At 36.0% G+C, this 144,179-nt stretch overlaps 11 protein-coding genes, 1 long non-coding RNA gene and 1 pseudogene across 19 annotated transcripts in view; 7 read left to right on the top strand and 6 right to left on the bottom strand.

The window, feature by feature from the left end:
* The window catches only part of LOC121254925 (probable protein phosphatase 2C 76), a 7,910-nt gene extending 7,178 nt beyond the window's left edge, over nucleotides 1-732 (top strand). For all 5 annotated transcript variants that reach the window (XM_041155164.1, XM_041155163.1, XM_041155165.1 and 2 more), the window contains one exon: nucleotides 313-732. In XM_041155164.1, coding sequence (XP_041011098.1) covers nucleotides 313-501 — 189 coding nt within the window. In that variant the 3' untranslated portion in view covers nucleotides 502-732. The remainder of the gene's footprint in view (nucleotides 1-312) is intronic.
* A 2,046-nt stretch (nucleotides 733-2,778) lies between these two features.
* Nucleotides 2,779-8,537, top strand: LOC121255949. The gene is given in 3 exon segments (XM_041156518.1): nucleotides 2,779-2,917; nucleotides 5,611-6,552; nucleotides 6,555-8,537. Coding segments are annotated over 2 exon segments (2,376 nt in total). The 5' UTR covers nucleotides 2,779-2,917; nucleotides 5,611-5,727; the 3' UTR covers nucleotides 8,106-8,537.
* A 4,504-nt stretch (nucleotides 8,538-13,041) lies between these two features.
* LOC121254113 (probable trehalose-phosphate phosphatase 4) lies at nucleotides 13,042-20,130 on the top strand. The gene is made up of 11 exons (XM_041154075.1): nucleotides 13,042-13,243; nucleotides 17,062-17,201; nucleotides 17,542-17,721; nucleotides 17,825-17,965; nucleotides 18,150-18,221; nucleotides 18,357-18,482; nucleotides 18,750-18,809; nucleotides 19,025-19,126; nucleotides 19,333-19,410; nucleotides 19,519-19,659; nucleotides 19,742-20,130. Exons 2-11 carry the CDS (start codon nucleotides 17,064-17,066, stop codon nucleotides 19,913-19,915), a joined length of 1,212 nt encoding a protein of 403 aa, XP_041010009.1. The 5' UTR covers nucleotides 13,042-13,243; nucleotides 17,062-17,063; the 3' UTR covers nucleotides 19,916-20,130.
* A 2,327-nt stretch (nucleotides 20,131-22,457) lies between these two features.
* Nucleotides 22,458-40,848, top strand: LOC121255842. Its single transcript, XR_005938862.1, has 3 exons — nucleotides 22,458-22,468; nucleotides 35,461-35,468; nucleotides 40,674-40,848. It is a non-coding gene; the product is annotated as an uncharacterized LOC121255842 (long non-coding RNA).
* LOC121255841 (abscisic acid receptor PYL8) lies at nucleotides 37,767-40,533 on the top strand. Its single transcript, XM_041156377.1, has 3 exons — nucleotides 37,767-38,182; nucleotides 39,340-39,555; nucleotides 40,048-40,533. The coding sequence occupies exons 1-3, from the start codon at nucleotides 38,039-38,041 to the stop codon at nucleotides 40,264-40,266; spliced, it is 579 nt and encodes a 192-aa protein (XP_041012311.1). The 5' UTR covers nucleotides 37,767-38,038; the 3' UTR covers nucleotides 40,267-40,533.
* A 707-nt stretch (nucleotides 40,849-41,555) lies between the features above and the next one.
* On the bottom strand, nucleotides 41,556-54,633 carry LOC121254883 (ATP-dependent zinc metalloprotease FTSH 11, chloroplastic/mitochondrial). Its single transcript, XM_041155078.1, has 17 exons — nucleotides 53,676-54,633; nucleotides 52,981-53,134; nucleotides 47,936-48,028; nucleotides 47,663-47,748; nucleotides 47,411-47,534; nucleotides 46,882-47,001; nucleotides 46,456-46,506; nucleotides 45,648-45,709; nucleotides 44,858-44,915; nucleotides 44,282-44,407; nucleotides 44,128-44,208; nucleotides 43,765-43,894; nucleotides 43,479-43,627; nucleotides 42,856-43,137; nucleotides 42,569-42,658; nucleotides 42,426-42,479; nucleotides 41,556-42,037 (listed from the first exon to the last, which is right to left on the bottom strand). Exons 1-17 carry the CDS (start codon nucleotides 54,419-54,421, stop codon nucleotides 41,882-41,884), a joined length of 2,562 nt encoding a protein of 853 aa, XP_041011012.1. The 5' UTR covers nucleotides 54,422-54,633; the 3' UTR covers nucleotides 41,556-41,881.
* Nucleotides 54,634-56,989: 2,356 nt separating this feature from the next.
* Nucleotides 56,990-63,493, bottom strand: LOC121254981 (polypyrimidine tract-binding protein homolog 2). Its single transcript, XM_041155245.1, is given in 12 exon segments — nucleotides 56,990-57,539; nucleotides 58,421-58,438; nucleotides 58,440-58,534; nucleotides 59,124-59,205; nucleotides 59,355-59,459; nucleotides 59,784-59,841; nucleotides 60,041-60,136; nucleotides 60,497-60,570; nucleotides 60,645-60,707; nucleotides 61,834-62,043; nucleotides 62,142-62,386; nucleotides 63,341-63,493. Coding segments are annotated over 11 exon segments (1,353 nt in total). The 5' UTR covers nucleotides 62,328-62,386; nucleotides 63,341-63,493; the 3' UTR covers nucleotides 56,990-57,173.
* A 2,555-nt stretch (nucleotides 63,494-66,048) lies between these two features.
* Nucleotides 66,049-68,572, bottom strand: LOC121254982. The gene is made up of 3 exons (XM_041155246.1): nucleotides 67,987-68,572; nucleotides 67,425-67,676; nucleotides 66,049-66,519 (listed from the first exon to the last, which is right to left on the bottom strand). The coding sequence occupies exons 1-3, from the start codon at nucleotides 68,341-68,343 to the stop codon at nucleotides 66,247-66,249; spliced, it is 882 nt and encodes a 293-aa protein (XP_041011180.1). The 5' UTR covers nucleotides 68,344-68,572; the 3' UTR covers nucleotides 66,049-66,246.
* Nucleotides 68,573-71,643: 3,071 nt separating this feature from the next.
* LOC121253823 (bidirectional sugar transporter SWEET3) lies at nucleotides 71,644-73,597 on the bottom strand. 2 transcript variants are annotated; one of them, XM_041153742.1, is made up of 6 exons: nucleotides 73,439-73,596; nucleotides 73,299-73,335; nucleotides 72,941-73,163; nucleotides 72,509-72,670; nucleotides 72,155-72,274; nucleotides 71,644-72,052 (listed from the first exon to the last, which is right to left on the bottom strand). In XM_041153742.1, exons 1-6 carry the CDS (start codon nucleotides 73,473-73,475, stop codon nucleotides 71,891-71,893), a joined length of 741 nt encoding a protein of 246 aa, XP_041009676.1. In that variant the 5' UTR covers nucleotides 73,476-73,596; the 3' UTR covers nucleotides 71,644-71,890. The 2 variants fall into 2 exon arrangements, with proteins under 2 accessions (XP_041009676.1, XP_041009677.1); XM_041153743.1 differs by lacking the exon at nucleotides 72,155-72,274 and having other exon boundaries at nucleotides 73,439-73,597.
* A 24,662-nt stretch (nucleotides 73,598-98,259) lies between these two features.
* Nucleotides 98,260-99,925, top strand: LOC121254122 (transcription factor TRY). 3 transcript variants are annotated; one of them, XM_041154084.1, is made up of 4 exons: nucleotides 98,260-98,395; nucleotides 98,588-98,686; nucleotides 98,843-98,930; nucleotides 99,666-99,925. In XM_041154084.1, the coding sequence occupies exons 1-4, from the start codon at nucleotides 98,350-98,352 to the stop codon at nucleotides 99,808-99,810; spliced, it is 378 nt and encodes a 125-aa protein (XP_041010018.1). In that variant the 5' UTR covers nucleotides 98,260-98,349; the 3' UTR covers nucleotides 99,811-99,925. The 3 variants fall into 3 exon arrangements, with proteins under 3 accessions (XP_041010018.1, XP_041010020.1, XP_041010019.1); XM_041154086.1 differs by having other exon boundaries at nucleotides 98,283-98,395; nucleotides 98,532-98,686; XM_041154085.1 differs by lacking the exon at nucleotides 98,260-98,395 and having other exon boundaries at nucleotides 98,457-98,686.
* A 1,274-nt stretch (nucleotides 99,926-101,199) lies between these two features.
* LOC121255316 lies at nucleotides 101,200-103,838 on the bottom strand (annotated as a pseudogene).
* A 10,584-nt stretch (nucleotides 103,839-114,422) lies between these two features.
* On the top strand, nucleotides 114,423-119,706 carry LOC121254018 (probable WRKY transcription factor 53). The gene is made up of 3 exons (XM_041153981.1): nucleotides 114,423-114,762; nucleotides 114,864-114,995; nucleotides 118,522-119,706. The coding sequence occupies exons 1-3, from the start codon at nucleotides 114,446-114,448 to the stop codon at nucleotides 119,204-119,206; spliced, it is 1,134 nt and encodes a 377-aa protein (XP_041009915.1). The 5' UTR covers nucleotides 114,423-114,445; the 3' UTR covers nucleotides 119,207-119,706.
* Nucleotides 119,707-124,607: 4,901 nt separating this feature from the next.
* Nucleotides 124,608-127,808, bottom strand: LOC121254072 (transcription factor SPEECHLESS-like). The gene is made up of 3 exons (XM_041154035.1): nucleotides 126,985-127,808; nucleotides 125,966-126,502; nucleotides 124,608-124,940 (listed from the first exon to the last, which is right to left on the bottom strand). The coding sequence occupies exons 1-3, from the start codon at nucleotides 127,390-127,392 to the stop codon at nucleotides 124,875-124,877; spliced, it is 1,011 nt and encodes a 336-aa protein (XP_041009969.1). The 5' UTR covers nucleotides 127,393-127,808; the 3' UTR covers nucleotides 124,608-124,874.
* Nucleotides 127,809-144,179: the final 16,371 nt, after the last annotated feature.

Genomic DNA, 144,179 nt, shown 5'->3' on the forward strand with positions numbered 1-144,179 from the left:
TCATGATAGAGAAACTCAAGAAAACTGAGCCATGAGGTTGATATCTACCTTGTGATACCTGTCATAATACCAACTAATACAGGTCCTTGAAGCATGCATCAGGTCGTGTATATTGTAGAACGTAATTTAGTGAAGACTGATACACTCTTGAATGTTGACAGTCTTCTTCGTATAAATCGATTGGCATCTTGTGGTTAGCTTTGGTGCAGTGATGGTGTGAGGGAGTCGAATAATTCAATGATGGTTCTCATTCTCTTAATATTTCTCACCGTTAAATTATCTGCCCCATCCTCTTGTACACACTTTTTGCAGGATGCTGTATCTCTTGCCCGAACTGAAGAAGATCCAGAGGCAGCAGCTCGGAAGTTAACAGAGGCTGCGTTTACCCGTGGCAGTGCAGACAATATTACGTGCATTGTGGTGAAATTTCTCCATGACAGAGCAGATCCGTCCAGCCCCAGCATGATTAGAAATTTTCTATTGCATGGGTGGATCAATTAATATATTACGTAATATTAGTAATCGAAATCTGCACATGCACACTGCCTGAACATGCATTTATTCATTTCATTTCCATTCCTGCTTGGTTGTGTATTTTAAAAACATGGACTTTGAGACCTGTTTATTCAAGCACTTGTCCGTGTATCGTTTGTCGATCTGGCTGTAGTCGTTCATTTAGTATTTTTTTTTTCATATTTAATAATAAAGTGTGATGCTTTTTCTTCTTTTGAAGTTAAAATTTGTATGTAAAGTTAGTGACTCATTCCTACAATAGTAATGTTAGATACAGTCATGAGTTGAGTGAGGTCTATTATTAAAAACTTAGTTTTTCATGTAAGTTTGATACATTTTTTTAAAAGTAGTGTGCAGTGCTTGCATATTCTGTTGCAAATGTCATTTCTCAATAAGGTATAAAAAAAATACAGGAAGCTCTGTTGATTCATTCATTCTCGACAACACAGGAAATGCAATACTTGGAACGTAATCCCATTTGGAAGACCCAGACTTTGCACTAGCTAAGGTCTTCCTCTGATTGAGAGCCTGCACTGGGGATAGCGTCCACAAACCCACTACAGAAACATGGAAAACGTCCTGGCATCAATGGAATAGATGATAAAAAACAAATGATAATAAAATGTGAACAGATTCTTTAAATCTTGGAGGATGATCAAAGGCTCCATCATATGTAGCTTAAAGTTCAATGCCATGCTGATGCGTGAATATGAGCTAGATTTTGGAGGTTAGAGTTGATAGCCAAAAGAAGATCCTAATCCCATTTTGGCATGTTCTTCAAAAGAAGCTGAAATGGTTTTGGGACTTGAAGGATTCTCTAATTGCATCAAACTGCACTTGTGTCCATCATCATTCTTCAACAAGGAGCAGTGCAGGAGGCTTCTAGCAAGCAAAATCATTATTCATTAACATGGATTTAAATATTCTCAAATCTTATATATAATACAAAAATATGATGTTTTACTTATCAATCTTATCTTTCCTATAAATACAATACCTAAAATACTTTTATATTCTATATTAAATGAATATATCATATTTAAGTGAAATATAGGGGTTTTACAAAAATAAGAGACCAGATCAAATTAAAAACCATATTGAGCTCAAACCCATCTCAGATATACATAGTACCATTTTTGTTTCTATCTGAAGCTTATCTATTGTCCATTCCAGATTTAACCACCTGACTTTTTAAGAATTTAGTCAATACGTGATTGATACACAAAACAAAGTGTCGTGTTTCCTTTTTTGTTTTTAGTCCCAGAAAAGTTTTGACGCACCTTTTCATGATAGATCTTTGATCAATTGATAACGATTGGTGGCTCCAATTAGTCAAACTCGTTAAAATTTAATTACGAAAAATTAGAGAAGATTCTTTTTGTTTCATCAAATATTAGATTAACTTCACAATTTCCTTCAGTTGGGATGGTTTCATGGTTGAGCACATTCCACACATATATTATATTTTTATGCCTGGCTTGGTTTGATAGATAGATGAGATGAGATAATCTCATATAATCATTACAATTTTGTTAAATTTCTGTATAAAATATAATAAATAATTTAATTTTTTTAAATTTCAAAACAAAAAATAATATTTATAAATTATATTATAATAATATTTTATTCAACTTTAAATTTTTATTTCATCTCATCTCATCTTATACGTGTAATTAAACGACGCCATCATTTGGATCTCATTATATTAACGTAACATTGTCTATTAATTCTTAAATTTTCTTTCTTAAAAAACCAATAGTTAATCCAATTACTATGTAATACCGCATCAATATAGTAATATAAAAGCAAAATACCGTATACAATAATTTTCTTATTTTAATATAGGAAATCACTATATTAAGCATCTCACAATTTTCATTTTCAATCAATATGTTAACCATGAGGATTTGCACATCAAGATGTGGATGGTATATAATTATTAAAAAAAAAAAAACTTTAGACAATTTGAAGTGTAAATTTATGAAAACATAATTTCTCATTATAGAATTTTTCTTTTTATTTAGAAGAATTTAACCATGAATGCTTTAACATTTTTTAACACATTACAAATTTGCAAACTCAACCTAAAGGTTAAAATTTAACCATAGTTAGCATCTAGGTTCCAACTTATTATAAAATATAGTGCATTAGGGTTAACAAAAAAAAAGTAAAATATTAACCCAACCCATACTTGCTTGTTTTATTTTTTTTATTTTTTATTTGGCTCTCTCTTTAATATTGTTATTATTATTATTATTTTTATTATTATTATTCTTTTAAAGTTATTTGGGCATCTGAGAATTCCTCTCATGTTCTTGGGATGTTTTGACAAATAGGTGACTCTACACAGTGATGGTCTTCTCGGATTCCAAATTTCTTCATGTCAGAGACTTTTTTCCAAAGGGTATTTACTAAATTCTCCATTTTTCAATTTTCCCTCAGAAAGAGCAAATTTTACTGATAAATTTCTGTACCATCTTGGAAAATACGGAATCTAGGGTTTTGTTTGGAAAGTACTGAATGATTTAGAATATAAATGGTGCTACTAAAAATTGACCGTTACTCTGATTCCTCTGCTCCTGTAGATCCACGGCCAACTTTTTGCTCATTTGATCTTTTGAGTTCTCTAAGTTGGTGAATTCAGTTTGTGAACCGTTAACGCTTCCCTAGTTTTTTCCTGTTACTTTCTTTTTGAATTTATCTTAATATTATTTATTGAAGGTTTTGTGGGAAAATGAACGTGTTAGGGAAAAAAGCGAGTTTTTATGTGCTACATTTCGTGGGCATTCTGCATGCTGGCTATAATTCTTTATGAATGAGTTTCTTGCTTGTTGTTTCATATAATTCTCAGTCTTTTTAAGGTAATTATCGTAGCTATAAATTGTGTGGCGTTGAGCATAGAATATTGGGTATACTACTGACGCACCGATTCTCAGTCTCACTTTCTGAATGGTTTTGTGATCTTACCCAAAATATTATGAACAAAACGAAAAGCAGATTCTTTTTGCAATAACTTATTTCTTCGTATTTCTGTTTTGTGTTGCATGGTGAAAATACTTTTATCGGAATAAATTAATTTTGTCATTTTTTCTTCGTAATTTTGATTCAGTTATGGGTTTTTTTATTTTAGTTTAATTTTCTCTATGTTTAAGAATGGTCATTTTACTTGATTAGACTGTTCTGATCACTGATGGACTATCAGATTATCTTCTATAAAGGCATTGTGGACGCAAGAAGGCTTGTTGTATAAAGGTGGGGTGTGGAGTGTAGAATCATGGATGTTAGGGTTTAACCATTGCTCTGAAAAAAATTGTTGATTAAGTTATTTAAACAGATACCAAAACTTCTCTGATGTTGTCTTCCTCGTATGTACTGGTGTCACTACATTGTAGGGGTTTTGGGATCCTTGGAAAACAAGTGGTTAATTTGGATGGGGATCGGTAATACAGTTCCTCCTATAGTCGATGACTGTTATTGACTACGTGAGATTGGAAATTCCAAAAACATGCATCAATAAGAAAGATGTACTTTGCTGATTCGAAATTATCAAAAAAGGAAGGGGGGGGGGGGGGGGGGGTTGTGCAAATTATGACAATGGATTGGAGGTAATTGGGAACATTGCCCTAGATAGGAATGCCTGGTTAAAAGGATCAAAGTAGCTGACCCAAATTACCTGGGATTAATGTATGGTTTTGTCAAGCTGAAAATGCATACATTTACAAGATTGATTGACCTGTATGTTTCCTGACCCACCCGTGGATAGCCCAAGTGATGAGGGCGAACTTGTGCGCATGAGCCCCATGTCACAGGTTCGATTCCCCTTGGGATCAAACTGCGATTTAAGTGAGAGGGTGGCGGTGGGTTGTTGTGCTAGTCTCCGGGGGTTTAGGTTCCATGGGCGAGTCCTAAGAGCTCTACCATGGAATGGTTTCCCCCTCATAAAAAAAAAAGAAAAAAAAATGTTCCCTGGACTTTTTTGGATATGGGTTGCGCAGTAGATATTGCAGGTTGAGTGAAACAAAACTTAGGAGCGTTATCTGGTGGTTTATTTATATAAATGTTCTCTTTGTTCTGTACCTGAAAACACCCAAAACAATGTCCACATGTAAAAAATCTGGGGAGCTAGAGGTAACTATTTTAAATTACAACCTTCATGTCTCTGCTTGCAACTGATAGACCTCCACCACAAACTATGGGTATACTAGGTTCATTTGATTATTAGATGACAGACACTCTTTTGACCACCAAAAGAAATGCTTAAATAGTCGATTTTTTTTTTTTCTTTTTTTTTGGGGGGGGGGGGGGGGGGGGGGCTCTGAGAGGAGATGGATAGAGAAAGCTACTCTCATCTATCAAGCGAAACTTATCTGCATCTCCCACTGTCTTATGTTTCTACAATTCCATGACAAGAGCTGTGGAGTTTAATGCATACATGGAATTTGATTTGGTTCCTTCTTGGTTATTGTTTTTATTTTATGCTCTCTCTCTCTCTCTGTATGAGTATGCATGTGTCCGTGTCAACTGGCTGCCATTTTTGAGTTATTATATGTTTTCACACTCTTAAATGTTTTGGTTCAATAATTGGAACAATTCTATAGCCATGTCCACTGGCGTGTCATGGGCGTAAGTCATAGATAACCACCTTACACGCTAAGTTGCTATGACCCAAATTTAACTTTTAAATATAAAGATTTAGTAATGAGTGCTTAAGCTTGTCTGTAGATCAGGGAAAAAGTGTTATTTGAAGAAGGCTAGATGTACATTGTCGCCTATGTGGAGCTGCATTCAACCTATGCTTTTGGACAAGTATTGTTAGTAACTTGTATTACTGATTTACTGCATCATTTATTTAAATGATACTAATATTTTGTGCTCATCTTCAAGTTCAACAAAGTAGAATGGTTTGCTTGTCCTAGCCATTTGGTTTTATGGAATTCAAATTCAGTTACTGAATAATTTGATCTGTGTCTTATTGTTCTTTTTGGAAGGATTTAAATTACTTGATTCATGTACTGTTGATCAAAATTTGACATGAATGTCTCTTTCTTAAATATAATAAACATTTAAATTTTTTGTTTAATTTTTGTTGGGGTTCAGGTTTCTAATTATTGAAGGTACTAGCTTAAGCAAAAGAGCACCAGATTTTTGAATCTGATATTTCTGGTTATAAATTGCGTATATTATTGGGTTTAGCAAGCTGAGGAAGAAAGTATTATGGAGTGCAATAAAGATGAGGCTGTCAGGGCTAAAGACATTGCAGAGAGGAAGTTTACAGAGAGAAACTATGCTGGTGCAAAGAAATTTGCTCTAAAGGCTCAAAATTTGTATCCTGAGCTTGAAGGGCTCTCTCAAATGTTGACAACACTTGACGTTTATATCTCTGCAGAAAACAAAATAGGTGGGGAAGCAGATTGGTATGGTGTACTTGGCGTAAATCCATTGGCTGATGATGAGACCGTAAAGAAGCAATACAGGAAGCTAGCTCTCACTCTTCACCCTGATAAAAACAAGTGTTTAGGTGCAGAGGGAGCATTTAAGTTGGTTTCCGAGGCCTGGAGTTTGTTATCGGATAAGGCTAAGAGATTGGCTTATAACCAGAAGAGGAACTTAAAAGGATTTCAGCAGAAAGCTTCAGCCTGGAGTGGTGGTCCATCAGGGCCACCCAGAACAAATGGATTTCATAATGTTACTAGTAATGTTGCTTCAACTGCAAGGAATACCCATTGCAATATTCGGGTGGGTCCTACTTCAGTTCCTCGTCCTCCGCATATCAAAACTGACACTTTTTGGACTGTTTGTAATCGATGCAAGACACATTATGAGTACCTCAGGATTTATTTAAATCATACTCTGCTTTGCCCAAATTGTCATGAGGCCTTTATGGCTTTAGAGAAGCCTCCACCTCCAAATGTCTTTAAGTCATCCAGTTGGACTTCTCGCCAAACACATCAGAACTCAAGACATCATGCTACAAGCAGTGACGCACATAATGCTGCTAGGAATTGTAAAACTGCTCAAAATTTGGAACCCGGGGATCTGCAGGTCTGAATTCATTCAATAACACTAACTTTCACTGGAATTCTTTCTCAAGAGGGGCTGATTTTAGTTGCACTGCTGCATCAACTTCTGCTGCTGCTCAAGCTGCAACTGTGGTTCAACAGGCTAGTGAGAGAGTGAAGAGAGAACGTGAGGATGCACGGTCGGCTGACAGCAAATGGGAGAGGAGTCATCTATACAAGGGAATGGGTAATTCTGCCCTTACAGGAGAGATGCCAATGAAGAAGAGAAAGCTAGATGACAGTTATGGAGGCTATGTGGCAAATCAAATGACCATGGGAAATGTAGGACCTGGCATGGGAGGTGCATCTGAATCAACCAAGGGTTATTCTGGAACAGAAAAGATCTATAGTTTTGCTGGCACACATAATAAGCCTAACAGTGAGAGAGAGTTGATGTTTTTTGAAACAAAGAACATGCTAATGGATAAGGCTCGGATTGAACTCCGCAAGAAACTTAAAGAATGGAGCTCATTAGCTGAAACAAATAATGCGAACAAAGAGAAGGAAAAGGTGAAAAACAGAGAGACCAAGAATCAACGGAGTGCGGTGAATGATGACACATATGACCTGCATAAGGAAGGTGAGTCAGATGTTAGTGGCAAAAGACAGCAAAACAAGAAGTCTCTGTCTAACTATACGGATGATGATACAGACCAAGATTCCGTTGCATCACTGTCAATCAATGTTCCAGATTCTGACTTTCACAATTTTGACCTGGACAGAACTGAAAGTTCCTTTGTGGATAACCAGGTCTGGGCTGCATATGACGACGATGATGGCATGCCTCGTTACTATGCTCGAGTTCACAAGGTGATCTCGTTGAAACCATTTAAGATGCGGATCAGTTGGCTTAACTCAAGGAGCAACAATGAATTGGGCCCACTACACTGGATAGGTTCCGGTTTTTCCAAAACTTGTGGGGATTTCAGGGTTGGCAGACAGGAAACTACCGAAACATTAAATTCTTTCTCTCACAAGGTTACATGGACAAAAGGAGCCCGTGGGGTCATTTGCATATATCCTATGAAAGGAGAAGTCTGGGCTCTTTATAGAAACTGGTCCTCGGATTGGAATGAGCATACATCTGCTGATGTCATACACAAATATGACATGGTGGAAGTGCTTGATGACTTTAACGTGGAACAAGGTGTGTCTGTTATTCCCCTTGTAAAAGTTTCTGGTTTCAGGACTGTGTTTCACAAGCACATGGACCCCATGGAGGTCAGAAGGATTCCCAAAGAAGAAATGTTTCGCTTCTCTCATCAGGTCCCTAATTGCTTACTGACAGGCCAAGAAGCTGATATCGCTCCAAAAGACTGCCGGGAGTTAGACCCAGCAGCTACCCCTTTGGAACTCCTTCAGGTTATAACGGAATCTAATGAGCCTGCATTGAAGAACTGTGTCGAGGAAGATGTGTTGCAGAGTATCCCAAAAAGAAATGTAAAGGAGACGGTGGGGAATGCTCAGACAAGTAACCAAGATGATAGAGTGGCAGCAAAGGATGACACGCTCACCAAAGATGATGAGAGATAGTGGTGCTTGGCGCTGATGGGTAAACGATGCTAAAAAAGCTAAGATTTCCTATTTAGGATGTGTTTCTCGCTGGATACACCCCTTTTTGAGTTTTTTTTTTCTTTTTTTGCAAGCCTGACCCATATTGTAGAAAATGCTTAATTGGCTATTCATGGATCAAAAGTGATCCAGAGTGTTTTGGTTTTCTAGCTGTACATTATTGGGACAGTTAAGTTTCACATGGATGGAAGCTCATGCATGACCATACTGAGTATCACCATCAGGTCTTTTTCTTCAAGCTATAGAAGATAAAAACGTTACAACCTTGACTTCATGGGCATTTCATGAGCCAGATGTGGATGCTTCTCACCCTACTCGATTTTGTTTCTAGTTTTTATATACAAGATGTATTTATACGTTTTTTGTACGAGATCTTAGAGATTTTTTACGTGATGGACTCATTTTGAAGTTTCCCTTTTCAATTTCCTGTAATCTGCAACAACCAGCTATGATCAATAGCCGTTTCTATATTTAACTGAGAAACAAGAAAAATGATTGATCTAGGTTATACTTTAATAACATCTTTTTGCTCGCTCCCTTCCCCATGGACAATCTCGGAAGATCAGCTGTTGTTGACTATATATGGGAATAATGAACTGTCGTTTGCTTTGATATTGGGGATCTTTGGATTTGCTTCAGGCACTCTTGCTGCATTTTGTTTGTGGCAACTTAGCTCGAGAAGTATGTTCCTTGCATTGTTTGACGCTTTCTTTCTTTTCCCACTACTGTTTAGGTTGCTTTCTTCTTCACAAGTACCTGGTCTTCTTCTAGCTTGTTCAGTCGGGCATGATTATTATTTAAAAGAAAATAGTGTTCTTAAAACCAATCTCAACAACTCTTACTTGATCACTGTATGGTACTGCACATTGTTGTTCCAGTCACTTTCTTCTGGTTTGGATAGAACCCTTCCTCCTCTTCACTTCCAATAATTTCCTGACTAATGCTTTCATAAAAAAGTTTTACTTCCATATTTGTCACTCTTCCATGCATGGTTTATTTTTTCTTAAATCAAAGATGCATTAAAATTAAAATAGAGATACAAGAGGGGCCGGGGGATGAGGTGCACAATACAAAAATCTCGTTACAATGATTATTGTGCTCAAAAGGAGAGGTGGTAAAATAAAAAGAAACGGGTAATGAATGATAGATAGGGTTACATTCGAGTGCATTTCATAGGAGAACTCCACTTCCATTGCTTCCATTAGAGAAAAATATAAATATAGTAGAATAACTTGAGAAGGAAAAATTCGATCGTTTGCAATCCCTAATGAATATAGGTTATTGTTTTCGTGCGGTGGGAATGGAGTAGGGTTACACGTATTTTGAACATTTGAGGTCAAAAAATCTATTGGTGACATGCGTATAGTCGTTGGACTCACAATTGCAATGGTGTGCGGAAATAATGCCCGATGTGGGTGGTATATGAGCCGCACATGCATGCTTGGCGGGCGACGGTGTTTCTTGACCCTTCTTGTAGATCTATGTTTGATGAGTGCGGCGCTTGTACGGTTTTGGTGGCCTGAAATCAATATATGAAACATTTTTCGACCTAGTAGAGAAAGCAAGTCATCATGAGAAAATAAGAAAAAATCTATCTTTACGGCTATCTTAATTTCTTTCGAATCTTGGTTAATTCAACACTTAATTAGGAATAACTGTTAAAGCAAAATGCGTGTCTTACTTTTGCAATGAAACGCCCGCCCATTTTGTCTAGTAAAACCTCAAACGTCCTCGCAATATTATGAAAATAATATTAGAACTACTACTTTTTCCAGCATCAATCCCGCAATTTTGTTTCAGATTCTTGCAAGTTTCTTAGAAAATGCTCCAATTATGGTAAAAAAAAGACAATTTTGAGTCCCCTTATTCAGTTTCCTCTTGGACCCGGTTCGAATGAAGGCTTGACAAAAATATTCATTCTATTTTCTTGGTCAGAGACGAAAATCACTCCGAGCATGTGGGAAAAAAACGTTGCATTCAATGAATTTTCGTCAGCAAAAATAAAAAAAAATATTCCAATTATATGATCATTAATCTTAGCTGTATTTTTTTGTTCAACAATGAGAGTTGAAGTTGCGGATCCACGAAGAATATTGGGACCGTTTGTCCAATTTATTTTTTGGGTCGTTAGATCATATATATGATGATCAATTTAGTCCCTCGGTGTTATACATTTTATTGAAAACATCATAAGGATGTATTTGAGGTAGAAAAATTATATTAATCATCCTTGAATCTAGGGTAATGCTTCGTTGAATTTTTTGACAGAAGAACTAGCTGTTTTGGTAAGAGAAATATTAAATCTATATATAAATCTTATAAAAGAAAACTTACAAAATAACATAATTTAATATAAATGATTATTTGTAACGAAAATGATTATTTGTAACGAGAATAGACTCATGTCATCATGAAGTGCACTGAGATTATATAGGCTGATGTTATGGGTCTATTCTCATCACAAAGAGGAGATTGCATTTAACGCTTCCTCTACACTTGATTGTCGGCAGTTTCATTCGTATGGCGCCAGCTAGTTTAATCTCATTGTCAACTATGAGAAGATGTAATATTTGCCAACAACTTCACTGGCCTTGACATGATGTGTCCACAATCTCAACACCAAAGAAATCTATCGAGAATTGAATTTTCTATCCCGGAAGCATAGAATGGAGAGTGTGGTAATATTGGATTTTTGAACAAATTAATGTTTATCAGCAAAAAAAAAAAAAAATCTATTTTTAATTCATGATTCGTTGGGAAACTATTACAATAATTGTTTTTCGAATTTATGAATATTAGATGAGTGCTATAACCAGAAATGAATAATATAAAAATCATCTTACAAACTAACGTGGTTTTATGTGATCCGTCGTATCTATTTTATGATAAAAGTAACTTTACAATTTAACAAACTACATGATCAGTTTGTATGATTATTTTTGTATAATTATTTTATGGCTAGATTATTTATCCTTTGGAAGTCATCATCATGTATATATTTTTAATACCCATATTATTAATTGTAACGCGTTTTTGTGGTCAATAGTTCCCATCATGTAAATTCGGCAGAGACATTCACGCAAAGTGTCGTCAACATGAGACAAAGAATCTTAAATGAGGGGTAGTTTCTATATTTATTAAGGAGCATATGCATATGACACCATGCAAAGACCATGTCATGAGTTATTATACAATGCATTACAAAGGAAGTTTCATGGGCATTTACTTCATCTGCTGTCGAATTCAAAAGTTCTTTATCAAATTCAGAGAACTTGACCGATCCTTCTCCTTCTAGAACTACGTACCAACTCATATATATTTTGCTTCCACTCGCCTATATACGTTTGTTTCCTCAGAGAGGGTCCTAAAACTCTAGGCCGGCTGTTTGGGTAATCTGTCCCTTCCCTATTAATTCTTTGTGCATATTAGTCCTACCTAACCGGAGGCCGGAGGGTACCCTATTATATTTTGGGTGCAGCCGTCCCATGTTGACTGCTGAGACTATTGTAAATTTTTTTTATTTTATATTTTTTTAATATATTTAAATATTTTTAAAAAATAAAAAAAATATCAATATATTTAAAATCACTTTCTTAATCATTAAGTAAAAAAAAAATTTTTATCAAGTGATCAAATAGAGCGGTACAAATAGGTGGGCAAATCAATATTTCTCGTATATTTTTATTGGGTCTTTTTTTTTTTTCGGTTTTTGAATTTTATTTGTGCATATATGGATTTGTGACTCTTCAACCAATCAATGACGTTTTGCATTAAATTTAAAAATATAGCCACGTATAGAAATTAAAAAATAAATATTCTATTATTAGAAATAATAGTAAATTATGATATTAATTAGAATATATTTGACACAATCTTTGACCAGAATCCAAAGATGTGTAGAAAAAGATCTTTGATTTGACGAAAAGTTAAAAAATTTAATTGGTGATTCATTATTTTTGCGAACTACCGCTCAAATGTTATTCATAAACTTTCCGTTAAAAAAAAAAACAAACAATTTATTTTCTTGGCTTATGCATGTTTTTTTTTTTTTTTTTAATAGAGTAATGCTACATACAGTCGTAGAATATACAAGCGCTATACAATCATTTTTAAAAAAAAAATTAAGTTTACTATTTACTAAATTTTTTTTAAAAGAATTACTTAGACACTCACGACTGTAATTATCTTTTTTCTTTTTTATTATAAAACAGGCTTACATAAGGTTTTTAATTCAGCATTAACTTCCATGAAATGTCATGAATGGTAGGGTCAAGGCGGAATTCGAGTCTCCAAGACAATAGTACTATTAACGTGATTATTATAGTAGTATTTATTATTATTTTCTGTTTATTTTTTTATCATTATATATTTTGTAGGGTTAGAATGGGACAATGAGTACTGGACCCGTTACTAATTATTCTGATGAATTGTCATTGAATTATCATTTTCGCCCCTATATATATACACACAAAGATTCTCTTCATTTTACGCTCATTTTGATCCCTCAATTAATATTTTTAAAAAAATTCCTCCCTTAATTACAATCTTTACGCCAAAAAAAGGAAGATCTAGAAAGCAAATTAACATGGCCGCCTATATATATACATTAAAGTTATATACACAAAGTGGGGAAGTTAAAGTAATTTCAAGAACAAAATTAAGAAGACGCCATATTAATTAGACATATATATATATATATATGGAGCTATTTTGGTAATTTCAGGTTATAAATTATAATGAGAATTAAGGTTTTTATTTGGTGGAAGATGTAATGCAAATGCTCTGGGTATGTACGTACGTGTCTAGACCTTTTGGCACCTGTCCAACTTCCAAAATCCCCTAAACCCTATAAATAAACCCCACTTCCTTACAACCCTTCCTCCCTCCAATATCCTTCTCTTCTATCATCTCCAACCCATATTTTACATTCTGATCACATTCACCCAAACCCTCAAAATTCTCTCTTCTCTCTCCCCCTCCAAACTATAGCTAAGCTCGTAATTTGGTCCAGCTCCCTCCTCAACCAGCTGATCATCAGGCAGTAGTACCTGTTCAACAAGTTCAGTACATCAAGTTTTGCTCATATTATTCTTTCTCTGGTGAGTTTCTTTCATTTTCATCCTCACTTATCATGCACTGGCTTTAGACACAGGTTATGAATGGTTTTTCTATTTTTTTTTTATTTTTAACATAAAGAAAGAGGATTCGATCCTTGATTCTCTTAGTAAGAAACTAAAGTATTGTCAATTGATATAAAAGATCTTGACGATTTTTATAAATTCTAGATACCCATTATTTATCATTTCCAACTTTTTTTTCTTTTTCTTTTACATTTTCGTGCAATTTCTTTGTCTGTTACTGATATTTGGTACGGATTAATGATAGGCGAATAAGAGTTATTAAAAAGGTTATAATAGGCTATGTGTAGAAAATCTACTTTTAAAACTGCGGGTTTTAATTTGCGAAATAGGTGCACGCACGCCTTCTTCCCGGATATTCCACCCTCTTCCTTAACTACCAAGAACCTCTCCCTTTTGTTTTTCCGAATATTAAATACCCACGGAAAAAAAACTGCAAACACAAAAGGACATAGCGGTTGGAATTCTGTTTATGATTTGATGTCTCCTCACGCTACCAGTCGGCGATTGACTGTTTTGGAAACATTGGACCGTGATCGTGATATCCACGCGCCATTTTCGTAGGTGTGTTGTAAAGCCAGTTTCAGTTACTTGTTGCCTTTTTTTAATATAGTTTTTATGAGTCTATGGTGACGGCTAGTACACGTGTCCCCTTTAGGCCTACAAATTGACTGGGGCAAGATGGCCCAGTCTTCCCTTTCAGACGTACAAATCAAGCCCATGGTTTCCGGGATCTGGCCCAGTTTTCATTAGATTAAACAAGAAGTTGACACGTATAGGACAGGCCACTTGTACGGTTGAGATTCTGGGATCCACCGACTTATCCCTTTGTCCGGAGTCCGGACCCCTCCACCAGAGGTCAGGTCACTTTCCTGGAAAATGACTGGTACCTGAAAAACGGTTTTACATTTTATTAATTAATCATCATTATGCTTTAGGGATCCCCGACTTGTTTGGCCACCAAGAATTCTCATAATCTATTTAATTCTGAGCCACGGGTGAATATTTTTTTTTTTGTATATTTTCTTTTCCTCTGATTATACATATATATAATATATATAATTTCTTTTGAGCATATACCAAATATATATATATTATTTTTTATTTACTTAAAACATTATATCTAAATCAACGGCTCCAAATCCGCTGACAATTATAGCTAGCCAGGTGGCCTCCAGTTATTTGAACTGTCAAAAATAAAATATTGTGATCATAGACTTAATTTGGTTGGTCCATAATTAATTAGACATTAATATATATATATATATATATATATATATATATATAGGTCCACAAGTAATTAGAGTACCAAAATATATAATAATTAGGGCAGCATGCAGCATGGGCTACGCTTTCAAATTATATATTAATTAATTCAAATTGAGTTTTTTTTTCCCCTTTATTTTTTAACCGCATAGGAATAAGGAACCGATCCAGGAAGTATCCGAAATTAAATATTAAACACTTCACTTCCAGGTGGTTTCTTGAACTTAGTTTTCGAGGTACTTTTCCCATTAGTCTAAAGACTTACTGTTTCTTGACGTGTTCGCTTGTCAAAACCCTACTTTTCTAAAGATTCTGCATCCAACTAACACGTAATCTGTCTTTTGCACTTTTTTTTTGTCTGAGTAATCCTATTCATACAGTTTTCCAGTGTTCACACTTTCGGTTTTTCAAAGTCAAGCTAAGTATTATTATTTTTTCTCTTAAAAAAATAGTATTTATTTATTTTTATTAAAAAGACACAACACTTTGTCGCTTCGTTGGATACACGTGTTTTTCTGATACGTGTCATTTGGGTTTTTTTTTTTTTTTTTTTTCCACTGTGGAGGCCGCAGGCCACAGAGAGACATATTATATACAACCTTTGTTGCTTACTTTTTAACGGAGAGTTTTGTTTTTGGGTGATTATGGCTGTCGGAGTGAAAATCTAAGATGATTTGACAAGAATGGCTATAGCTAGCTGCTTTGATATCTTGTCTGTGTAAAGCTGAAAGCAAAGTGGTGCATGATGACTGGGTTAATTTGGCTATCGATCGATCTCAGCTTTCCGACCACTGTGTTTTCTTAATTTCTCGACACTTTTGGGAGGATTAGATCAAAGTGATAAAGACGGTGAAAGAGTCAATAACAAAGTGTATAAAGTACCATAAAGAGCAGTACTAGTCGTCTTTTGGTGTTGATCTCTCTCTATATAAAGGTTCTATAGACGGTTATGAAAGGGTCAATATTAACAAAGGGAAAGAGTAGTACTTTTCGTTTGGTATCTACAGATTATAGATAAAGTTGAGACAAAGTAAAGATCACTTTTTCTTTTGAGACTAGCAGCTTGTAGTAGTTATAATAATATTACTGATCAGTTATAAATCTATAAATTAATTAATAGATGATCATCATGATTTTCACAATTTTTTATATGATTGAGTAATGTTATACACCACACTCTCATCCAATTAAGTAAGATTTAATACATTCATAACTATTGGATGATAAAAAAATATCTAATAAATGATCATTCAATAGTGATAAATGTACTACAATATCTTACTTAATAGGATGAAAGTGAGATGGTAGTATAGTGTATAGAATTTTCCATATATATATATTGATGCAATCGCATATATATAAGGTGAGCTCATGATGACTTTTCTCATTAATTTTTTCCGAAGAAAATTATTTATCATTTAATAAAGTAGGAAAAACTCGCATGGGAGTCCTGATATCATAATCAATACCGACCTCGGGTACTATATATATGATCATATGTTGTAGTACTGTTGTTTCTAGGAACCTCCACTAGCAATTTAATCAAAATTCAATCTCCTTATAATTAGTGCCCTTTAATCAGTCCCTTGAGAGTGATATATATATATATATATATATATATAGAGTGTGAGAGAGAGAGAGAGATTAATATGATATTATTTTAATAATAATGATCAGTGGCCTGGCATGGTCATGAGGAGGATCAGTACTTGGATTGAGGTAAGGTGGTTTTTTTAAGTTTGATGTTGGGTACTAGCTAGTCTTCATGAATTAGACACTTCAACCCAATTTAATTCATGTCATTTTCATCCGAATCAGCTTTGACTGAAACCTTAGTAGGACAAAATTCTTTTAAATGTACGTGCCATGTAAAGTAAAGTCATTAATTAAATCTATACATCTTTTTCGAAATTAAAGTTGCTCGAATATCCGTTTTGTTTTCTTGCTGTTTCCATGTAGTACTTCTCCTTGGTGTTAAATATTTGGGAAACGAAAACGACCTAGCTAGCTCTTTTTCCTCCGTCCGTCTATTAGTTTTAACTTATAATAACTTTTTGATACAGTACTATATATAATTAATATATGGTTCATTCGAATTGAATTGTTTTAATTAAAAACATTACACGTGTAATGTTAGACAACCGACCTCCCTTAAAATTCTTTAGTTTGAAGATTATTTATATATCATATGGCATATTCTTAGAAAGAACCTACTTAATTTATGTAATATAATACCTCAAAGAGAACGATTAATTTATTTTTATTGTTTCGTAAAAAATATAATTATAATCTAGTATGCTCCAGGAGAAGCTTAATGACTTTTGGTACTAAAGCATATGCTGCATGATACGATGATCATTCCTGAGGGGCTCAATAACTAAGCTTATTAAAGTGTGAATTAATTAAATTGAAACTTATTGAGCCCTCTATACACTTTAATTGTTACTAATTAATCATTCCTGAGGGGCTTAACATTAATTCATTGACTTCGATGAGATACTAATTCATGGCAGATATGATGAAATTGATCGCACATGCAAGAAGATCAACACAAAGAGTACTCATGCAACAGCAGCACCATCAACTTGATGGCCGATTAATTAAGAACGTAAGACTGGTAGCTAGAAGGAACAAGATCAGCCTTAGATCACTGGTACTCATCATGAACACCTCCAATTTACTCATGTGGGGCCCACAAGAAATTGAAATGATGTCTATACATATATCATGAATATATATATATATAGATAGATAGATAGAGAGAGAGAGAGGTCCTTTTAATTTATATGGCAGCTAGACTCCAAAACCGGGCCGAATTATCAGTTTTGTCACGTCAACTTCTATCAATCGTTACATACACTAACACCCACAACCTTTTTTCTCCTGCCAAGTAGTCATGAAAAAATAAGAAGAAGAGCAGATTAGATTTCCTTGCTGTAAATTAATTATGTACACGCAAATGCTCAAGAAAAGTTTTCAATATGCCTAAACAGGGAATGGGACTCCAAAGATCAGCTTCCTACAAACAAAGGGTGCAACCTATTCAGAGAACAACGAAAGCCGAGAACAAAGGCCGTGATCTCTCCACAAACACGAGAACGCCGCCATTCCTGAGTGACCCTAACACAAATGATCCTGTAATATCTTTTGATTCAAGTTATAATTCTTGGGTGGTAAGTGTTAATTTTCTCCATATTCCTAGCTGATACAACTTATATATATATATATATATAGACACACATTACGAGATTATTATATATTTGCTAATTTATATAGGCGGAGCACCCATCTGCATTAGACTCATTTGACAGAATGATGAAAACCGCAAAGGGGAAGAGGATTGTCGTGTTTTTAGATTACGACGGGACGCTCTCTCCTATTGTAGATAATCCCGACCGTGCCTTAATGTCTGATGAGGTAAAATATTAATATAGCAGTCGCATGATTAATGTTTTAGAATTATTGTGAGATTGATTAGTACAAGAATAGTTTTAGAGGGAGAAACACCTAGTTTTTGTGAAACTTTTGATAAATAATTTGCTTGGATATTCTAATAATTGATTTAATTTACCTCCCTTTATATTTATTATTAATATTACAGATGCGCGCAGCAGTACGTGAAGTTGCAAAATATTTTCCAACAGCAATAATTAGTGGTAGGAGCAGAGACAAGGTAAATACAACATAACAGATCATCAGTCAGTACTTGATCATGCATGTATTTAATCATGCGTATCCTACTACATCGTACGTACGTACCATGGTCCATTGACCAAGTTTTTTTTTTGACCTTTTATCTTTGGTTCAGGTAACAGAATTTGTAAAGTTGAGTAATGTTTATTATGCTGGGAGCCATGGAATGGACATAATGGCCCCGCCAAGGCCAGTTAAGTCCGGTGCTGGCAATCACCAAACCACAGCCCTTCATAGAAAGGTTAGAAACGTTTTTTTTTTTCTTTTTCTTTTCTTCAGCAACATTCCATTTTTGTAGAAAGTAATTTTTGGGTTCCCATGATAACAAACATCATGAAAAAAAAAAAAAAAAAAAAAGAGGCTGGCATATATTTTTGAAGTGATACAATGGGAGATCAGTAGTTTCTGTAATCAGTTAATTAATTTGGATCAACGGGTAATTATATATATATATATAATTACATTCTTGTTTGCCCCATATATAATAACATGAATTTTCAATCTGTAGGAGAGTACTCATGAAGTTCTTTTTCAACCTGCTAAGAAATTCTTACCTGCAATTCAAGAGGTTAGCTAACTTTCATCTGATCATTTCTCCTAATTAATGGAGTACTGAACCAACTGCAAAGAAGATTATATATTCCAGTTCAGTTAGGTTGTGTACATGATCATGGGCTCATTAATTCGTACTATGCAATGTTAATTTATGTGTATATATATCTTGGTTTCAGTACTGCGTGCATATGGTACTAATTTTGGGGATATTCACGATGTTCCTGACAGATATTCACAATGTTAGAAGAAAAGACAGAGAAAATACAAGGTGTCAGGATAGAGGATAATAGCTTCTGCGTCTCTGTACATTTTCGGCAGGTTCGAGAAGAGGTATATAAGATTTATATAGATATATATATAGATATATATATATATTTATGTATATATAAATTTACCTAGAATAAATTTCGTTTAATAGCATGCATTAATTATTCCACAGATATTACTAGTATACTTGGATATGAATTAAGTGGGATATTTACAAAATAAAAATTGTTTGTTCATGATCAATCATATATAATATATATAATATGCAGGATTATGGCATCTTGGAAGAGAAGGTCAAGTCTGTAGTTGAAAAATATCCAGAGTTTCACCTAACTGAAGGCAAAATGGTACGTAGGGCAAAAGAAACCTCAATAAATCTTGATTTTCATATATATTTTCATTAATAGTATAAATCGCGTGTAAATTTTATTTTGCATCATGTATATTATATTCAGGTTTTGGAAGTAAGACCATCCATAGAATGGAACAAAGGCCATGCCCTGGAATACTTACTCGACACTTTAGGTTTTAGCAACTCCTGTGATGTCCTCCCTTTGTACATTGGGGACGATCGAAGTGATGAAGATGCTTTTAAGGTTTTTCTTTTTTCTTTTTGGTCCTAATAACTTCTATGCTGTCTGCAATCATGTTGAGATATATATGAATATTTGCGCGCAGGTCATTCGAAGTAGAGGACAAGGGTATCCAATCATTGTGTCTTCAACTCCAAAGGATACGAATGCTTTATACTCTTTGCAAGACCCCTCGGAAGTACTATCATTCTTGTTAAGACTAGCAAGATGGAAGAAAGCATCTTTTTCGAGCAGAACACTTCATGAATATGGTTTTTAGCTAAATGAAACAGATCAGATCATCGATCGCGAGCTGGTAATTAAGATGTTGCATGCAGCAAATCAAGAATTTTCGTTTTGTACATGGCAATTATATATGTAAAATTAGAAGGTTCATATATATGTGTTGAGAAAAATACATAAAGTTTCACTTTTTTTTTTGTGCTTTTGTGAAACTACCAGCTTCATGTATAATGTATTTCATGAGCTTCCATCGATCTTCTGAATTAATATATTGAGAGTACGAACGTAAGATCATATTTGATCTCATTCATTATACAGTACTATATATATAAAAGCTAATTTCATTATCGGAAATATTTTTAATCTATTATAACATATATATATATATATATATATATATATCTTATATATTAAAAGTGCCTATCCGCATATGAACAGTAATGAATAGTTTTTTTTTTTACACCATTCCGCATGTACCCCTCTATAACTGACTATAATTATAATTGTGCCCTTTTAGGTCTTCAATTTTACAGAAAAGTACAAAAATAGTTTACTATAATTACAAAGATTGCCATTAAAAATCCTTTGCCTTGTAGTATCTTCTACAGTTCTTTTACGTACAGACGGGAGATGTGATCGCGGGGGAGTTGTCTGCCGCGTCAGCCAGCCATTAAAAAAAATGAAAAATAGACAAAAACAAGTGCGCTCTTCGTCTTCGAAGGGAGGGGTGATCTTCGTGGGTCTCATATTCGTCTTCGAAGGGAGTGGTGATCTTCCATACCCTTACCACATGCACAAACCCTCGTATAACAATACAAAAGCAACAATCCCACGAGGCAAATGCCAATTACATCACTCACCAAAATCATAATTAGAGTGCTCTTACTTAACCCTCTCGTTTTCTGGCTCTTTCCATCACTATCATTAGAATTCTCAACTACGTTCTTGGGCAAAAATGGAATGAAGGAATGGAAACTCGCACCAGGCGTATCTAAAGAAAAAGTATTCTTCAACGGAGGGGCACAAAACCCAAGATTCCTAATAAAAGTTGTTGGCCCTCTGTTCATTAGAGCACCATTTTGGGGTATAGGTCTGCTCAAATTATTATATGTAAGATCAATATAAACCTTCTCAGGAAGGTTTCCAAGGCTGGCTGGGATTGAACTAGAGAAAAGATTGTGAGACAAATCAACAGCGCCTTGCAAGCTGGACAAATTTTCCAAGTTACTAGGAATGGAACCATTGAATTTATTGAATGAAAGATCAAGTTTTTCCAGAAAAACTAAATCAATTCCAAATCCTTTTCGCAGAGTACCAGTGAGATTATTTTGACTGAAATAAAGGGTTTTGAGTCGTTTGCATTGAATAATTGAACTGGGTAAAGACCCATTGAAGAAATTTTGAAATAAATCTAAGGTTTAGAGGTACCTGAGCTTGCCAATCTCACTTGGCACAGACCCAAATAAGGGGGAGAAATAGAAGGGAGGGAGAGGTGGAAATGAAGGGAGATGAAGGAAGGGAGAGGTGGAGACGAAGGGAGGGAGACATAGGTATTGGTCTTGATATGAAACGCACTGTTTTACAGCAAACACAAAACGATGCATTTCATTTTCCACATCAGCCGCGGTTCCCCCGTGCTTAAGCAACCCGACTGTATTTAGCTTTTTTCTATCTTCTAAAGGTTTTGAACTATTTTAGTGTATTGATAAAAATGACCCTAACTTTTTTAGATGGGTTAGCGTGCGTGTAGTATGACATAGTCATCATACGTATGTATATACTAGGTAGGTACAATTATTTTTAGAAAATGTTAACCTTCTTGCATGCTCCCAGATTTTTTTTATATATTTATTTTTATTTGGTAATTAAAGAAATATTTTTTGATGTCTATTTCTAAAAAAATTTTGAAAAATGTTAAAAAAATGCATGTGAAAAAAAGAAAAAAAAAACACACATGAAATATACTAGCGGGATCCCTCAACAAAGCAGTGGTGCTCTACTGAATAGTATGTCTTGTTAGGAATAACGACAAATGTGTTATCATGTATATATTCATGGAGAATAGTCCAAATTAAATTAGAGACAGCTAGCTAGCTAGCATATAATTATATATATATATATATATATATCATTTGGTGATGATCAAATCATGCAGCTAGCTAGCTAGCTAACTGCACGTAATTGGTGAGTGAAACTAAATTATTCATTTCATATTGCATTATTATTTGATATTTATCTTATTTACGTTTCTATCATTTCCGCCCTGTAGATCGTCATTTGCATCGTCGATCGGTTTATTAATCCGACCTATACTACACGACTCACTACTTTTATTTTCATCCGACTCTTTTATAGAACAAACAAATTTGGATTCGTCGACATTTAGTTAAAACATATCGTACGACATTATAGGCATGCTGCCATGCATATATTGGACAATTATATTTGATTGTAACAGCTTGAACATGCATTTTTTTTTTTTTTTTGCTTATAAACTTGATAATATTTATGTAAAAAATTGTGTTTATAACCTTAGTGATTTTAGATATGCAACTCTCGTGAGCTTGTCAATTGAATGGTGATTTTGTATGTTGGCCCATTTATATAAATAATGGCATTTTTAATTAAGTGTTGTTCAAATTTGCTTTTAAAGAGTTTTTATTTAACTAATAAATTATTACTATTGTATGCTTTTGCAAAGAGATTTTATTTTTGTATAGATTTTTTTTCCTCCAACCGGACACTACGTACAAGGGCACACGTAACCTCCTTACTAGTGTGTGTGTATATATATATATATATATATATATGTAGGTACTTCGACATGATGATGATCAAATCGGTCCTAAAAGTTTTTGTTTTTTCTTTGGTAAGGAAAAACAAACAACAATGTTGCAAATATATACATGATCAATTGGGTCTGACGACCCAGAAAGGGGGCCTACGTTTGGCCCAATTTTTGTAACTCCAACTTGGAGTCTCCAAGTTTGACTACGTACATATATATATATATATATAGCCCATTTATGCAATTAGGGCATTGAGTTTGGTAAAAAAAAAAAAAAAAACATTTTGAGTGTTATTGTCCAAAAATGGTCAAATCTTGTTCTTTGTGAGATTTATTTTGGTCCCTTCGAAAGTTGCCTAGTAAATTACTCAAAATACAACTATTTTACCATTAATCAATCAATATAATCGTGTCAATGATATATAGTATGTAACATAGAAACGTTTTTGCTGATGAAACATTAACCAATAGAATTTAGACGTTCCCGCCTAGTCTTTGATATCTGCCGAAGTACGTCGTCACTGCCAATAAAATCAGCCATCACATGCATTCAAATACGGATAGAAAAATATAAACGTATTGCATGTTTTCTATGAGAAATACTGTACTTTGGAGGGCATGCAGATCAAGTCATGCATGTGTTCGATCTAAATTGACGTAAGCTGGTAAGTATATACTCTATATAAAAGAACGGATCACATCCACCAAACGTACGTAGCTTAATTTACAACGACGACGTACGTGTGCACAGAAAATAGCTTTTGATCAAATTGTAGTTTTATGCGCGATTCTATGTACCATTATATATAGTCAAAGTTAATGACGAAATTGCCAGTCATATGCACGTAATTACCCCAATTTATATGCAAGATTCTACCGATTATTGTCATTCTTCCGGTAGTCTTCTTCCTTCCATCAACTCCAAATCCAACAGCTCAGTATCATCAGATCTTGATCCTACGTCATTACTGCTCATGAAAAAACAAATATGATCACTTGAGTGAATAAAACAGATCGGTACTAATACTGTAATTTTCTAAAATTCTTTCCTCGCCAGAATCATATTGCTGCAATAATCTAAGTATAACCCAATATATATCATGATCTTTAGTTAGTGCTAATAGAATTGTGAAGATACAAATTTCACATATATCTCATTTTTCGTAGCAAATCGTTCATGTTTTCATCGCAAATATAATCTAATATTCACGAATAAACGTTTTTCTTTTTTTCTAGTATGACTAGGTATTAGAGATTTTACGTGATTAATATTGCACGAATAACCTATGATGAAAAGATTTGAAGAGATATTTAGCAATTCTTATATGCTTCGAATCTTATAATTTATATATTATAATTAGTCAGTGGATGCTGCCTCGATCGGCATGTGTCTGAGACAGACTGTTGACTAGTGATCCATGATGTTATGAATAATCTCTTAATCACATTTGAAATAATATCTTAATGCTATAATTTATTGAATCGATACCACTAACCCAGCCGATCCTAAGCCTCCTATATATATGTAATTGCACTGCTTTCCATTAACCCCACTTTTTATTTCCTAATTAATATTTAATAGAAAAGAAAATCTGGGAATCATAGATATTATATTATAGATTATATGTACTACTGACTAATTTCCTCAACATGTGTATTAGTACTAAAGTAGAACAAAAATGTGCTCCACTTAATTTGTAACCAGACAGATGTCTCAATATTCCAAAAAATGAGAGTACTTAAATTAATATTACATTAAACCGTACATAAATCATGAGCGTTAATGGTTTTTTTAATTTAGATGATATTCTTAAATATATATATATATATATATATATATCTCTTTATGAGAGAATCATACCATGCATTAATACCTCTAGCTATATTAATGGTTGCATGCAAGGATATTATTAGGTTAACTTTTCACTTTCCTTATATAAATGGGTAATAAGGACATTCAGTTTCTCCGCCTAGAGGAGAAATGATTTGTACAAATTTTAAATAGATAAGTCACATACAAGTCATTTGTAAAAAAATAGACTTTAACTTGAAAAATTGTAAAAAAACTATTTTTTATAATTAATGAGACCCACTTTTTATAAAAGACTTGCATGGAACTTGTATATTTGAGACAGTTTGTATATACCTTGCATTACTAATAAGATGGATGCATGTAATGTAACTTAAGGTTTTCACTAGTACTCGATATACATGTGTATGAAAGAGCAGAAAACGAAAACATAGTACTTACTAACATAATCGGCAAATGGAAGAGTCTGCATATATGCATGCGTTTATCCAAGCTGGGTGAATATATATAAATTTGATTGATTGATTCGATTTGAGGTTAATTTGTCACAGCTTGAACCAATTAACTACGGGTATATACTTGATCATACTTCCACCAGTCTCCAGCATCAAATACCTTCGATCGGCCTCGATTACCATACAGAAACCAAGATTCATGAATCCCAAGACATGTAATTAACGAAACCAATCCACCAGACTATATAATATATCAATTTCTAAATTTATCCTCCAAACACATGAAATCCATCCACAAAACTAATCGTATCATAAAACCTTTAATTAAGAGAGAGTCATAAGTGAGGAAATAATGAGATTAATTATGGGAGAAAGAGAAAGAAATTAAGAATATCGAACCTTTTTGTATAATACAAACTAGACTATCATGATGATGATCATGTCCAGCAAATCACATATAATATGCCATATGGAGCTGATCAGCAAATGAGTCATGTTCAGACACTCTAATTTGATGGCAAGGATATAATATGGAGAATAATATAGATCGAAGAGAATAAAAACAAATGGAGGGAAGAAGAATGTGCCCTTTAGAATATATATAGAGAATCTCCATGGCCATGACCTCCCCAGTCACAACCTTGGCAACTATTGCAGCACTGTTTCATTCACATGTCACACACTATATAATATTGTAAGTAAAGATAAAATTAGGAAGAATAACTAGAGAATCAAGGAGTACAATGCATGGAGAAGATGAATATTCCACACTCAGATTTATTGAGAAGACGTAGTTACAATGTAGTGGGAAGGACCTGCTATATATTGCCATCTCTAACAAACTAACAGATTTCTCCTACTAAATATAGCTGCCAGATAATAAAATGAATAATACAAAAAGAATAAAACAATGAGTAATGGAGATAAAGACAAAATAAAAAGGATCATCCTTTTTCATCATGCCATGTTGCATGTGGAAGTGTTGTTGTGCGACTTGTAGTTGCGGCAGGTGGTATACAACTTGTAGCTTGTAAATTGGCTTCATCTTTATTCTGTAATAGCCCCCCGCAAGATGGAGAATAGAGATTAACTATTCCCATCTTGGATAAATGAGAGTATAGGAGGTAAGAGGGCAAAGCTTTTGTAAATATGTCGGCTAGTTGTGACTGAGAGGCAACATGGGCTGTGGCAATGCTGCCCTTTTGGATTTTGTCTCGGATCAGGTGACAATCGAGCTCGATATGCTTGGTGCGCTCGTGGAAAACAGGGTTAGCAGCGATGTGGAGGGCTGCTTGATTGTCATAGTAAAGAAAAGCAGCTTGAGGATGTGAGATTTGTAGATCATGAAGGAGATATCGCAGCCATGTGAGCTCTGAACAGGTGGCTGCCATTGATCGATACTCAGCTTCAGCTGAGGAACGAGATACCACGGATTGCTTCTTAGATTTCCAAGAGACAAGTGAGTGGCCAAGGAAAATACAGTAGCCAGTAACAGATTGACGGGTATCGGGACAAGATGCCCAATCAGAATCACAATAAGCCTTTAGCTGCAATTGTGATGTGGAGGAGAGGAGAAGGCCTTGTCTAGGGGCAAATTTGATATACCTGAGAACTTTATGGGCAGTGGCTAAGTGTGTATCAGTAGGTCCATCCATAAATTGACTTAAAAGTTGGACAACATAGCAAATGTCAGGTCTTGTGAAAGTAAGGTATAACAAACGACCAATGAGTCGACGATAAACACTAGGATTTGAAAGAAGTGCACCAGAATCCTTGCTGATTTTGAAATTCTGCTCTAAAGGCAATTTAATAGGCTTGCTGCCAAGGGTACCCAAATCAACTAAAATGTCTAAAGCATACTTTCGTTGGCATAAATGAATACCTTGGGAAGATCTAGCAACTTCCAAGCCAAGAAAGTAGCGTAAACAACCAAGATCTTTAATCTTGAACTTGTGATTCAAAAAAGATTTAAGAGAATCAATGGAAACTTGAGAGTTGCTAGCTACGATGATATCATCTACATAGACTAGTAAAGCAAGAAAATAATCTCCATCAAGTTTGGTGAAAAGGCTATAGTCGGCTTTTAATTGTTCAAAACCAAATTCAATGAGAGATGTAGAGAATTTAGAGTACCATTGTCTAGAAGCCTGTTTAAGACCATAGAGACTCTTGAGTAGCTTGCAAACTTGGTGAGGGCCTCCTTTTGTATAACCAGGAGGTTTGTGCATGTAAATTTCTTCAGATAAATCCCCATGTAGGAAAGCGTTGTTGACGTCAAATTGATGAAGAAGCCAGCCATGTACTACTGCCAGGGAGAGTAAAACCCGAACTGTTACAAACTTTGCAACTGGAGAAAATATCTCTGTGTAGTCAATCCCTTCCTGTTGTGTAAAACCCTTTGCTACAACCCTGGTTTTTAACCTCTCAATGGTGCCATCAGAATTATATTTGATTTTGTACACATATTTACAAAGAATAGCTTCTTTACCTGGAGGAAGGTCAGTGATAAGCCAAGTTTTGTTATGTTCTAAAGCTTGTAATTCAATGTCCATTGCCTGACACCAACCAGGGTCTTTTACTGCTTGTTTGTAAGTGGTTGGCTCAAAAGCAGTGGAAATAGAAGAGGAGAATGCACGGAAAGAAGGGGTAAAATTCTGATAAGACAAAAAATTATGTAGAGAACAAGCTATACCTGCAGCTGTTGGAGATGTCTTGGCCAAAGATTGGGTTGTAGCTGGAAGTGAGACATGTTGACAGTGAAAGTCAAGTAAGTACTGCGGTGCCCTCTTTTCTCTAGTTGACCTGCGAAGAGGAGGAATGTATGGGGGTTGAGATGCAGGTTGGGTAGATGAAGAAGGGTTAGAAGAAGGAGAGGGAGTATTGGTGACAGCAGGAATGGAAGAGAAAATAGAAGTAGGTGGAGATATAGGGTTGGTTTGAAAATTAAAAGAAGGGAAGTCAAGAATATTTGGTAGAGGTTTAGTGAACACAAAATTAGGATGGTCAGTATGTGAAGAGTTGGAATGGGAGGAATGAAATGGAAAAATTGATTTATGGAATTGGACATCTCGAGAAACAAATGTGGTGTTTGTAGTGAGGTCAAGAAGTTTATTTCCTTTAATGTCAAAGGGATATCCGAGAAAAATGCACTTGCGACCTCGGGGATCAAATTTCTTTCTACCATGGATGAGAGTAGTTGCAAAACATAAAGATCCAAAAATTCGCATGTGAGCATAAGTGGGTTTTGATTTAAAAAGAAGCTCAAATGGAGTTTTATTTTCAATAATAGGACTAGGAATCCTATTAATGATGTAAGTAGCAGTTAACACACAGTCATTCCAAAATTCTAAGGGAAGTCCAGCTTGAAATTTTAAAGCCCGAGCAACATTAAGTAAGTGTTGATGTTTTCGTTCGACTATACCATTTTGTTGAGGGGTGGCAACACAAGATCTTTGATGAATGATGCCCTTAGTGTTAAAAAACTCTTTCATGTGAAATTCACTTCCATTGTCACTTCTTAAGGTCTATATTTTGAGATTAAATTGTGTGTCAATCAGATTTGAGAAAGCCTGAAGGCATTTTCTGGTTTCATTTTTATTTTGAAGCAAATATAGCCATGTGGTTCTTGTGAAGTCATCTACTATGGTGAGAAAATATTTAGATCCATCATATGCAGCAGTGGAACATGGTCCCCAAAGATCACAGTGTATTAATTCAAAAGGTCTAACAGTTTTATGAATACTGTCAGGGAAAGGGAGTCGATGGAGCTTGGCAAGAGGACAAATGCATCAAGGATTTTCATTAATAGAAAAAATGTTGTGCTTAACAATAGGATCTGTAATTAAAAGTAACGAGAAGATGAAAGATGACCTAGGCAATAATGCCAAAGGTCAGAAACAACAACATTGTGTGTAACAGAAGCTAAAATAGGAACATTAGCATGAGATAAATTCGAGAGAGCAGTAGCTAGAGATAAGGGGGAAACTGCAGTCCTTAGCAAATGATATAAGCCATGGCTCACTTCACTCTTCCCAATCGTTGTCCAAGTTGAAAGGTCCTGAATAAAACAATAATTAGAGAAGAAAACAAGGCAACAAGTGAGTGAAGTAGCAAGTTTTGTTGCTGAAAGAAGGTTAAAATGGAAAGATGGAACACATAGAACATCTTTGAGAAGGATGGACTGTGTGAGTTGAACATGACCAGTGTGTGTGACAGGAACCTGGTTCCCATTGGGTAATTTGACAAAGTAAGAAACATGTGCTGTGATGTTAGTGAGAAAAGAGGTGCAATGTTGCCCCTGTGTCAATGATCCAAGGAGTGTCATTGGGTTGTAGTGATTTGTGTGTGTAAGTGGAAAAACAAGATGAAATACCAGATAAATTAGATGTCGAAGATGGTTTGAAAATAGACTGTATCTGGTTGGCAGAAGGAGAAGCAACAGTTGTGGAGTCCCGTGGTTGGAGCAAGGCAACAAGTTGCTGATATTGAGTTTTAGTCAAACCAACTCTCTCATCACCAATGTCCTCAGATTCAGAAGCATTGGAAAAACTCGACTGATTAGCAAAGGGTCCAGGTGTTGAAGATTTGCTGAAAAACTTGTGGCCCGGTGGATACCCATGTAGCTTATAACACTTGTCAGCTTTGTGGCCAGGTAAATGGCAATGAGAACAAATGGGGGCCTCGGCATTACCAACTTTGAAACAAGTTTCAAATGAATGGCCTATAATCTTGCAGTGGTTACAATATGGTCTATCCCTCTTGAAGGAAAGTTTGGATGGGTGAGGGGAATTAATGGGTGTGTAAGGTTTCTTGATGGCTAAGGCCATTGAATCAGGAGAGGGAATGATGGGAAGGATTTGGTGTTGCTGTTCTTGTTGGTGAATTAGAGAGAAAACCTTAGTGACAGGAGGCAAAGGGTCCAAAAACATAAGCTGGTCACGCACATTAGCATAGGATTCATGTAAACCCATAAGAAATTGAAACACACAATCTCTCTGATAGCGATCCAAGAGAGTTTTTGTAGAACCACAAGTACAAGCAGGAATTGGATCGTAAATGGAGAGTTCATCCCAAAGAGTTTTCAGCTTACCATAGTAAATACTTACTGAGTCATGATCTTGATGAAGGCTGAAGAGATTTTTCTTAAGCTGAAAAATTCGGGGTCCATTTTGCTGAGAAAATCGATGCTGAAGGTTGAGCCAAATTTCCCTAGCATCATCAACAAACATGACGCTGGATTTGATTGAAGAGCCGATGGAGTTCTGCAACCACGACACTACCATGTCGTTGCAGCGTTCCCAGAGCTCTAGTAGAGGGTCCTCTGGGTTAGCAGGTTGCAGGATGGCGCCGGAAATGAAGCCAAGTTTGTTTTTCGCACGTAGCGCCAGTCGCATAGCTCGGGACCAGGTTGCGTAGTTGTTGGTGATAAGCAGATCTGTGACGAGGATAACGTCAGGGTTGTCGCCATTGTCCAAGCGAAATGGGTTGCTAAGGTCACCAAGGTTCAAGAAACAGGATGCAGGTGAGGTGTTTGTGTTAGGTGTGTATGAATAGAGGATGAGTCATCCGAATGTTCCTGTGTGTCCTCCATGAAAAAAAAAAAAAAAAAACTCTTAGGCTCTTGATACTATGTAAGTAAAGATAAAACTGGGAAGAATAACCAGAGAATCAAGGAGTACAATGCATGGAGAATATGAATATTCTACACTCAGATTTATTGAGAAGACGTAGTTACAATGTAGTGGGAAGGGCCTGTTATATACTGCCATCTCTAACAAACTAACAGATTTCTCCTACTAAATATAGCTGCCAGATAATAAAATGAATAATACAAAAAGAATAAAATAATGAGTAATGCAGATAAAAACAAAATAAAAACGATCATCCTTTTTCATCATGCCGTGTTGCATGTGGAAGTGTTGCTTTGCGACTTGTAGTTGCAGTAGGTGGTATACGACTTGTAGCTTGTAAATTGGCTGCATCTTTATTCTGTAATAAATATATAAACAAACACAAACACAAACACACAAATGTATATGAAAAGTATTAGGTTAATAGAGATTTTTATAAAAGTAAACTTATAATTTGACTTAGTTTAATATGATAGATATACTTTTCAATAATAATAATAATAAGAGATATATTTTACAATTTCATGATGCACGTATATATAATCATATTAAGTCATATTAATTTATGATTTAATTAATTTTACGAGATCTAGTTATAAATTAATTAAACATCACTTTATGGTTAATACTCACTAAAAGGTTTCCCCAAAATGCTCAATAAAAGGTTGACAACAAAGTAATATATATTTAATACAACAATGGTTTTACGAGATGATTTTTATATCATATTTCAAAACAATGTTGTAAGATAATTGTATTTTTATAAAGTAATGTTATTTTTATAAAATCATATTTTACAAAATTATTCTTCATTTAACATATTATTATAAAATATATTGTGAAAAATATTATGTATAAATCATTTATATATATATATATTGTACGTCCTAATTAAAATTACCTAAAGTGGAAGCTATAAATGTATAATAATAAATTAATAATATTGTACGTGCTAGCTTCAACTTTGTACTCCGATTTCCTAGCTAGCCCATGGAATTTAGAACCTGACAGGTGTCTGAACTCAAATAATACGTACGTGGATGCAACGTGATATTCTAATGGGTCTGGATTTTCTTACTAAAAATTGCTTCGACTTTCTGACACGAGTATCATACCGGCCAACGATATTAGCATATAAATACATAGTAATGATATATAGTTATTGACAAGCATCTACATTTATTTTAAAAAAAATAAAATTTATTATTAAAAAATTAATTTTTTTATGTAAATATTATATTTATCTATTTATTTATTTTTTTAAATTATGAACACTTAAAAAAGAGTGGTACGACAGCCACTGAAAAATTGTTGATGTCACGAATACTACATTTTATTTTTTTATTTTATTTTTCATGTATTTTTTTAATTAATCATCATAAATATTTAAAAAAAATCATAATATCATTAAAAAATACTTCATTAATCATTAAATAAAAAGAAAAAAAAAACCGTTTTGAGAGAAATGTTCGGGACCATTTTCGGATCCCAAGCATTTTTCTCTAGAAAATTCTATAACTGCACACAACGTTTATAATAACAGGTTCGCTCTGGATCGGTTTGGCCTTAACAACCTTTAGTTAGAATTACGACACATCAACAAGTCTACCAAACCAGTATGAAGCTTATTACACCAGATCGATTGGAGCCCTTATTTTGTTTTCCTGTCGATATTTCTTCAACCTTTCTCGAAAAGTCTTCAAGCTGAATCTACGAACACATCTCCTACCCTCCTTCCAAACGTTGAAGATCATTCAGTGATGAGGTAATAAGGCTAACAACAACGGTAAACTTGGTAGCAGTAGCCCATGATCGGGAAGAGGCAAGCCATCTCCTCTGTCTATCAATCCGGTTGTTCTCTCTTGCCAACTTGTTTTCTTCTTCTACCCCAAGTACCAAGCTGCGTAAGTATTGAGCATTTGTTGCCCCTGTACTTTGAACCATATTAGAGAAAGCACTTTCTTCATTTGACAATAGTTTGTCTGGGGTATCATATTCTAGAACTTGAAAAACACATGAATTTTATATCAACAAAGATACTAAATGAAGCTAAAGACTGAAGGTCAAACAAAATCAGCTTAAAAAATGTCATGGATTCTCAAGTTCGACTCATTCAAACTTTTAGCATTTCTCATCATCAAACACAACCATTACAACAGGAAAAAAACAACAACAATGATTATATTCTCATGAGTTTTGCCGAGGGGTGGACGAGGGGCTGCTGCAATTCTGTTCTGAGTTTCGTCGAGTGGTGGCCGAGAGGGGGCGAGGGGTGGGTGAGGGGGAATGAAGGGACTAAGAGCTGAGATTCTGAAGTGTGAAAGATTTTCTGCTGTGGTGCGGTCACAATGTAGCTAAAATGGAAAGCGTATGTGGCGTTTCTATGGGAAGGGTGCTTTTTGGGGGCTAACAGTCGGACTGTTTATAAAATTTTCTCTTATAATAAGTATATAGTTGCATGCATGAACTAGCAAGCCAGCTAGAAACCGGAAGACTCGGTACATTCTGTAAATGGAAGAGATGATAGATTCCCATCATCCATGCATGCGTGCAGCAACAGTACTAGGACTAGACTAATTGGGAGTTTAACTAGTAACCGGACAAGTGTCTGGAACCAAATAACATTGGAACTACGTACATTCCATGGATGCCAAAAAATGCTTTCATCATCTTTTTCGAATTAAGAATCATATATATAAATATATATATATATATATATATAATATAGCACTCGACATGATGATGATCGAATATATAGATCGGTAACTTATATAGTTACCGGTCGAAGACGTACAAGATCGAATTTTACGTATATATTTGAGATAAATAATAATAATAATATATGATCGTCATCAATTAATTATATTGTGATAAATGTAGGTCATGCATGACGAAATTGGGCATAAAACCGATCGAATTAGATGATGTTGACGTTGATATCGCCATTAGCTAGCTTGGTTATGTATGTTAATTAATTCAGAAAACCTAATAAGTTAGGAGTATTACAGAAAATATCCTCTCCCGTGCGCTCCTGCATGATGTCATTTCTGCTAATATTTCCCTCTATTCTCTCACGACGTCATTCTTTTTTCATATATTTTTTTTCAATTTTAGACTTTTAGTAACATCAAATAAAAGAAAATCGTCGACAAATTAAGCCATTTTACTATTCTTAGGCCTAGTTTGATTTTATAAACCATCTCATTTTATCTTAACATTCAAATTTCAAACACCATTCAAATATACACATTTTTCAATTTCATTATAATAAAAAAATTATATTTTAACTTTTTTTTAACTTTATAATTTTTATTTAACTTTTTTTCTCTGATTTCTCAAAATCTCATAAAAATTTTAACTTAAACTATTTCACTACTATTCACAAATTATCTCAATATTATTAATAGATTTCTCATCTCATCTCATTTCCTCTCATCTGTATAGCTAAACGAAATCTTAGTAACCGATCTCATATGTTACATTATACGTAGTCTCGATCCGAATTCAGTAGAAAAGGTCCTCCCTACATAGGAAGTAAAGTTCAATAACGTCGATATATTTAAGAATTCCATAAATTAACGTACATGACACTATGCTACATCAGTAAATATTTTTTTCCCAATCTGCCCCCTCCCCCTTTCCAGTGCCCCACGTCTCCTCTGTTTCCAACAGAGCAACTGCTAGAGTCCCTCCGCATTCCTAACCCCAATTGGTGATGTGCCAGTTCCCAAACCCCAAACCCTGTGCTAACCCTCCCCCCAAGTACATCTCCGCGCTTGGCCATGTCCCGAGTCCTAAGTTCACTCAATTCGAATCGTTGGCCAACAAAAAAGGCTCATTTTAGCTTCGGCGTCGCCAGAAAACCGCACATAACCAAAATGCCACCGCGATCAAAATCAAAGTTCATCATTGAAATAGGAGGCAAGGATTGAAATCAGAGTTCTTCATCATCTATTTGTGAAAAGAGTTCTAGAGAGTTCCACAGAGAGAGAGAGAGGGACGGGAACAATGACGACGTCGAAAGTTCATTATTGAACGGCTATTTGCTGAGGACAATGACACGGGTTTGCGACAGGGGAAGGGGAAGGGGGGACCCCTTCATTTATATCTATAACTGTTTTTTTTTTTCTTTCTTTTCTTTTCTTTTCTTTTCTTTTCTTTCAATTTGTTATACATGTATACAAACATATATCCATACACACATATATAGAGAGAAGTGTTATACATAAACTTCATATTCTGCACACCACTTTTAAAACATGTAATTTTATTCATTTACCCTCATATTTTATATTTTATATTTTATAAATAAAATATGAAGATAAATGAGTAAAATCATATTTTATGATTAAAATATAAAATATGAGGATAAATGAATAAAATCATATGTTTTTAAAATAGTGTATAGGAGTATGAAACTTATGTTTAAAAATTTTCATTTATATATATATATATCACTAATATAAGGATTTATGATTATTGTTACAAGTCGATTAAGTATGTAAACGATCACACATATACACTCTTACTCCAGTAATCATATAAATATCAATTCTTCTATATACAGTTAGTAGACACAATCGGCGTGCAGTCGTCCATACCACATCAGATTTAAAATGAATTATTCTTCTCTTATTAGCTCGGTCTCTCTCTCATAAGCTCGGTAGTTCTCTCTCATAAGCTCCATCAGTTTGGTCTCTCTCTCCTCAGCTCTTCTCATCTCTCTTTTATCATCTCGGTCTTTCTCTCATTAAATATCTCCACGTCAATTATGTTTGCATACTATTTACACTAAACGCTTGTAACAAACATTTTTTTATAAATATTATGCTCAAGAATGGTTTGATTTAAATTATTAATTTTTTTTTTAAAAGGATAATCTTCAAACGAAAATGAAAGTGAAAGGAGTTGTTACTTTCATGGTCGGAGTGGACCAACGCCCCACCCCCCAATGAGAGTTGACCATTTAATTTTAGGACCAACCAACTTCTACTCTATCCCGCGCAGCTGACCTTCTACGCACGGTACTTGTTGTTAACTACTTTAGAAGAAAAATGAGAAGCGCCCAACCACTCACGGCCCTTCACCGTGGGTGTATTGCATTATCCACTTTTTTTCCTTGTAATGCTACGTATAATTAAAGAATATATAAGTATCATTTATTTATTTATTTAAATCTATTTTTTTTAATTTTTTATATAAATTTTATATTTATTTATTTTTCTAAAATGATTACACGATGCTTGTACTCATAACTGTAACTATCAGTCTTTTAAAATTAGTTATACCTTCCTATTCACAAATTAGTTAATTTTTGCGACGTGTCATTCATGATATTATATATATATATATATATACATATATTAAAGACTTATATTCCTCTTGTCTCTAGAGGTTTTTTTATTTTTTTTTTATTTTCTTCTACAATACGTACGCATCGCATCAATATCTGTGGAGTTTAAATTAAAGTGTATGCATCTTTAACATCATTTTAAGCAAGACCACGCAGCCAAGAATGCGTTTAATCCAAGATAATTTTGGTTAAACAAAGATTTTACTTTTGCTCTTCCTTTAATTAATGATATATGCATTTTGATATTGATTAATAGTTGAGTAATGTTGTAAGGAATAATAATAACTTATTATTATCTTATTTTATTGATATGATAGTGATTAATAACCTGAATTTCAATATTTTTAACAAGGATTGATCAAAATTAATTATCAAACATTATTATTTCAGTTCGATAATGTTGCGACGATGATAATAATAATAATAATAATATAATTTTTAGAATTTACTTAAAATTTTGGTATAAACATGATACATGAGACGACTTATATATACTGCTTAATCAATACTTAATATTAGTTGAGAAAGCAATATAATAACATGAGTTTTGTTATTTATTATCCTCACACACTACATACTATTTTTTTAATTATTTTTTAATTTTATTCTTCTTAAACTTATTAAATTTGTTTACTCATCATTTATATATCACATATTTGGTAAGATAAAAAAGTAAAAAAATTACAGTGTGTAGTATATGGAGATGATAAATAAAATTTTTCTAATAACATTAAACAAGCATTAATACAATGTATATATCGTTATTTCCAAAATTTATTTTTGGACAGAAATTTAAAAGATTTTCAATCCATATTTCGGATAAAACGTGTAATTAATGTTTACATCAAATCTTAAAGAGATTTTTTTAAGAAAAAGAAAAAGAAAAGGCATTTTGTACTTTAAATTGTCATGTTTTTCAACTTTTACCATGCAATTCACACCTCAAATTCTCATTACTTTTAAAAAATAGAGAATTCACAAGAAAAAATGGATATATATCAGAAATAATATTTATATTTTTAAAGTATTCAAATTTCGTGGACTCTTTTAAAAAAAATTAAAATTTATAAAAAAAACTATTTTTTAATAATAAGCTCTATTTTTTTAAAAAAAAATATGTAAAATCTATACACTGTTAGAATAGTAAAGATATTTATAATATTTTAGTGAATATGGTAATATGAATTATTCTTTATTATATTTAATTTATTGTATAAATCAATTAATATCAATTAGTATCATTGATTGTATTTCTATTAATTCTCTAATTTTATTTTCCTATAAATTTAGACATGTGATATGTATTCATGTACACTTTAATACAACAAAAATTAGCTCTCAAAGCCTCTCTCATTCTCTCTCTCTCTCCCAATCTCTCTTCTCTTTTCTTTTTTATATTTTATTTTATTTTTACTTTTTACATACACATTAAATTAAAACTCTATGTAACATTATTTTCGCTGGATGAGGTTGAAAGTCCGTACATTGAATCGACCGCGCGGAACTCCCGCGAGGGATTAATTAAAGAAAATAGTGATAAAAATAAAACAATAGGGCAAGAGGACGGGAAGATTCGAGAAGTGTGTATACGAGCGGATTAGTGACTTTAGCAGAACTGGTACGACATGCCCTTTCGCTTGACACGTGGGATGCTCATAACCGTTGGTTGGACTCATAATTTTCCATACAAAACTTTTAAAAAATGCTCATAAACTGTCACTGTGAGCTTGTGAGACACAGACAAATCGGTGGCATGATCGTAATTCTGGACATACCAAGTGCTATTTTAGGAAAACAGGTGTTTCTAACTTTTAAAAAAAATAAATAAATAAATAAAACAAAAAAATTAATTATATTATTTTATATTTCAGATAATAATAGTGAGTCTTGAGGTAGGTCTGCAATGGAGGAGTGATTCTCATTCACTCTTCTTCTTCTTCTTCTTCTTTAATAGATATTTCTCTCGGGAGCTTCTATCGGAGGGCCGCGTCCGTCTGCGATCGGAGCTCCTTTTTACGTCCAAAAGAATCAATCTTTAGTGATGGTGCTTTCTAAGTGAGAAAAGCCAAGGCCGTGTTCAGTTTGGTTTGGTTTGGTTTGCTTATTTTGTGTGAATCAATCAAGATGAATGGGAAGGGTGATGGGATTGGAAATGGAGGACTCAGCGCTGTGGAGAGGGAGTACATTCGGAGGTACCATCGCCACGAGCCCGGTGAAAATCAGTGTAGCTCCGAGCTCGTCAAGCGCATCAAAGCCCCTGTTCACCTCGTAATCTCTCCCTCTCTCTATAGATGTCTATATACATCTATGTATGTGCTATAGCAGATGCATGGATAGATGTATGTCTGTGTGTCTGTTTAGGTTGATGGATTCATATCGGGTTCAGTTTTGTGAGAAAATTGCGGGATAGTATCTGTGTTTAAACATATGATTGCTGGTGTTTCTTGGGGTTTTTCTTTGTAAATTTTTTATTATTTGGCCAAGATGTTGGATAGCGGTCGATCTTGATCTGTGATATTTCTCGTTTATTTAATTCTGAATTTGATGGTTCTTTTGATGTTCACCGATCATTTGTTCTCTTTTTTCTTTTTGTTTTTCAAAAAACCAAAATTTTTACGTTCTCCAGCTGAGTATGTTTAATTGCAGAGAAATTGAGGTCAGATTTCCTGTTTCTGAGAGATTGCGAACTTATGTAGAGTTTCTCAGACTTCAGAGACTGATAAGTCTGTATGGAAAGTGTCGATATTTTTTTTTGTTTTCTTTTTAGCGTTGCTTATTCCAAAAGTAATTAAAATAGCTACTTTGATTTAATTCAAGTTTTTTGGTTTTCTTGAATATCATTTTTTTATAGGTTTTTTCTTGAATATCATGAAGGGGAAGCTTTTGGAAAATCCAAATTTCATTGTTTGAATTCGTCTCCTCTTCTTACCTCTGCCAGTTATTGGTTTCTTCGGGGATTTGGGGTTCTGTAACTCTTAAGTCGATTTTGATAGGCTGCGATGGTATGTTTGGTAGGTTTGGCTAATGGTTCTGTTTGGTCGCTGAGGAAATATATTTACATGAAAACAATTAACTAATCTAGTCTTGAAATTTTCAAATATTGGAGAAGAAGTATCTACCAATTCTGTTTAGCCTATTACATCTATTTGGCTTAGTTAGTTTCTGCATTTAACGTTAATAAATTTGCATAACTCACTGTTTTAGTCTAAAAATATCTTCTACTTCCCCCCAAACGAGTACTGGATTAAGTTGTGTTTGATAGTTTTCCTTCATGAAATTAATAAATTCACCTACCCTTGACAGTTAAAGATGAGTATGCAATAAAGGGATGTTGGTGTTGATGCTTTTTCTGATAAATATATGAGTTTTGTTTATGGATAAATATAGAGCTCGAATGCTACTTCTGAGATTGCTCATTTCATCAGGTTTGGTCTTTGGTGAGGAGATTCGATCAACCACAGAAATACAAGCCATTTGTCAGCAGGTGCGTTTTGAAGGGGAACCTTGAGATTGGGAGCCTAAGAGAAGTGGATGTTAAGTCTGGACTTCCGGCAACTACAAGTACAGAAAGATTGGAACTTCTTGATGATGATGAGCATGTACTCAGTATGAAGATAATTGGAGGGGATCACAGACTTAGGGTATGGAATCTCTTTATTTATTTATTTTTTTAACTCTTTCTTCACCTTTTCTCCCAATAAGAAAAGATGATATTTGTCTCCATGGACTACTTTCTATTTTGGTAAGGTCTGAAATCAGTGGGATAATCTGATCACCATCATTTCTGTTTTACAACATTGTGGGTCTTCTTGTTGTGGTAATCTGTCCAACATGCAGTTTACCCATGTCTTTTATACAGAGATTGTATTGTGTCTATTCGTTTTGTTCCCAATCAAAAAGAACAGAGTTCCAGACCTAATATGGGCCCATTTGTTACAAACATTGTGCTGATGATGATATCAACTCCATGGGCAAGTTTGAGGAATTTGTATAGTGTTATCATGACCGAGTATCTTATTTGGATAAGTTAGATCCGACTCGCATTTCTGGCTTGATATTTGAGTTCTTTTGTTTTTGTGCAATAAGCCTAAAGGAGCCCAACCTGTATCTATTTGTTTTGTTGGTTCTTTCAGAACTACTCTTCAATCATTTCCCTCCATCCTGAGATTATTGATGGAAGACCAGGAACTCTGGTGATTGAGTCGTTTGTAGTGGATGTACCTGAAGGGAACACAAATGATGAGACTTGCTACTTTGTTCAGGCCTTGATCAAGTGCAATCTCAAATCACTTGCTGATGTCTCAGAGCGTCTTGCAGTGCAGGATCGAACTGAACCCATTGATCGGATCTGAAAGTTGGGGTTGGGGGCATGGTGGAGGCTCAGACTACCATGGATGAAGCTTCTGAGGCTTTCCTCTCTCGGGGGCTTTGGAGACAGACAGGCAATAGTTACTACTTCCATCTTTGATACATACTTGCACACTCTTCTCTTGTTTGCTATGTCATCCACATTGCTTTCAGAATTGTATTCTGGATTTCCCTTATTATTAGGTCAAGAACCACAGCTCTTTCAAGGGTTTCTATAACTGATCGTGAATGTAAAAACTTAGAAAAGAAAAATTGGAGGGAAGAGGTATTCTAGGCTCGATTTCTCTCTTTTCCAATGTTGTGTCCAGTGCTGGTATGCTTTTATGGTTGTACATACGTCCTGGAAAGAGGTGATGCTTGTATATTTTGTTTTATGCTGTAGTAGTCGTAGTTTCTGGCGAAAAGCGACCGTGATTCAAGGTAGTCTCTTGTAGTTGCACTTTATTAGGAACTATAGTTATCTGTATCTAATGCCCCTATCCTTCATATGTTAGATAAAGGTGGTTGGGGGAGCGAGGCTTTTGTTCTTGAAATGGTAAAATCTGCAGGAAATTTGTTTGTGGGCAGGATCAGGATCCTTGGAATTCTCTTGGCAGGTAGATTTCGGAATTACCATAATCCACCTGGAATTCGGGTAGGAGAAATCCCTAAGGGAACAGATGCTGATGCATGTTTTTGCTGCTCACAACATTGTTATGCAAATCTTGTGTTCTGCCACTATTTTATGTAGCTGAAATCGGCCACCACTGCTACCACTTAGGAGTTGTAGTCATTCTCGCTCATATCTAAAGAGGTCAACATTAAAAGAGAGAAAAATAATGAACAAGAACAATGTCATCTTCAACGAGGGTAACTTATTGTATGGTGATGAACAAGTAATGGGTCTGGAGTAACTTTGAACAGTTTGAATGGCCAAATGTGTTACTATTTCAAATGGGTTCATTAATCTACTTTTTGACGTGGCCTCCCCGGAATGCACTTCAATCAGTTGTGTATGAAGGTCCAAACGTCATACCTCCTGTATCAGTTGTCGCCCTGGATTCACTGCAGATGATAAAAGAAACTAATGGTATATTTGCATGGCTGAATTTTTGGAGGAAGATACAGATTTAGACCAGATCCAAATCCAAACACAGCCTGAAAGAACTGTTTGATGCTAGATTTTTAAAGATTCAGCAATATCAGCTAATGGCAATGTACAAAACGGGTAGAAGTCTATGAATGGAAAGAACAGGCACCATGCCGAGCAGAGAACTCTTAGAAGTACAATATAACAACTAAAAAGTTGTTATATTCTCACATATGTACTTTCCTCCAAAATTCCACCCACAAAGGGGTTTAAAGTTCAAACAATACAGGATTTCTCCAACTAGTTGTGCATGATATCCATCATCTCGGTTCTGTTAGAGATGACGCCAGAACTCTTCTTTGGAGATGCTCTGGGGCATGTATGAATAGACTTCCATTAGCACATCTTGTAATGGAAGGAGGAAAGGGGGATTGCCAGTAGTATAAATAATCATCTGTGTTGCTTTAATTAACTGTACAGAGCCTCCCCCTACAGTTGAGCAGATTTCCAACAAGAAAAGGAGCTAAATTCTAAACCAATACAAGGTCCCCTTCTTCTTGTTGTTCTTCTTGTTGCTCAGGTAGCCGTCCTTCACGGTAAGGAAGAAGAATGCGCTTTATTTCTTCGGCACTAAGTGTCTCATACTCTAAAAGTGCATTTGCCAGCGCATGTAATGCCTTCTCATGCTGAATAAGTCAAGAGAAACAAAAGTTAGCCAGTCCTACAATTCTCCAAGTCCAACCATGAATGTCCATTATAACCAATGGAGTATCAAAGTTGCCAATATTTCAAGCACCAAAAAGATAAATGCCAAAGACAAGCCAAGCTATGCTACCATAGAGGTTGTACTCAGGAACCTGGATTCCTTCCAATCTATGTCAACTACAGCGGCTATACTAAAGAATCTAATCCTATCATTCGCATATATGACCGGTTCTAGGTTTTCATAATCCACAAGGTAAACCTATAGCTATGAGCAAAAATAATCCAAAAGTAGGAGTGCCCATAACCTTGGATTGCATATTTCTCATTTTCAAGAAAAAACTACAAACACATGAAAGCTAATGGAAAAACCTTCTTTAGCAATGCTTTCACACGGTCATATGCGTCTCTTAGAAGTCTCACCACCTGCACAACCAACGATAGAGATTTAAATAATCTATACATGTGAATATCCATTATTAGGCCAAAAGAACCCCAAATTCCAAAAAACATACTTCAGCATCAATACGTGATTGCATTTCCGAACTTGGTCGCTCTTTGATGTGAACTGGTCCAATTGTATCACTCATCCCACAATTGGATACCTTGCATGGCAAAAATTCCAAACAACACTAAGCAATCGAAATGGAAAGTTCACATGTTTAAAGCATACACAGAGGTCCGAGACAAAATGTTTTGATTTATGCTGATTTCATAGCACAAAAAACAGGTTACAGGAATAAAAAAAGACAACCCCCATGCAGGTAAGCGCTTTGTTTACGGCATAAAGATGGAAATATACCATATAGTGGGCTAGCTCTGTAGCTGTGTAAAGATCGCTACTCGCTCCCGTTGTGACATAGTCCTGACCAAAGATGAGCTCTTCTGCAACTCTTCCTCCCATACAAACATCAAGACGAGCTAATAACTGCTTCTTGCTAACTGATGTCTCATCGCTGGAAGGAAGCTGAGTGACCATTCCCAAAGCAGATCCACGTGGCATAATTGTTGCCTTGTGTATTGGATGTGCAGCCTCTGTATTGAAGGCAACAATCGCATGACCACTCTCATGGAATGCAGTGAGCTGAAAGAAGTGCAAGTAATGTTAGTAAGTATTAACTACGCATTTGGGATTAAGTAATTCCTGGGAAACGTTTATTGTCCTGCAGACGCTCTTGAAGCCATTTCTATTCCCGTGTCTCATGTTTTTAAATTGTTAGCACGCAAGCATTCTGATCCATTTAATTAGAGTTAATATAGAAATACAGAGATCGCAAAATCCAGTGATACGCTCAGGCTCTAATTAATACAGACTGGACCCAAAACATTGAACACATGATTCAATGGGTATAAAATCATACTTGAACAAGATAAGCCAATGGCTCAAACTATACCCTGGATTGCCTCATAGGAAGATATGCATACCTTCTTTGACTCTTCAGATATGAACATTGTTTTCCGCTCTGTACCCATCATGATCCTGTCTTTTGCAAATTCCAGCTGAGAAGCGGTTAACTTTTCTGCACCTTCAACAGCAGCTTTAATGGCAGCAATATTAACCAAGTTTGCAAGATCTGAGAAAGAAGAAAAGAAAAGAAAAAAAGGTTAAGTTGGCAGGACACGTGGGTTACTACAAGAACAAGAAAAAACGAAAAATCAGCTTCATTGATTGAAGAAAATCAATTGTCATTGAGAGAGATGGGAAGCTCACCAGCCCCATTGAATCCTGGTGTACCTCGAGCGATTGCTTTTACATCTACATTGTCAGCCAATGGTTTATCCTGTAGATAGAGCTCCAATATTTCTTGACGACCTCGTACATCTGGATTTGGAACAACAATCTAAACAGATGGATATTTGTTAGCTTTTCTCTTTTAATGTCAAAATAAATCGACACTAAAACTCAGATATATCTAAAGCAGACACCACTCAATGGAGCCATGGAGTGAGAAGTGATGAACTAACCCACAGAGTCCTTAGCCAGCGTCAATTGCCAAGAAATTGGCCCAAATTTCAAAACTCTCAAAGATTATATAAAAATATTACTCGGTAGTCCATAGAGGAAAGAACTTACATGCCTATCAAATCTACCAGGCCTTGTTAAAGCTGGATCAAGAATATCAGGCAAATTTGTTGCAGCCATTAATATTATGCCCTACAGAAAAATGTCGTGCATCTTCAGAAACACTGGAAGCAACTAATCAATACCGTAACATGTCTAGATGTACCTCATTCTGTTCAAAGCCATCCATTTCGACGAGCAGTTGATGCAATGTTTTCTTTGTATGGCCTTCCCATTGTTTTCTTGTGGACCCAACAGCATCTATTTCATCGATGAAAATTATACAAGGAGCCTATGAAATATGGAACAACGCAAATGACATGTCAGAAACACATACGAAAGCAGCACATATATATATATATATATTAACAACTTTTCAATGTAGTGTAAATGATATTTAACGACTATAAACTAGAATGAATATATTGTGCCTTACATGATGCACAAAGAGCTTTACTCCCTTTTGGTTTCAGTTTGTAGTTGTAATTTTAGTTCTTTGTACTTTTAATGTCCCACTATTATTTGCAAAAGCCTCAGAGTGATGTCTCCCGTTTTTCTCCAGATTTCATGGTGCAGGGTCATTGACCACCTTGAATTGTGTAAATTACCTCTATATTCTTCATATATATATGTATGGATTCCCCCCCCCCCCCCCCCCCCCCCCCCAACAAAACACAAAAGAAAAAAAGACCCAAAACATACATGCACATCAGTGTCACAAAGAATGCCTCAAGAACCAAACCTTTTTCTTTGCAGCTTGGAATAAGGATCTCACACGCCGAGCACCAACACCAACAAACCTACCATATAGATAACATGAAATTAGCACCCCAACACATTACTTGAGTAATTCCAAGATCGGAGCAACCATGGTGTATGGGTGGATAGCGGATCCGGTTATCTGTCAGGTTAATACATGGGCAGATAACCATCCACATGCATCTGGATATGCAGATTGGGCCAGATGATGAACAGTCTTTAAATTGAGCATTATCAGTTCACTCCAAATAACCACCGGACCCCATCCCTAAGATCACAAGTTATCATATGAAATCACAACTTATCAGAACAGGTATATTAGTTCTCCAACACACATCCCTCATATTGACACCAATTTTCTGTTCCCAATACCATCTTTTCAATGCCACAAGAAAAATTTAAAGGGAAAACTTAACAGCCAAAAGAGTTTAGTGGTATCACAAGAAGGTCTGTATACCGGTGCAACAGCATCAGCAGCTAGTGTATTGACAAACGCTATTACGTGTATGATTTAACTGGTAGAACAATGATGGGACTGACTGAAAAATGGATCATTCAAAATGAATGGTAGTACAGAGAGAGACACATAAATCGACCATCAAAAGAGAAAGCACTGATTTTCATATGCTAAACAAAGGCAAAACTGGAAAGAATACCATAATCATTAGTCTGTTAAGTAAAAACCGGTATCATAAATTAAAAACAGGAAGAAAACACGTAAGCTGTGTTGTATATTATAGTTAGCAAATTTCTGTACAGTAAATTTGGCTTACATTTCCTCAAATTCAGATCCTGCTCTATAGAAAAACGGTACCCCAGCTTCACCAGCAATAGCCTTCAAGGTCCCAGAAAGAAAGAAAAAATATCAGGAAAATTTAAGATTGGATTGAACGCATTACACATATGGAAGATTTCATGCAAAACCAGACAAACAAATTCAACATAGATGATTGAGAACTCATCATTGCAAACTAAGATCAGTAATCATTCCTACTTGGAAACATATGCATGGAAAGGTGAAGAAATTCGGCATGTATAAGCATTATAAAGCATGATCCATTATCCTTCCTTTGTATAACCTAGCAATCAACAATCTGCCATTCAGTATAAATCCATTTACATAAGACTGTTGCTGATACCATTACAATGAGGGAACCCCCTGATTTGGTTTAAGTAATCAAAATAGAGCATTAGCTTTAGCACACAGTCTGAACCCCCTCCCCGTTCTTTTCTGCAAGAAATTTCTACAGCTATAGACACTTCTTGTTTGAATATGAGTGGGCAGATATATGTTCACCAATTTCTGGTAATTTAAAATAATGCATTCGCAAACTACTGTTTGCTTCCCTTTGAAGTGCCCTAATATCACTCTATTTTTTTCAATGATGGTTAGACACAAATTAGTGTCTTCCAATGAACTCCATGTGCATGAAATCTCACATCAAAACCAACAATGTCAAATATATTAATGACATGCTTGCCCATGCTTGCCAACAGGCACTTAATTCCATATATGGGTGGGAAAAAGCTCCATGAAAAAATAAAAATCCATATGCAGAAGTATGCAAATAAGCACCTTACCTTGGCAAGCAAAGTTTTTCCAGTTCCAGGTGCTCCTGTCAAAAGAATTCCCTGCAAATAAGGATGTGTTAGGCTCTATAATATAAAAACCATCAAGTATAGAAACCAAAAAAAAAAAAAAAAAAGTTCAAAATAGGTGAAATCAGAAAGACAGAAATACCCTTCAATATGGGAAACAATCAATCTAGTTGACAGACTAAAACTAACCACGAAGGTTGAAGTCACTTGATCACTAGCACATACACATTTCATGCTTAACTAACAAAGCAATGAGTTATTGCACACTGGTGCACTACATGATCAACAAACAACATAGAATCAACATGTTACACTGCATACAACGTGAGGAGAACCTAAACCGCAATATTTGCAAATAAGGAATTCCAAAGAATAATTGTGAACCAAATAAGACTATCTTGATCAAACCTTTGGTAACTTTCCACCAAGTCGAGTAAATTTAGAGGGGTTTTTAAGATATTCCACCACTTCCTCAAGCTCCTGCTTCGCATCATCACAACCTTTGACATCCTTAAATGTTTTAACATTCTGCAAGACAACGAATTAGCCAGGATGATTAATAAGGTGCTCTTCCACACAAGTGTAATGCATGTAACAGATTAAACACTCAGATTTCTTGAAATTTACTCCCATAAAACAATTAAGAAACCAAGAAAAAGACTTTAACAAAGTTATTACCAAGTGGCTAGGTAATATCACGTCCTTACCTTAACTTTCAGCTAAAAATGGAAACAAAAACTAGGCACAAGCCAGAAAGTCTCACTTTGATCGTGTACACCAGTTTCAGTTAAAAATTTTAGACAAAATTGTTGGTACTTGTCCAACTATTCTAAATTCGTTCAAGTGAATAATAACTGAAGTTTAACCATTTTCCAGGAACTGTAGCAATGTCTTAAAAGGTTGCAAATATGAAGAGTAGAGAACACCAAACATCTACCTTCTCAGGCATAACATCTCTATTTAACTCTTTTGGGGCATAGGAAGAACTTGAGCCAACACCTGATGTTCCTATCCCACCCAAGCTCCCTATGTACTTTTGAAGTGCAGCAGCACCCATTAACCTGAAAATATAAATCATGTTTGCAGGGGGTACAACTTCAGGATACGGGATACAGGCAAGCACTACTAGGAGCATGTGCGTGCGTGTGCAGAGAGAGAGAAAGAGAGTTGGAGAACAGATAAATCATACCATACTAATCCAACAGCTACAGTGAACAAGATGGTTGAGATAAGCTCTTGGGCAAAACGTGATTTGTTTGAAACTTTAGGCTCAACCTAACAGAAGAACCATCTCTTATAAGTTACATTAAAAAATACACACAAGAAAAAATGAGTATCCATGTAGAAAGCGGAAAAAAAATTTAAATCTTGCACCATATAATCAAACTTTACACCAAAAGCAGAAAATTTTAAACACATCCTTCAACCTATATTGAGACAACCCTCTTTTATAAAAACTTACCATTACAACATGCAATGGCTGCTTCTCAGATATGCCAGGGTTCACAAAAGCCTCATCTGTGTTACCCGATGCTCGCTGCTTGAGCTCTTGCAACTATATGTATAAAATTAATTATCAGATGAGTAACACATCTTAAGTTAAGATGAAGACAAGATAAAAGGAAGCAAGATGAGGCAATATGGGAGGAACACACACACACACACACACACACACACATCCACACACATCAGCCCAGAAATGATTCAGAGCTGAATAACTTGGAAGGACTGCAGCTGTTGATTTGCTTCTTGTTGTTCGTACTAAGAGAATGCTTCAATTATGCAATACCATGATTAAGAGTGGTGAATGAGGATCTCCATCTATGTAGTCAAACATGGATGAACATGAGTAGCCTCAGATACATGACAAGGTATCTCAAAACATAGATACAAAAGTAATGAGCAAATTAATCTAGGACTACTTCTCCTAGAAATGGCCTAATGAGCAAGAGAAACTGAAAATCCTTAAGAAATACAGAGAAATAGAAGTAGTGCTCAAATATCATGATACATGAATATGTATCTGAAGTTGCTACACCCATCCTCATATCAAACCTTGGGGAGAAAAAAGGAAAATGGAAACATGGAGGATCGGCCTGGCAGTGACTTTCACACTTAAAATATTCATGTAAAGTACTTATCAATAAAAAAAAAATATTCATGTAAAGTGACATCTAGTAGAAGAACGAATGCTACATGGAATATATGAACTAAATAAAAATATATGGTCTGTTTTTAAAAAGGGTGTCAACTAAAAATAGAGGCAGGTTTTATTAAGTAAAAGGTGTCAACTAAATATATCCATTCAAGAAATGATATAAAAGAAAAACAAGTTTCCCGTCATGATAGGCTAGCATCCATTCCATGGTTCTATACTTAACCATTTCTATACTTTTCATTTTCTTTATTATCAATAGCACACTTCGTGGCTATATGTGACATAAAAGGCCTAGCATACCACCTATACCATATCTAATCACTCAGTCTGAATATGGCACTTGATAAGACGAGCAAGTATATGGGAATGTTCGTATGTGGGTTGGTCCTATTTGGCCTCTCAGGGAGCATCAGGTGGTGTGTTATTAATGTGGGATAAAAGAGTGGTTGAGGCGATTGAGGAATGTGTTGGAGAGTTTTCGGTTTCGGTGTTATTCAAAAATGTGAGCGATGGGTGGGATTCGGCTTTTGCAGGGTCCTATGGTCCCAATATGGATAGAGATAGGCGAAGGTTGTGGGAGGAGTTGGCGGGAATTTACTCTTTATGGGATGTGCCGTGGTGTATGGGGGATGATTTTAACAATTACTCGTTTTCCTAGTGAACGATCGGGACATCATCGGCACACTTTAGCTATGTCAGAATTCTCTAAGTTCATCTTTGATTTGGACCTTATGGACCTTCCCTTGGTGGGTGGTGAGTACACATGGTCTAACGGCCATGTTTGGTCGAAATTGGATAGATTCCTTGTCTCGCCGTTATGGGAAGCTCATTATCCAGAAGTAAGTCAGAAAATGTTAGCTCGAATCAGTTCAGACCATTTTCCCATTCTCTTAGATTGTGGGGGCATTCACGGGGGTCGCCGGTATTTCAAGTTTGAGAATATGTGGCTTAAAGTGAACGGGTTTGTAGAGTTGGTGAATACTTGGTGGGCATCGTACCAGTTTAGTGGCACTCTGAGTTTCATTCTTGCAGGTAAGCTGAAGGCTCTAAAACAAGACCTGAAGAAGTGGAACTTGGAAGTATTTGGGCACACTGACAATCAAAAGTCCACTTTGTTGGAGGAATTGCAGGAGCTAGAGGGTAAGGAATCATTGGGAGGGCCTCTGAGGAGTTATTGAGGAAAGCCACGGTTGTGTCAGAGTTGGAAAGGGTTTTGTTGGCAAAGGAGACATCATGGAGTCAAAAATCCAGAGCCCTTTGGTTGAAAAAGGGTGATAGGTGTACGAAGTTTTTTCACAAAATGGTTAATTCTCATCAACGTAACAATGTGATTGAGTCGCTTCATTCAGGCACTCAGGTGCTATCCTCTCCCACTGAACTAGAAAGTCATATTGCACAATATTATGAGACACTTCTCTCCGAATCGGTATCTTGGAGGCCGAAACTTGATGATTTATCGTTTGAGGCAATTGATCCGCAACTTGTGAGTGTGTTGGAGAGACTTTTCGATGAAGATGAGATTTTCAAGACCATCTCTAGTATGGCTAAGGACAAAGCGCCGAGTCGTGATGGTTTCTCATTGGGTTTCTTCCAAACTTGTTGGGATGTGGTGAAAGGTGATGTCATGCGGGTGTTCAGTGAATTTCACGCTTTTAAAAAGTTTGAGAAATCACTTAACGTGACTTTTATTGCGCTCATTCCCAAGAAACATGGGGCTTCATGTATTGAGGATTTTCGTCCAATAAGTTTGGTTAGTAGTGTCTATAAGATTATATCAAAGGTTCTTGCTAACCGGCTTAGTCCAGTGTTGGAAAATATTATTTCCAAGCCTCAGAATGCTTTTATCGAGGGAGACAGATACTTGATTCGGTGCTCATTGCAAATGAGAGCCTAGATGCTAGATTGCGGGAGGGAAGTCCAGGTACTCTTTGCAAGTTAGACATGGAGAAGGCCTATGATCATGTGAACTGGGAATTCCTTTTGTATTTGCTCAAGAGGTGTGGTTTTGGAAATAGGTGGATTTCTTGGATGCGTCATTGTATTTCATCGGCTCGGTTTTCTGTGCTAGTTAACGGCACTTCTACTGGTTTTTTTTATAGTTCGAGGGGTTTACGGCAGGGGGATCCGTTATCTCCTCTTATTTTTGTTATAGTTATGGAGGCGTTGAGTAGGATGGTGCAGGCTACTGTTGATGGGGTTTTTTATCTGGTTTTCAAGTTGGAAATGACTCTGGCAGCCATTGCATCATTTCTCATCTCCTATTCGCAGATGACACTCTGATTTTCTGTGAAGCAAATAGGAGTTAAGTCCAAACTCTACGTGCATTATTACTTTGCTTTGAAGCAGTGTCAGGGCTTAAGGTCAATCTTGGCAAATCTGAGATGGTCCCTGTGGGTGTGGTTCCTAATATACGCAGTCTAGCAAGACTTCTGGATTGTAGTGTGTCCTCTTTCCCAATGAAATATTTGGGCCTTCCGTTAGGCGCAACTTTCAAGAGTAGAGCAATATGGAATGGGGTGGTAGAGAAGATAGAGAAAAGGTTGGCTGGATGGAAAAGGGTGTATTTATCGAAAGGGGGTCGTCTCACCCTTATCAAGAGCATCCTCACTAATCTTCCCACTTATTTTTTATCTCTTTTTCCTATGCCTACAGGGGTGGCGAATAGGATTGAGAAACTTTTCAAGGCTTTTTTATGGGAAGGCATAGGGGAGGAGAATAAATTTCATTTGGTTAATTGGAAGACAATATGTGCCCTAGTTGTGAATGGGGGGTTGGGTGTATGTAATTTGAGAACTTTTAATAAAGCGTTATTGGGTAAATGGCTTTGGAGATATCATTTGGAAGGGGGATCTCTGTGGAAAGAAACTTGACGTTGCTTGGGGTGGTTGGTGTTCCAATGAAGTGAGAGGGGGCATGGAGTGGGGCTATGGAAGTTTATAAGGAAGGGGTGGACAAGCTCCATAAATCATATTCGCTTTGTCGCAGGGGAGGGCAACCGTATCAGTTTTTGGCGGGACGTGTGGTGTGGAGATCAGACATTGGAAAGGGTGTTTCTGGCTTTATATCGTATTGCAATTAATAAAGAGGCTTCAGTGGCGGATGTGCGGTTATCTGCTCATGGTTCACATCAGTGGAATATTCTGTTTAATAGGGATATTCATGATTGGGAATTATCTATGGTTTCAGACTTTTTCAGCTTGCTACACTCCTTGGGGACTTCTATGGCATAGCATGACAGTTTGAAATGGAGGATTCAGGATCACAAGAAGTGAACAGTAAAGGCGTATTATAAACTCTTGATTGCACAAGATCACACCCATTTTCCTTGGAAGAACATTTGGAGGTCTCGTGTACCCTCTAGAGTTGCTTTCTTTGTTTGGAATGCCGCCCTTGGGAAGATCTTGACCACGGACAACTTGAGGAAGAGAGGATGTGTAATGTTGGATTGGTGTTACATGTGTAAAAAGAATGGAGAATCGATAGATCATCTTTTACTACATTGTGATGTAGCAAGGGGGTTGTGGGAGGAGACTTTTAGAAAGGTTGGTGTGGCTTGGGTAATGCCTATGAGGGTGGTGGATTTGATGGCTTGTTGGAGAAAATTGCAGGGCAATCCTCAAGTGGCAGCAGTTTGGAGAATGATTCCGTTGTGTATCATGTGGTGTATTTGGACGGAAAGGAATGTGCGCTGTTTTGAAGACAAGGAACGAACAATGGTGGAGTTGAAGAATTTTTTTTCTGCATACTTTATTGCTTTGGTTTTCAGCTATTGTATTAAATGGGGATGATATTCATGAATTTCTATCCGTAGTTCATCGCTCTTAGAATGTATTTAGGAGTTCTATTGTATACTTCCTGTGTACATGGTACATGCCTATTTCATTCACATCAATAAAGTTTATCTCTTAAATATCAAAAAATAGACGAGCAAGTAATCATCAGTGAGTGATAGGGGTGAATTTGTAAAGAAGCATCGATCTTTCTAATTCTATAGTAAGATTTGGACAATTTGAGAATGGTAAAACTCCTGAGATACCATTCTCCTAACTTCTAGGTTATATTAGAGTACATGACATACACATATTTCTTTGCTAGGAACATTTGCAATCCATTATCTACACAAGCACGCACACGAATTTCCATATTGGTTAAAATGCATTTTTTTTTTTTTTATAATGTATTGCATGGTATGGGTTGATTTCATGTCATACCAAAGACACAAACTTAGAAAAGTATAACAGAATATACAAACAACACCAGGCAAACCGTCTAGGAACAACTAAATACTAAAAGGTCCAAAACATGACTATTGGAGCATTAGTCCGAGGGTAATCACAATGCTTGATTACCAATGTAGGAAGACTAGAAGGCTTCCCAGTCTCCTCGTCTGGAAGATATTCTGATATAGCATTCGTGACCACAAGAGCTCGAAGATATTCTGCAACTCCTCTACTATCTACTGCATGATCCCTTTGCTCAAAACGCTTGATGACAGATTCTGGACTGCAAAGTGAGAAGGAAAAAAGTTTCAAACAAATTTTTGTTAATAACTTTAATAGAAAAGAAAATATGTATAGAGTGTTGTGACAACATAAGAGAATTCAATCAGGCGTGTATTAAAGGTGTAAAGAGTCTTTATATTCTTCACTTTTCCTCAATTTTCATTTCGCAATCAAGAAGAACATGGAAAGTCTTAAAGAGTCTAAAACAATTAATATTGTGAATCCCCCTGCTATAATTTTGGTCAACAGACTAAGGTGTCGTTTGGATTCGAAGATGAGTTGAGATGAGTTGTGAATAGTAATGAGATTTGTGAGTTAAAGTTGCTTAATAGTAGTGAATAGTAGTGAGATGAGTTTAGATGAATTGAGATGGGTTGTGAATACAAACGAAGCCTAAAACAACCATATGCCATACTAGAATAAATTTTTGCTTTCTGAAAAACATAATCTTCATAGACCACAATTTCATTTCCGTTACCATTATTTTCCCCTACAAAACAGAAGATAGCGAATTAAAAGAACGCAAAACTGAATCATCTAACCTATGCTTATTGAGCTCAGCCAGTAGAACATTTTGCTTCACCACGTCCTTCGGGTTTGCATCTGCCTCCGCAATCAACCTGTCCAACCGCTTTTCCTGCCGCCAAAAGGGCCACCAACTCAACCAATCCCTCTCCAGAAACTTCTCGAACCCTTTTCTCACTCTCACCCATATCCCCATCAAGAACACCATAAACGGTATCCGACTCTTGATCTCAGCACCACTCAAATTCCCACCCTTTCCCTCTCTGTCAGTCAAATTCTGCTCCTTTCCCTCACTTTGCTCCACTTTCTCACTATTACCCTCACTATCCACTCCACCATTCTCCAAACCCACCTCTCCAAATTCACTCTTCAACTCAATTTCCGGATTCCCACCCCCAAATTCATCAGTTTTTGAATTTCCAAATTCGGAAACCGAGCTATTCCCATTGAAACTCGAGCTCTGGCCATCAAAATCCTTGAAATTCGAATCTTTAGAATCGGAAACCCAATCCGTATTCGAAAAATTCAATCTTTCGGAATCGAAACCCGCACTTTCGGGGCGTAATGTACAAGGAACCGTCAGAGTCCGGGGACGAAATGGGGATAACCGGAAAGTTGAGGAAGTGAACGTAGAGAGAGAAAGCGGATTGAAAGAGAGACAAGAAGAAGAAGAAGCAACATAGCGAGTAAGATGTAAACGCTTCGAAGAAGGGATGAACAACGAGGGTTTAGAGAGAAGAAACGCTTGCAGAGTAGTGGTCATTGTTGATGGAGTTTATCAGAATCTCTCAGTTTCAGCTGCACTCCCCCTCGCCGAGCTGGGGAGAGAGAAGGAGAGAGGGATTAAGAGCCACAGAGAATTTTGGGTCAGGAAGAGAGAGCCTTATCTTTGGGATTAAAATTGGCGCCGGCTCTGGTCGTGACTCGTGAGACTGACTGCGTACACAGGTATTTACGTCTTTTTGCGACGTTTCTTGTTTTTTTTTCCCCAAACTAATCAAAGTTGGGAAATAATATTCCCGTCGATTGATTTTTTTAATATTTAATAATTAAGGAATTGTTTTTTAATAAATTTGCGATTTTTATCTTTTTAAAATATTTATAAGAATTTAAAAATATTTGAAAAATAAAAATAAAAAAATAATTTATACTATCGTTAAAAATACTTGGTGGGGTTTCTCGGTGGACCTTACTGGGTCCATCAAAGTTTTAGGGTAAGGCTTATAATCTAATACAATTTTTGAAAACATGGAGGCCCAAAACTAGGAAGAGTCGCGCTACACGGTGTAACCCAAGAAAATCTTCCGAAAAGGTCATTTGACTCTTTTTATTTTTAAATTTTTTTTATACATTTTTATATTCTTAGACATTTAAAAAAATTCACAACATTATTAAATTTTTTTTAATTATTAAGTAAAAAAAATAAAAACAAAAAAATAAAATCGAGAAAATGTACGAGGACCACCTCTAGGTTGCCCAAGCATTTTCCAACTAGGAAATTATCCAAATATAAATATTTAAACGTAGATAGAGGCCCTGTCCTAATTTCGAAAATGGTCCAAAATTGCCTAATGATTTAGGGAAGTACGAGCCGCACTTTACTCGAGTGCCATCATCCTCTCATTCTATCGTTATCTAAAATATACTTTAAGAAATTTTTCTATCGAGAGTTTGTGCACTTTTAGATTAGTCAGGATGTTATATTTACAACCGATGTCAATAAAACAAAAAAGAAACTATATAGGAGTGTCATAAACTTAAGTAAAGAGACGTTACAACCCTTCACATTTATGGAATAGGAGGATAATGAATGTGAAGTTTTTAAATTTTATCATGATTAGAAGGAGTTCCAAATGTGACATTCTCCTAAAACTAAGATGGAGATTAACCGGTTGTATTGTCAATGATGTTGCTGCAGTGATCACGTGTTATAATGATAATATTATTGGATAAAAGTGTATATAAAAGCTCTCCCACCACTTTTCGAGAGCATGGTAGTGTGCCTTTTTGCTATGAAATTGATTTTATCCACCCTATCAATCTAATTCGAGAATGCAAAGGAAGCAAAGTTGGAGATTTTCAACTATCAACTTGATATGGTCAGACTCAACTTTCTCATATGATCCGCTCGTAATGAATTCTTACTTTAACGCAATCTAACACTTCGTATAATTTATTTTTACAGTTAAGATGAGATAAAATAAGATGAATTGATATAAAAATTGAAAGTTAAATAAAATAATATTAGAATATATATTTGTAATATTATTTTTATTTTGAAATTTGAAAAAATTGAATTATTTATTTTATTGTTTGAAAATTTAAAAAAATTATAATAATTAGATAAGATGAGATGAAAAATTTTATGAAAGTAAACTAGGCCTTAATTGATACCCGTATCCATTATATCGCATGTTTGGTTCTTAACTGATTTTTTTGTTCTTCTTTTGGGCTTTCTTATCATTCTTCTTCGGCAACCACGACTAAAACCGTCCGTAGTTGGCCTGCCCCCAAAATGGAATTCGGTCATTTTCTGCACAAGTTTTCTTAATCATTGGACATGTCAAAATGGTGAATCAGAGAGGAACACACAACATGATGTGGCGCACACATGATTCATACGATCACCGGGGATAGTGATATCAAATCTTTGAACCCTCATTCCATCCGATCACTAGGGATAGAGAAATCAAATCTTTCAACCATCATTCCTAACCACCACATTTGGAATGCGATTGCAATGCAAATGCGAGACTATTGGGTGCACTGCAGAGCATGTTGGAACCCTAGGGAAGAAACGGAAGACACGAAGTGAAAGAAGTGAACTGGAGGAACTGAAGGCATATGAAGTGAAGAAGTAAATCGGAAACTCAAAACGGCAGTGCATAGGGCTTCTTCAAAGCGCACCGTTTGGTTTCATTGGGAGAAACGCACCGTTTAGATAAAATAGAAAGTAGATGTATTTAGATAAAATAGAAAGTAGATGTATTTGGCTAAGTGTTGCTCACCTGTTTGTCGTACGCACCGTTTTAGTGTTTGCGTTTTCAATTCTGTCCTTTAATTTACGTGAACAGTAGTTATTTTATGCTTTTTTCAGAGTTTGATATGAGTGGGGGGTATTTGACAGAGGACCGGAGTGTGGTACGGGTGTCTTGGATCATTTTGAAAAGTTGTTTGTTGTAGTGGAGGAAGGAATGACCGCGAATTCATTCCGACGTGGCTCGTAATGCATTTCACTATTCCCTCATCTTACTTGTGTTATTATCAGTGTTCATCCTCAACCCGGTAGCAAATATCTAGATTCCATCTAGGGGTCTTAACAGAGCACATATAGCAGCAGTCCAACACATAATTGTGAATGATAACATACGAACCAAGAGTGGCTAAAACGTTGGGATATAACAAAGAAAAGAAACGATTTTTTGAGTGTATTTTGAGCGAGAATTATAACCAAAGAAAGGGGCAAGAAAAGAAAACAAAAAAAGCAAAAGATGAAGCAATTACGACCGACCCTTCTACCGCATCTGCCCAGATCCATAAGGGGGCAACATTGATGACTGTGGCATGCCGCTGTGGATCGATGACTGCATCATTCCCGGGGCAACTTGAGGCAGCATTGTCCCAGGTGGCATGTAAGGATTATTATGCATCTGCATCTGCATCTGCATCGGCATGGACTGATGCATTGGTGGTACACCAGGACCCCACCCAGCTGAAGGCTGAGGCATCGCAGGCTGCTCTGGCATTGTAGTAAATGGGGCTCCATTGTATTGAACAGTAGGACCCATTCCCGAAACCGGCTGTTGCCCCAGAATTGAGGGTTGGGAGTTCACCACGGGGTTGTTGGGAATTGTATAGTCTCGGCTCCGATCATTGTTGACCTGAAATCAACACACCAAGCTACAGTGTCACTTGCTGCAAGTTTAAATCAGTGAAACGTCTCAAAAGAAGCATTCTATGATTGCTCATACATTCTTCTTTTCCCTCCCCCCCTCCCAGCTTGGTAAAGCAAACACCTCAAACCCTACCCAATCCTGCCTTTTTACGACCACCACCAAGGCTCAATACATGCATAATGGTTACGAGTATGCCATAATCAAGAAAATAGAAAATGAAAGTAAAGTACTAGGGGTGTTGAAAGCATTTTCAATCCATGGGCAACTCCGTCGACTGCTAGAAGTCATAGATTCTTTTCCCTAAAACAGTCAAGTGTGGTTCAAACAGGAGATATGGGTACCCAAAGGAAAAAAAAGAGCAACCAATGGAAGTTTCATAGTCGAGTTTCCCAGAACTACATTTCTGTAGTACCAAAAGCTGCCTTAAAGGTTATATATAAGAGAATACTAACTGAGGTAAGAGATGAAGAAGGTTAGAACAATAGTCTACATTTCAGATCAATCGAAGCCAACAATGGAAACTAAAAATCATATATGAAAACATTTCTTTGAAGCACAAACTTTGTAAGATTGGTTCAAAACCAACAGGATGAAATAGAATAAAATGAAAAATAAAACATCTATGGAGCTCAATTCTGTTTCCTAAATCACATCCCCACATCGAAGCCAGAAACAAGGATGCCGGTTTTGTAAAAAACCAAGTAAGAGGATACAACAAAAGACAGTAATCAATAGAGGCAGCAAATAATTATAAGTACTCATAAAACAAGTTTCCCTGCTTTCTCCTTACCAAGGATTAGATTTCATTCTAATTACTGTAAATGACTACCGTAAAACATATGACAAAGTTATTCTAGTTTGATTACCTTAATGCTGAGATCGGTTATGGCGTGAATATGAGATGTGAAGCTTGCAAAATCCTCCATCATAGATGCAGTGTCCTTCCAAGGCTTCCTTGGCAACAACAGCAGTCTGAACATCTGCAACCATGGCACTGATTATACATCCTTGTATTATATAACAAAGGCTGCAACATTCCCTCACTAGAAATGTAGGCAAAGCCAATACAGAAGTAATGATAACACAAGAAGACTGCTGCTACAGTAACAGCTAATTAGTGCAAGCATGTCTAACACCAAATGTATCTTAAACTAATCAACTATAAGGCCTATGTGTTGGGTGGCCGAATGGGATATCCCACTTCCTCAAGCAATTATTCCGTCATTTTTTTAAGTTGGTTTGCTTGCATAAGTTAGGCATTTTTGTAAGAGCATAACTGGTGGCCGACTGGAAATGCTCTTCAATACAAATGAACGGACTCAATAAATTAGGGCAAAGCGCGCACACACACGTCACCACTTGATTAAATGATTAGCATTTGATTTTTAAGCAGCCCGGCTATAGAAAATAAATTTTTCACATTCACTTTGGACAATTATGTAAGAGCTTAGGTTAGCAGCCTAGCACTTGGCCAATAGAGTGCATTTCTTCATATTTCGCTTTTCTCTCTCCCTCAATATGTAAGTAAAAAATTTTGACCAAAAATAAACAATCAGGTTTAAAGCTTACCAGGGTATTGGATCAAAGCCTGTACACCCCCATTCTTATCAAACATGGCAATCTTTTGGACAGGCCCAAAAGCAGAGAACACCTATCCATGAAAGCAAACATGCGAAATATCAGAATTGAGTATGACTCACACCAAAAACAAAGAGTATGACAATACTTAATTGAAAGAGAAGTATGACAATAGCAGAGTCAACTGAGAAATTTAACAATTGTGACGTATATAATAAGTACCATGTGTAAAACATCCAAGGTGACGGCATACTGCATGTTTTCAATAGACGCAAGTAGAACATTACTCTCTGGTTCTAGCTTTTTCCCATCCAAACCCACAGTTAACTGCAATGACAAGAAATAATTCCATTAAATCACACCATGCAAAACACAGAACATTTAAGCATCTCTCAGAGACAAAACTTGCAGTCTACTAAGTGTGACATGCTTGACAATATTTGGCAGTAGCAAACTAGGCTATTGAAACAATCTCATTGCATTGAATATGATTGTATGTGCGAGGCCATCCACCATTTGAAGGCCCCTTATGCGAAAAGTCAATAGTCTAACACCTTTATACCCACAACAAAAAATGTCAGTTGAATTGTCTAAACACACCCTTCTAGAAGTCTACATAATTCCATTGAGTGTCCATTCCCAAAGCTATACCTGGCCATTTCCATCTATTGCTGACGGAGCAACAGGAAGGTAAGGATTAGTGTAGTCCCTGTATCAACAGAAAATGTAGTCATAATAAAGCAAGGAAAATAGTGATAAAAGGGGCTGCACCAAAAAATGAAGAATGAAAAAGGGGTAACCAGCAAGAAGTGCATTCATTACTTGTCTACAACCAAAAATGGAAAGATACATCTTATGCTCAAAACAATTAGAAATACAAAAACCGGATACTCAATGCTCAGGAATACCTGCTTCGGTGGCTCTGGAATTTCACACTCAAGTCCGTGTGCGCAGAATATGTGATCCTAAGGGTACATGGTCCCACGTGCTCTGGAAGAAGATACCTGAAGCCAAGGACAAAAAAATGTCAGTAAAATCACAATGCAGGAACAGTTGATAACAGAAAATGGGTATAAAGTGCATAGCTCTGTCTGTGGAACACATGAATGTGGATCAAGGTCCTGTTGGCACAACACAGCATGCCAGTATTCTTTATATGTACATTATAAAAGACAAAAAAAAAAAAAAAAAAAAAAAAAGGGCAAGAGAAGTTTAAAAGTCCACTGTCCATCCAAAGTCTGATAGATCACTTGTAGTCTAACGCCCAATGGGGATAATTCTCAATGCATGTGCACCACATAACAGCCATATGGTCCATAGAAGTTGGGCTAAATACAATGTCAAAAATATAATACAGTTGTCACCTAGGAATGCTTCTTCCATCTAGGGCATTCTTTGCAGAAGAGGCAGTTTCTGTATCTGAAAATTGTACCAGGGCCTGAAAAAATATATTCAAAGTGAGCTTGTATTCAACAGCTGGAAGAATCAAGCGATGGGGATAAAGAGAGAGACCTGAAATCCAGCTGTCTTCTCGAAGGTAGTAATCTTATGCACAAATCCAAAAGCTGAAAAAACCTGCATTACTAAATATCTTTTAGAGAGATGCACAAAACAAAAATCCTAGGAACTCAAGAGCCAAAAGCTATCTGTAATTCCTTCCCAAGTTAATTGCAGAAAATGGAAATCTAAAAGCACATATAAATTCAAGATTCCTAGACATTAGCAAACAAAGACCACTGGCAGAATTTATATATTACACATGCCACTAAAAGTAGAAGCCAGCATTTCATGTATATAAAATTACAACAAAGGATTGCTAGGACAAAAAAACAATTGAAAAACATAAGACTGCGCATCCACATTCTTGCAAAAGAAATGCTAAGAGAAATCTGCAAGTTTAAACTTCAGTTAAATACAATGCATGTGAGGGGTAGAAGGATAAAGGAAACAAAAGATGCCCAACCAATAATATCTGTATCCTTTAGTATTCGACATGAAAAATGCCAACAATATGCTGCTGCTGGGCATGTCAATTGGCATCCGGGTTTTTGTAAAATTAATAACTTCTTCAGTTACAAACTAAGCGTCCAAGGTTATAGCCACTCACATAATCCACAGAAAAATCACTAGCTACACAATAAGGAGGGCAGAACAATAATCTTTTCCCATGAAATTTTATATCCTCGAAGAGAATAAAGATCATAAAAAAGTTTTCATGAACTTTGCTGCACACACCTCAATTATCAGGAACAATGACAACTATGATAGGGATATAATCACATAGATTAAATAATTGAATAACACGAATTCCACATTCTGGATGTAGCTATGCTACATGCAAAAATGGCGGCACAGTGCATGCAGAAAAAAGAGGAAGAGGGATGCACAAGAGAGAAGAAATGATAAAGGCCTAAACTATAAGAATGGTAGGTATAGGAAGTTGAGGAGGAAGAGTAGGGAAGAAGAGGCAGTGTTAAGGAAAGGAGAAAGGAGACAAACACACATGCGCTCTTTCTCACGATGCACTAAGCTGCCATCGAAGATATTGCCTTGACATGGGCCTGCTGATCCATTTACATATATGTCAAAGAAAAGCTTTCCAAAGCATGTCAAACCACAACCTATTACAATATCAGTTGACACATCCTTAGGGTAGCAGTTTACCTCTTCAACTGTAAGGTAAAGCATGCAAGTTACTTACCAAATGCAAAACATCAATGCTGACAAGGCGTGCGTCCTCACCCTCTATTGTTACCAACAGTACGTTCCCAGCAACATCAGCAGTAGTTTTGTTGTTCACGATTTCTTGCCTATTTGAGTACTGTAGGTAGACAGTTTTACCACGCACTTGAGCTGGCTCCGAGGACGAAGCATAGTATGATATCATAGCAATAGCTTGATTTAAATCAGCCTGAAGAAACCAATACATAGAAAACAAACGTTGAGTCGCATTAAATAAAAAAAAAAAGGAAAAAAGATTAGTAAGAGCTAAGATATAAACGCACTCACAAATTCAATAAAAGCCTGATTTCGATTTGCTCCAACATTGCACTTTGTGTTCACAACTTTACCAAATGGCTTTCCAAGTTCAATCAGCTCCTCCTCTGTGCACTCCCATGGTAAGTTTCGCAAATGAAGCACCTTGGATGGAGGTTGGGTGTAACGAAACTGCGGTTGACTGGATACAGAAGCCATTTGAACAATAACCCCACCCTATTATAGAAGACAACAAAAATGTGCTCCCCTTATCACCGCTACAAACAAACCCATTTCATTGTCAGGTTCCCAGCCACAGAAGCATATACTTAATAGCCAAAACTTGGCATCAGAGCCTTACTGTCTTTCTCCAGTCCGGCCACAACATCAGTATGATTTCATTATTCTTATATAATAAAAAAACATTAGTATGATTTCACTTTCCTGGCATGCATGTATCTCATGTATTACAGCCGCATGCACACTGCTTCTCCTCCAAACCAACGTAACTTGTAGCAATAATGCGTTTTTAGAATTATAAACATTTTATTGGAACTTTTATCTTTCAGTTTAAACAAGAATTCAGACAAGCAGCGTGGAAAAAACTCCACAGAATGTTCAAAACTGGACCCTTCATGGTCAGAAAACTCCTCAAATCAATTTTCCAGAATGTAGAAAAAAAAAATCCTTTATAAAGCTCATTTTTTTCCAAGGCAAAAAGATACATGCTTCAAGGTTGAAGAAAATAACCCAAACAGAGCCATCGCAAACAAACATAGTAACGACAATGATATATTATGCAGAAAACTAACCAAAAAATAGAAAGACATTCAAACGCACATTTATATCCTTAAAAACGAGCTTTTTCTACCCAATAATTTGAAGACTAAAACGGAAAAACCTATAGTGAGGAAAAAAATTCTATAAAAAAAAACACATGATCGATTTGCAGTATCAATTTTATGATCAACTTATTTATTTACACACCCCTACCAAATTCAAATCTAGATAAAAATGAGGTTAAAGCTAAAACATTTCCCTAATTTCTCCAAGGCCGCTTGATTTTCCAGGGAAATGTTTGTGGAAATCACATGAATGTATACGTGTACACAGACGCACATAGAGATCAGGGAAAATTCTAGAATCAAATAGAGGAGCGAAAAATGAGAGGATTCGGCATACACACGCACACAAACGCATAAGGTGGTAAAAGAGGGGGAAGATTGGAGTACCTGAAAGATTAGGGGAAGCTAATAGGGTAGGTAGAGCTTCGATTTTCGCGGTATTTGAGAGATGTCGTTGGAGGGTTTCAGAGAGGGGGAAACAGAGGTTGATGAGAGCTCGAGCAAAGGGCGATTTTTATCTCTTTTAATATATATATATATATATATATATATATATATATATTAATAATTAGTATCGTGATCGTGGGTTTTTGCTACACGGTCCAGGATTTACTTGCCACGTTGTCCCCTTTTGATGGGCTTTTATGGGCTTTCCAAGGCATATCCCCGTTATACCATGTCCATGGGTGCTATTGAGCCCAATATAATCTGGCATTGGTAAGCCTCATTTGTTTTAATCTAGGTCAATTTTATTTTATTTTTTATTTAATAATTAAAAAAGTAATTTTAAGTGTATTAATATTTTTTTTATTTTTTTAAAAATATTAAAAAATATGAAAAAAAAATAAAAAACTTGAGCGGTATGTACTACAGTAAATACTGGACGGTATAATAGCGTTGCCCTTTAATATAAATCGTTTTCAATTGGAAAACTTTACATGCAATATTTTTAAAGTTTATGTAGTTGAAATGGTGGAAGGAAGAGATAAAAAAAAAAGAAAAAAGAAAAAAAGAAAGAAAGATAAGACACGTGATGTAAATCCACCAACTACAAAATTTAATGTTGCACCTACATATTTTTGGACATTTTGAAGAATATTCAATATTGTGTCTATTTTAATTTTTTCAATTGAATCATTCAATTAATTGTGCATTAATTGGTTAAGTGAAATCGACTACCAAAGAATCTGATCTATTGTCTTACTCATGATCGCCCATTGAGAGAGAGACTCGAGATTCCAAGCCTCTCTTTCCAACACTGTTTCAGAGAAAAATAGACATGAAACGAGTACGACTTCATTTCTCAATGAGTACTGCTATAGCCACTGCTGGTGGCTCCTGTTGGGAGCTACTGTTGACTCTAATATATATTTTTTTAGTTATTTTTTATAGAAAATTTTTTAATATTTTTAAATATTTAAAAAAAATAAAATAAATTTAAAATATTATTAAAAAACATTTCCTTAATTATAAAATAAAAAAAAAAGATTATTAAAAAAATACTTTTTTAATCATGGAGTAAAATAATTTTTTATTTTAATTTTTGATTAAAGAGTATTTTTTAATGATATTGTAAATTTTTTTTTATTTATTTAAAATTATTAAGAAAATCTACATAAAAAAAGAAATAAAAAAAATACATCAAAAAACACATGATAGAGCCGGTAGCGGGAGCTACCAGCGGTGGCTCTATAATTATTCTTTTTCAATAAGAAATACATACAGAGTGGCTCTACAGTCACTGGGAGCTGGGAGCCACCGCTAGTCTTAGATTGTTTTTTTTTTATATGTGTATTTTTTAATTTTTTTTAAAAAAAATACAATATTATTAAAAAATACATAATTAATCATTAAATAAATTTTTTTAAAAAAAAGGAGCGGGAGTTACCGGCAGTAACCCAGCAGAATATATATCATTTCCCATACATTAATGTATTCTGATGTTGTTTTTCAAATTATAAAATTATTTTTATTATAAAATTGATTTGACGTGAATTTATAAAATTACTTTTTCATAACACCTTTGTGGTTATACACTTCTCATTATTTATCATTTATACTTTGCAGAGTACTTCGCAAACCTCCAGCCTTTTGAATATGAAAAATGCTTAATTCAATCGTCTCGTGTAAGCGTGGGGGAACCGCTTCCTACGTGGAAAATAAGTCAAACGATTCGTTTAACCCAACTTTGCTCTCCCTCCCTCAGTTTGATCTCCCACTGAAGCCACCCTCCAACCTTCCCTCCCTTCCTCTGCCTCGAACCAGTTTTCTTCTTGGCATGACAGCTCTGCCTCTTCTTCCCTTCGTCTTCCCACGATCGTCTACTCAAGATCTCGGTGTTCACCCTTCCTCACGTATAGATCTGTTGACTTGGAGTGTTTTTGTCACCCTTCTTCCCCCCTTCTCCGATTTCTTTGGACTTAAAACTTTTTTGATGATCTCTATTTGCTTGTTGCTACTCTTCTTCGTCCTACCGATTGCTATGGCATCACCGTGATTTATTTTATTTTTTTGATTTTGGGCTTATCTAATTCTGACATGATGATACATAGGATTTAGGGCTTTTGGTGTCTTGAGTTTTTTTTTTTTCTTTCAATGAAAGAAACCATATATGTGGAAATATAGATCTTCCATTTTCTTAAGGAGTGAAGTGAAGAAAATCCTATAGCAGGTTGGGTTTGCTTTACAAAGAGATCGGCAGAACATGGGTAGAAGGTATGTGGAAGTTTCAGATGCAAGAGGCAGGATTACTACAACGCTGTTGCAGTTCCCACACGAAGACCAGACGAAGACTTTCTCCTTTGACTTACTCCCACACGAAGACCAACAAAGAAACAAAACAGAACAGATGGCACCACTCCCACACGAAGACAAAGACGAGGCAAAAATGAGATCTGCAGTTCTTCAAACGTAGACGAAGACGCTTAGCTTTTGGGTTTTTTTTTTTTTTTTAAATTGACGTGACAATTAAAAAATATTATTTTAAGTGCTGACTGTGCGGCGTTTGCAAGTGCCAACTGCCTCTAGAAGAATTGTTTGAATATACGTGCGGTAGGAGACAAATCACCAAACAAAGCTTAGAGAAAGACAAATGTAAAACAAACAAGACATCCAGTTTATTTCGTTAATTGGTACTAAAAGAAAATGAAAGTATTCTAACGTCAATACATGCACCGTATACTTAACAGTAATAGGGCTGATCAAGTCAAGGAAATCTGCAAATGTAAGATGAATCAAAATTAAGAACCAAGGAGCTATATTATAAGCTGGTTCTTACAGAAGACAACATGATTTTAACTACTGCTAACGAGGGCATCCTTATATGAAGTTGTCGGCCCGGATGCCACTTTTGGTTCCTCGGGTTGTAGCCTTCTCCGCTGCTCTTCTAGTATGAGGGGGACCTGACCTTCTCTTACTCGCATCAGCCGTTCTTGTGCCCCTCCCCGCAGTTTCTCCAGCCTCACTCCATCAATCTGCTGCATCTTGAACACCTTAACTACATTTGCTAATCCCCCAAGAAAGAACAGAAGGCTGCCAAAAATGCCTAGCCAAATCCAAGTCCTACCCTACAAACATAGAGACACTTCGAACCATTTTAAAAATTTCTCTGCCCTGGTAAAACTAATGTACTGGTCGTGTGATTATGGGGACAATATTTAGAGGAAAAACTCTTCTGTTTTTCACACACCCAACACTCTGTTTAAATGGTCGTATAATTAGGGGTGGTAATATGTGACACGACCCGTTAACTCAACACGAACACAACACAATAAAAAAGGGTTAGAGTTTAGCCTTAACGGGTTCGGGTCAAAACGAGTTGACCCGTTAAGACACGATAATTTAACGGGTTGATAACGGATCAACCCGTTATGACCCGTTAAGAAAGTTAAAGTTACAATTATACCCTTATACCTACAAAACAAAATTTTTGGGATTTTAATTTCGATATTTTTATTGTTTGGATTGTAATTTTAAACTTGTAGTTAGTTTTATATTTTTTTTTTATAGATATTGTGATTTTAACATTTATATAAAATTATACTAAATTTAACTAGATTAATAGGGTTAATTTTAGGTCTATTCAATCTATTTTTATAAACGGGTCAAAACGAGTTGACACGACACGACCCGTTATGTTAATGGGTCGTGCTAGAGTTTGAGATCTTGACACGATAAACTTAACGGGTCGGGTTAGAATTGACCTATATAGTATAATATACATGTCTTGACACGACACAAACACGATCAGTTAACACAATTTGACCACCCTACTCACAATGATGATGAAAAGTTATTTGAGTTTTAACTTTTAATCTATTACTGTAATGGTTGGTTGAACGCTATGTTTGTAACTAGCAAAACTCAATTTAATTGGTCGTGGACAGTTTGGATTGAAGCAGTTCACATACGTACGTATATACTTAGTACTTAGCAAAAAAACTATAGATTGAATTAGGGGCCCGCAACTTACTAGTAGATCTAGTCCATGATGGGCTAATCCAGCTTGCTCACGGCAGTTGAGAATTGCACCCACCAAGAAGAGAGCACTCCCCATCAAAAATGGGATGTGGACAGTGTGCTGCAACATTTGGACATGCCCACCAGCTCTCTCATAGATTTGGCATGAGTTGTGGATCGATCCAAGCACCCATAAGACAGGGCCAGCAATGAGCATGTTCAGACCATGCTTTTCCAACTTCAGGTAGCCATATCCCCTCTCTTCCTGCAATTTGTGGTTACAAAAAGTTCAAAAAATAAAAAAATAAAAAACTTGCCGAAACCAACCGCTCCTATATGGTCGACATTCGTCTAGATAGCCAAAGCTAGAGAAAATCAAAGCCCATTCCTAGTCGACCTTTCAAAGTTACAAATCCATAAACTTAAGCCAGGAGTACAGTAACAAATGAAGATCAAATCCATGTATATGAAAATCAACATATACATGGATGATTTCATTTTCAACTTCATAATCTCACCATAGCCAAGGGAAAAAAATTCGATTTATACATTAAACACCACGCATGTGTACGTACCTGAATGAAAAGAAAAAGAATCCCCAAGAAGAAGAGAACAGATCCCAGCGCCTGAACCACTGGGACCGCAAACTCCACTAACGCAAGCTGGGGATCGAACCCCATCAACTGCAAGCGGTAATCGAACCCAGCAAGATGCGCCAAAAGATCATGCACATTAACCATTATCATAAGCGCTAAAGCTATGAGCAAAAGGACAAGACCAGACTTGGGCTCACTTGAGAACTGAGCGGCAAACCCGCCAAGAAGGACAATGGTGGCAAACAGGTATAGCCCCGCGTTTACATACTCCGATCGGTTTCGGGCCAGCCGGGGCCCGTACATTCGGCTTTCTCGTGCAGATGCTAGCTTCACCATGTGTATATGTGTGTATATATATTATATATATGTAGTTTTTGGATAAGAAGAAAAAGAACAAAGATTTTGAGGCAGAATTAATTCTAGACTTGCACTGTCAATCTATATAAAGTTGTTCTCGTTGATCTTCCTTGTTCTTGGCTTTGACAGTCAGAGGAGCACATCACATGGATGATCTGAATTTTGAGATGGAGAGAGAGAGAGAGAGAGAGAGAATAGTGGTTGGGTTAGGATACGTGGCCTCATGCATGGAGTTTGTTTACGCAGAGTTTGAACGCAGAACTAGGACGCGTGGCCGTCCAAGACTGAACTTAAGGAAACTGCATGAATTAGGCTCTAATTGATTTGGAATTTTCTATTTACTCAAATGGGATTAATTGTAAATTTAAAACAATAAAAAAATAGATAGCATGGCATTAATAAAAAAAAAAACTACTTATTTTCTCTATAATGGGCATATTAATTATTTATTTTCAATCTCACCGAGTCGATTACTGTATATGCAGCAAGCAATGATCACAACTGTGTGCCCATAACGCATAGTGAAAACGTGTACCGATATCTCTTAAGGTCCATTGAAAACACGATCTCGAACAGTTTTTTGGTAGTTTTTATTTCAGGAACAGAAAGAAAGAATTTGCTAGCTTTTGTTTCGGGCAAGTGATCATTTAATTTCTAACATGATCGACATGTTTAATGATTTTTTGGCTGGATATAAACTGCTCAGATTTAATTCATTTGTATAGATATGCTAACAAATTAATGTTCCAGCTTCAACTATGACATAACTAGATTCAATTGACTGTGACAATGCACATATTATCAATTTAACGTACTAGATTGACATTCTCCGCTCTATTTAATTAATGCCTGTACATTCCTTGGATCTGCATGCATGCCCATTTCAAATGTGGGAGCATGCCCAGATGCCCAAAAAATCATTTAATCAGTAGCATCCCTGATGCACATAATGGAATTAGTTCCATTGCAGTCTTACTGATCTTGGAGGATACGTTAAAGCAAAGAGTACTTGTTCGTAATGGAGTTACCTTCGTGGGGATTGTGTCTGTGGTTGAACTGGTCTAGTCGATTAAGGGATGATAATTTTTTTCTTAGTGCAAAACTATTATAACCCCAAATTTAGAGCACTACACATATGGTAGAACTTCTTTGTCATTCTGGCCATCTATTATAAGCTGAGGAGTTTATATAAGAGATGCCGGCCTATTGAAGCAGATGGGATTGACTGGGGAGCTTTTCTTAGTGCCTGTTGGCTCTGGATGGACATGAATGCGAGTGGGAGATCGAGTGGCTGAGAAGATGTTCAGTTTGTATCCTAAGCCAATATCTGCTTCTGTTATTCTGTCTGGCATCTATTCTATATTGGAGAAATGGGGGGAGAAGAGGAATGTGAGGAATAGATTAAGAGGCTTCTGGGTAAAAAAGGCTCCTGGCTGTAGTTGGATTGAGCTGATCAACAACAGAGTTTATGTTTTCTTCTCTGTAGAAGATAGAGCATATCCTCATTGTAATGATATTTATGTAACTTTAATTTTGAGCATCTGATATTGAATGTAAATCCGTCGCGCAATTTGATTTTATTTTGTTTCTACACAAATAGTGGAGGCTGTTTACTTTAAAGCAACGTACTATCATAGAAAAGTCCATTTCAGTTGTGTGGTCTTTTTCTTTTTCATTTTTCTTTGTTAAATTTTTCTCCATCCCTTTAGGCTCATGACTTGATTATAAATTTTGGATTGCTAACAAGTCAATTGGCATTCTGAGAAATTATTGATCTGAAACTATTGGTTAAGGTATATTTTCCTCCATATGTATATGTTTATCATCTCTTTGGTTCTATAATCTTGGCAGGTGCACATCTGGGATAATTTGCTCAAGATATTGGGTTTTAGCGTTAAGCCCAGTAGCAAATCTCCACATTTATGACTTGGGTAGGCATAAGCTTTAATTGGTTTAAAAGGGTCCTGGTTTGAGTTTGCAAATGTGACCATGTTCTTTTCTCTTGGTCGACCGTTTATGATTGTGTTAGAACTGATGCTTTCAATTGTTCATGAATGGGTTCAGCTCATGTAATAGGTTCTTGAACGCTGGCCCATACACCATGGTGACAACCAGAATATTTCAAATTGACCCTCTTTGGTATGTTTGCAATTTCAATTGAATGGCTGTGAATCAATCATCAGGCATATTGGATTATTACAACTGATTGATCACATTGGTAGATGCTGAATGGGTTAGAAGGATATATTCTTTCTCATAATTTTGTTCTATGTGAAGCCAGAAAGCATTTCTTTTTATTCTTCTCATATCTAATAATGATGCTAATGACAATGAAAAACTAGCTGTTGGTTGTACTTTTGGCAAACAAAAAATCTGTTTGTGCTCCTAGAAGATAAGTACAGCCCTTTCTTCGAAGTTTGTTTATTCAATTGGCACTGCTATTTAGCATACGTTCTTTGAAATATTGAAAATGAAGATAAGTGTTTGTTTTTATCTGTTGATTCTTTTAAATCTACGCCCTCCCCCAAACAGGGGAAAAGGGCTCCTTGCCACACTCTTCTCCATTCCATCGGGGAATGGTGGAAGTCCAAAAGGACTTTTAGTTTGGAAAGAAAAAAGGAAGTTATCTTTAAAGAGCACATATAAATGTCCTGATGAATCATTAAAGTGATGCATTATGGTCACTTTCTTGACAAAGGGTGGTCTTTGTATAGACCGTGATGCATGCTAGGCAATAAATTGGAGTTAAGCTTAAGTTACCGAGTAGATGCATATGCAGGAGCACACATAAACTTTTGCCATATTGTTTTCTTTTTTCAGGAGGTACTAGATGTAGTGATGCCTCTTATCAAGGAATAAGGATAACGATTTGTGCATTACTAAAGCAAAGACGATCAAGAATAGAAATGAGTTGGCAACGAGAAGTGCATTTGGACATAAAATGGGCATGGATTTTACCAGTGTTTTATTTTCAAATGAGTACATTTTTTCAAAAGAGACAATAAATACTCTGCTTTGCTGCATGCATAGTTAAATTTCAAGAGTTTATGTAATTTCATTAGTTTATCTCTTGCGCTTAATTGAAAAAATTATTTTCTTAGGAGGATGGAAAGATTGCCATCAGTGCAAGATGCTGTCTCTTTTCTCCCTCTCATTTTTTCCCTTGTGGTGAGATGCTGTTTTGGGCAGCTCATCATCATGTGATTTCAAGCCATCACGCGAAATCCGAAATGGTATTGCTCAATTAGCATGCTTAATTCATATCTCATAAGAACTGCATTACAACAAAGATTGCTTTTTACAGCTTTAGCTGCCTTTACTGTCACAAACAAACCTGTTGGAATAGCACAAACCATTGCTTAAAAGACAAAATACATATGCAAATGCACTTTTGGTACATAAGCATGAACTATAGATACATGCATTGATGCATCAATGGTTTTGGATTTAAGATTTTTGGACACCCATCGTTTGTGACACAACAGTAGAATGGGACCTAATATGATCCAAATTGATTTATTTTACATTAGTACGTACTTTCATTAGTTGCAAGCTGCAAATGTTTGGATTTCTCATCATTCTTTTCCAAATCCCATTTGTTTGGTTCTTCCATAATTCCTCGTTTCCTGTACTTGCAGTAGAGCATGAGCTGAAGAATACTTAAAGGACAACCAACCAGATTCGGGGCCTGCCGAAGTTTAGAAATGCAGGTCAGAAAATCTTAGTGTCTGATATTTTAACAGGATATATATTTTTAAAAATAGAACTAGTGCTCAATGATGATACAGACCGCAAGAAATAGATCATGGCCCAGTAGTCCATAAGCCATCCAAAGTGAACTAGCAAGGAAAGAGAAAAAAGATAGGTAGAACGGCATGAATTCCACGCTCTTTGTATGTATGACTTGCTTCTGCAATAACAAGTTTCAGTGATACTGACAGTGACAGTGACAGTAAATTGTTGTGCCCAAGAACAAAAATTTAACAGAAGATATGAACTTAGAATGAAATGGCATGCATATATGTGACATCTTGCATGGATGTGTAACGAAAAAAAATCTCCATGTCTTCTGTTGCCGTCAGGTTTCTCCAGAGAATATTTTCTTGAGAATTAATAGATTATGAGGAAGCAATGACTGACTCACCACAACCACCAGTGGAGAACCATACATTGCTACAGAGGCCACTAGACCCACACTCCCAACAAACAGCTTTCGGTGACGGTGATCGTGGAAAGCAAAAGATGAGACGATGAAGGTGGTGCAGGAGACTAATATAACAGGTGTCACTGTCACAGCTACCTTCATCTGCAGTACCCACATGGTATCATACATTCAATATTCTCCTCACTTAAATATATGCATGCGTGTGTGCAGTATTTTAAGCAGCATGGAAATCTCTGCAGCTTTCCAAGAAAAAAAGAGAATGCATGATGCATGAATTAAATAGTGTGTTCTGTTCATGCATGCATTCAGTGCATAGGTACTAGAATTAGTTTTCTCGTGTTTGTGTGGTAACTGTAACATATCAAGTATACAAGCAAAACTTAGCTATCACACGTGAAATGTGAAACTTGCCTTTCCTGTAGCTGAAGCGAACCAAAAGTATATGACTACAAAGGAGAACTCGAGAAGAATCCCTAGTCCATTGATGGAAACAACAGGAAAGTTTTCCCACCTGTAGCTTACAACTGGCAATCCATACCAAGTATAAAGGAGACAGTTCAATAGCGCAATGATATAAGGAGCACAAGAAAACTCCTCTGTGCTTTTCTTCCTTATGACTCTTGAAAAAGTTAATCTGAAAATATAGTAAAACCATAATAAAAAGGGTTAATTAAGTTCGTCAAATGATTTAATCTATCAATTATTGCTCACTGGAATTGAATAAGGTGAAGTCAGTCAGTGATGCAGTATATTAGCATGTTGACATTACATGGGAGCTGCATAGAGTAACAAGGAAGCAGCATTGCCTGCAATAAGCATCGTGCCAATATAAATATTAGGTGAACTTTTAGTGATATTTGGCCATCAATCATGCTTGGGAGTTGAGAAGATAAACAGAGAGGAAAATACCCATGATCCCGACTGCCAAGCGCAACCTGTCTCCCATATTTGGCCTGGAAAGAGGGTCTTGAGATGAACAAATTGTCCCAACAGCAAGGTTCTCTAAAAAATATACTTAAGACTACTTGGTCGACTGTTTAACGCTCTTCAGGGGATATATATAATGGAGAGACAGATAAAAGAGAATGGTAAAAATTGAAAGAACTGGAAGTGCTGTCTACGTCTTTGTAAACTCGTGGATGTAAACAACTTGTTCTAATGAGGAGCTTTTGTTTTAGTTTTTGTAATAACAAAAGCTCCAGGTAGACTCTTTGTTGTTGTTACACACACACACACACACAGAGACAACAACAACAAGAGAATTGCTAAATGTTTTGGTTCTCTAGTAACTGGCAGATGTCATCAGATTTCCACTATTCTGTTGACAGTAATATTAAGGTGTTATTTGGTAATAAATTATAGGGAATATTTGGTATGGGAAGTCCTTTCAGCTTCTGTTAATGAAGAAAATTTTGGCTGTCCTCCATTTATTTTGCTTTGACAGTTTTAAAATCCCATCTCCTCAAATCCAACAGTAGGGTTCTGATGCTTAATTGTGTCATGGTTTCAAGTACTCGAATGTTCTTCTGTAATGTGACTCTACTTCTGGCTGTGGTTAATATAATTTTGCAAATGTATTTATTTTCCTTCATCAAATCGTCAATATTATGACTAACTTTGTATTTGGATGGTGATCTTCATGCCTTACTAATTTGAACAGTTAAAAAGAGGGTCTGTTCATGAACCTGGTAAACTTTTTGGTTGGTGGAGTCAATTCCCACTTGTTGATTTGGACAATTCATCATGTACTGCTCAGATTGCGCAGGTTTTAACAATTGTGCCAAGTGTATGGAATTTCTGTTGCCTAGAAGGTGATTGATACTTAATAGAAGCAATATTCTTGGTGTTTACAAGCGAATGATAGCATAAAGAATATGTTCCCAGGTAAAGAAACAAACCAAGTGCATTTTGTTTGTAATGTCAAGAATAGAATCACCTTAATATGCATGCTCGAACCCTGCACTTGGTATAATATACATGTGCCCATGCACTTCACAAGAACCTTGAAACTCAAAAGAATTGTTGAACAATTACCATAACCTTCAAAATGGTTATATGAATATCAGAAAATTCTTTTCATTTGATGATTGATTCCAATCAACACTAAAACAACAGGGCAATCTCAAGCCTGATCTGCCCTCATCTTTTTGATGAATTGTGGTTTTCATATTATTCCCTGCAATTCAAATCTTCTGGCAAAAGGGGTCTAAATTTATTTAGATATAGAACAAAGATGTCCTTGTGGGCGAAGATGGCCTTTAATTCCACCTTCTTTGGCTGGTAATATTATTAAGACTATGCTTAGCTTCTCTGTTTCTTACTGAAACAAGCATGCCAATGAAGCTCATCCTACCAACTTCTCTTCAGAGTGAAGACATAGGGAATTTCCCATTGAAAAAATGGCAACTTTTTTTTTTTTGGAAGAATTAGCTACCAGGGCTTATGTCAATTCTGAAATATCTGGTTGGTTTTAAGGGGGGAATAAGAAGGGGGAGGAAGAAGGCGACATGACTTGTGGTTAGTGTTTGAAGCTCGAAACTCGAGAAAAATCGTGAAAAAGAAGGAATTCAATTCATATTCCAGAGGAGATGATGATAAGCAATATGGCGATTTGTTTCTCAAAATCAAAAGATGCTCATCTGGCGCAACAAAATTATTCGAGCGTCTAGTTAGCATTATGAACAACGCAATATTGCTTGCTTTTTTAAGTGGATAGATCATATTGATCATGTGCCTGATTGTACGTGGGTTAGGTGTGCGATAGGATATATATAATACGAAAAAATGAAACATTTTTTTTTAATAGTTAAGGCATGCTATTAATGTATTGATATTTTTTTTTATATTTTTTAAAAATGTTTTAAAATAATAAAAAAAATATAATTTTAACCTAACGGTCACATGGAACGGTCTACTCTGAGCAGCAATGTTGCACCGCTCATATAATATATGCCTTAAAAAATACCAAAAATAAAAGAGGCACGAACTATCCAGAGTTTGATCTAGAAAGCATTAAATTTGTTGCTTATCGCTCAAATAAATTTCTGTATTATGGGCTTCAATTTGTGACTTTCATTTTTTTTTTTTTTTTGGTATAAAATGGATATTACCTTTCATTAAGAGAGGACTTACAAAGTTGACTTGAAAAACAAGCCAATTACAATCGTTAGTAACTTCTCAGTACACTTTCGTGACTGACATGGTCTAATCCAGACGGTAAATCTCTAAAGACCTAGATCTTAGAGAAACTACCACCTCTGTCCACGACAGAGGTTAAAAAGCCCCATACCCCGACTAAGTAGGGTAGGGTATACCAAACCCCACCAAAACCCGTCAATGCGGAGGGGGGACTACAACTCCATTCGGACCAAAGTTCGAAGGCACTACTTTTTTTGGATTTTTATTAACCTTGAAACTACATTACACAAAAGAAACTACAAAGAAAACACTGCACAAAAAGGAAAAAGTAGTGCACAGAGGCTGCTGTGGCGCGTGCAGTACATGCGCCACTCTGGGAAGAGAACCGACAGTCGACCTTGGAGATTCCGAACTCACAGACTCCAGAAACGCCGCGCGTGGCGTTGGCAGAGGGCTCCTCGGTGGTACGTGAATGCCACGCGCCGAATGATGCCGGAACTTCGACCCGCGTGTGCGGGCTACTCGCCGCTCCGTTTGGTGCCGCATTCGGTGGTCTTAAAGATCGGCGGCTCGGCAACACCATGGCAGGGCGAGTGCTGGCCTGTGGGCGGCGGGAAGATCCAGATCTGCGATTCTCTCTTATTTCGCCTGAAAATACACAAAAAAAAAATACTACATAGAAGATAAGGGAGGGAGGAAGGAGGACAGGGAGGGAGGGAGGGGAAGGAAGCCGAAGCTCCCACCCCTCTAGCCGGATTTGTGAAGGAAGTTTTAGAGAGAAGGGAGAGAATTTTAGAGAGAGTTTTTAGAAGAGAAGGTGCCGTCTCCTCTCTAATCGAGGAGTTATACCATTAATTATATTTGTGGCTTTCATTTTTATTGCAAGGAAATAAGATGAATTCGATTCAACTCTCTATCTAGCTATTCAATGAATTTATTTATTTTTCTCTTCGCCTTAAGTTAGTGGAATTGTTATATATATATCCCCTTTAACTTAAAAGTGGTTATAACGTGAACAATCATGAACAATAATTACTGTTCACGTTAAGTGTAATGAACAGTGATTACTGTTCACGATAAAAGCAACAGTATTAAACAATGATTACTGTTCACGTTAAAAGCCAGTAATGAACAATGATTACTGTTCAATAATCACTGTTCACGTTAAAAGCCAACAGTTCAATAATCACTATTCAATAATCTCAACCATTCATCTTGAATCTCCAGAATTAATCCAACAGTAGAGGTTAAAACATTAAAAATAAACAAACTTAAAATAGATAATTAAAATATAAATTCAACTTTAATTTATAAAATACTAATCTTTTATCATTAAATAAAAAATAGAGTTTTGTTAAATATTTTTAAGAGAATAAAATCATATAAATAATTAGAGTTTTTAATATAATTTAAATCTCATAATATTCTTAATTAACTAAAATTATTTAGATAAAATGATTTTTTTAGTGCTCCCTGAGTCATTGAGTAGTGTAGTTAAATTCTACAATTCAATTAACAAAGTCTCCTATTTGGTTGAGCCTAGGCGATTCCAGAGGTGGTGTTCTGAGTTTTCAGTGAGTTAGTAAGGCAGTAACGAGTGATGGAGGATCTTGAAGTGCGATGGAAACAACTACATCTATTGGAGGAGGAGGAGGTTGTGCTTGAAATCCTTTCAGGAGAGGACAGAGATGTTAAAAAGAAAGGTGATCTTAGTCTTGTTGGGAAAGTTTGTAGCGAACGAGGGGTGGGAAAGGATCTCATATCGAATGCTATGGCTAGAATATGGAGGATCAGCAAGAGGGCTACTTTTCAAGAGGTGGATAAGAACGTCTTTGTGGTGTTGTTTGCAACGCATGCTGATAAACAACGTATCCTAGATGGGCGTCCATGGCTTTTTGACAACGTGTTATTTCCCTTACGTCCTTATGATGGCATGTTACTCCTTGGGCAGATCAAGTTTGAAAGTGAGATCTTTTGGATGTAGTTCCATGATCTCCCACTAGGTCACATGACAAGGGAGTGTGGTGAACGGATCGGTGCCTCTGTGGGCAAGGTGCTAGAGGTGGATGTGGCAGATGATGGAATATGGTGGGGTAGATTTTTACGTGTTAAGATTGAAATACCTCTATATAAACCTGTTGCTCGTGGTAGATTTATTAACAACAAGGGATGTAAATTATGGATTTCATTTCAATACGAAAAATTACCCAAGATATGTTTTAGGTGTGGGTGGATTGCACATGATCTTACAGGGTGTTCTTTGGATGCTGCTGGGCGGCATGATACGTATGAAAGTGAGGCCATGCAGTTCGGTGCATGGCTTCGTGCAGTTCGTGTAGATGGAGGATTACGGCGTAGAGCATCTCCTTTTTCTTTTGATTCTAGTTCTGCTGGGAAGGAGGGTGAGTCTCAAAAGAAAGATGCTGTAATGGAAGGGTCGGTCGGTAGCTCTGAACATGGCAGGCAGCGTAAGGGTGTGGAGGTGGTGCAGGAAGTACAAGCTGGCGTGGGAGGTGGTTGTGGTAAGCCCACGAAAGTAGGAGGAATTTTCGGGGTTAGGAGTGATCCAACCCAATCTTTTAAAATTGGGGATAAGAGTAATTCAAGGGAGGAGTTTGAAAAAAGAGATAAGGTGGTTTCAGTCATGCAGGGAGAAAGGCAACTGCTCTGAGCATATTTCGGTGAATTTGGATAGGGAGGATTTTCGAATTGATCCGTTATATACTTCGAACATTAGCTGTGATAAGATATCGTGTTTGGGTCGTGAAGGCTTGTTAGACCCATTATAGATTGTGTCTTCTGTTGTGGGCCTAGGGCCCAACAGCTTTATCCAAGTGGGAGAGAAGCCCAGTTGCCCTGCTTCCAAATCCTCTGAGGATTTCACAGTCGCATCACCACGAACCTTTTCTCCTATACTGCAAGGAAATATATCAATTAGAGGGAAGACTGAACCTATTTAAAAAGGGGGAGGTAAGTGGAAGCGAAGAGCTTAACGTCAAGGCAAAACTACCCTACAATCAGATGTTCAGCATAGTAGGAAAAGACTGCTTGACGAGGATGATGCCACACTTTCAGACTTAGTGTCTTTAAAGAAAGGCAAAACTGATGATGTTTCACATCATGGATTGGCGGAGGCTGGATGCCAGCCCCGCTAAGCATTATGAAAATACTAAGTTGGACCTGTCGGGGCTTGGGAACCCCCGAATAGTTCAATGTCTTTGCTCCTTAGTGAAGACTAAAGGGCCCGATATGGTGTTTGTGATGGAAACTAAAATGGCTGCTAGCCGTGCCAAGTTTATTGCAAAGCAGGCAAGGTTTGAGAATTGTATTGGAGTTGATGCAATGGGTAGAAGTGGGGGTCTTTTGATAATGTGGAGGCAAGAACTTAATGTTGAGTTAGTTAATTACTCATCCAGACATATAAATGTTGTGGTTTCTAATGTTATGGGTGATTCTAGATGGCTTCTTACATGCTTCTATGGTCATCCCGATGTCAGCCAAAGGAAAGGAGCTTGGGTGTTATTGAAATCCTTCAAACCTGATGGCATTGGCTGGTGTGTCATTAGGGATTTCAATAAAATACTATCAAATGATGAGAAGGTGGGTGGTTGTCAAAGAAGTGAGAATCAGTTGAACCTGTTCAGACAAGTGTTAGATCAAGGAAACTTGAATGATCTAGGATGGAAGGGGGAGAAATTTACATGGAGTAATAGACGTGAAGATGGCACCTATACCAAAGAAAATTAGATAGAGTCTTGGCTAATCAATCTTGGATAGATGGCAACAGGAACTTCAGAGTGAAACATCAGCTGCTATATGCTCTGACCATAGACCGTTATTGTTAGATTGTGACTGGTCTGATCCCGCTCAAAGAAGAGGGCCTAGTAGGTTTCAGTATGAGCTTAATTGGGGGAGGAAGAGGGCTACTCTTCATTGATAGCAGCAGAATGGCAGAAAAGGTACATTGGAAGATCTTTCCTTCAATTTGTGTAGGCAAAACTCGAAGATTGCAGCAAGGGTCTTAAGAAGTGAAGTAAGCACATGGATAGGGAGAGAACAAAAGCAATTAAAGACAAAACTATACTATTAGCACAGTTGCAAGTTAATGAGACACAAAGCTCTATGGCTGCCCAGAAACAATTGCAGAAGGATATTGATGTTTTGTTGGATCAAGAGGACATAAAATGGAAGCAAAGAGCAAAGAGACATTGGCTGGAAAAGGGTGACAGGAATATAAAATTTTACCATGCTTGTGTCAATCAGAGAAGGAAGAAAAATTGCATTAAAAGAATAATGAATGGTGTCGGTTTGGTGCTAACAGACCCAGAAGAAATTATGCACGGTTTCAGGCAGTATTTCTCACAGGTATTTCTCTCTACTTATCCCTCTAGAGAATGTATAAACCAGTGTTTAGATGGAGTAAACTCAAGAATTTCTGAAGCTATGAGATGTGATCTGGAAAGGGACTTCACTAGTGAGGAAGTATTAGTTGCTTTGAAACAAATGTCCCTTATTAAAACTCCTGGACCAGATGGTTTTAGTGCTGGGTTTTTCCTAGATCATTGGGGGATAGTTGGCATGGAGGTTACTCAAGCTGTTCTGGATTTCTTGAAAAATGGGGAAATGCCTACAGGTTTAAATCACACCATTATTGCTTTGGTTCCTGAGGTAAACTCTCATTCTTCTATGAATGAATTTAGACCTATTAGCTTGTGCAATGTATTGTATAAGCTAATATCTAAAGTTTTGGCAAATCGAATGAAAAAGGTGCTGGCTGGGGTAGTTTCTTGGAACTAAAGTGCTTTTATTCCTGGAAGGCTCATCACAGACAATATTATGGTGGCATACGAACTGTTACACACTATGCAGGCAAGACAGAAAGGCAAAGTGGGCAGCATGGCTACTAAACTTAATATGTCCAAAGCTTATGACAAGGTGGAGTGAGATTTTTTGGAATCCATCATGTTGAGGTTGGGCTTTGGTGAAAAATGGACCAAACTGATCATGCTTTGTGTTAAAACAATGACATATTTTGTTAAAGTAAATGGTATTTTAGGCCAGGCTATTGTTCCTTCAAAAGGGCTATGACAAGGTGACCCATTGTCACCTTATTTGTTTCTCCTTTATGCTGAGGGACTTAGTTCCCTTTTCCAACAAGCTGAGAGAAGTGGAATTATTTGTGGTGTAGTTGCTTCAAGAGGTGGGATGTCTATTAACCACTTGTTATTTGCAGATGATTGTGTCATCTTTTGTAAGGCAAAGCAAGAAGAATGGTGTTCTGTTGAGCAGATTTTATGCTTGTATGAATGTGCTTCTGGTCAGACGATGAATAGACAAAAGACTTTTATTATTTTTAGTCCCAATACAAATTTGGAAGAAAAAAAGCTGATTGTTGATTCCACTAATGGAGTGCTGTGTGGGAACTACAATAGGTACTTAAGTCTGCCTACTATGGTAGGAAGATCAAAGTACAACACTTTTAGACACTTGAAAGAGAAAGTTTGGAAGAGATTAAGTAGTTGGAAATCTCAGATGTTATCCTCGGTAGGGAAGGAAATTCTTTTTAAAAGTGTGTTGCAAGCAATTCCTGCATACACCATGAGTGTTTTTAGACTTCCATCTAGTTTGTTAAAAGAGATTGAGGCTATGTTTTCTCGTTTCTGGTGGAACCATAAAAGACTGACCAATAGCATTCATTGGAGGAGTTGGGAAAGGCTAGGGGAATTGAAGAACAAAGGTGGACTTGGCTTCAGGAATTTGGACAGTTTCAACAAAGCATTATTGGCTAAACAAGTATGGAGATTAATCCAATACCCAAACTCCTTGGTGTCACAGATTTTTAAAAGTAAATATTTTAAAAGCTGTGATGTGTTGGAATCTAAACTAGGTTTCTCTCCTTCTCATGTATGGAGGAGCATTTGGTCCTCCATTAGCTTGGTAAAGGAAGGTGCAGTTTGGAGAGTTGGGAATGGACATACTATTAAAGTCTGGCATGACAGATGGATCCCACAATCTATCTCCTACAAAGTTCAGTCACCCATTAATCTGTTGAATGATGACTCTACAGTTGCTGAGCTTATAGATGAGGCTACCTGCAGGTGGAAGACTAATCTAGTGGGAGCAATGTTTAACTCAGAGGAGGCACAACTTATTTGCAGTATTCCTCTCAGTATGAGGAATATTAGTGACAGACTGATTTGGGCTAGGAACACAAAAGGGATCTTCATAGTTAAAAGCGCCTACTTCCTGGACTATGTTTTGTCGAAGCAGTTTAAAGGGGAGTCATCAAATGCAGAGGCTACTGATGTGGTCTGGAGGAAGATGTGGAAGTTGCAGGTTCCAGAAAAAATCAAACAGTTTCTTTGGAAGGCTTTAAATGACATACTACCTACAAAACAGATGCTAAGGAAGAAACATATAGTTGATGAGGATTGGTGTCCAGTGTGTAAGAGGGTTGAGGAGTCTGTTATCCATGTTCTTTGGAACTGCCCTACATCTATGGATGTATGGGGAGACAATGATAGCCCTCTAAGGAAATGGAACTCAAACTTTTCTGATTTTAAGCTGTTATGGGAAGAACTTTACAGCAGAGTTGAGGCGATAATCTTGGATCAGGTTGTTGCAATATTTTATAAGTTATGGACTAGGAGGAACTGCTATGTTTTTGAAAATTCGTTTAAGGGTCCATCTGCTCTACTCAGATCTGCACTATCTGACATAGAGATATTTCATGACCTGTATCAAAGCTCAATACCCATTGCGGATAGGCTGCCTCAACAGGTTTCTGTCATTAGATGGAATCCCCCAACTGAGCCTTTTTGTAAACTAAATTTTGATGCTGCTTATGATGCTGAAGGCAGTCTGATGGGCATTGGTATTGTGGTAAGAAACTTCAGAGGGGAAGTTGAGATAGTGGTGTTTGCTCCAAGGTCCTATGTTTGTTCTGCATTCACAGCAGAGTGCTATGCCCTTATGAGGTGTATTCAACTGTGCCAAGAAATGAATATGCATCAGGTGCTTTTCGAGGGTGATGCTAAGCAAGTTGTTGATGGGGTTAAGGGATGCAATTCAGATCTATCTTGGAAGGGTCAATTGATTGATGATATACAAATCCTAATGTATGCTCAAGCTGGGTGGAATATATGCTTTGTTAGAAGAGATGGAAATAAGGTTGCACATATGGCTGCTAAACTAGGCTTACACTTAGAAAGTGAGTCAGTGTGGATTGAGGATGGTCCTCAAGAGGTTATGTCTGTTATTCAGTTTGATAAGTTATGTATTCTTTGATTCTATAAATGAAATATGGTTCTTTTCAAAAAAAAAAAAAAAAAAATTTACAATTCATATATTTTGTTAAGAAAACTATTGCTAGAATATCTAAAATCTTTTAATTTTCATATTACTGAAATTACTGTAACATTTTGTTATCATTATGATGCTTGTTAAAATTTTCTACTCCTGTACATTAAATTATTGACTAATTAATTTTATTTAAGAAAATATATTATTTTTACATTTTGTGGATATTAGTCACTATGAAAACGTGCATTACACGTGCATCAGTCCATTCGATTATCAATCATACTCGAGTTTATCCCATGCAGAAAAAATAAGAAATAAAATATAAGCGATGGTGCTAATTGCACCACCAAATTTTGTTCTATTTTTTGCTAGTGCTTGTGAGATGAAGTATGACGTTGTCAACAAAAAAACACTCAGAGAGAATTAGCAACAAGCAGGTCTCGGCCTGAGTGGTGAGACTCGGCTCGTTTGAATGTTAAGTGTTACACCCAGGCCAAACAAGACCCCGGCCCACGGAGAAACCCTTCAAAATCTTAATTTTTTTATTTTTCTTCTTTTCCTCTTCTTCCAAGACACTCTGCGCAAGACAGCCCCCCCAAACACAACTCCCACTCTCCTCTACACTCTCCTCACCGTGCAGCGTCCAACGCTGCTGCCTCCCTCTCTTCTTCGTGACTTCCGCTCACCGCTGTAAATCGTCGCCGCCGCAGCCAATGCTTTGCACCTCGAGCACGCTGCCACTGAGAATCGACACCGAGCACCCCCACCCTTTTTCCCCGTCGTGCACAACCGCTGGTCGAGGAGCCGTCGACGGTCGCCCCTCATTACGCAGGTAGGTTTCTTCCTTTCGCCTTTGTCTCTTCTCTGCTGATCTACATCTCTCTCTCTCTCTGTCTCTCTATCATGTTTCTCTGTTTTCCGTTAGTTTTATTTTTCCTGTGGTTGTGCCTTAACTCGTCCCTTGATTTCTCTGGTTCGTCACTATTTTGATTCCAGCCATTACGCATAATATACAATAACAAATTTAAATTTATGTTCTAAGTTATAAAAGATATTTTTGGTTACTTTTGGGCCAAGAATAGTTTTTTAGTCTAGTGGGCTATTATAGTGGGCGGATGTAGGGGTAGGCTTCAACTCCGACAGAGTCGGAGTGCCTACCTTCGACTTTGACTAGGCTTATGAGTCAGAGCTCCCATCAGAGTAGCAACTGGGCTTTTTCAGACCTAGTCGCCTTACTCAGGCATAGTTGTCCTATTGAGGAAATGGTCTCCAAATCTCTGATTGACCAAATATTAACCTTGTTTAATAATGTAACAAAATAATTAAAAAAATAAATTAAAAAGTTAAAATTTAAATATAATAACTAAATCAAACTACAAATCGCAAACCATAAATTTAAATTTAAAATTACAAATCGCAATAAATTTAAATTTATAGCACCAAAATAATAAATAATGTCGTAAATTTTATGCAAATGTGAAATAGCCACAATGACCAATGCCCCGCATCAGTCTTGGATAGCCCGTGCATTTAAGTTGATGACTCGATACTCGATAGTGATTTCCAATTTTCTTGCATGAAGTTTTAACTTTATTGATCAGATGAACTATATTTTCTTTAGTCATTTTTACATGAAGCCCGAAAGTTTATGAGTAAAATGCAAATGACTGAGATTTGATTTAAGACTTAATTATAAGTAAAGAAACATTGCTCAAACAAATAGGCTTTGTGGAAAGTGGAGACCGAGAGTATTACTAAGAAAATAATATATTAAGATTTGTTTTTGATTCATTAACAAAAATTGCACCTTCTTTATCACCCAAAGTCCCTAAACTCTAGAAAAATGTTTCTTCAAATAACAGTTATCAAGCATAAAATCAGAGTACACAGGATGGTCACCAAAATTCTGATGAACTGCAGAATAATTAAACATGTCTCATAACTCAGCAACATTTCACAATTCACAGTTTCATTTTCACAAACACCTTCCCTGCATACAATGGTGCCATTTTACAGTGTTCCCCGCCACCGTAATCCATTCCATTTTACATTTACAAGCAACCCAACAACTAGATCCAAAACAATTGTTATAATGTAAATCATCAAATAATTCGAGGCAACCCAACATCATGGCAAAAAATAAAAATTGTAAAAATTAATTAACTTAGGGCTCGGAGTCTTGTACTACACTTATGAGTTATGGCATCGCAAAGGCTGAATGGAGCAATAGAGACTCAGAGAGGGAACATAGAAGATTCAATGAATCAGAAGAAGGGAAGAGAGCGAGGGGAAGAAGGAAGAAGGGGGGGGGGTCCCGTTTTGGACCCCCATGTGAAGAAAGACGTCATTTCACATTAAGTGGAACGACGTCGTTTAGTTATTTTTTTTTTTTAAATTAGATGTATTTTTTTTTTTAAATTCACTTTGAGTTTGGAGCTCCGTGAAGCTTCGAACTCAGACTTTGACTATCATTCTCAGAGTCACTTAGACTCTGACTCTGAATTCTGACCACTCTGATTCCTTTAGAATCGGAGCGGAGGTCGGACGGAGTCTGAGTGGGCAGAGGGTTTGCACAGCCCTAGGCGGATGTAGGGTCCACCCTTGGCACTGGGTTGTGGAAGGCTGGTCGACCTCGCCCCCCGCATGGACAGGTAGCACCCTTAATATAAATAAATCAAATATTCTTGTAATACCTAATATGATGTGTAAGGGTATGTGGCATATGAGATCTCACATTTTTTGAGAAGGAAAAGTTCTCTCTTTTTTTTATTTTTTTATTTTTTTTTTATAATGGTTTTGATGAGATTCTAATTGTATTAATAACTAGTTCTTTTTATTGTAGACCACGTGACTTGTGTCTTCCATTAGAGTGTTACAATGCCTCTCTTTTTGCTATTGTACCACAAAATTGTACCTTTTTATTATTAACTAGTTCTTGTTTGTTAGTTTTGTTTCGGCAGGTGCGTGCAGCTAGCTTTAGATTGCATAGAGAAATTAAAGCCCTACTAAGGGCTAACTAAATTAGTTCTCATTTGGTTATATAGATAAGATGAGATGAGAAATATATGAATAGTAATGAAATAGTTTGTGAATAGTTGTGAATAGTTGTGAAATGATATGAGTTAAAATATTTTATGAAGTTTTGAAAAGAAGAGATAAAAAGTTAAATAAAAATATTATAAAATTATAATATTGTTAGGGTGTAATTTTTTAATATAATTTTTGTTTTGAAATTTGAAAAAGTTGAATTATTTTGTGCTTTGTTAAAAAGTTTGAGAAAATTATGATGATTAGATAATAATTAGATAAAAAAGTTAAAAAATTAAAAAATTGAAATTGAAAAGTGTTAGCATTTAATGGTATTTGGATGTTGAGATTGGATGAGATGCACCTGGGGTTGACCATATGTGCAAATAAATGCAGTCTCATTCATTCTTCATATATAAAACAAGTTTTCCATCACAAAATGTTAGAGAAAAAGATAACTTGACAAGTACAAAGATTTAATTCACCAAGCAAGATATATATATATATATATATATATATATATATATATATATATATACACATATGTTCCATTCTAGATATATGAGCATGATGATGCCAGTACACCATTGACATATATAGATACAGAATCCATCAATAGTACCAGCAGAATCCATCAATACACCATTGAGATAAGGTTTATAAGTTAAAGAAAGTTATGGTGCATTTTAGTAAGAAAGTTTGTTATGTTAATGTTAACGTAATATTGTTTATGTTTTTAGTATGTTAAGGTGATTTGGGGATGAATATTGTTAGTGTTTTTAGTATGTTAGTGTGATTTGGGGATAAAAATTGTTAATGGTTTTAGTATGTTATTGTGATTTGGGGACGGATATTGTTAATGTTTTTAGTATGTTAGTGTGATTTGGGCATGAGTAATTTGGTATTTGTGGCAAAAATTAGTGTACTGTGCTTGGGTATTGATGTATTTATATATATTGTGTGATTTGTAAAAATAATTAATGTGAGATTTGTGAATGAATTAGTGTAATATTGTTAATGTTGTTAGTATGCTATTGTGATTTCAGGATGAATAATATGGTTATTTGTGATATTGTTGGTTTGTGAAATGAATTTGTTAATTTGTGATATTGATTTGTGATATTGTTTGAACGTGAAATTAAAAGTGTAATAAATACCCAAATTAAATACCTAAGTGTAATATGGATTATTTGCATAAAATGTCCAAATTATAATAATATGAATTATTTCCATAAAATATCCAATTAAAATATAAACCAACAAACCAATGGTTTTAAATTAAACATTAAAATAATATTTGGGTATTTCCATAAAATACTTAAATTTTAAAAATATAAACCAACAAACTAATTACCAATAAATTAAACACCTAAATAATATGAATTATTTCCATAAAATATCCAAAACAAAAAAATTATGATTATTTTCATAAAATACCCAAATTAAAATAATATTTGGTTATCTCTATAAAATACCCAAATTTAAAAATATAAACTAACAAACCAATTACATATAAATTCAACACCCAAATATTATTTAATATTTCCATAAAATACCCAAAAGAAAAAAAATACGATTATTTTCATAAAACACCCAAATTAAAAAAAAAAGGATTGGAATGTTAGTATTATTTTCATATGTGAGTGAACCTTAGACCTGTTCAAGAGTTGTGTGGTCTATATAGTAGATATATTCAATCTAAACTCGTGTTAGTTTTAGAAATTTTGGTTCAATATTTCCTTACATTCTTTGGTTGTGTGGTATGTAAGTTGCTCAACCCATGGATAGGGTCAAAGAATTTTTGCGACTAGCATACTTGAGAGAATTGGTGGGAAATGGTGCCAAAGTTTCGACTAACATTAGAGTTTTGGATCGAGTATATATGCGATATAGATGATAGTCTTTCGAATGAGATATTACCAACTACCTTATCAAAATAGAAGCAGTGAATATGAAAAGACTCTTGATAGTGTTTATCCATGAATTAGGTTTTTTTTAGAGACAATCAACGAGTAACCTAAATATAATGGATAAGAGTTGGATGCTGTTAAGAGATAGACTTGGTCGAAACTATAAGGAGTATGCACAAGGGGTGAAGCTTTTTATAGAATTTGCACGTGGGAGTGTTGACAATCGATGATTTATAAGATGTCTGTGCAAGAAGTGCAAAAATCTTAATTCTTATAACTTGGTGGTAGTGGATGAGTATTTATATGTAAATGAAATCGATCATAAATATTCAGATTGAGTTTTACATGGCGAACCGTTTCCTAAAAGAGTTAGATTTGACGTTCAATCTAATCAAATTGAGGAAGATAACGATATGCCTCCCAAAAGCAAAGCAACTTGTGTGCCATCTCCATCCACTTCCGACTCCTCAATTGGTTCACTTGCCATGAATGGTGGGCGAACATCACTAGACCTAGAAGAAGGTACTTTACCATGTTAAACACCACTTTTATTGCTCGATTTTAGTTTCATACATTTTCAAGATATTAGTATTCTGTGAGTATATATAGTTGTTGTAAGTCAGCGTCGTGGTCGAGGCATTACAAGGGGTGTCTGGATAGAGAAAGTAAGGAAAGTGGAAAAATTAAAGTTGATATTCCTGATGATCACACTGGTGGCTCTGGGGATTTGGCAGCTTGGCTTGCTTCTTATGTTGGTACCCTTACTCGCACATATGCACCGATGGCTACATCTTCCTGGGCTAAAGTTTTCAAAGACGTGAAAGACTACACAAAAAATCTTTGCCTGGTAATAAGTTATTTAGCAAAAATTTAAGTATAACATGTTAATTTATAATTAGTTTGTATTTATACTAATTGTTTATAATTTTTTGAAGGACGAGTTTGAACTTAATTTTGGTCGGCGAGAGGATCAACTAACAGTTAAGAAACTGATGTCTAATACATTCCGAAGGTACAAAGGTCGATGCCACATTATCAAAAATTTAGTACTGCAACAGAGGCGCGTCAAAATCCATTCCAAGCAATGCCACGAAATGAATGGGAGAAGGTTTGTGATATGTTTGAAGATCCTGTTTATCAGGTAATTTCGTTGCTATATTTTTTTATAATATATGATAGATGTATTAGACATATAAACATAATGTTTTTTTTTTGGCAACGGAGTATTGCGAACAAAGCAAATAAATCAAATTTGACGATACACCATCATGCGGGTTCTCGATTTTTTCATCGTTTATATATAAAAAAGGGTAATGTTATACTAGTCCCCGTTAAATATTAACATATATACTTTTCTGATTTAAGTTCTAATATAGATTTCCCTTTTGTAGCAAGAAGAAAGTCCTACTGACTATAATCTGACTCAATTGTATGCTAAAACACATAAAAATCGAGATGATGTTTGCACCACTCCCGAAGCAGAAACAAATTATATAAGTTTTAGTTTTTTTAATTCAATTGTCTAATAATATTTTTGTTACTTGTACTAATTTTAATTTTTTTTGTAGGACAATATGATATCACTTGAGGAAACTGTTGCGGATCCATCTGATGAATCATCTGTCAATGATACTCAGATCTTTTCTCAAGTTATTGGACCACGTTCTGAATATTTGAGGGATTTAGGACGTTGCGTGAAGCCATCCTCAATATCATCATCTTCTTCTCAAGTCAGATCGAATGATAAAACTCAAGAATTAGAAGAAGCAAGGCTTGAGATAGAACATTTGAGGTCTAAGGAAAAATAGTTGTTGACCCAATTAGATCAAACAGTTGATTTAAAGGTGATATTATAAGAAAACATACAGAAGAAGTTGGAGATTCAATCCCAAAAAATGTTTGAGCAGTGACAATCAATGATGTCTCAAAACTCTATGCGACCACCACAATCCTAGAATTTATTTATTTTTAATTGTCTTTTTATTATTTTGTTCCAGAACATTTGAACAAATGTGATGTTTAAATTATATTATTTAACATTAGTATCGTATTTTTAATTAAAATCAGTTATGTATCATGAATATCGTTTGAATGGTAAATTACAATTATAAAACTGCGAGCTTTTTACCTTACGTACGAACCGGAAAACAAAACCATTCTAACAAAAGCAATTAGTGTATGCTGAATAATTTAAGTAAAATAATAGTGTGAATATTAATTAGTCTTCAAATTTAGAGACGAGCTTAAATGTATTGTAACTTAAAGTTGAAGATTTTAGTGTATGCTGAATTTAATGCAATGATTTTAAACACAAATTTATCAAATTTTAAAGATGACACTTATTTGATGAGTCCAATAACAATACTCTATGTATGTTTATACCCGTAACATGAGAATGCAAATGATCAGGAAGACCACTAAGTAACTTGTACAGAGATGATGAGATCGTGCATTTCGTTTTAGCCAATATTCTTTCTTTCTTTCTTCGGTCGATCCTGATGAGCAAAAGCAAGGGGCCGGAAATGAAGAATTACATGCACCTGGGTTTTTATTTTTTCACGCCCTTCAATATTATTCTCTCAAAGTTTTCTATTAATTCAAAAAGAATTTGGTGGAAAATGAATTAAGTACTTAATTATGTAATAATTTTTAGTACTTGACTCAATGTTAAATTTTGATATTTTGCACTTGAAAAGAGTTGTATTGCAGTTAGTCTATACCAAAATTAATACCTCAAAATTTTACTCCTCATATTTTATTTATGCTGCATGGCATTATGGGAAAGATATTAAAATACATGAGTATTATTGGAATTATACAACTGGTACGGAAACATAAAAAAAAAGGCACTAGAAACTCCATTCAGCAAGACCTGGAGAGAAGCAGCATGCGAAATGAAACGCGAAACGGTGAAGACGCGGGCAGGAGCTGACGATGCGAACTGCAGGACTTGGAACGGGCAGACTCTCGCACGCAGTAATGCGTTGCACAACAGGGGCTGGCTCGAGCGGCTGAAGAGACGCAATGCAGGGGAAAGAAAAGGGCAGGCTGGAACATGGCTTGAGGGGCTTCACGCACGCGGGCAGTGGACTGAAATGCAGGGGCTGAAATGCGAAACGGTGAAACGCAACAAGGCGCGCGCTGCAGAAGTGGGACTGTAGCTTCACACCAACGCATCTCACGCGTAAGAGGAACGTGGCAACTGCAGGACCTTCAGCGACGCAAAACGCATGGTAGCAGACCCACTCACACGAACGCTGGGCAAAACGCAGAGAGGAGACGCAAAATGCAACAAAGGGACGCAGAGTATAAAAAGAAATTTTTTTGCTATGCGCCGCTTCTTCTTCTTCCTCTTCTTCTTCGGTTTTTTTTTTTCGCTTTTACTTGGAAGAATTTTCGGCTGCAGCAATTTATTTTTTTATTCGTGCAATTTTCATTTAGAGCAGTAGATAGAGATGTTAGAATTTAATCCTTTTGGACATTTTGTATCTAGAGATGATAGGTTAGATTTTTAGCTTGAGATTTAAGGAGTAACCAATGACTGTTTGAGGTTGGATTTTTTTTGATATTTTGTGATTTTGATGATTAACTTGTTGGATTACTTTTCAATTTACATTTAGAAAGGATTGAAGTTCTTTGTTCTTGGTTTAGCTCAGTTATAGACGTAAATGCACAATTGGTACTTGACCAAGTAACAAGACTTTGATGGTTTTCTTTCACTGTTTTTCAATTGTGAGATAACCTGTCAAGTTGTTTTATTATACTAAAAAAGTTGTGGTTCATTGCTATATCATCCGACCATGATTTCTAAGAATGATAGAATGGTTGAGAGAAGATAAAAAGAGAAGTAAATCCATCACCAAATCAGTGGGCGAAAATTGCATCCCAAGTGTTTGTTTTATTGCTTCTTACAAGTTTAAGTCAACTTCTATACATTTTTTTTAAATCTCTTGATTCTTAGTAATTTTAGAAAAATAGATTCACATTTATTTTCAGCTTTACTTGTGCTTGAACTTTCCGAATAGCCAACAATTTCACTCTTAATTCAATCTACACTCCCTTAGTAAATAGCCTCATTTTGGTGTCGATATAGTTAGTGGTTAACCTTTAAAATTTATTTCTCATTTCTTATTTTTTGTTCATTGCTAGATTATTTAGTTTAATGTTTTCTTATCCTTTCAAAATTTCTTGTCATCACAAACGGTAATATGTTGTCTTGCAAATATGAAATGTTTGCTAAATTCTCATTGTCCCTGTGAATTCGATCTTAGGATTTATCTTTGTATTACTTTGACAGCTTTTACGCTTGGAAGTCGAAATTAAAAGCTGATGATTAATATAGTGATGATCTTTGACCGTTGGTCTAATTTTCTTTCTTCTTTAATTTCAATCCAAATGGCCGTGATCTGCCTTCCATTTTATATAAATATATATATATATATATATATATATAAATCACAAAATAGCTAGATGAATTAATTCGAATATTACTCACATCATTATACAACGATAATTAGCAAGTCTTCTGCATGCATCTATACTAGCCTGATCTCATACATTAGTCTGATATCAAACCTATATATAATTTTAATTTGGACTCAATTATATATGTCATAAAGTTTATATAAATAAAATAAATCCCATAATTAGATCAACTTCATTGTTTTATATACTCTTAATGACCAACAAAAGCAAAAGCTACCACATACACACAATAAAGCAAAATTAATCTCATCGAAATAGTGTTTTGCCTCAGCACAGTTTCACCGATAACTTTCTCTAGAGTGATGCTCTCATTGGCATTCTGATTCTGTAATAAAAAATTTTCAACTACAGTACTTATAAACTTTTCAAGTCTTGATATTATACCCTCATTAATGACCTCTAGTATTCTCTAATTAACAGGTTTTTCACTCACATGTAAGACATGATATGCAACGTCCCCAAGGTCCCCACCTAAATTTCAAACTCTCTCTCTCTCTCTCTGTTTCTTTCCTTGGCTTTCAGGTCTCTTTCTATCCTTTCTGATATCCCTACCCATCTAACCTATTAAATTTAGCCTCTCGCTTAAAATAAATTGTTTATTTGTGATTAGTTATTTCTAGTAAAAATAATTGTTTCCTGTCAAAATATATTTTTATTGCAAATAATTGTTATCGTCATAAATAATTTGTCATAAATATTCATTTTTCTTGTAGTGATATCCATGATCTCCCACCTAAGTCATGATGTCAAGATGGAAGAAGCTGATAAGAACTTTTATGATTTGGGTACTCATGTATTATAATCGAAGTAATATTATTAATTAATTAAAACGCATATATAAAACTAAATTTCTTGTTAAGTTCGTATCTAATCGTCAGAACCATGAAATATTTGTTAGATATACTCAAAAAGAAAATTAATCTTAAGATGGAAACTTCAACGTCATGAGAAAAATCTTCTTTTATAGTTTGTATCTAATTATGGAGATTATAATTCTTTTTGAACATGCACGACCACTACAACAGAATGTGTATTTTGTGACAGAGAAAATTGTCACAAAAAAATGGCAAACCGTCACTAAAAATTTTTGGTGACGGTTTGAAACCGTCACCATGACCGTCACCTAAAGTGCGTCACAGAAAACATTTGGTGACGGTTTACTGTACAACCGTCACAAAAAATATTTTTAGTGACGGTTGGAAGTGTTCCGTTCGGTACAACGTTCGAACGTTCATTTTTTGGTGACGGTTATGAACTGTCACAGAAAATCACGTTCAGACGTAAAATCAAACGTTCGGACGTTATACCCGACCGATTGGCGTTCGAATGAGAGAAGTTGACGTTCGTTGGATATCGTGTTCGAACGTATAAAATGTACGTTCGAATGTTAATGCGTCCGAACGTTAATTACATTAAACGTTCGAATATTTGTTCGAACAAAAACGTAAATGTTCAAACGTAGCGCGTTTAATGTTCGGACGTATACTCGAATGTAAACGAAAGAGCGTCCGAATGCAAGTTTTCTGTTCGAACGTTAGTCGCTTTACCGTTCGAACGGTTTGTTCGTTTAAGCGTGAGTACGTTCGAACGTATAGTTTAACGTTCGTACGATTCAATTGTATTTACGTTCGAACGTTTGTTACAGTGTGAACCAACGTTCGAACGATTTTTATTTACATTCGAACGTACAGATCAGAAATACTAATTTCATAAAATTTAAAAACATAATACCAATAGTATCATATTACATACCCAATTAAGAAGTAACAATGTCTTATAAAAGTACAAAATTAGATATTAAAACTAGTCAGAAATATTGATAAAAGTTATTTCTTCTTTTTCCCTCGCCCACGGGGATTCTGTTGCAACGACATAACACGTTCCATTTGCACCATCATCTCCCGTTGCACTTGCTCTTGCACTTCATTGCGTATTCTTTCCTCCTGGTCTCTCTGTTGGTCCTGCAAACGCGTCTCTAAATGAGACTGTCGTTCTAAGAGAGACTCTAACTCTTGTTGTCTGGACCTCATATACTCATTCTCACGCCGATGAGGTTGAGGAGGATGAACATTTATGCTTGATAGATCGTCCCAAACCTCTTGCCATACTAGACTGCGGCCCGAGCACTTGCGTGAATATGTCTATGTCACAACAACATGTATAAACATATTGCTAAACTTTAGAAATATAACAAGCACTCGCAAAAAAACCAATAATCTAATTGTCAATAATATTATATAACATCGTAATCTATAACATAAATATTTATAATATAATATTAAATTGAAAAATGTTCGAACGTAATAATAATTACGTTCGAACGTTCTGTGTATATAAGGCCAAAACCGAACGTCGAAACGACATTTCGTCTTTGTTCATCGTCTACTCCGTTGCACGCCGCCACGCCGCCACGCCTCCTTCGCCGCCGCCGTCAACTCCGCCACAACCGTCACTAAAGGTAGGCATTCATCTTTTATTCAAGTAACATGTATTTTATTGAAATTTGGATTGAGTTTTGTGTTAAACCGGATAAGTGATGCCGGATTTTCAACTTCATTTTCCGGCCACCACGGCTAGTCATTTGCCGAATAGTCACCGTAGAAATGTTTCTTGAAGTGTATACTTCATTTCCACGGTGACATTTCGGTATTTAGAACCGTGTAGAGAAATTTTTGAGATTTCAATAATGGCTGAGTCGACTCAGCCATTCTGCGTCGAAACGTTCGAACGTTTCACCAAGACGTTCGAACGTACGACGTTTAAATTACACAGCCGTTACGGCTTCCACGTTCGAACGTTTGATTATAACATCCGAACGTAATGATTTTCTACATTATTCATGCTTCGACGTTCGGACGTCCATATTTATGTTCACACGTAAAACAAATACTTTCGAACGTATTTGTTTTAACGTCCGAATGTACGTCAGCCAATATTTATTTACTGCTTATGTTCGAACGTACATTGTTACATTCGAACGTATTTATTTTACGTTCGAATGTAAATATATTGACATTATTTTACGTGCGAATGTATAAATAAACATCCGAACGTTTTATCTTTACGTTCGAACGTTATAGATAAAACGTTCGAACGTTACGGCAGAGCATCTTAGAATTAATACAAAAAAATACATTATTGTAAATAAATTTTTTTTTTCCTTTTCTATTTTCAGGATATGGCTCTTCCACTGCATACTAGGAAACGAGGGAGGGAAGGAGCCACGTCGGACACTGCCCGTATTGGAGCTCGTACTGTTATGGTAGAGCGAGAGATCTTAATTAATGAGTTCGACGAACTCTGTTGGCAGCAGACGAACCTGAGAGATGTTTTCCTCAGTAAAGGCTGGGGAAATATCTGCACATTGAGGGGGAAGGTATACCCCTCAATGGTTCAAGAATTCTATATGGGGATGTGTGACATGCCTCAGGATGCATCCTCTCACACCGTGACTGTACGCGGTGTTTCCATTGAGGTATCAGCAGATGTCATCGGCGAGCACCTTGGGATTCGTCGAGGAGTGGAGACATTTGCACACTCGACACCCCGTGAGGATGTAGGCACTTCTACATCATCTACTGGTCGGGGATGTGAGCCAGCATCAGCCAGAGATGCAGGCCAGTCAGAGGCTGAGGATACTGGCGTCGAGGCTCGGGATGATGACCGAGACGAGGATTTCTACATCCTCACCGGGAGGGATCGCATGCAGATCGAGCGGAAGAACGCCTTCAACCAGAACCATCTGCTGCATTTCTTCCGCATGTTGCACCTTATTGTTGCAACAAATGTCGATCCTGTGGCTCATAAAATCACATTTAGTCGGCTTCGGGCACAATTTTTGATACGAGTGGCACGTGGAGATCCTATAGATTTGCCATTGCACATCTTTCAGAGGATCCGTTACGAGGCGAGCATCGTCTCCACGGATAATCTCCCATATGGTGTCCTCATCAGCCGACTATTACTTGCACCGGGGAGTGCCGACCCAGCCAGAGGACCGGGTCAAAGATCAGATGAGCCCCCTCGACATGACCACGCATCGACGTAGCATTGGACAGGCGAGGGGACGTCAGCCACCCCCTGTAGAGGATCTAGTTCCTCCGACGCAGCCTGAGCCAGGTCATGTCGGGAGTAGTAGTCAGCATACGCCGAGTACATCTGCAGGAGATGTGCGGCCTGCTTGGGTTGATGCGGTCATCTCACAGCTGACTGCGCATATCGATCATAAGATCAATCGATCGCTCGAGGCTATATCGGCGTCTGTTGCCGAACTCACCCATCGTGTAACTATCCTCAACGACAAGGTTGATACCTTGACTGAGGAGGTACGGAGTTCGACTTTTGCGGATAACGTTATCATCTGACTGTTAATATCAAATTTTGTATTTTATTTTTAATATTTGTAACGAAAAATATTATTGAATATTTCTATCGTTTTTTAATTTCAATTTTTAACCTTCTTTGATGTTATATTTTTCAACTTTAATACTAAATCACTGCATTTCAAATATATATAAATCAATAATATATATTTATATATTACAAAGTGTGTATATATAAATATATACAATTCAATTTTTTAGACTTGTTCACAAATTATGCACAATAAAAACTACATAATTTTTAAATTAAAGTCATTTAATTTAAATTTACAATGAACGTTCGAATGTTATTACTTAACGTTCGAACATTGGTGCAAACATTTTACGTTCGAACGTAAAATTAATAACATTCGAACGGTTGTGCCAAAACATTTTACGTTCAAACGTAAACAGACATAATGTTCGAACGTATATGTAACGTTCGAACGCATATTTCCCATACGTTGGAACGTAAAAAAATCTCATTCTATCTTTAGTGACGGTTTCCAGAAACTGTCACAGAAAATACCTTTTAGTGACGGTCTAGAGACCGTCACAATTTCCTAACCGTCACTAAAAACTAATTGTGTTGTAGTGGACTCAACGAGGCAGATATATATGATCAGGCTTTGAGATAAGATTTTCATTTTATAGAATGCTATCGGCTTCAGAGTCAGACAACTTACTGGGAATTTCCTAGTAGCTACTTTCGTGGCATTATCAAACAAGCTGGCTTTTATTACTTGTCGTCTTCCATGAAAGTAGCTGCAAGGAATTTTCCTGCAAGTTGAAATGTCTTGTCTTCCACTTATGGACAACACTTGATACGGTGAAATTAAAGTAGTCACCGCATAAAAGCTGATCCTTCGATCTGGTGCAAACAGCATGCATACATATATTGATGAATGAATGGTGGGCATGATGGATCCGTGGCAGGATTAATGGCTATGATCGATCTAAGCTGTCTTGTGCAATATTCATGGTGGATCTATTTTTTTTATAAAAAAACTGTGCGAGATTATATATCATTTCTAAAATATATATATATGGTCATGAGATGATCATGTTGATAGCGATCAGACAACTGCATTTTAATTTATAAAAGTTTAATTAGCCATATGTATCATGATCATTATATAATATCCTTGATCTTTGTTTTATGAACAATACTAGTCTTCCCGTTGGAAGCTTCTATTGAGATTTTTTTTTTTAATTTTATTTTAACTTCGTGAATAAGGAAGTGTTTTTTAATAATATGTTTTTTTGTTTTAAAAAAAATATGTAAAAGTTTTAAAAAAGTGTATGGAAAAAACAAAATACTAACGAGACTCCCGGCGATAGCTCTAGTGTTATTCTATACAAAAAATTTATTCATCATCCTCTCATTATTACATATAATATGATATTAGATAATAAATTTAAAAGTAAAATATAATAAATAATTTTTAATTATCTAATTCTATTTAATAAAATGATGAGATGATGATTAAAATTGGATTATTCTATTCTATATATTTACTTTACGATCGATGTGTCATCCTGTGACTGTGATCTGTTAACTGCAAATCTGCAACGCAGGCCGCCAGCTAGCTAGGGCATGCAGCACAAGCCTACGAGTCAACGAGCATACACATATCTTGTAAGTTCGTTGGGCTTTACTACCAACAACATTTACATTTATATTCCAGACAGCTTTTCTTTACTTCTTTCAATTTCCAGACATATCATCATCATCTTCCAATATATTATATATTAGCTCCCCAAATCAATTTTCTGCAGGCTATCTACTTTTCTCTCATTCTCTCAAGAATTCTTCTCTTCCATTTCTTGGCCAGCTCTCTCATGTACGCACGTAGCTCTCTCTGAAAAGAAGCCATATATGGACCGACGTCGCCGGAAACGAGCCAATATCTCCAGTACTTTTGAGTCTGAAGGTCAGTAACCCAGCCAGGAACAAGCTTTTTAATTAATTAATGTTTGTTTTCAGTACTTAATGGGTTTTGTTTTTCCTATATATCCTTAATTGTCTCCTCCAGCTAGATGAAACCTTCTAATTAATTACGTACTTGTTCTGTTTTTCTGTCTGACAGAGGTTAGTAGCATTGAATGGGAGGTTATAAACATGACTGAACAAGAAGAGGATCTCTTCTATAGAATGTATAGACTTGTTGGAGAAAGGTAAGTTTATTAGTAATTAGTCATTTCAAATATTCGTTATGTTATTAATTTTTCAGAAAACAATCCTCACATAAACACCTACCCAAGTGGTTAGAACGGTAAATTAATATATATCATATATAATTGTAAAAATATTAAATATTTTTTTTTGTTCTCAGCCAACAACCTTTCATAACATAAAAAACATTCTCTTTTGAGGCTAACATAGTGATGCGTGTAGAGAACACACTGTATATATGAATGGTGCCCATATTTTATTCATCCTCCATTAATGATCTTAAGACATGTACCTAAGGAATGTAAACTTTTTTAGTTATATATGATTATAGAGAAATGCTTTAACTATGTACAAAAGATCCCATAAAAATAAACTTACAAACTCATTTAATTTGATATGGTACGATGTTAGATTGTAAGACTATATACTTTTATTATAAAGTAAATCTAACATATCATATGAAATTAAATCAATCTGTAAATTTGATTATTTTTGTAGAATCTCTAGCTATATGGTTGTAGCACTTTTCGTGAATATACATATATATATATTTACACGAATATATTTAATATATGAAATGGTGGATGGCTTCAAAATTCAGCAAATTCTTATAATTATTATATATAATAGCATGTGCATGCATAATTTGTATTATTTTAGTAGTAGTGATTTTCAACATCGATCCCATTTCAAGTGATTGCCAGATACTAATTTATAACGCTTACGAATTCCTTCAGGTGGGATTTAATAGCTGGCCGGATTCCAGGCCGAAAACCTGAAGAAATAGAGAGATTTTGGATAATGAGACATTGGGAAGGGCTAGCAGCTGGTCGAAGAAAATTGCACAAGAAAGAGAGTCCCAGATCAGTGTTTGCACTTTGATTAATTAATAGTTTTGTCGTCTTTTATTAATTAACTTTAGCACAAGTTTTTATTTATTTATTTTTATTTTTTTGTCGAAACTCTGATCGTATGAATATTAATGGATAATGAACAATCTCCCGGCATCGGCCAATGGACCGTATTGCAAGACAAATAGGTACAGGGGAATATATATACAGCATAGATACGTAATTATCAAACTTTGGAATATTCAAATGGTTTTGCAGTGTAGCAGGGCGGAAATGCATCTTCTTTCGAAAAATAGCAGCCTTTTTTAGTCTTCGTTGCTGTCACCATTGCTGCCCTAACATTATCCTAACTGCCATGATTGGACTGTGTTGTGGTTTCTCATAACAAGTAGTAGTATGATGAAAGTTAAAAAAAAAGAAAAAGAAAGAAAGAAGGAAATTATTACAATTAGTTTGTTTTCACAATTCTTCTCAATTCATCTCATCTAATTATTACAAATTTTTAAAATTTTCACACAAAATAAAATAAACAATTCAACTTTTTTAGATTCCAAAACAAAAATAATATTAAAAAAATATATTATAACAATATTTTATTCAACTTTTAATTTTAATTTTAACTCATCTCATCTTAACTATGAAAACAAACGAGCCTAAAAAACTCAACTAGCTAGCTAGCTACTTGTGGGAAACTTGTATATATGATTATATGCAGTAGTGTCGTTGGGTCTGAAAATTCAATTTAGTAGTGTTGGACTTCTATATATGTTCATCTAGGTGCTGCTGCTGCTGCTAATTTTGTTCGGACAATGTTTGGGTCGTAAAAGACTATAATACAGATCATTTGTACTCAGCGGGACTCGGTTACAGAAACCATTAAGAGGGAGGAGTTGTAATACAGATGCAATAATAGCTGCTGTTTCGTTTACACTTATAAACGTTGGTGACGATAATCCACTCGAGCTCGATGCTTGAGCTCATGAGAGCCTTAACTGCCTTATTGAAGCTAGTAGCTTGGTATAATGCTAAGAGTCTGGACTCTGGGGCTGCCGAGTGAAAATATGCCCGTTCAATTCTTTGAGAGCAGCCACTTCCAAGCTCTCTCTCTCTCACAGGACAACCTAAATAGAACTAGTACGCATGGGTTAATGTCTTCGCTCAAGATCGATCCAACTAAATATATACTTTGTGCACCAAAACTTAATCTGTGATTAGGAAAAAGTTGTCCTCAAATTATGGTTCCTGTATAAAAGGGAAAAACGGGGGCTTAACGCAAGGAAAACAGTCTCGTGTTTGCATGAAAACAGAAATAGCCAAACAAATTTAGTCTTGAATATGAAAATTTATCTGATTATATTTATCCTTCATTCAAGTACAAAAGTAGCTGGTGAAGAAATTTGACGCTTGAAATGAAAAATGATTAGAAATAAGAGTCAGCTATGCAGTATGAAATGAGAAGCTGGGGAGGATAAGTGACAACCACATCATCAAGAGCAAGCCGGGGAAGAACAGGCTGCCTCCAGTTAGCAGCTCCACAACCATCAACATCAGTGATTCCATTAATGCTCTCTTCTTGTGAATGTAGAGAGAGAACAGGTTTTAGTCTTTCAAAACTTCATGATACCTCTCATGGGAGATCCCAACTTTCTTTATTATCTCTTCCTCCGTTGGTAATCTACGAAGCTCAAACAACAGCTCAAGTTTGGCTTGCTGAATTTCTAGTCTAACCTGCATAAACGTAAGCATGAAAGTTTATTATAGGCCTGATCTATTCATTTAAGGCATCCATTATATGCCCATCGAATCCATTTTGACAAACTCTATCATTTTGGAATATGTAATTTCATTCAAGTCTGGATGACCCTAATATATCTTACAAAGTTCTAAAGCCAAGGTTCGTTCAGCAATACAAGGCAAGATAAAAGAGTTCAGAAATTACTTTCAATAAAACAAAGCGACTGCATGCATTTCCAGCCTACTTCCCATGGTAATTGTCTCACTATTTCGATACTTCTTTGTTGCTCAAGGCATTAGCCCACAAATAACACAAATAACTGCTTCAGACGCCTCAGTTGCCCTATTTTCTACAATGGCGCCTCCTTAACTACAACAATTTTCTTCACTTCCAACAACATATGACTCCTAAATGATCAAAATTTTCCATCCAGCCTAGACTACCAGTTACAGGACTCATGTAAATCAATATGCTACTATAAACAAAAAGAGGAATAGAAATCCGGGGAGGAAGAAAGCATACCGATTCAAGGCCAAATGAAACATGAGTAAAGTTTGAGAGGGTCATGGAATGTATAACGGCATGCTTGATCCAAAAAATTACTATAAATGGAGAGCCGGAATCTCCTTTTTGGTTAAAAATATCTATGGCTGTAATAAGTCCCTTCACTCCGGCCTGACAAAGGTCTTGGAATTTTGGGCCATTTGTGAAGTCTTGAAAATACTTGTTGATTACAAACAAAACAAGACAGAGATTGTGCCACAACCAAAGTTATTGCGCTCATTAATGTTTACAGACAATATAATCAGCCTCTCCTTCATCATAAGTATACAAAAGCCAAAAATAATACAGAGGAATGGAACAGAACAGGATAGAGACTAAAACGTGCAGTGTGTTCTTTATATCATCACCAAGACTAGAAACTAAAATGTGCTTGTAGTAGCTGATTTCATTTGGAGTGGAAGTCAAATGTTATAATTGTGACTCGCAATACATTCTATATGCACCAAACATTAAAGTCACCAACCTTAGAAGGATGCCAATTTCAGAGCATATCTTTCACTTTTTACAGGCTCTCTTTGAATGCGCATTTTCTTGCTGCCATATGTAAATGTATATCCTCGAGAACATTTCTTAAAATTACCAAGAGAAGACCTCTACAATGTTGTTTAAATGAAGATAAGAAGATAAGTCTTGTTGTTGTCAGACAAAGAAACATCAAGAATGCGGATTTCATACCCCATTTGCATCTTACTACATACTAGAATCCGTCAAACATCAATGCATCTGAATGCCACATTAGTTTTGAAGAAACATTTTGCAGTATTTCTGCATAACCAACAGGAGTGAAAAATAAAAATAAAAAAACCCCATAAAAATACGAAGAATATGGAAATTGTCATTTCCAAATTGGAATTAGAATGTCCACCTTCATGGGTTGCATCAACTTGAACAACCAAGCATGCTCCACAGAAGGAAGAACTGGAGGTATCTTCATCTTTTTCCAGTCCAAACTAACCATATCCGTTGAAGCTGAATACGTCCTCACAAGGCTCTCAGTCACCGCACTTTCATCCCTAATATCTTTTCTCTTCCATTTTGCAGCAATCACTTCATCTTCCTTGTTCTTTTTCAATGCAATCCTTTCACCAAGACTCAACCTTTTAGCCTTCTTTGTTTGGTTTGTGATCACATTAGCACTAGCTAGCTCTCTTCTTTCCTTTTCATCACCTTCAGTAATCTTCCTCCTCCTTCCCCAAACTTTTCTCACCTTGCAATCACATTGGACTTGTCTACTTTTTTTTTTTTTTTTCCCAATAGGAAATATATAGATAGAATAAAAAGAGTATCCAATACAGAATTAATATTACAAAGCACAAAGGAAAACTATGGGGGATCAAATCCAGTGTGGGTCCAATACAGAGAGCCATGAGTGACAAGATCCCGGGTAATGTTGAGTGAGTTAGCAACCCTTTGAGCAAACTCATGTGCCATATGGTTGGCATTTCGGGGGACATGTAAAGATCTCTAGTCCATGAATTGACTGAGATGGTGTCGACAATCCTCAATGATGCTGTGGATAGACCAATCTATATCTTCAAGGCAATTGCTGATAGCTTTGTGGACTAGTTGTGAGTCACCTTCTAGGTAGATGAATTGAGCTTTGAGCACCAGAGTTTCATTGATAGCCAGCAAAGCTGCTTGTGCTTCATCATAGAGAAGGGTAGATGCTTGGATGCTTTTTGTCCATGACTTGAGAATTTATCCTCTAGAGTTGTTGCACATGCCTGCAATAATGGTGAAGTTTTTCCGAATAGCTGCATCGTAATTGACCTTCGTGAAACCAAATGGAGGGGCTGACCAGTTTGCAAGATGGGGGATCTTTGGTTTTGTTGCCAGGCTATGGTGTGTTCTGGGGAAAGACGATTCACTAGCATTGAGATTCTAAAGTGAAAGGGATGGTTTGTCCTAGATTGGCTTTGTTGCGGAACATCCAAATTTGGTCTATAGCTATGGAGGCAAAGATTTGGAATGGATGGATTTGGTCTAAAGACATGTTTAGAGTGGGATTGGTGGAATTATTAGGTTAATCCAATTTTGTATGGGTTGAGATGAGAAAGTTTCGATGTTGAGTGGCCATGGAGATTGGCGCAAAATAACATGGAATAAATGGCAACTGAGGAAGGTATGTGCTAAGCTGTCAGGGATGGTATAGCAAAGTAAGCAAGAGGTGTCGGTTGTGGTTGGAAGGTGAAGGCGAGAGGCTATGATGCTTTTTGTGGGAAGGGAGTTCCAGTTGATTTTCCTGAGTAGAAGTTTGAGGCAAGCTTGAAGTTTGAGTTTTTAGAGCTTTTCCCATTGGGTTGCAGGTTGGGTTGGGTTTTGAGAGGGAGTTGAAATGTTGGAGATGAGATTGAAAGTTGATTTAATAGAGAACTTTCCTAAGGGGGATGGAGCCTAGATGAGTTCATCATTGTTGTCATTTGTGGGGAGATGAATGTTGAGAATAGAGTTAGCAATGTTTGGTTTAAAGGATGAGAAGATTTTGTGTCTATCCGATTGCTTTGGATGGTTTAGGATGAAGTTGGAGACAAGAATTGAGGTATCTTGGTTGAGGTTTGGGATAGGTGGGGAGGAGTGAGGGATCAATTATCAGAGAAGACTTTAGTGGATCTACCATTTTTTACTGTGAAGAAAGCTCATTTTGTGATGACAGGTTTTGTTTTGCTTAAGCCTTTCCAAAACCAAGATTCCGAAGTTTTTACTTTAGAAACCAGAAAAGGGTCATTTTTCATGTATTTTGCAATGATGTTTTTGGGCCAAAGTTTGTTGCAACCGATAAAGAGTTGCAAACTGAGTTTAGGAGGAGTGAAAGGTTTAGTGCATGCATATTTCGGATTCCTAGACCTCCCAAAGGCTTAGGTTGACAAATTGAGTCCTAGCTTCTCAAATAGAGGTGATTTGCATTGTCCAGTTTGTGTCCCCACCAAAATTTCATGAGCATGGTGTCCAAGGAGTTGCAAAGATTTTTTGAGAGGAGAAAAGAAGACATACTATATGAGGGGATGGTTGAGGCCATGGAGGTGATGAGCGTGGTTCTGGTAGCTTAAGATAGGATTTTTGTTTGCCAACTTTCAAGTTTGGAGATGATGTGGTTTTTTATGGCTTTGAAGGCTTCATTTTTATTTTTTGGAAGAATGAGGGGAAGTCCAAGGTATTAGGTTTTGGCAGGTACTTGTTTCAAATGTAAGGTGTTGAGGAGAGATAAGGTGGTTTGAAAGGGGGTATTCTTACTAATGAAGGTAATGGATTTGCTGTTGTTGATGCTATGTCCTGACCAGACCATATAAGTAAGAAGAGTAGATTGGATGGTTTGTGCTTCTTGCAAATTTACTTTTGAAAAAAGGATGAGATCGTCAGCGAAGAGGAGGTGTGTGATTGAGGGGCAAGAGTGGGCTATTTTGATGCCGTGAAGGTGATTTGATGCTTCAGCTTTGTTTAGTAAACGAGATAAGACTTATGTGCCCATGATGAAAAGAAACAGGGATATCAGATCTCCTTGCCTGAACCCACGAGTGGGAGAGAAAGAATAGTAAGGAGAGTCATTGAGTAAGATTGAGTATTTAGGAGTGGTGATGCATTCTTTAATTAGCTAAATCTATTTTTGGCGACATTTTTGAACGTAAAGAATAAAATCTCATTCCATTCTATCAGAGCTTTCTCCATATCCATTTTAATGGCCATGCTACCACTTATCCCTTGCTTTTGACAGATTTTATGGAATATTTCATGAGCAATAATGGAGTTTTCTTGGATAATTCTTCATAGGACAAAAGTAGCTTGCAGAAGAGAAATGAATCTGTGAAGCACTCTTTTGAGTCTATTAGCAAGAATTTTTTAAATAATTTTATAAGTAACATTGTACAAACTAATGGGTCTTGAGTTACTCGCATTGGTTGGAGCTTCATTCATGGGATGAGTGCAATGTGGGTGTGATTCATCGCTTTGAGAAGGCGACCATGTTGATAGAAATACTTTACAGTAGATATGATTTCTTTGCTTGTAATCTGCCAACTTGTTTTAAAGAAATTTGCAGTTATTCCATCCGGACCTGGGACTTTGTGAGCCCCAAGGGAAAATAGTGCCTCCTTTATTTCATATCCTTTTGGGATGTTACAGAGGGAAAGATTGTCAGTAGGGTCAATAACAGGTGGAAGGAGATTTGAGAGTTCTGAAGAAAATTGTAGGTTGCTTGATGAAAAAATCTTTTTGAAGTGCTCTAAAAAGAGTTCTCCAATGTCTGTACATCCTGATCTCCAATTACCTTCTTGATCTTTTAGCAAATCAATAGAGTTCCTACAGTGTCTGATTACTGTACTAGCATGAAAATACCTTGTGTTGAGATCATTTGAGGAGAGCCATTGATGACGTGGCTTTTGTTTCCACAATAATTCTTCTCTTTTTAGCTACTCATGGAGAGCTGTGCATAGAGCTTCCTCTCTTGCTTTGTTATCTCCTGTGGGGTCCAAGTTCTAAACATTATCTATTTCTGTGTTGAGCGCTTTGACTTGTTGTCTTATATGACCAAAATACTTGTAGTTCCAGTCCTTACTAAAATTTTTGACCACCTTATTTTTTGGGTAAGGATGAAGAAGGGGGTCCATAAAAAAGGTGGTTATAGGCAACATCAATTGTTGTTAAGCAACTCAGGTCTTTGAACCAGAAATCTTCGAATTTGAAAGGTTTGGGAAGATTTGCAAGAGTGTCATTGGTGTTGAGAAGATGGTGGTGATGAGAGGAGGTTGCTAGGAGATGGGTGATATTGGTATTGGGAAAGAGTATTCTCCATTGAGCCTCAACTAGCCCTCTAACTAGTCTCTCTCGTATGTTAGCTTTCCCCACCTTTTTGTTGGACCAAGTATATGGGGAGCCTTGAAAGCCTAAGTCTATGAGACCTTCATTTGTATGAACTCAGTGAAATAGTTTTGTATTGTGGACGGGGAGGGACGCCCCCCCTTCTTTTCTCATTATGAGAACATATGTCATTCATGTTGCTAATACAGATCCAAGGCCCTAAATTGGAATTAGAGATGCTTGACATATTTTTACAAAAATTTTCTTTCAGCTGCTAGTAACTAGGCCCATACACAAGAGACATCAAATAACTAGAAGAATTGACACCATGGTACATCAAAATATTTATAATATTAGAAATGTTAATCACATCAAAGTGAAGACCATGTCTCCATGTAAACAAAAGCCCTCCACGTTTACCATCTGGATGGGCGTATAAAAAAAGTGAAAACCTATGATTCTTATAAGCTCTTCAGTATTCTTAGCTATGGTTTTTGTTTCATTCAAAATAGCATCTGGATCATAACCTCTTATTATAGCTCTTAGTGTTCTTGTTGTCGAGGAGGAGCTAATCCTCGGCAGTTCTAGGAGAGAAGCTTCATGTACCTATTGGGTCCTTTTTTTGGCTTGCCCCGGCCATTCCTTCAGTAGTTTTCCACTCCATTATTGTCCTTGACTTGAGGGTCCTTCTCTACATTAGCCCGAATCATCGCCACCTCCATCTCATTATGGTAATCCTCCACACTCCTAGACCCCTGTGTAAGATTTTGTAATTTCTGATAAAAGTCGCTATAGTAATGGCTAGGTACAAATCTCCGCCTCATGAGAGCTTTCAACTCTCCCCATGTCTCTACAGGCCTCTCATAATTCCTCCTCCTATTGGTCACTAATTGATCCCACCAAATAATAGCATAATCAGTGAATTCAATTACCACCAACTTCACTTTCTTCTCCTCAGAGTAATTATGACAATCAAACACCAACTCTATTTTTTTCTTCCACTCTAGATAAACCTCAGGGTCAGCTCTACCTTGGAAATATGATATTTTCATTTTGATGCTACCAAGATCTCTATCTACACCATCCCGACCCCTGAGATTCCCTTTAAGTCGTCTTTCACGCCTTCCATGTCTACCCGACCTAACTTCAGATGCTAAGTCTTCCTCATCCTCACAATCTCCTTCATTCTCTTACTCATTTTCAACTCTATGCTCACATCGCCTCCTATCTCTCCCACCTTGTAAATTTCTAATCGCTGCTTCTTGATGATCCATCCTATCCCTCACTTCACCCAACACAAAGTTCAACCACTCAAACTGTTGTTGCATGGCTTGCAACACAAAGGATGAGTTATCTGCTCTCCTCCTTGGTGATGAGCTACTTCGATGAGACATTATAAAGTGCTGCACAAAAGAATGTTAGTGGTAAAAAGAAAACCTCACACACTCTCTTACATGTTTACACTTGAATAATGACACTCCACTCGTGTTTCACTCTTAATTGGCTTTTTTCCGATAACAGTGTCACACGCTCTTGCCTTTTACCTCAAGAGTTTTTCCACTCAAGTTCTTTAAGAACTAATTGAACTCAATCAAGACAAAACAACCTTGTTTTATCCCAACTAGTAATTAGGTTCAAGAAACAAGAACAAGAGAAATACGGAAGTAATGAAAAAAAAGACACGTGAATCAAGAAAGTTATACGAATGAAACAGTAACTATAAGACAAGATACCAACTAGAATAATGTATGTAGTCCCTTTTATGATAAGGCTCAAGAAAAAAGTTCGGATTTGTTTTTCTTGTCTTTTCACCAACTGATTTGATCACAATCAAGAATAAGTAATTGAAAAAACCTTAACAATAACTCAAAAACCCTAAGACAAGTGATATACGACAGTCCCTAGAAAAAAAGATTTCAGCCAACTCAAACCCTAGAACAATAAAATTCAACAACCCTAACAATAGTGAAGAAATCCGACAGCCACTCTATTTTATTTTTATTTTTAATCAATACAAGAACAACGAAGCCCTAGAATTAAATATGCAATAAATAAAAGATAGAATCAGACCTGATTGAAAACCTTGCTCTGAAAGGTAAATCACAACTTTTGTGGCGTTCCTCCTTTGTAATCTGAGTTCTTGAGACGGGTTCTTCAATGTGTCTAGATTTTAATATAATATAGGTTCTTGAAACGAGTTCTCATCGGGTCTAGATTCTCTATCCATTGACTTGATTTTGGCTTTCTTGGAGAGTTTTCAAATTGATTGTGGGTTCAAGAGATTCTATTTCCTACGGGTTCATATCAAGCACTTTAATCCCAACCTACTGTTTTGCATGCAATCAAATTGGTTATCAGTTTGGAGGGAGTTCTGGGGGAGGATCCTCCTAAAACGAGTTAATAAAAAAAGATATATAAGTAACAGAAAAATATGCCAACAATTTGTGAATAAATTCTAAAGAAGTAAAGTGGCTTATTGGTTTGAGGCACAAACACTCTCACAATAGTAAGCAAAGGAAGTGCCAGCTATTTTCGTATTGCTGGAAAGTTTTATGCTCATTCCAAAGTAAGCAAGTTATAAGCACCCTTTGGTTAATCTGATCCTTACCTTAACGGAACGATAAATAAAGAGTTAGAGCTAGAGTTTTCTTTACAACTCAGGTAAGTGACGCAACTGTAAGTTTATGTTGTAGAATTTGTTGTCTAACCTCCTCGAGAGGGATGTAAGGGATACCAATATTTTCTAATATGTAACCAATAAGCTATGAGTTTAGTAGTAAGTAGTATGAGTAAGACTAGGAATTCTACAATGCGTTAAAAAGGTGTTTAAACATGCTCTATCTCAAGGTACTTCTCTTTGTCAGCTCAAACTGCTATTTTTCTTGTAAGAGAAATGTGGAACAAGGATTCTTACAAGTATAGAACCCAATGCCTCTTGCTTGGTCTCTTCCTTGCCACTCCCATTTCAATTCTTTAGATTCCATGACCATTACGGTAGGGTGGTTTCCTTGCTCGGTATGAGGTATAACTTGCTTTACTCACTCCCTAAGGCTGGAGGGCGGGATAAGAATGGTATTGTCAGAGCCAGTTCCATGTGACAAGGTATGGTTTATCACTTTAGCTAGGAATAAGTTGTTGGATGTAGTGATAGAGCAATCGGGATTCGTACTTTGTCATCGATCCAATTCCTACCTCTCTTTGCCTATTTCAATCGAAATACATCCTTCCGCTCCTCTTCCTTTCTGTTGATGTTAGCTCATGTTGCCACACAATCTACCTACCTCATTTCCTAAGCTTAAGAACCTCCACTATGTTTCTGACTTGAACTTAATTACCTTTAGAGCTTCTCGGGCTCTAGACTCCATAATGTTCACTCTTCCATGTTCAGCTGGTCTATTCTGCACTCCCCTAGCAGCATTCGTGCGTTTGAACATTGGGACAATAACGAGCAAAATGCCCCACTCCTCCACATTCATAACAATTATTGAATCTCCTCTATAGAGCCTTTTCTTATTTCCTTTGTAGCAACCTTTGCCAGCCTCGCGCTCCAAACGAATGGCGTTACGGCGTTCTCCTTGACGTCATCCCGCGCCCACATTTTTTGGCTTCCTATAAAGCAAACCCCCTAGGTTAATGTGGCAACTTTCTACTCTTCCTAGCTGTCTTGCCGTATCTAAAATGACTTCGAGCATCCAGTTTCACCATTGCTTTGTTTTTTCGGTTTTGGTTTTGTTTTTATTGGCAGGGCACTTTTTTCGGTTTTAGTCTCTTCCCCATCTTAGATTTGTTTGCGTGCTGATCATCCACATGTAATCACGTGCCATTGCACACTTTTTCAAATGTTTTTAGAATTTTCAAGTTTTTTCTTGATATAATATATTGAAACAATGTCTTCAGGAGGAGTTAATAATGTTAACAAATACAATATTGATATAGAATAATTGGACCAAATTATACTACTTATCAAGAATTGACTAATTTCTTATTAAATTAAGTTGAATGTCTATAGATTTATAGATAGTGTTACATCAATATAAAATAGGAGATTGATCTATAGTTAGCTAGCTTCCCGGCTCGGGAGTGATGTCTGCTCATTTCCTTTTAGTATTGGTTGAGCTTTATATTGCTTTTTCCTCAATGGAATATATGCATTTACGGACCCGCGTTGAACGGACGGAGCAATTAATTAGGTGGGCATTATGACATTGAAAAACTTTTGCTAATCAACATATATATACAAAACATGAAGAAAGTGATCAGATTCAAAATCCCATAAATTTCTTTTTTATAAGCTAGCTAGGGAGAGTCAAAACATTTTTCATAAAATAGGAAATACGTACTCAAATGTAATCACATTATTTTCACATGCTTTTCATATATATATATATATACACACGTCCTTTTTAGCATTATATCCATTATTTATTACGACGACCTAGCAGTACTGTTCGTCCGGGTAGCTTTAATTAGTTGTTACCTAACCTAGCTACAGCTAGCTTCGATCCACACGGTTAATTAGCCTTAATAATTTGGACCGCATGCATGCAGAATTGGTCATACAAGCTGCTAGCAAAGCAATATCCTTATAAAAATCAATTAATATTTCGGCTACAAATTTAAAGACCGACTTTACTCTCGATGACCCGGAAATTCCCCCTTACTTGCAGCTCGCAGCTTTGTGCTTCACTTTCAAACCCTTCGATCATCCAGTCCGTCATTGACATTAATATTATCATTGAATTGGTCCAAAATTCTAGTTTTTTCTCCTACATATATCGAAGTTTCAACTACGAGGTTGAATACTGTAACATCTAACGTCCTTTTACTGCCGTATTTAAAATTTTAAACGACCCGATCGAGGAAAAAAAAACTACAATTTATTCAACGCAGAAAAAAAAAAAAAAAAAAAAAACTACAATTTATTGGTAAATGTGAAAGATATCTAATTATAAATGAAATATAACGTCGCAATATTATTAATTTTATATGCAAATAGTACTGTCGTGATTCTGCTTACGTTGATCGATATTATTACTGTTTATCATAAAATCTTTATTAGATTGATATTATTACACTTTTTAGCCATATTATATACAATATTAGGAGGTATAAATATCGCGTACTACTTTTTAAAAAAAGTACGGATGATTTATTATTAAAAAATAAATTTTTTTTATTTAAGTTCCGAATTTATTCATATTTTAGAAAAAAAATTATGAAATTTGCATTTGTTTGTTAAAACTATAAATATTATGAAAAATTCTTGTTGCAACCGGCAGGGGGTAACCCCCGCGTAACCGGCGTCTACGTGTACAAATGAAACTGTGCATTTCATATACACCAAACGACCTCGTATCATTTTTGCCCTCCCTTCCCTTCGTCTTCTCACAGAACAGAGCAAGTGGTCGCAACTTCACACAGACAAACACGAAGACGAAAATAGGTTTTTGGGAAAACCCATTTGGGCTGTCAACCTCTCTCGTGTGCTGCCACCCTCCCTTTTTTTTTCTTGAAATTCTCTATTTTTCAAGAACGCCAGAGTGAGAATGCTCAAATTCTTTTTGTCTGGTAATTTTTTATTCTTCATGTTAAGAAACGATTGGGTGTTATACCTTCTTTCTGAATGTGGAGGTTCATGACTTCATGTCCTTCTTTTACATCTTTCTGTGGTTTGAAGCACATTATTTCTTGGCTTCAAAATGTACATCGTCTTTTTCTTGATTTGGTCTTAAAGCAATGTTTTTTTTGGTCGTCTTAAAATGAAGTTAACATCTTTCTCAAAAGGACTAGATGAGATTGGCGTACCAAACTGTGGTTTTAGAATCAATGCGAGACGGGATTTGAAAGTGAGAGAGGGAGAGAGAGAAGCCAAACCCAAGATTGCGGAAGGAGTGTGGAGCGTTGGGCTTAGAAGGTCGCTGCCAAACGACGACAACGACACTCTCTCTCTGACGCTAAGCTACCTTTCGTCTGCTTTTGTTTTCGTTTTTTTTATTTATTTTTAAATCTCAAAATCGGCACATCCCATGCATTTTCAAGTTTTTAACCTCAACAGAAGTCTTAAACAAAATAAAGTCAGAATTTCTGTATAAACTACTAAACTAAAATGTAGTTTAGCTACAAACAAAATATAAGAGTGTGAAACTGTTGCTTCATGAACAACCACTGCCTCCATAACCAAACTCCTCATACAACAAGCTGCTTACTTCTCTGAAGAATTGGGTCCACGCTCCTTCCCAAATCCAACTACAACGGTGACGAAGCGGCGATACTGCATATGCTTGTGGGGCGGCCTCGCAGCTTTTTCTTCTTGTCCTGCTTGGCCACCTGAGGAATCTGACCCCTCACCTTTCCGGCACGTGCCAGCGATCTAGTGTTTTCCTTCTGGATTTGCTTTTTTTTTTTTTTTAAATAATATATCATTATATATATATATATATCAGCTGACGTCACGATTTCCCAACGGTTCCCCAACCCCGGTTGGCTGCAGCAGAATTGAAATATTATTTATGGTTTTCTAAAAATGCCTAGCTACTTAAAATTAAATTTTAAATATAGTTTGAGAAGATAAAATATATTTTTCTGTAGAAAAAAAAAAAGGAAAATTCACACCTCGTGGAGCTAATGATTCATGGTTCAGTTCAATCGAAGAGCGTGTAGGCGCCACAAAATACGCTTGTCTTGTTCGTTCATGTTCCCAAACGAAGAGTCCTCCCTCCAAAGCATTATATAACGTAAGCAAAAGGTTCCAAGTTATCGTCAGGCGCATGTCATCATTTCTGATCTGTGTTCGTAGAAATAGCAGATCAAGTTTTATTTAATTCATGATAACAGTAAAACGAGGAGCTTGGTTTGAAGATTCTATGGTCTCCTTTCCTACGCAACTCCAAATGCTCCATCTCTGACTTTCTTTTCCTCTTTCTTTTTCTACACTACTCCAAAGACCAGTCTTTAAATGACAAAAATCCACTTGCCTGATATATCATCTTAGTCAATTCTGCTCTTTTACCCTCTTTCTAAATTGAAATCTTGTGGCTTCCTTGTATCGATCCTCACACGCTCCTTCTTCAGGGCTTTCGCCTTTATTTCCTGAGCTTCACAGATTCTTCCTTTTTTATACGGTTCAAAAGGCACCATAAACTCAGTACCAGTTCTGCATTCTCCCTTTTCAATATTTTTCTAAGTATTGGCTTGTTTTGTTCTTCTTGGAGAACTAATGGTTTTGCCTTTTTCCATGAGATCCGTTTGCAAAAGCTTTTCATTAACGTCGACCCAGTTTGTCAGTTTTGTAGTTAAAAAGCAAAAAAGCACAGCTTGCCAATTTTTGGCATCAGTTCTCAAAACCCAACTCTAATTTTTGGCTAAACTTCCACGCCTTTTAAGCTGGTTGTAGTAGCATATCTTTGGCATAAGATTGTTCTGTTCCGATCTGATCTCACGCTTTGGATCTGACATTAGCTAGCTGTAGCGAATTTAAAGTCAAACCGGCGTACTTTTGTTTTATGGGCTGTATGATCTGAACGAAGGTTTGTCCATATCCTTCAACTGATCTTTCCGAGGTTTAGAAAACAAGAACATGGGAGATTGGGAGCAGAAGAATCTTAAAAAAGAGCTAACACAAGGGAGGGAGCTAGCGAGACAGCTCCAAAGCCATCTCAATGCACCATCTTCGTCGCAGGAGAGCCGCGAAATCTTAGTCCAAAAGATCTTGGCTTCATATGAAGCGGCACTCTCCATGCTCCGATGGAGCAGCTCAGATCAGCCACAGCCGTTAAGGGGTGCAATTCGAACGTCGGAATCCCCACCTTCTGATCTAGTTGGCAGTCCGCGGAGCGAAGATTCAGATCGGGACCTTAAGAACCCGGAGCACAGAGATATTGCCTCTAGAAAGAGGTAAGTTCAAGCTAGCTAGCTAGCTAGAAATATTTCTTCAGCTGAATTACTTAATAACGTTGCGTTCTTAATTATATGTACTTAATTTTATGGACTTTCAGAAAGGCTTTGCCAACGTGGACACAACATGTAAGAGTTAGCCCAGGGATGGGACTTGATCAAGGGCGTCTTGATGATGGCTTTAGTTGGAGGAAATATGGGCAGAAAGAAATTCTTAATGCCACATACCCAAGGTATATATATACGTCGTACGTACTACTACGACATTTTACACAAATCTATATATTTAATTTGGTTGATATATATAGTTTGATTTCAAAGTGGTTTTCTGGAGATCAACGATCAGCAACTTAATTTGCACATGATCTAGGAAAATTCTATACACTCCATGATTACTATTTTACTTTCATCCTATATTATATAAGATGTGACACATTCATCAATCTTATGAGATAAAAGTGAGACGTGAGTATGATATATATATATAGCTTTATATACTCATTCTGTTTATTATTAATTTGTGCATGGCTTTTGAACAAATATTACCATCCCGGCCAAGCTGTGAACATTAACAAGATCATAGGACTGATATGAAGCTGGATATAATATATATGTAACTACAGATCAAGCATATATATATATATATATATATAGAGAGAGAGAGAGAGAGAGAGAGAATTAAGCCCCTTTTTACTAATATAAAGTTCGAATTAACCCTTTTTTGATCGTCTTGATCTAAATGAATTTAGGCAATGGATCATATTGTACTTTTGCACATATGCTAGCTAGCTTCTCTATATTCATGCCTCGGATAATATCATTTAATTAACTGATCAGATCACTCACTCATGATCAAGCGATAGATATTCTGGAAGATCATGTATATTATTAGACGGAAGCCTTTTTGCTATTGTCCATGGCTAGCTAGCTAGGTTTGCCTATTTTGACTCAGTTACTGTTGAAAAAACATTCTGAAAATATATATATATTTTTTTTTATAAGTAATCAAAGATATATTAATAAAGATAGGCAAAGCCTAAGTATACAAGATGGTATACAAGAAATAAGACCTATCTAGGTCGAAGTAAGGGAAACTAGAAAGTCATGAAAAGTCAGGCTATTAAAATCTAAAGCAATGGCCCATAGAAATAAAGTACGGAAAAGAAACGTTCTAAGTTCCGATCTGAAGACCGCTCTTTGTTTTCGAAAGTCCGATCATTGCGCTCTTGCCATATACACCACATGATACAGATCGGGATCATATTCCACATCGCCTTGATTTGTTGAACTCCTCTCGAAAATGTCTAGTTGGCCAATAGATCTACCACCGTTGCAGGCATAACAACGGCTAACTCTATTCTGCTAAATACTTCAACCCACAAGGCTTTAGTGTTCTCGCAATGTAGCAAAATGTGATCCACTGTCTCGCCAGATCTCTTGCACATGCAACACCAGTCTAGAATGACTAAACGGCGCTTCCTCAGATTGACGGTAGTCAGAATCTTTTCCAACGCTGCTGTCCAAGTAAAGGAGATCACTTTTGGAGGCGCCTTCTTTCTTCAGATTCTCCTCCATGGGAACGGGGTGTTGGCGACTTGGGAAAGAAACTTATAAAAGGATCGAACTGAGAAAATACCCTTACCCGTAGGAGTCCACCACAGCCTATCGACTTGTTGTCCATTCGGCTTCACAAAATAAAGAACGCTGAAAAACGCCTCAAAGGTGTCCACTTCCCAGTCTTGCGCCGCTCTACTAAATGTGACGTTCCACTGAACTTGGTCCCCTGTTAGAAGTATAAGGTCCTCTATTGAAGCTTCCTTGTTGCATGCCAGTTGAAAAATAGTTGGAAATGTATCATTTAGGGCCTCATTCCCACACCATATGTCCTGCCAAAACTTAATGCGAGAACCCCTCCCCAACACCAATTTAGAAAGGCTACTAAAATCCCCCCACCCCTTCCTAATGTGTTTCTAAACTCCCACACCTCTAGCCTCGTACACCTCTTCAGTACACCATCCCCCCCTCCCACATGCTTCCATATTTATAGTTAATCACCAGCTTTCATAAGGCTTCTGTCTCGTTATTATACCTCCATAACCACTTGCCAAGCATGGCCCGATTGAAAATTCTTAGATTTTTTATACCCAAACCACCAGATAAGAGTGGTGTACACACCTTATCCCAACTGACCAAGTGAAATTTGAATTCATCCCCTAGCCCACCCCATAAGAAATCATGGTACAATTTATCAATTTGAGCAGCCACCCTGGCAGGCAACTGAAACAAAGATAGAAAGTATGTAGGTAGGTTAGAAAGGGTACTCTTGATAAGAGTCAAACAGCCACATTTCGACAAGTACAATCTTTTCCACCCTGCTAATTTCCATCCTATCTTCTCTATGACTGAATCCCATTTGAATGAGGCCCTTGCTGTAGCCCCCAATGGCAATCCTAGATAGGTAATAGGAAGAGAAGCTACCTTGCACCCAAGAATACTAGCTAGCTGCCTAGTATTACTCACGTTCCCCATTGGCACTAACTCTGACTTGTCAAAATTCACTTTCAAGCCTGACAAAGCATAGTAGCAAAGCCTTCAAAGCCCTCAACTGGTTTTGATCTGCCTTATAGAATATGAGTCTATCATCTGCAAAAAGTAAATGAGACAAAGTAATAATACCCCTGTTAGGATCACCAATCGGAAAGCCAGTCACAAACCCGTGCGTAACCTTCGCCGATGTCATCCTACTCAAAGCCTCCATAATAATAACAAAGAGAAGTGGGGACAGATGATCTCTTTGCCTTAGACCTCGAGAGTTACTGAAAAAGCCGGTAGGGCAACCATTAATCAATACTGAGTATCTGGCTGTGGAAATGCACCAACTAATCCAATTACGCCACCTAGGTCCAAAGCCACATCTCCCCAACAGATACAGGAGGAAATCCCAATTGACATGGTCATATGCCTTTTCCATATCTAACTTACAAATAATACCTGTGGAGCCAGTCTTTAATCTGCTATCCAAGCCCTCGTTCGCTATAAGGACTGAATCCAAAATTTGTCGCCCCTTAACAAATGCATTTTGTGGTTTCGAAATAATCTTGCCCAAAACCGCCCCTAGTCTGTTAGCAAGGACCTTGGAAATAATTTTATACACCCCATTCACAAGGCTAATGGGTTGAAAATCCTTAACCTCCACCGCTCTCGTCTTCTTTGGAATCAATGCGATAAAAGTAGCATTAAGGCTTTTCTCAAACTTTCCAACCAAGAATACTTCCTGAAACACATTCATAATGTCCACTTTCACCACCTCCCAGCAAGATTGGAAGAAACCCATCGAGAAACCATCAAGGCCAGGAGCTTTGTCTTTACTCATGTTTGACTACATCATTCACTTCCTCCTCTTCAAAATATTACTTTGGTTGTCTACAGTTATGCTTGTATATTTTATAGCTTATATATATTATACATAAATTGCGTTATAAAGTTGGACACATGACCCTAATTAAGGATGATAATAATTCTGAACATTCCTATTCTTTCATCATGCATATATATATATATATATATACATGACATCCTTCAATTCTTTACCTAGGCCATGCTATTGTACGTTTAGGATGATCTATTACATTGCATTTATGTGAACCTTAATGTGCCCAAATGAATACAACTTCATGAACTTGTTTAATTTACATCATGATATGCTATATTCGATCTCCATCAACATAATTAATGGATTGATATTGTTTGAACTTGCAGAGGCTATTACAGGTGCACTCATCGAAGTGTCCAAGGTTGCTTGGCAACAAAGCAAGTTCAACGTTCTGGTGAAGACCCGACGATGTTTGCAATCACTTATCGAGGAAGGCATACGTGTGCCCAAGCCTCCAACATAATACTACCTTCCCCACCATCACCTGAAAATCAAGAACCCAACCACAGCATGCTCGATCTTCAAGCTCATGACCGCCAACCACAGCAAATTCAGCAACTACATGGGTCACAAGAAATGCTCTTGAATTTCCAGGCAAGCCTCAAAGTTGAAACCGAGAACTTAGAGACCCACGACGGCCGATCATTTCCCAGCTTGCTTGACTTCCCTTCTGCATCGAATATCGAGGCTGAAACACGAAAGTACTTTCCGGACTCTGTACTGATAGATAACAACTTTGTGGGAAGCTATTCTCCATCGTTCATGTCTCCTGCAATTTCTGCGACAAATTATTTCTCGGTCTTGACCCCAAGTGGGATGAGTATGAATAGCTTTGGACTAGTCCGGCACCAGCATTTTCAAGGCTGTGATCAGTCTGAGCTTACTCATGATCAGATATCATCAGTTGCAACCTCAGCTACAAATTCTCCTACGGTTGGTTTGGATTTTCCATTTGGCACTCCTGAATTCGATGCCAACTTCACATTTGACAACCCTGGATTCTTTTCCTAGTTTAATTTATACTTCGCCTAGAGAAATTATAGAGTACTGAATATAGCATTAGATGTGATCAGGCCGTAAAGTACTTTAGACAAGTGCTGCAGTTGATGATCATCATGGTGATCCTAGCTACCTAGCTAGCTAGTTGATGTGAGAGAAACCAATTAATTATCTGATTACACGTATATACTACGTGGTATTCTTGAAGAAGACTACTGGAAAGTGGAGGCCGGTCGAGCGGTGATCTCCTCTGATGACAAGACAATTTTGCTTGGTCATGGACTTAGGTACGTAGCTGGTTGTAGTTTGAAAAGTATTTTTTTAGCTTTGAAATGAACAATAAAATTGATTTTTTCTCCAAAAAATAAAACTCGTACGTCTTACAAGATGTAACCATGTAGCATGCAGCTAGCTAGCTTGCAATTTTGGGGGCAAAAAAAGGTGCATGATGATCATGATCATGTGATCAGGATAAGTTGGAAAGATTGTAATACTATTGTATGTGTGTATATATATATTATCATTTAAATGATGATGTGAATGATATGCTCTACAAATCACTTATCTTAAAAATCATAGGTCCGGATCAGCACAGGAATTAGACGATCGAACTACCAAATTCAACTTGAATTATTCAAAGCACATGCATGACCATTCAAAAAGATAGTTTTGGGCCGGAAGTTTCTATCAATCTTCAAGAAAAGAAAAAGTTCTACCCGTTGACCCAAAAAAAATGGAGTTTACCGATAAAATAGTGGACCCTCTCAACAATGAGGCTTTGGGTAGGCTCATGAACCCTTAGACCAAGACACTATAGCCTGCTACCCTGTCCAATAAAAAAAAAAAAAGAGTTTTATTTGTCATCTTCACATATCATATATTATATTTATTTTTATTTTATTTTATTTTTTAATTTTTTTTAATTTTATTATTTTTAAACTAATTGAATTCTTTTACTTATTATCTATACAGTACACATTTAATAAAAAAAAATTGTGATATGTAGAAATGATGAATAAAAAAAAAAAAACCCACCAACCCGTACTTGTTTTCAATTGTTCGTTTTGTTTTAGCAGGAAAAGTTTATTTGTAAAATTACCCATAATATATAGAATAAATGTTTTACTTGAATTAAAAGATGAATGTATTATTCGATATCTGAATCGATATTAAAAATAGTTCGTTGTGGGTCGGCCCAGTTAATATCTTTGAAAGCTAGCTAGCTACTGCACATGCAATCTCTGTGAAAGATAATTAGCTGTTACCGAGAAATTAACAAATAAAAGCTCGGGAAAAATTAAAGCATTGTAATAATTAAAAACCAGAAATGATATTTACAGTTTCTTTTTAAAAAAATAAATAAATATGAAATTCATATAAAAAAAATTATTTTTTTAATAGTAGATCCCTCTTTTTCAAAAGAAGTACTTGAGGACTGAATGCTCCGTGACTATATTGGAACAATGCTTCAATGTTGGTGTCTCATTCACTCAAGAGAAATGATAGTTGCGATCGTGAATGCACAAGTGCGCGCCATGCAATCACTTTAAAAAAAAATAAATAAAATACTGGACTCACATGAAAAAAGAAAACTATTTTTTTAATAGTAGATCTCATTCTTTTTCAAAATAACTACACGATACTTACGCATTCTACGACTATATGTAGCATTACCCTTCACTCAAACATGCTAACTTTACACGGGTTCACATCAACATAGATCAATATATAAGAGGAATTAGGATTCTTTTGGACATTTGGAGTATTTTAAAATTTAGTAAATATTAATAAAATGATTTGAGTTGAGATGTTTTATATATTGGATTTTAGGAAATATTGAGAGATAAAATTTGAATAAAAATATTATAAAATTAAAAAACTATTTGAATATAATTTTTTAATATAATTTTTATTTTGAAGTTTTGTATTGATTCTTGTGTTTTGTTTTGTCACTTATAAAAATTGTATTAGTTTTTGTGTTTGGATAATGATTAAATGAAAAAGATAAAAATTTAAAATTTAAAATTATTTTATATTTGAATGAGGTTGAGAAATAAAATCATTAAAAATTATAATAATTTCGTATCTATCTATATGTCCAAACATCCCTTAGTCTGTCAAGTCTTTTAATTTGGCCCACTTCTGCATGAACGTTTGGGCAGTGCTTCGCTAGATTTCTACTTTCTAGGTGTTATATATATATATATATATATATATACGGATGCTAATGCATGGCATAGCTAGCCTGTATATGTACGGATACTACATAAAGTTATTAAATTTTTTCAATTTCTAAACTAACAAAAGTACACCAAGTTATTGTTGGCTGCAGGCTGGCCAAGTCCTCTCAATGTTTGTGTGTGTATATATATATTATTTGATGAATGGTTCGTACCGGAGGATAAAGAAAAAGGAATCTGATAAAGAAATATATATCATGTAGAAATAAATCTGTACATGATTTGATCGATCGATCTTCCAATGTATTTTTCTGTTAATGTAATGAACTGTACAAGGGGTCAGGGGTCAGTCTATTTATATATGAGCAATAATAGGGTAACAACTCATCTATAATTTATCTACTACTACTTCCTCATAAAATATAATTTTTTCAAATTTTAGATACATAAATTAATCCAAATCAAAATCAAAATCAAATTTCCAAAAAAATATTATTTTATTCAATAGTAGTTTAGGAATAGTAAATTAGTAATCATGGTAGTTTATCATTTCTCTTTAGTTAATTAATAAGTACGGCCTGTAAAATAAAAAAAATATATGTTCCTCTTACAACTTTAAAGAATGAGCAATGATATGCATCAGTCGCACTCTCCGCACACTCAACGTGATTTTTTTTTCTTCTCCAACACGGTGTGCTACGGCTACAGTGGTTTATGTAAATAATTTTTCTTAAAGAATATATTATAATATTATGGTATCTATATTCTGAGAATATATACGGATTAGGTAATAATTAATATGCATGCTAACCTAAATCTACAAGGATATTTAAGTAAGGTTAATTTCATAAAATTATGTGGAACTTAATTTTCTAAAATATTGCTTCTGCAATATTCAGTACTTCAGAAATATAGATTCATCGTGCATGCAGGTAATTAATACCATATTGGCCGGACTTTTGAATACGTTGGAGGTATTAGAATAGACCACCGGCCAGATCATAAGGAAAGGTGGGGGCGTAGCTAGTGATCGAAACTAGGGATAGAAAAATATTGATATACACAAACATAAATGAATATGCATGTCATAAGATTCCAAGAAAAGTTTAGATAGCCTGCCCTCCCCCGGCCCAGTACTCTGAATTTTATTAGGTGGGGAGACAATAATGAAGGAATTAATGCCAATCCCTAGCTAGCTTGGACATACATGAAGACACAATGCAATTTTCAAATAGGGTTTCTACTATTAGGTTAGAGAGGCAATACGAATATTGCATTCATGTATAGCTAGGGTACTTAGTAGCTCAATTATTTAAAGCACTCGATTATATATATATATATATAACGTCTCGATGTACTTTAGAGTATGCCGGTAACATTGGTCTGTTTGGAAATATAACTATTTTCAGATATTTTTATATTATTTTATTATTATTCATAAATTATTCACTACTATTTACAAAATATTCATTACAATTTTATTATTATTCTCGCTACTATTTATAGATCATTTGAGATACTTTAATTTAATATCTAAACATAGTCAACTTTTAAAGAGCTTTGCAAATTCCATGATCTATTGATCATTTATATATCTATCAACTAGATTGGCTTTTTCATGACATTAAATTGCAGGCAGTATATATATATCGAGGTGAATGAATAATCAATGGTCCAACATTGCCCCATTTCCCTATCCTAGTCAAATCTTACTATATTCCCTTTATGGTCTAGTCATTACAAAGAAGCTAAGAATCGTACGTCAACGTCTAAAAACCAAAAGAAAAGAAATTTCGAAATATTCAATGCGGAAGCGAGATTGGGTTTCGAATCAGATATGTCTCCCTTGCATTAAGATACCAAGCTATATATATATGATGCGAAGGGTGAAGAGGAAGAGGTCGGTCTCAAGGAGGTTTAATTAAACTTGACATTGATGGTACTAGCTAGCTGCTAGCTAGCTAGTTATGGAAACTGGATTGGTGTGGACAACCATACGTTAATGATGGTGGGGTCTTTGGGGATGACGAATTAAGAAAGGTTTGTAGTGGCGTTTTCTGCTTACTATGGAGGGGGTTCAAATTAATATGTTGATTCATGTAACATCAGCTGCGCGCGTTAGACGGGCTAACTTCGTATATATGAGATGTTAAATTTATATAGGAGATCAGGTAGAGTTAAGTACTGGAGTTCGACTCCCTTGTTGCATGCGATGAATTGATTGAAAGATCAGAGTGGTAATTGCACTTCAGTTGCTGATGATCTATCCATGTGAGAAATGATTTTATGAGAAGCTAATCAAGCTGCTTGAGTTTTTGGTTAACAAATTAGGTACGTCCAAGAGGCCGGTTTACCCAGGAATATTCTAGTTTTTAGAATCTCCCAAAATCAGTGAGAGGCGCTCTTTGAAAATGGGTAGACAAGAGATCTCATGCATCAATACATTGTAGATGATTATGATATGGACTTGGACACAGTTTTACAAATTTTAAAGTTCGATCCATTCGTAAAAAGTAATTCATGCTTATTGCAAAATCCAAGTTTGATTTTCTTCTATAATTATAATCCGAGTTATTTTATTATCGAGTCGGTGTGTAGAGCTCACCATCCCGTCACTTTAATTGTAAGATTTGATTTGTAGGATTTAAATTTTAAAATTTATCTTCTAAATTAAATTATGTCATGTTGCAAGCACTTTACTAGGTGTGCTAATATATACATCAGCTTGAGAATTTAATTTTTCTTATAACCTAGATAAATGGTCTGTTTTGGTTAGTTTTGAATGTAAGTAGTTTTTTGTTGATAACACATCTTTACTTGCTTTGGAGTTTTTTAAACTCTCGATGGAGCTATCAAAGTGTCAAAATTTATAACCACGCGGTATTCTTTCGGTCATGTACTTCAAATCAAACAATGAATGATCGGTTTGATTCGTTTAATATATATATATATATATATTTATATATATACAGTTCTAAAGTCTTCCATTTTCCTTTTCATCATTTTCTTTTTTGGCTTTCTTCAACAGTGAGATCATCTCAATTAGCTTGATATTTATGCAGAAATATTGCACCTTAATGTAGCTAATTCCATGGTACGTAAAAGCTGTGTGCAAAAACACGATGATGATCTATATTACATGCATGAAAGTGCCCCCACATAAGAAGTTAGGTAAAGACAATTAATTCATCATTCATCAAGTATATATAATAACTTGATAATGAAAATTGAAATTCATCATAGACGACCATGCAACTTCAAATTTGAAAAAGCTCAGCTACAGAGAGAGTTACACATGATGATGACTACCTAACACATGATGAGGCCATGGCTGATTACAGTTACATTTATAGTTAAAAAGGAATGTCGGAAAATGCCAATCCCTACATTCTCTTTTATTAGTGCATGCACTTCAGTTCACAAAGAAAGAAAGAGGTCTTGTTAGATAGGCCAGTTGAGACTGCTCATGGTGAAACAATTTATAATCTTGATCAGTGAACTTAGCAGAATGTTTGCTGAATTTGGTGTGCGAGTTCCTCTGCGCTAAGTTGGCATTCAATTCCAATCTATCAACAAACACACATCCAATATTCATTAGGTTCAATAAATTTAATTAAATCAAAGCATGAATGTCACATAACAATTCTTCAATAAATTCCAACCAAATTAATGAGGGCATGTCGCTGCGCGCTAGGTACCATAGTTTTCAGCGCATGCAATGCATCGTGGTTCCCAAAGACATGCATTAAACTTGACAGTCAGTAGTACTAGGACAGCACAACAACGTCAGTTTCCACAGATTGGTATCAAGTTACTGTACCATATATATATATATGTGTACATATATATATATATGTATGTGTATATATAGCGTTCTTAATATTCTTAATATTAAGGTGAGCAGAATATATATGTTCGTAAATCATTTTTAGGCCCGGTTTGTATTCACAATCCATCTCAATTTATCTCAACTCATCTCACTACTATTCACTACTATTTAACAACTTTAACTCATAAATCTCACTATTATTCACAACTCATCTCACTACTATTCACAACTCATCTCAACTCATTTTAACTCATCTTCGAATCCAAACGATACCTTAGTATAACAAAGTATATATTTAATTACCTTTTGTTTTCAGGATTATGTACGTACAAATAAGATAAACGTTTATCTATTCGTGATTAACGTTCACGAATAGAGTAGTGACTACCCAATTAATTAAAGATTTAATCTTAGATTGTTTAGAAGCATGTGGAGAATGAGCTAGGAGAGATGAGTTACATAGGTTCTGATCAAGATATACTGTGAAACATAAATGAGAGAGAGAGAGAGAGAGAGAGAGAGCGAGAGGTCAAAAAGCACTACAGACAAAAGGGTAGCATGAGGAGCACTTTCCACAAATCCCAACTGTTTGTAGAGCTCCACGCTATATTAATTTGTGTATTTTTCCATAATAATAGTGAGAATTTGGTTATATCTGTATTCTTTTGAATGCAAGTTAATTTTATAATGCCAACATAAATATTCTGAACTAAAATCTGGAAAGAAGAAAGAGCGCGAGGTTCAAGATAAATAGAGTTTTACCTTAATGGTGAAGGAGTTACGCATGGTTTCGTCAACAGTGCTGATGCTTACGTGGAGAATTTCGAGGGAGAGGTCTTCAAGTGCAGAAATTATTTTCATGGCTTGCCCTGGGATCCGAGGGGATACTGTCTTCAAAAGAAGATTTGGACCTGAAAACTTCACCTCCACGTCTGCAATCGGAGACTTCACATTTGCAACGAGTTCATTGATCACATTATCAGTGATTGAAGTAGTAGATGAAGATGTTGGAGATGGTTCAATTGAGCTAGCCATGGTTGGAGAGAGGTAACCTTGCTGCAACTTTGACCTGTAGGGGCTACTTGGCTGTGGGGTTCTTGGGCTGATGGGTAAGTTTAGTCTAGGGCTTAGAGGTGGCTTTCTAGGGCTAAGCGGTGAGGGTCTTGGACTTGAAACTAGCCTAGGGCTGAGGACTTCACTGTAAACTTTTCGTTGCTTCTTGGCCTCAAGCGATTGAAGAACTTGCTGCAACTCCTTGATGTAATCGACCACTCCTCCAATTATGGATGCTTGATCTCCCTGTACGTAACATAAAGGCAGAAATGAACTTACTCCTGAATGATGCTGGAGAGAGATATAATATATATATATATATAGGATTTTTTAACTTCTAATATTTGGTCCTAACATTGTCATTTAATTTGGAAAGATCTTTTGCTGAGTGCTGAGGAATAGTCCACTCGAAACCACATCCTACTGCATGTCTACTATATATTACATTGAAGTGATCTTTCTTTCTCTGCAAGCTGCAACCATAGTGTCATGACCTCTAGACTCTAGAGCTACATAATTCAAAAGCTTAATGAATTCTAGATCAAGTTTAGAGCTCGCCAATTAAGTAGCCAGGACTAGTGTGCAAAAGCCAAATGCATACGTACAGTTTCTTGGTAATTAAGACTGAGGTTACTGAAGCATCCGAAACCAGATTATAACCAAAACACAGTGAATTATTTGAGAAGCGTAGTCTGAAGTACTACGAGGCATGCATATATATAGCTTACTCTTTTGACATAGAAGCAAGGCATAAGTGCCCTCAACACAGACAAATGCTCATTCATTTGCTTCCTCCGGTTGCGCTCCACAGTAATATGGGAAGTACTCCTTATTTGCCCTTCCGGGTTAGCTTCCTCCGAAGAAGTCATCCCTGCAAGTTTCAGTCTCTTGCTCTTCGGTGATGGTTCAAGCACGCTCTCCGACTCCTGGAAGGCACTGGAGGAAGTAGACTTCTGAGAGACCAGTCTTCCAGTCTCTTCGCCTTCTTTCGAGGCGTTAACCACAACTTCATGATCATTCGGAGGGAACTCCGCCACACTTTCTAAGCTCTCAAAGATGCTGAAAAGATCATCTTCAGCCAGATTGGTATCTCCTAATTCATGTTCTTGAAAAAAATCAGACAGAATATCGCCCATTTTCAGCTCTCCTTTCTATTTTTATTTTATTTTTGTTTTTCCTTCCCGAAAACCGCTAAATATTAAAAAGTGTACTCCGGGAAGGGCCTGGTGGGGATAGAGGAGGGGAGGAGACTTTAAAGGAAAAGGACCAGATGGAGAAGTGCAGATTTAAGATTGTCAAGATCAAGAGAAAAAAAAGAATGCTAAGAGGTGTAAATGGGAGAGCTCAGGCTGGGGTGAAAGAGACTAAACATCGCCATCATCAACTCTTTGATAGCTGGACCCGGTGTATGAAATTTGCTTCGTCCTTTACGGCCGTTAGATGCTGGGGGAATCTCACGGGAAATCAGGGAGGCAGTGGAGCTCACAGAATCCCGAGAAAATGGAAATTTAAAAACCAAAAACAGAAACAGGTTAGAGCAGAGAACCGTTGCAGAGAGAGAGGGAAAGAAGAAAGAGGGTTATATAGAGTCATGCGAAGTGTCGTTCATGAACAAATTAAGGTGGTGATTGGATTAATGGAATTTTTTTTACGAATTTCGATATTTTCTAGGGTGCGTCAATAACACGTCAGCTCCAGTTCCTTCTGCTATTAGGTAAGATATAAATGTAAAAGCTACGTTTCTGATTTGGTCTATTAACTGAGGAGATGTGCATTGAATGATGATATCTTCTCCTGAATGCATTTGCCTATTAGAATGGTCTGCTAATTAAAAACTATATATGAGATCAAATTTGTGCTTTATATATTCACGAAAACTATTTATTTATTTACATATAATTTTATGCATGTACTCTGGGTGAATGCAGGGCAAAATGACAAGATCATGTTATGTGATATATATGGACGTGATGATATTTAATGGATTGAATTATGATATATAATCTTTCTCGTGTTCTTTGTAATTTGCTTTTGGCCGGACTATTATCAGGACATTGTAGGACGTTCGAGCTGCTAATGTACGTACGTTGGGATATTTCACATGATTAGCTAGGCATGCCGCCGTATGCATGCTCTTGATAAATCATGCATCGTGGTACCTAATTCATGACATTGTATGGGTACATTAATCTAGAAAGCGTAATCATGATCATCATGTGATGATCAGTCTAATCAGGGCAACATGAAAAGGATCATGTAAAGTAGATCGATTGAACTGTTCAACGTACGTGCTTCTTCCCTTATATATGGTGCTTGATTTAATTGGGTAGTGAGTGTGTGTGTGTGTGTATCTATATATATATATATATATGTAAGTTTAGAATTATGATCAATTGAAGCTGGGTTTCTGATTTTGCATACCATATATCATGGTCCGCTAGTTAGGATACGCCAGGGTCGTGGATTTGAATGCTCTTAGTGTCAGTTTTCAGACGACTACATGTCGGTACGTACAGACTTAGAACTAATGCAACTGGCAAGTCGTCGACCCATATTTGTAGAAGAAAAGAAACGCGTACATGATGATTGAATCACAACCGTCAGTGCCGTTGAAGCACATTGATCAATCATAAAAAGGCCGGTTTTTCGATCCCTGAAATGGTGGAACGTTTTATTGAACTTTCCTAAAATTATTTATAAACCCCATGCAAGAACTTCTTCCTCCCCCATATATATATAAGCATTCAATAACGTGAGAAAGCACGACTCGAAACTTGGCTCGATTCGAGTCCCATATTTTTGGCTAAGGAATGGATCATCTAGATGACCATCCTCGCGCGTACATGCAGGCGCTCAATCCAGGATGTTACAACTATGTTTATTTCATAATAAAAAATATCATTAGTTCATTATATACCCTATAAGTATAGAGCTTGGTGAAGGAAAAAATCATCATGTGTAAGTTTCAGAGTGAAGGCATTAGGGCAACTTGATTACCAGCGAAGCTGCGAAAGGACGGTTTCATTGTAAGGGAAAAGAACCCAGATTGAATTTATATCATCACGCTGCAAGGTCACAAGTACTGAAGAATGTTAATTTCTACCAAAAACCTCGGCCGTACAACAATTTGACTTTAGTTAGGAAAGTCTCGTGCAAGCATCTTTTAAACAAATTACAGCTTATAAGCACACTGTCATATATACTGTGGTAGTTGAGTTTGCTCTTCCAGAAAAAGGTTCTTTTTCCTCCATTAAATATTTATTCCATGTAAAACTCAACAACGGATCGGATGAGAAGCTTTTTGAAGAATATCGATCTAATCTGACTCCGGCCTTCAGGAAAGGTTCAGCTTTCTTTTTCCTCTAATTTATGCGTACTCTACATGCAACAGTTATTTGGTACGGATTTTGTCGGAATATATAGCTGTAACTTTTTAGTTTTTTGGGAAAAAAAAATCATGTATAGCTTATTTAAGATTTTACCGCCGACAAAGTGATCATGGCCCATGGGGATCGAGTTCGACTTTAGCTAGCTCACGATAGACGGAGCGATTGCAGCTAGCATCTTTCTTTGTTGGGTTTTGACAATGACTAGCTAAGATCAGTACTGGTAGGGAACAATTACAAAAATCACGTTACTAAACATGCATGTCTGTCTCCTATACAAAATGGCTGTGTTACCCTAGTTACTTCCTTGTGAGGAAGACAAAATGGACATGTATAAGTGTTTATTAGGTGGGAGAGAGAGAGAGAGAGAGGAAATAAATGAGACAAGGCACGCGTAAAGTGGCGATGACGACAAGGGCTTTTGGCAAAATCAGCAACTTGTACGTATATAGTATTTTATTGCATGCAGAATGATACTAGTGTTATTATCATGGTGGGCTTTCAATGCACAGGTATGGCATCTCCGTGTCTACAATGTTGCCGGTAACTAAATGATGAATGAGGTATAAGTTCTATCTATAAATATTTACATATATAATCGATGTGTTTATCTGCTGATCAGAGTACTCCCGTACGACTTTTGCTTCTTTTAAGATGAGTTTAGAAGTACTGTAACTTCATGTAAAGTGCAAGTAAATAATAAGGAAGCTAGACGTTCCAAGCACAAATTACCAAAAAGGCTGGCAAATATGCAGTGCTAGAACTAGAAGCATATAATGTATGCATATACGGCTTCCCAAAGAGTTTCACATTCTGTTTCTGAGCCTAGTTATGATGAAGGAGTTACGCAGCTCCAGAGAGATAAAGCCACTCAGCATCTTTGTCATAGCTGTATTAAATTCTCTCTGATTTTATAGTATGGCCCTCATTCTATATGAAAGAGGGAATGTGGGACAAAATTTTAAAACAAAGAGTAGGCTTCAGTAGTTTTTATTGCATTGGGGTCCGGGAGAAAACATCATTCAATATCACCCACGAAATGTATGAGCATAACATTATTACTTAATAATTACTGCTGCTGCTGCCACCACCACATGATTTAACCAACCATACAACTGCACTCATTTAATCTCTCTCTATATATATATAGAGGAGACCCCACTTCATCAGAAAAATATGTGGGTCCTACGCGCTTGATTACATTTTAGATTTCCATGCCCTACTTGGGACGTCACGTCCCCGTCCCCGTCCCACTTCTGTCCCTATCAACCGTTGGTGTCAAGCTAAATGTCAAAATTATTAATAATTTAAAATTCGAATTTGCTCAATCCTTCATTAATTGTTTTCTTTATATATATGACTTAGACTTGTATTAATCATATGATGTTTGTACTGTATACATGGAGGAACATCATGTACAAGTTACAACGTCATTTCGGTAGATTAATTATTGGTTTCTATATCTTTAATTTCAAAACAACAAGAGATTGAGTTTTGGTCGAGATCAATCTTATTATAAATAGAGTATACTAATTGGGCTAATTCTTCATATATAGATATCAGAGATCAGAAAAGTAATGGGTAACTTGTATATATATAATGCATGGCTTCAACACACATACGTATAGATTATATATTAAAAAAGAGTAATGTTATATACTGTATTCTCGTCATACTTTTATCTTATTAAGTAAGATGTGACACATTCATCATTATTGAATGATAAAGAAACATCTAATAAATGATCATTTAATGGTAATAAATATGTCACATCTAACTTAGCGAGATGAAAGTAGAATATATAGTAGTGTGGTGTATAGAATTTTTCATTAAAAAACACGTATCATATAATATAATAAGGTGCACTCGGATTCAAAAAAGTATAATATTCTTTTGCATGAAAATAATGAACTTTCGACAAACTATCTAATTATAATAGCTAACTGCAACGCAACGTATACCAATATATACCAGCTAGGCGAGAGATATTGCATTGTAACAGAGGGAATTAAACAGGAAGCTAGCTAGCTAGGAAGGTATATATATTTGGAGTTTGGACTTCCATCAACAATCCAAGTTTTAGGGCAATGTAGAGAGTAGAAACAAATGGAAGTTGCATGTTTTTCCCTTCATGCACCTTTATGCATCACAATATTAGAGGCAGAACAAAGAATACCTTTTCATTTTTTCTGTAAATTAAACCCACTTTTTGGTCGACTGTAAACCAGTTGATCGATGTCCAAATTTGTCTGTAGTTTGCTCGGCGTTTGAGAGAGAGAGAGAGAGAGAGAGAGAGAGAGAGAGAGAGAGAGAGAGAGGCAATTCCTGTAAGATGCATGCATGCATGCTTTCTTAATTAACAATAGAAACCCAAAGCCACATGTAGATGTGGCATGGAGGTGTCCATTTCAGTAGCAAAATTGTACCAGAAAGATGTGCCTTGAATGCCATTATTGGCATTCCTCCCGCCATACAAAACAAAATTTTGAATTAGCTGTCTCTAGACCGATCTGCCGTTGATGGTGACCATTGAGATGAGAGTTGGTTGCTGTTTACGCGCTTTGGTCCCACGCCATGCTGCAGGAATGTCTCAAACATATGGGGACCTTTGATTAATTCCCTTTTCTTACTAATTCCGAAATGGTAAGTTCTTTTTCTTGTTTCTTTTCTTAATCTCATCTTGAGTTTAGGGAGTTACGAGATCAAATGTGAAATTACTTAAGTACTCCTATATCGTAATACAGCAGAAATATCTATCAGTTCACTCAATAAATTGGTTAGTCGTCAAGTGTGCAATTAATTTATTAATTAAGCAATGATATAGAATAAACGAAGTGTGTAACACCAAAATTGGTATTGAAAGGAAACCCTTTAAAGAATTCTTTAAAAATAAAACTCTACGGAGCAGCCAAATTCAGAAAAGTTAATTTTATTATTTGAAAATCAATTATAAGTAAAATTCAATTACAAAACCTTTGTCAATTGACACTCTTACTTGACCAGACAAATGACCCATTTGTCTTCTACCGCTGTAGTAGCCAAAACCTCTAACGATATTCAAACATTGGCTTTTCTTCTGAAACTCTAGTGGCTGAAACTCGACCAATCAATTCTCCAACATGGAGTATGCACGCACTTAAAAAGAGAGATAAAACACTATAGAAAATTTTCAAGAGAATTTTCTCACACTCAAGTACCATTCTCTGAGAGAAACAGTATGAAAATTCTCCAAGAAATTTTTTCACCAAAATATGCACTGGAAAGTGCTCTAGAAAATATGCAAATCTGAATCTCTACTGATCCTAACCAATAGGATCCTTTAAATAAACAATCTGAAAATCAATTCCAATTATAGTAGGATTTTGTTGAAGGAACAAATCTGATAGGAGTTTGATCTGCAGTAGGACTCTGCTGATGGAATGAGTCTGGTAGGAATTTGATCTGCAGTAGGACTCTGATGATGTTCGTGAAGTCGTCTCCTAACAGAATGATGACATTTCGCGATAACTCTTCATCGTAGTAACAGATTTCAGATCAACCTCTTCTTTGGATAAGTGTAGATTCATTGATACTCAATTTTTCCACTTATGACTTATCTAAACAACCTCTAATATCTCCTAGATAAACTTAATATTGTTATAGATAAACTCAATAAATAATTTACATTCATCCAAAATTACCAACTTAATGATAATATAAACTCTATCATTTTATTCACCTAATCCTATACAACGTTATCAACTTAGTCACATAGTCTTAGTTAAACTTTTACATCTACAATCTCCACCTTTGGCGGATTGGTGACAAAGTCAACTTGAAGAATGTCTTGCATCTACAATCTCCCCCTTTGGCGGATTGGTGACAAAACCAACTTGATGAATGTAGTGTGTAACTGAGACAAAAACAACCAGCAGACCAAGATCTCGTGAAGAAAATCTTAATACAGTAATGAGAAGAAATGACATAGAACACTCTTTGAAATTAGTCTTAACAAAATCAAAGGTTAGATGTAATCTAAACCTACTAAAATAGTGTTCTAGTCATTATAAATAACTATGTTCAGAATTTAGTTCTCCCCTTCAATATTTTGTTGCTCCCCCTCAATATTCTGTTGCTTCCCCTCAATCTTTTCCCTTTTTTTCAGCAATACACTTACTTTACTTACTCATTCAACTCTCTCTTAGTTCGTTCAACTCCCCCTCAACAACACATTTAAATCTCTCCATTTTTGTCACTAATCTGACAAAACTCATAAGATAATAAATACCACTTATGTGAACTGAGATGAAGACACTAAGAAAGATATGATGAACAACTCTCATGTGTCTCAACTTTTTATGGATTAAATGCACCTGATGTATGAGCATGAATACAAGTAAAATCATGACAAAATGAATGAAGTAGCTTGGTTGAGACATAAAAAACATACACTTGGTGGGCATTAATTTAAAACCGTCATAAATAATCCCATAACCCACCAAAAATTATCCTCAATACATGCATAATATAGATCCATGCAATCATATGTGTAAATGTCTACTCAACCCAACCAAAATCCAAGACCCAACTTTACATAACTAAAATCAATAACCCAATCTCTATAAATATGTGCCGAACCCTAGACTTTGAGAAGGAGAGGGATTTGATTGAGATAAAAACCTTACCGTGATGAAGAAATGTAGATTAGAAGTATTTATTCTGTGTCTTTATCATGAGAAGCATGAAACCGATAAGTGTGATGTGAGATATGGCTAGGCCTTGAGAATGGAGAGTGCCATGTATCTGGGTGAGTTCCTGCAAGTGAAAAGGAAATAATATCGGGAGTAAGTCCTGGGCATGTACTCGTGTGAGGCTAAAACACTTAAGTCACTTAAGTGGCTATTGCCGTGCATGGGTTACTCGATAAAGTCCCCTTAAGACTTAGAAGTAAAACAGAGACCCATCATTGAGAGTTATGCAGCAAATGTAAAAAGAGCTTCCAACACTGACCCATACCTCAATATATTTTATATTTTCATATTTATTTTATATAAACCAAAATAAATAAATAATAAACAACATTTAACAAAACTTTTTTATTTTTATATATATAAGCAATGGGGCAAATAACATGCCTAGATGCATCTTAATTTTTTTTAGATGCATCTTAGTTCAAACATAATATCACTCACAAAATATCGATAGAGTACACACTCTTATTTGCAACAATCACCAAGGATGTTCACACCTCATATGATCATCAATGTCAAAGTTCATGTGGGTGTGTGAGTGATCAAACTTATATTAAAAAATAACTCTTTATTTCTTTTTCTCTTCAATATATTTTTGATAATATTATTTATGAGTATTTTCTTCTTATAGACGAGAGTTTGTCACTTACCTCAAAAGTCAAACTTTATACTAGGATCTAGATATATGAGTATTTCCTCCAAACACTAGTTTGCGCAACCCCTTTCATGTCCATTTTTGTTGCTCATCTTTTTTCACAATGATTTGAGAATTCTTTCTATAAGGACTTAAGGAATAGATCCGTGTAAAGTGTTTGTCTTTTTTCGCAATGATATAACACCGAATTTTTCTATATGGATCAACTATTTGTGTTTGGCAAAGAAAGATCTCTTTATTATTGTACTAGGTTCAACTAATATTAGTCAATTCAATGGATGAACTCCCTCTATGGTAAACATCTCAATAATAAATATGGAACTTAATTATAATGTGCATACATATAAGTTCCTCACAGTGCTTTGTAGATGAACTTTGTCAAGATGACCCATAGGGTTTAGTATGCAAAAAGTGAACTACACAAAGTAGAGAGATGCATAAGTTCAAAAATTTATTTTGTGAGAACACGTGCTCAAAACTTTGACATATCTAACATGCACTTCCCAAAGAAAAAATAGAACCAAACAAAAAATAAATAAATAATGCATTTTAAATTGAAAAACAGAAACATAAAACAAAGGTAAACACAAATGCATGCCTAGGATAATAATATGCAAGGAAAGCAAGAACATGCAAATGGTCCTATCGTTTAATGTCACACAGATGTTCATCTAAAGACTTTAGGAAAACCCTCATACGAACTTTTCAATAAGTATAGTTTTCCTCATCAAAGTGTGACGAGACATATAATGAAGACGACATGATCTACAGGGACACTGATCATACTCAGATGAGTGAACCACGCTCTTATGCCAATTGAAATTACTTAAGTACCCATGTATCATAATACAGATGAAATATCTACCAATTCACTCAACAAATTAGTTAGTCATCAAGTATGTAATTAATTTATTAATTAAGCAATAATATAAAATAAACGAAATGCGTAATACCAAGATTGGTATCGAAGGAAAATACTTTAAAAAACTCTTTAAAGGTAAACGGAGAAGCTAAACCCAGACAAATGACTCATTTGTCTTCTACCGCAGTAGCAACAAGAACCTCTTACGATCTTCAAATATTGACTTTTCTCCTAGAACTCCAGTGGCTGAAACTCGATCAATCAATTCTCTAACATAGAGTATGCACGCACTAAAAAAGAGAGATAAAACAATAGAAAATTTTCAAGAAAATTTTCTCACACTCAAGTACCACTCTCTGAGAGAAACAGTATGAAAATTCTCCAAGGAATTTTTTTCACCAAAATATGCACTGGAAAGTGCTCTAGAAAATATGCAAATCTGAATCTCTACTGATCCTAACCAATAGGATCTCTTAAATAAATAATATGAAAATCAATTATAATTGTAGTAGGATTCTGCTGACAGAATAAATCTAATAGGAGTTTAATCTGCAGTAGGACTCTACTGACTGAATGAGTCTGGTAGGAATTTGATTTGTATTATGACTCTGCTGACGGTCGCGAAGTCGTCTCCTGACGGAATGCTGACATTTCACAATAACTCTTCACTGTAATAAAAGATTTCTGATCAACCTCTTTTCTAGATAAGTGCAGATTCATTGAGACTCGATTTTTCCACTTATGACTTATCTAAACAACCTCTAACACCTCCAAGATAAACTTAATATTGTTATAGATAAAGTCAATAAATAATTTACATTCATCCAAAATTACCAACTTAATGATAAGATAAACTCTATCATTTTAGTCACCTAATCCTATACAACCTTATCAACTTAGTCACATAGTTTTAGTCAAACTTTTACATCTACAATCTCCACATTTGGCTGATTGGTGACAAAGTCAACTTGAAGAATATTTTACATCTATAAAATGGAAGCCAAGAAACGCAAATATGTATGTAGAATCTAATCATATTAGAGATAATATTAATTTATTATGCTAGCTAGCTGGGCAGATCAGCTTCATATAGATTCTCGTAGGGAAATAATCTCTCATATGTTAACAACATGAGTTAATACATTAAATAAATTATAAAGAATAAAAAATCTATTGCCTAACTGTTGAGATCGAGTAGCTAGCACCATCGAAAATTTGAAGCAATATGCAGAGATCGATCCAGTACCTAGCTGATTGCAACAGTCTTCAATGAAACCACCATTAAGGAAACGCTCAACAGCTAATATATATGGTTCCAAGTTCCATTAATCGTGTGCTTGCAGAGTGAACAAGCTAATCTAGATCCTTTGTAAACTGATTTGGATTTTGCGTTCCGCTATGAACAGTATTACCAAGGCCGAAATTTCTGGAAAATTGGATCCAATCTCCTGATAAAGAAGCTCAAGTTGTTCAAGATCATCTGCCTCCAGCAATCTCAGCTTGACAGCTGCTGTCTAGAAGAAAGAAAAAGACAGCTAGTAATTTTCCACTTGAAAAATGCGTTTAGCCACAATTCCAAGTCTCCACACAACTGCAGTGCTGCTTACTACCAACACTCATTTTGTGTCAAATCTTGATTGAAATCAAACATATCACATGTGGTAGCAGAGGCAACCCCAAGATGTTTTAGTCTGAGATCGTTATTCGACTCAAAACGCACACATGCATATATCTACCTTATTATAATAAGTATCTATCTAACTATTAATAGTAACTTTTGTTATTTTTCCATTAAGTCTGTTAAATCCTGTCTTACCAAAAGACATTTAAGACACTTGACCATTTGACGTATAGCTCCTTAGTAGAATTTAATGAAAGATCATGTTTTACTAAAAAGTCATTAAGACCATTGACCATTTGATGTGTAGCTCCCTTGTAGAATTTAATAAAAGATCATGTTTTATAAAAGGGTCCTTAATAGCCCTGCAACGCACATGAATTGACATCTCTTTTTCATGTCTTTTTTGTTCTGACAGTATACTCATTTTCCTTTCTTTTTGTTTCAATTTTTTTAAATAAACAAATAAAATTACTTTACTCTTTAGAAATAAATATATAATTCAATATAAATGCAGACCAATGCTCATATTTTGTTGAAATTTAGATTTTTTTTTTATTTTTTTTTATCTTATTCTTTGTCTTTCTTTAGCCTTGCATTTTCTTTTCCCAGAAAAATAAGCTATTGACTTTTTCACCTTTTTTTTTATATTTAAATCATTATATTAGGTGCACCCTGGGGCTAACACACTTGGGGCCGCTCTCTAGTGTATATATATATATATATATCTATAATTTAACGCGAAAAAAGTTTTCTTTTTTTTTCTTCTCTTTTCTGGCGTTAACGTACGTTAAAAACTGTTCATTTTTCATTACTTAAGTAAATGAAAAAAAAAAAAAAAAAAGATCATTTAATTAGTGACATACAACAAGCTAGGGATCACACATGTAACCTCTCCCCTCTTTCTGAAACTTTTGCCATAAACCTAAGCCGCCATATTTAGTAGCTACCTCCATGATAAACCTTCGCCAGAGGCAGGAGGGAGAAGTGCTCCTCCTCTCCTCTTCAGCCACTATATAGTAGTTTTTTCAATTTGTTTATCTGGGTTGTCACTGGCTTTATGTTGTTCTTCTCTTTCTTTTTCCACTAGATCGAAAATGTTTGATTTATTGCTTTTCGGCCGTCAAAGTACTGCCACACCCGCCCCACCACTGTACTCACTAGCCGTCGATCTTCAAAACTCCGTTGGAGGTGTTGGAGAGAGAAGGTAAAGTTGCAATCTATTTTCACCTTTTATTGTAGCTGTACAAAAAGCTATATATAGGAATATTTGTGACTCAACTAAAAAATAAATTAAACAGTTACAAACCAACTAAATATGAAGACATCTACTCAGCACAAATAAAAATAGTACAAACTACATTTAATACTACCCCTCAAAATGGATTATAAATGGAATGAACACCCATCTTGCGAACCAAATGATGAAGCTGCTGACTTCCAAGGACTTTAGTGAGGACATCAGCAAGTTGATGTTGTGAAGAAACATGAAAAGTCTTAATAGTGTCATCATGAATTCTGTCATGAATAAAATGACAATCGATTTCAATACGCTTGGTACACTAGTAAAAAACCAAATTAGCAGCAATATGTAGAGCAACCTCATTATTACAAAACAATTGAGCACTTTGATTATGAGAAATATGAAAATATGAAAGTAAAGCAAGTAGCCAAACTATTTCACATATAGTGGAAGCTATGGATTGATATTCCGCTTCTGTATTGAAGATTGAGAAACGATTTGCTATTTTTTACACTTCCAAGAGACTAAAGATTCACCAAGGAAAATACAATAGCTACTAAGATACTGACGCGTATCAGCACATGCAACCCAATCAGAATCAGTAAAAGCTTTGATGCATAAGGAGTTATGAGTAGGAAAAAACAAACCATGAGTTGGAGTACATTTAATATACTGAAGTACTTGATAAGGCAACTTGCAAATGTGGATGATGTGGTTTATCCATGTATTGGCAAAGTCGATGGACAAAATATGTAATATCCGGCCTCGTAATTGTGAGATACAAAAGTCGAACCACCAATCTTCTAAACAATGTTCGGCCCTCTAAGAGATTACCATCATCACGTGAGAGTTACAGATTTTGTTGCATAAGGAACAATGCTGGTTTGGAACCAAGAAAACAACATCTTGAAGAAGTTCCAAAGCATATTTCCTTTCACACAAGGAAATACCTTTGGTTGATTTGGTTACTTCTAAGCCAAGAAAGTACTTAAGCTGTCGAGGATCTTTCAATTTGAACTTATTGTCAAGAAGGAATTTAAGCTGCTCAATAGAATGAATATCATTTCCAGCAAGGAGAATATCAACAACATAGACTAGAATAGCAACAAAAGAAGCACCTTGAGTCTGGGTGAATAAGGAATAGTCTACCTGAGACTAAACAAATCCAAGAGAGAGTAAAGTGGTAGAAAACTTGGAGAACCGTTGATGGGAGGCCTGCTTCAAACCATATAGGGATTTGTTCAATTTACAAACTTTAGACTCCCTCTTATAGTGAAAACCAAGTGGTAATTTTATATAAACTTCTTCCAATAACTCTCCTTGCAAAAATACATTATTAACATCAAGTTGAATAATATGCCAGTCTTGGACAACAACGACAACAAGTAGGGTTCTACTTGTGACCGTTTTAGCCATGGGAGAGAAAATTTCAAAATAGTCTAAGCCTTCTCATTGAGTGTAGCCTTTAGCAACTAAACAAGCTTTATACCTTTCACCAAATCCATCAGCTTTGTATTTTATTTTATACACCCATTTATAGCCTATAAGTTGTTTTCCTGGAGGCAAATTAGTGATTGTCCATGTATCATTAGCCTCCAAGACAACTATCTCAGCTGCCAAAGCATCTCTCCAATGAGAGTGTTTGATATCTTGATGATAGAACTCAGGTTTAATATGGGCAGTTATGGCAAAAGCAAAAGACTTATGAGAATGAGATAAACAAGAATATGAAAGAGAAGTAGAAATATCATACGGTTTACCTACAAGAGAAAAAGGAAAACTAGAGGAACTAGAATCTGATGTGGAAGGTGCAAGACAAAAGGAGGTATTGTTACAATAATACTTCTGCAAATAATTAGGAGCTCCACTAATATGTGTAGATTGTTGAACTGGAACTGAAATTGAAGAAGAATCATGAGAGGTAGATGTCAAATGATCATTGGAAGAAGAATTTGACGTGGTGTGGGAAAATTTTGAAATTGCAGGTAAAGAGTTGGAAACTGCAGGTGAAGAGTTTGAAACTACAAGAGAAGGAGCTGAAAAAATATTATCAAGATGGGAAAAACAATGAGGAACAAGAAGGGAAATATTTGGAAATGAATCAAATGGTTGAAATGAATTAGAACGAAAATCAGTTTGAATATGAAAGGGAAATACATGTTCATGGAATATAACTTGACAGGAGTAAAAGGTTTGATTGGTAGTAATGTCAGGAAGCTTGTAACCTTTGATGCCATAGGGATAACTAAGGAAAACAAACTTCCATGCTCTAGGATCAAATTCATATCGAGCACGATCCAAAGTGGAAGCAAAACATAAGCAACCAAATGTTCTGAAGTGATTGTAATTGGGAGCGGATTTGAAAAGAAATTCAAAGGGAGACTTCTAATGCAAATTAGGAGTAGGTAAATGATTAATGATGTGGAAAGTACTTAAAATAGCATCACTCCAATATGGCAAGGCTAAATGGGACTGAAACATGAGAGCCCGAGCAACATTTAAGATATGCTAATGTTTACACTTTACAAAAGAATTTTGTTGCAGAGCTTCAACATAACTGAACTGATGATTGACAGCTTTAAAAGCAAGAAAAGAAGTCAAGGAAAACTCAGACCCATGATTAGTACAAATGGCTTTGATCTTAGAATGAAATCGAGTCTTGATCAACTTAAAAAAAATAGGAATGAGCTAAGAGACTTCAGATTTATGCTTCAAAAGGTAAACCCAAGTGCATTGAGTACAATCATCAACAATTGTAAGGAAAAATGATAACCGTCAATAGTAGGAACAATGAAAGGCCCCCAAACATCACAATGTATGGGATCAAAGGAAAATTGGGAGAAATGACTATTATTGGAAAAAGGCAACTTTTTTTTATTTTGCAAGAGGACAAACATTACAAGGTAAATTCGAAACAATGAAATCAGGAACTACCTTATTCAAGAAGCACATTCTAGAATTAGAAGAGTGGCCTAATCTATTATGCCAAAACTCGAAAACAGAAAAAGATAAGGAAGCAGAACAAACAGGTAATTTGGAAAGTGTAGAACCAGATGGAACAGAGCCTAATCGCTGCAGAAAGTATAGACCTCCCCATTGTTTACCCACACCTATCATGTTCCAGTGGATGAGGTCCTAGATAAAACAAAAGTCAAGTAGAAAAATGAAACGGCAAGTTAGAGATTGAGTTAACTTACTAATGGAAATAAGTTTGAAGGAAAAGATAGGAATGCAAAGAATATCATGAAGGATTAAGGTCTCAAAAAGTTTGATGGTGCCATTGTGAGTAATAGTAATATTCTGACCAATACGGAGTTTGACAATGGTATTAAGAATAGATTTAATGGTTGTAAAATAAGAAAGAGAAGGTACCATATGATTAGTAGCATCAGAATCAAGTATCTAGGATTAAGACGTATCAAGCAAAGAAATATCATGATGAGTAGAAGAAAAAATAAAATGGGGAAAATCTAATTGAAGTTTGTAAAAAAAACTACCTAAAAGCTAGGAAAATGTGGATGTAATAGCAGTAGTTGCCTGATGTGAGTCATTAGAAACAAAGGAAGCAGACAAATGTGCATTAAGAAAAGAGAGAAGTTGCTGATATTGAACCTCAATTAATAGAAAAGGAGAGGCAGCTGAGGAAGCATTATCCACAAACACAACATTATTTGCTATAGATTGAGGCTTATGTCTGGACTTATATCCAGGTGGGTAACCATGAAGTTTGTAACACTTTTCAATAACACGACCAGTAAGGCCACAATGCTTACAAACTAGTCGGTCGTTTCTGGAAGAAATCTTGCTAGAAGAACCAACTGAAACATCGTACTTAATAGCAAAGGCATGAAGAGAGGAAGAACCAGGACTAGCAAGAGTAATATCACGTTGTTGTTCCTCTTGAAGTATTAAGGAAAAAACCTTTTTAAGAGGTGGTAGAGGTTCCATTAAGAGAATTTAAGCCTTAACAAAGCTGAAGGAGTCATTCAAACCCATCAAAAATTGGAAAACTCGTTCTTGGTGAATATATTCATGAAGAGTATCCATAGCACCACACGAACAGTTTGGAATTGGCTTGTAATTAACCAATTCGTCCTATAGAGCCTTCAATCGAGTGAAATAGGCACCAAAAGATAATTGGCCTTGAACCAAAACTAAAATGGATTTTTGCAATTGAAAAATACGTGGCCCATTCTTTTGAGACCTTTCCTTTAGATCAGTCCAAATCTCAAAGGCATAATTAATGTAAATCACACTTGTAGAAATTTCTTTGGAAAGAGAATTAAGGAGCCATGTTAATGTTGCATCGAATCCATGGAAGAAGCAACGGATCATCAGAAGTAGTTGGTTTGGGGAGAGAGCCATCAACAAACCCTAACTTTGTCTTGGCCATTAAAGCCATAAACATGGATCTGGCCCAAATATGGTAATTATCGCCGGTCAAGGGTTGTGTGACAAGAATGATTCTAGGACTATCACCATGGTAAAGAAAGAAAGGGCTCACCGTTTCATTGACAAAAGCAGAGAGAGAAACCATTGAGGAGAATGTTATCGCAGGAGTTTAAGAAGCTTCAAAAACTTCTGATACTATGTTAGAGAGAAGGTAAAGTTGCAATCTATTTCCACCTTTTACTATAGCTGTACAAAAAGCTATATATAGGAACATTTACAAATCAACTAAAAAGTAAACTAAACAGTTACAAACCAACTAAACATGAAGACATATAGTCAGGATAAATAAAAATAGTACGAACTACATTTAATAGGTGGAGTCGCCAAACAATTGTCGTGTGATCCTTAGGCACTGCCTAAGCCTTACGGCTTTTTGAGGCGTCAGTGGTTGTTTTGGCCTCCTACCACCACAGACGTGGCACAATCAGACTCCTTACATTTGGATCCTTCAGATCTTGATTCCTCTGCTCTGTCCCTGCCGATGGGTAGACACAACTCCACCACGCATTCCTTAGAAAGGCTACCAACTGCCCGAACTGTCTGATTCTAGCTATCTAGCTTATGTTACATGTAACACCCCAAATCCAAAATTATAAACAGACAAAATTCTGCTTATATTTTCAAAGCTTTCTCACTGTTTACAAACATATACCAAATGCACAATACCCAAACTATTCACAACTATAATACAATGATCGCAAAAAACTCATTCATAAGTTCGACTAGAGCCATTAAATTCTAAATAATTACAATACAGATGCTCTAACAAAAAGTGTAAAATAACTAAAATATGACCATAAGAAAACTTTCTGTACAACCAAAACCATCTTTAACTAGACCAAGTCCACTCTGAAATCTTTGGCTCAAAAACTATCACTTCAAGAAATGAACTTCTACAACTCTGAAAAATATGTTAAATGAAGTGGTGAGCTACCACGTGCTCAGTAAATAGCAATTTAATGAGGGGTGTGGGAGTT

Source organism: Juglans microcarpa x Juglans regia, chromosome 3D (assembly GCF_004785595.1).
Source record: "Juglans microcarpa x Juglans regia isolate MS1-56 chromosome 3D, Jm3101_v1.0, whole genome shotgun sequence".
Taxonomy (NCBI): Eukaryota; Viridiplantae; Streptophyta; class Magnoliopsida; order Fagales; family Juglandaceae; genus Juglans; species Juglans microcarpa x Juglans regia.

Coding starts and splice junctions, on each gene's coding strand:
- LOC121254018 (XM_041153981.1), top strand. CDS start 114,446: ATGGGAGATTGGGAGCAGAAGAATCTTAAAAAAGAGCTAACACAAGGG. Junction 114,763..114,863: donor GATATTGCCTCTAGAAAGAG/GTAAGTTCAAGC, acceptor ATGGACTTTCAG/AAAGGCTTTGCCAACGTGGA. Junction 114,996..118,521: donor CTTAATGCCACATACCCAAG/GTATATATATAC, acceptor TTGAACTTGCAG/AGGCTATTACAGGTGCACTC.
- LOC121254072 (XM_041154035.1), bottom strand. CDS start 127,392: ATGGGCGATATTCTGTCTGATTTTTTTCAAGAACATGAATTAGGAGAT. Junction 126,503..126,984: donor CTTGCTTCTATGTCAAAAGA/GTAAGCTATATA, acceptor TGTTACGTACAG/GGAGATCAAGCATCCATAAT. Junction 124,941..125,965: donor GTAACTCCTTCACCATTAAG/GTAAAACTCTAT, acceptor GTTTGTTGATAG/ATTGGAATTGAATGCCAACT.
- LOC121254122 (XM_041154084.1), top strand. CDS start 98,350: ATGCAGCACAAGCCTACGAGTCAACGAGCATACACATATCTTGTAA. Junction 98,396..98,587: donor AGCATACACATATCTTGTAA/GTTCGTTGGGCT, acceptor TTTCTTGGCCAG/CTCTCTCATGTACGCACGTA. Junction 98,931..99,665: donor TATAGACTTGTTGGAGAAAG/GTAAGTTTATTA, acceptor GAATTCCTTCAG/GTGGGATTTAATAGCTGGCC.
- LOC121254982 (XM_041155246.1), bottom strand. CDS start 68,343: ATGGTGAAGCTAGCATCTGCACGAGAAAGCCGAATGTACGGGCCCCGG. Junction 67,677..67,986: donor TTCTTTTTCTTTTCATTCAG/GTACGTACACAT, acceptor CACAAATTGCAG/GAAGAGAGGGGATATGGCTA. Junction 66,520..67,424: donor ATCATGGACTAGATCTACTA/GTAAGTTGCGGG, acceptor CTATGTTTGTAG/GGTAGGACTTGGATTTGGCT.
- LOC121254113 (XM_041154075.1), top strand. CDS start 17,064: ATGATGAAATTGATCGCACATGCAAGAAGATCAACACAAAGAGTACTC. Junction 18,222..18,356: donor GTGGTAGGAGCAGAGACAAG/GTAAATACAACA, acceptor TCTTTGGTTCAG/GTAACAGAATTTGTAAAGTT. Junction 18,483..18,749: donor CCACAGCCCTTCATAGAAAG/GTTAGAAACGTT, acceptor TTCAATCTGTAG/GAGAGTACTCATGAAGTTCT.
- LOC121255841 (XM_041156377.1), top strand. CDS start 38,039: ATGAATGGGAAGGGTGATGGGATTGGAAATGGAGGACTCAGCGCTGTG. Junction 38,183..39,339: donor TCAAAGCCCCTGTTCACCTC/GTAATCTCTCCC, acceptor TCATTTCATCAG/GTTTGGTCTTTGGTGAGGAG. Junction 39,556..40,047: donor GAGGGGATCACAGACTTAGG/GTATGGAATCTC, acceptor TGGTTCTTTCAG/AACTACTCTTCAATCATTTC.
- LOC121254883 (XM_041155078.1), bottom strand. CDS start 54,421: ATGACCACTACTCTGCAAGCGTTTCTTCTCTCTAAACCCTCGTTGTTC. Junction 44,916..45,647: donor GGATCTGAATTTGAGGAAAT/GTAAGCCAAATT, acceptor TCTATATGGTAG/GTTTGTTGGTGTTGGTGCTC. Junction 43,895..44,127: donor CTGGTAGATTTGATAGGCAT/GTAAGTTCTTTC, acceptor CCATCTGTTTAG/ATTGTTGTTCCAAATCCAGA.
- LOC121253823 (XM_041153742.1), bottom strand. CDS start 73,475: ATGGGAGACAGGTTGCGCTTGGCAGTCGGGATCATGG. Junction 72,671..72,940: donor TCGCTTCAGCTACAGGAAAG/GCAAGTTTCACA, acceptor TGGGTACTGCAG/ATGAAGGTAGCTGTGACAGT. Junction 72,053..72,154: donor GCCATGATCTATTTCTTGCG/GTCTGTATCATC, acceptor AAACTTCGGCAG/GCCCCGAATCTGGTTGGTTG.